We start from the raw sequence: 119,074 nt of genomic DNA, 5'->3' as shown, positions 1-119,074 counted from the left end.
CCTTCTCTTTCTCCTACTAGGTATACAAGCCTCCAAGTCTAATAGCCACTTTGGGGTTTTCACTTCTTTTCCATGAAGCCCTTCACACATGTCCTTTATATCTTTTCTCCTATTAATCTGTCCTTCATTTACTTAAATCACAGGCTTCAAGTACTGAACTGTTACAAAGCAAAATTCATCAAAATAAATTTGGAGATGTGACTTTATCAAATGATTCATGGAATCAGGCATCCTTCCATGTAGTAAGTAGAAAGGCACTGTGAGAAGTGCAAAATGGAAGCTTGTTATACACAGATAGAGGCTGAAACAAGGTTATTATCAAAAGACAGAAATTTTAGGCAAAGTCACCATCTCTTAGAAAGGGGTGATCTTTAAATTTTATATTAAAATGTAAAATCTTTAAAATCAACTAGTTTGAATTTTTGTTACTTAACACCAGTTTCTTAAAAAGTTCAGGCACATATTAACATTTTACAGATGAGTAAGCTGACTTTCAACAATCTAAGTGACACCCAATGGAATAAACTGCAAGGAAAAGCAATTGAATGCAGTTATTCTGACTCGAAATCCTAGTCTCTTCCTACCACACTATATGCCTCAGGAGTATGTTGTTAATAGAGTGTAACGCTTTGAAAAATCTCATAACTAAGGCCTCACCGGTGGCGCAGCGGTTGAGTGCTGGGTTGCGAAGCTGCCCGCAGCCTCTGCCGCACCAGTTCGATCCCGGCTGCTCCCGGCCACCGGTGAGGGTCCCACATGGCGCGCAGACCTCTCCTGCCGCCCGCTGCTCCCCTCAGCAGTGTACTTCGGTCCTTCTGCCTGCTCTGCTCCCCGCTCTGGCTCTGGTGAATTCTCTCACCCTCCTGCGCTTCTGACTGTACCCAGTGCTTGTATAAATAAATAAATAAACCTTAAAAAAAAAAAAGAAAATCTCATAAGTAAATGATGGAAGGAAGGAGGTGGAGAGGGACTGCTGGTACTTACAGCAGTGGCAATTTGACAATGAAAATCATACCAGAGAAAAAATGATATATTTCTTTATTTTGAATATAATACTGAGGTCATAGTAAACCATAAAGGTGAGATGAAAGATTCTGCCATCACTGGACCAGTTGCAAAAGAGTGTGCAGAATTTTTGCCTAAGATGGTATCCAGTGCTGCAGCACTGCATGATTCTTTGACATATTTGTAAAAACAAAACAAAAACTTCAAAGCTTATTTGCTCAAATAAAAAGGAAGATCTATAACAATTTAGAGAGATGTCCATCAAAACAGTGAGTACGTTTACAAATTAGATCACTTCTCAAGGCTAGGAAACTAGAGAGCAAAATGCAAAAATTACAGATTCAGAGTGACTCCTGAAGCCATAGCGTGGAATAATTGAGATTACAATTTCTTTTTGTATCAGTAAACTGTACTGCTTTGTTGGGTTCCGTAAATCTTAGAAGTCCCTGAAATGTGTTCCCATTATCCAAGTCTAAATGGAGCCAATTCGGAATGAGAAACCAGGTAAATAAACCCATGTCACTGGATGAGGTATTTCTTTTATTAGACTGAGAAAAATGCTCCAATACCATAAATTTATTTTCTAAAAGTAAACATTTCCAGAAAAAGTCTCCAGAATTGCAGGCCTTGGGAACAGAAGCTCCACAGAAGGCTGCCCAGGGCTTTCCAATGAATCAGAGGCCAAATCAAGCCCATGTCCCACTTGCCAGCACTCACTGTCTAGAAACCAAAGATAAAACAGGCCAAAGTCACTTCTCATTTCAAACTCCACTCAGGAATTTTAGGAGCCCAAACCTCCAGTTTCTTAAAAAGTCTCCTGGGAGTAAATCCATTAAGTTTTTCAAGATTCCTAAGTACAGTGAAAACTCCCTGACTTTTTCTAATGATGACTTTAGTGTTATCCAGCATTGATTCTATAAGTTATTTCAACTAAATACAGTCTTCCAATGTTCTGGAAGTCATTCAATGGAGAAAAATCCAGGCATTCAACTTCCCCCTCAATGCTTCACTCAAGCCCACCCATTTTGGAATCTTACAACTTCCTTAGCTGCTGAATCAGAGGGTAGTTTTCTTGTCCTCTTTCTGGGCCTCAGATTTGCTTAAATAAAATATATCTCATGTGTCTTTCCCCCTTCATGGTAACAGTTGACCAGGAAACTTAAAGTTTATTTGAAGAAAATCCATTTGAACCACTTATCTATTCATATTAATTTCATTTTTTTTTCTGTTAATAATTCAGGAAAACAACTGCCAAGGAAAATGACCCCCAACTCCTCTGAATCTCAGACTAGCCTGAATTTGAATAGGACAAAAATGGTTACCCTCCTAAGCCACAACACAAACACACACACACACCAGTCATGGTATGTTCTGGGCTTATGGAACTACAGTTGGAGCCAGCAATCACATCTTAGATGTTAGATTTTACCAAAATGTGGAGCAAGTGGGGGAATTCCAGTTAGAGAGGGACTAAGGGTAATTTTCCGCTCAAATAGAGTGTGTGAGAATGTGGAGGTTGCTTTTCTTGCTCTCAATCAAGCAAAGCTTTCATCTGAGTACACAAACCTGAAAAGAATTTTTCTTCTGAGACCTGGGTAAACCCTGGGAGATTACCCACCATGTATAAAATGATCTGAGCTTGTTTTGTTTGCTTTGTCTTGTGTAAGTCTGTCATCAAGTACCACCCAAAATATGCCATTTTTGCTGAAGTTCTCTCTCTAAATAATGTCTTTTTCATTTGAGCTTATGAAGTGTGACTTGTAAGGAATGGATTTTGTGATTCTCAACATTTAAATTCTAAAAGCAACATGCCATATTCCTTGGGACCATTCAGTGAATATCAATTCAAATTAGTGCTGGTGACCAAAAAGAGCACAGTGATGTGAAGTAAGCTATGTTGCCAAATGCACCACTGATATACCAGCTAAAGGGCAAAAGAGCCTATCAGCTTCTTGGAGAGACCAGAGTATTAACCTGGCTAACCACTAGGTTATGTTTTGTGAGATTCTGATGAACATAAGAGAAGATAATTTGGTTTTAACATGTTATAATTTAATTAATGATACCAACACTATATACTAATTTGATTTTTTTCTTCCCTGCCCGGGCTTCAGAGAGGGGAGGAGACAGCCAACAACAAAAAATAATCTTTTCCTACCAGGAAAATATCCCTTTATGTGTTTTTGCTCAGTTGCAGGCAAACCACTTTCATAGACACATATGCAGGGAAGGGGCAGTATTTCTTTTTCCTAATTTATATTACATTGGTAGAAATAATAGTCTAGTTCTCATTCAAAAGCACTCATGCATATGAGTGTTAATATAATAAAATATATTGTATTAATGGGTTAATATTATATTATGTAAAATATATTAATAAGATATATAAATTTATTGATACATATATAATAAAATAAAGCATGCATATATCCATATCTAGAAAAACAAGTTACAAATGATCATGTACACAAAATTATTCCTTTTTTCTTTTTAAAAACTATATGTTGGAAGCATATGCTGATAAGCATTTCCAAGAGACAGAATTCCAACTCTTTTCCAAGTCCTATGAAAGTGTATACCACTGGTCCTGGCCTACGTCTCTGTCTCACTGCAATCCAATCACATGGGCCTCCTCATCTTTCTTCTAGAAAGTCTCTCTAATATACCAAGTTCCTTCCTGCTATAGGAAAGCTTTCCTTTTCCCTCTCAAGTTCTGGCTAGGGCCTATGAATTAAACCCCCCAAAATAATAATTAACAGAAGAAAAACTATATATGTTTTATTTTAGAGTAATATTTGTATGTGGTATGGGGGTCTTTTAGAAAGAAGTGAAACCCTCAAAGGAAGAACCTAAATCTAAAGCCTTATATATCACCAAAACAAAGACTGAAAAACCGTAGGTCCTTGACAAGACAAGGGAAAAGTAGGTTTTCCCTGGGAGTGGTAAACTGTTAGACAATGATGAGGAAATACATTGGGGTGTGGGTAATGGACAATTAGGGTCATTTTAGTTGGGTTTGTTTATATAAACTCATTTCCTTTGATAAGAAGTTCTCCTCTTCTTGGTACAGGGAGGTTCTGTTCTCAGGAGAAATTTCTGCAGTCCTCAGAAAGGAGGGCAGAGTCTTTCTCCTTCTGTGTTTGTCAAGTTCCTTAAGCTCAAAATAACCAACATATCAAAACAGGATATTTTGGGGTGTCACATCCTGATCCTCTTCACTGCCCTGACTATACTTCTGTCACTGACTACTTACTATTCTCACCTCAGCTGAAATGCCTCCTCCTCAATAAGGACCTCCCTGTCCAAGATTTCATCATTTCACTCTCATCCCATAGTTCTTTATCATAGACTTTTCTGTATTTAGTGACACTTTGTTTCAAATATCTCACCCTTGTCTTCCAGGTATTTGTTGACCTACTTGTTTACTGACTTTGCCCCCTACTAGACAGAGACAAGCACTATGCCAATGTGTCCTCAAAGTCTCCCGACACATTACTACAGTGCCAGGCAGAGTGAGCACTCCATGCACATTGGTGAAATAAATGAGCAGAGATAAGAATACACATGCAAGAGTTAACAGTGCTTGTCTCTGGCTGGTGGGATTGTGACTGCCAAACTTCTTCTTTTACCTACCTGTACTTTTAGCTGTTTTTCTTCAATGTCCTGCTTTCATAGTCAGAAAACAAACTATTTGTGTATTTTTAAAAGACGACTGTTAAAGTTAACAATACACTGAGGTGGTTCTTTAATATTAAACAGTCACACAACTGTATAATAGCTCAAGGCTTTTCAATAGCTTCAGAACAAAAGGTTCATCTCAATGATTACTCTCTTCTAAATTTAATCAAGGAGGTTCTATATTAAATACAAGTGAAGGGGCAGTGGCCCTTGATGAAAAGATCCTGGGTTTCAGATTCAGTAAGATCCAGACTTTTCCCCCGTTCCCAGCAATGTCATATGGGCAAATAACCTCAACTCTTTCGGCCTTAGTTTCCTTATATATAACCTATTCATTTAAAAAATGTCCAATTTTCAGTCACCCAGGGGCATTTGGAGATAAAAGTACTTATGTTAATGTTCCATGACTCCAATTAAATTGATAAAGTTCACAATTTCATGATTGTCAGAGCTTAATGGGACTTTCTAAATTTTTAAGTATTACTGACTTAAATAAAGGAAAAGATTTTCCTATGGGCTTTATTAAAAAAAAAAAAAACTGGAAACAAATGTTTGTGAGGATGTAAAGAAAAAGGAACATTCATATACTATTGGTGGGAATATAATCTTGTGCAGCCTCTATAAAAAAAAATATGGAGAGTCCTTAAAAAGGTAAAAATGGGGCCTCCCCTGGTGGCGCAGTGGTTGAGCGCTGGGCTGCGAAGCTGCCCACAGCCTCTGCAGCACCGGTTCAATCCCTGACGGACAGTGAGGGTCCCACATAGCATGCAGACCTCTCCTGCCGCACCCGCTGCTCCCCTCAGCAGTGTATTTCGTCAGTCTGCCTATTCTGTTCCCTGCTCTGGCTCTGGTGAATTTTGCGCCCTCCCGCACTTCTGACTGTACCCCATGCTTGTATAAATAAATAAATCTTAAAAAAAAAAGATAAAAAAAAAAAAGGAAAAAATGGAAAAATCATATGATCCAGGTATTTACTCAAGGAATATGAAAACACTCATATGAAAAGCTTTATGCTCTCCTGTGCTCATAGCAGCATTATTCACAATAGTCAAGATAGAATCAGCCTAAATGCCCAAGAACTGAAAACTAGATAAAAAAAAAATTGCTGAATGGAATGAATACTACTCGGCTAAGGGACCAGGAAAAAGACTAATAATAATAAAGAAAAAATAAAAATCAACAAGCAACTATAAATCAGAGACACACTATGGGGGTGGGGAAAGGAGAGGAGGGATTAGGGTCAAAATAAGGGGGGTGGAATTGTATGGGGAATATAACCAAAATGAAAATGTACACATTGTGCAAAAACGAAAAATGATGTAAGAATTATATAAAATAAAATATATTAAATAAAAAAAGAGGGAACAGTGCATTTTAGGACAAAAATGGATGGATCTTGAAATGATTACACTAAGTGAAATAATTCACAAAGTGAAAGGCAGGTACCAGATAGTCTTACTTATTTGTAAAACATAAATAGCCGAAGAGAACAAATGAGCAAAACAAAAATATTTCTTAAACTCTATGAATAATATCCTGAATAACAGAGGGGAGGTAAGAGGAGGAAGGAGAGGATAGAGGAGGAAAGATGAGAGGGTATTGGTTCTAGAGAGGTGGTGGAGAGTAGGAGAAGCATGTATACACATATGGAGGTGTGAAGCTGTACCCCCCAAATTACAGTTATGTAGACTAGGGAAAATGCAATAAAACTTGAAGGGGAAAAAAAAACAAAAACTTTTTCACAAACCCCTGGCTTTGTGAAAGATAAATCTGTTCATCTTGAGGCATAAATCATAGATTACCCCTTCATGACTATCTGCATATCACCCACACCCACCACTGCCTTTTTTGTTAAAGATTTATTTATTTATGCATACAAGAGCTGGGGTACAGTCCAGAAGTGTGAGGGGGTGAGAGAATTCCCCAGAGACAGAGTGGGCAGCAGAACAGGCAGATCTACTGAAATAAACTGCTGAGGGGAATAGCGGGTGAGACAGGAGAGTCTGCTGCGCCATGTGGGTAGCTCCCTGGTCGGGGATCAAACTCACGCTGCAGATAGACACCACTGCTTTTTTAAAGACAATACCTTTGTTATAGTTTAAACAACCAACGTAGATAGAAAATAACCTGTTTAAGAAATAAAGAAACATTCCACTGTCATGGACATTCTTATTCATATAAGCTAAGTTAAACAAGGCAATAAAGAAATTTAAAGCCTTTAAAAGAACCAGGAAAAAAGAAATAGGCATAAAAATAATAGGGGAAATTCTTAAAAACAAAACAAAACAAAAGAGCAGTTGGTCATGTCCTCCTTAAGACTCAGAGTAAGAGCATTCAACTCTTCTGGGTTTGTTGTCAGTCACTGGTGCACAGGTATTTTTAGCCTAACAGGATACATTAAATATATCAACACTTAAATCTAAGCCAGAAAGAAAAAGAAAAATACCGGATGGTCTCACTATAGCAGGAATCTAGAAAACTTAAATAAGGGACCAGGAAAATGAATAACTATAAGAAAGTGAAAATCAAAATCAACAAAAAACTATGAACCAGAGACACTCTATGGGGGGGCGGGGAGGGGAGGGATTGGGGTCAAAATAAGGGGGTTGCAATTGTATGGGGAATATAAAAATAAAATTCATTTAAAAAATAAATAAATAAATCTACTAATTGTGATTCATATTTCTAGGCCAACGAGGTAAGATGGAAAGAAGGGACATGCTTCTCATTTGTGAGTGGATAGATACGAAATAAATTAGCAAAGAATAAAACCTCAGTGAAGGCTGTCATAAAATCTAACATCTTTTACTGACATTTTTCTATGTTCTTTGCAGCCAGATTCAGATTTTTAATCCTCAGAAATGTAAACATTAAACTAACGTACCTGCTACAACTAGGTTTGGCTGTAACAATAAAACGAAACACCAAAATTGCCACAAAAACATAAGCAAAATAGAAGCTTATCTCTCTGTCTCAGAAGAGCATAGGGGTGAGCAGTCCAGAGCTGGTATGGCCTTGCCTAGAAGTCTTCAGGAACAGCCATTTTTTCCACAAGGCCACATTTCATTGCAAAGAGACTTGGAGAGTCTTTATTCCAGTCAAATGCCCACTGTATGAGGAAGAGGATGGATGTTAGAATAGGAAATAAGCCATCTCTGCTATAACCAAATTCTATCAAGCACATGAAGTGGATCAGAATATGCCACCCCAAAACATGCCACTTTAGCATGAGGATTATTTTGAGTTGAGGGCATTTGAGAAAAAAACTGGCATAGGAAAAGCTCTCTGCCCTCCCTCCATCTGCCTCACAGCAAGACATAAACTTCCCTTAAAAGGCTTCTTGCTCTCTCGCTGCCCTCCCCAACTTTCTCTCTCAATACCGCCACCCCCATGCCTAGCAGGGAAGGACAAGCTTTATCTCCAGAGATTGAGGGGCCACTGAGACAAATTTACGTGAACTAAACTTCATTAGAGACCCCCTTCTCTTCCATTAAAACCAAGCTCTTTTCCTTTGTTTTCTCACTTCTCAACAATTTAACGCCCATTGTTAAAATGATATATAAGTCCTCAAATGAAATTTCTTCCTTGGGTCTTCATTTTATGAAGGCTTCCACGGACATAAAAATTTTAAATAGCAATATCAAATAACTTTATGTATGTTTTCCCCTCTTAGTCTGTTTTTTTTTTTTTTTTCAGTTTAATTCACAGATCCTGTGAAAGAACCTAAGAGGGTAGAATATTATTTTTCCTTTCCTTATACATATGAAAAAAAAAGCCAATCTCCACAAACTATCTATTTGCTTACTGAACAAATATTTATTAGTTCCATGCTGTGAGCCAGGCACTGCACTACACATAGGCGAGACTAGAGCCACATAAGCTATATGAGGTCTTACCCTCCTAGAGCTTTCCTTTTGAGAGACCCAGTCATTTAAAAGTAGAGGCATGGGGCCTCCCTGGTGGCACAGGGGTTATAGACACAGCACAATCAAGCTATCACCAGCCACTGCAGCATGAGTGTGTGTAGGGTAAAGAAAATGTCAGGCTTTTCTGCCCTTCCGCCATCAGGATAGATGGTGGATCCTTGTCCTGAATGCATGCCTGATGGCAGCACCTGGAATAGGGTGTGGGTATAGGTAGATGGGATTCAGCTGAGCTAAGACTGTGCTATTTAAGGGCAGCGTCACGGGGTGGGGGTGGGGACGCCAGCAGCACCAGTAGCAGCAGCGGGAGCAGCAGCAGAAGCCGAAAGAGAAGCCGAGAAGCAGCAGAACGAACTCCAGAGAGCTCAGATAGAGTGAAGACCTCCCAGCCCCCCAGCCAGCACCCCTGCCTGCCATATGCCTGGTGAACCCCAAATAAAAAAACTGCAAAAAACTGAGGACTCTGGCTCCTCCTTTACCCGGTCTGCATGGGATCAGAAAACCTGCACTGTGTCCAGTCCTGACTTTACAGTGTGATTTACCCAGCCTGCTGACCAGGAAGCTAACATGGCACAGCAGACCTCTCCTGTCTGGCCCCTGCTCCTCTCAGCAGTGTATTTCAGTAGCTCTGCCTGTTCTGTTCCCCTCCCTCTGGTGAATCCTCACCCCCTGCACTTCTGACCTACACTCCAATTCTTGTATGCATAAATAAATAAATCTTAAAAAAAAAAAAAAGTAGAGGCACAACTGCCAGAAGCAAAAAAGAGAAAGAAGTTGTAGGGTAAGGTAAAAGTATCAGGGTTTTCTGCCCTCCAGCCATTAGGATGGATGACGGAACCCTGCGGTCCTGAATGCATGCCTGATGGCGGGCACCTGGAGTAGGGTGTGGGCATAAGTAGAGGGGATTCACCTGGGCTAAGCCTGGGCTTTTAAGGGTGGCGTCACGGGGACACCAGCAGAAGAGAAGCAGTAGAAGCAGAGAAGCACCAGAGAACGCCAGAGAGCCCAGATAAGAGCAAAGACTTGTTGGGGGCTGGGAGGCCTGCCAGCCTCTCAGCCCCCCTGCACCCCTACCTGCCATGTACCCGGTAAATCCCAATAAAAGCCTGCAAAAGTCACTGAGGGCTCCAGAACTCCTCCTTTACCCTATCTGCTGGATTAGAAAACCTGCTCCGTGCCCATCCTGCCCTTACAATAGACTTTGGGGTGAGGATGGTCATAAAAAAATTTTGGTAAACTTCCTTATTGTTGTCAAGGGACATAAACACAAGAAAAATAACAAACCAGAAATAAACCTTCTAAGTCTAACAAGGACCCTGAAGCAAATTTCCTGTAGTGATTATTTAACTAGGAGCCACTGTTCAGCTGGCACTATGCTACTTAATGGTAAACAAAGGTCAGCCAGAAGGACTTTGCTGGTGGGAATTGTTTGTCCGTTTAAAAATGCCCCTTTTGTTTCCAGAAGCTACTAAAATTCCAAGTGCTTTGGTTTGGGAACAATTTGGCTTTTGCCTGCTTCAAAGGAAGCATTTTGCAGAGATGAAGCATTTGGAGGAAGAGACAGGAGGGCATACTAACTTGGTGGTCTATAAATACGCAGGACAGAGAGGATGCAACAACTCCAACCACTTAGCCTGAGAGGCACGTGGGTTGTGAAATCTCAACAGCAGCCAGGCTCCGTCCAAAGGGTGCAGTTCTGGGACGCGACAGTGGGGAGTTCTGGGAAGGTCAAACCAGCCTCAGCCAGTGTGGTTTGCGCTTTCTGTGAGTGCGAATATAATGAAATCCCTCAAGAAGGAAGGAAAGCAGTGTGATGACAAGAAAGTCATAGTTAAATGTGTAGAGGTCAAAAAAAACACAAATGGAGAATAAGGCTGGGTGCACGCAGCTTACCTGTGTTCACAAAAAAACACTAGAATCATCTGTGATTTAGTTGTCAGCTGAGGTGGAGGGCAGAGAAAAGGGTGAGAAAATGTCCTATCTTTGTCTGATCCTTACACAGGGAAAACTATGAGGACAAAATTTTATTTCTCTCTTGCTGCAGGTTCTGCAATCCAGAATCTATGGAAATTTCCTGGTAATTTTTCTTCAGAGTTTCTTTTCCACTTCAAGAGGTTAAAATAATTTGCTCATTCTGTTCGTGGTATCCAATGTCTGGATTTCAACAGGGAAACACTGATGATTATGCATAATTTTTAAAGCTGGAACAGACCATCACTTTAAGGCAAGAAAGGAAAATCTTCAATGAATCATTTTCATTATTCTTAGAATCATGTTACATTATTTAAATTAAGACTATTAATACTGAGGGATATAGTATAAAACATACATCTGATTCTCCAAGTTGCAGAGCAAAATGGAGTAAGATTTAAGGCAATGTGACATCAAAGTCCCCAACAGGCAAAGCTGATTAGAGGCACTGACTGAGACTGTGGGCAAAGCTCAGGTTTCTAGTTCACAGTCCAGTGTCCTCACATTGGAAACTCTCAAATTATCTCCTGAAAAGGAGAAAATGTCCCCTCATTCCACTCCAGGGATGTTGACAGCTGTACACTGAACAATTTGAATAGGAGTTCAAGAGTTCAGACCCAGTCAAAAGTGGAGGGAGATTCTGCTGCAGTTCAAACCAGTTCTAGCCAGGGTTCCTGGAGCCCTATCAAAAGCCCTGGACTAACACTTCCTTAAAGGGAATCTAGGGCCTCCCAGGTGGCGCAGCGGTAGAGCGCTGGGTTGCGAAGCTGCCCGCGGCCTCTGCAGCGCCGGTTCAATCCCCGGCTGCTCCCCGGCCACCGGAGGAGGGTCCCACATGGTGCGCAGACCTCTCCTGCCGCCCGCTGCTCCCCTCAGCAGTGTACTTCGTCAGTCTGCCTGCTCTGCTCCCCGCTCTGGCTCTGGTGAATTCTCTCACCCTCCCGCGCTTCTGACTGTACCCAGTGCATGTATAAACAAAACAAACAAGCAAACAAATAAATAAAGAAAAACATGCCTCTATTAAAAAAAAAAAAAATCTTAAAAAAAAAAAAAATAAAGGGAATCTACATTTATCAGAGGCAGCTCCACTTGTGGCCCAGCCTAAGGGGTTTCTCACTACTAGACACTTGAGATACCTTCTCCACCTCTCCAGAAAGGTACCTATTCAGATATCCCAGAACTTCCTAACCCCCCAGAGTGTGTGCGCTCTCCTAGGTTTGCTGAAAGAATGACCGTCAATCAGGGATGATTCCCGTCAGTCCAGACTTCCTGGCCTCTCATAATCAAATCAGTGCCTCTTGGGCTGACCCAAGTCGAGACCAGCTCCACAAACCCCCTTTATCATCTATGGTACTTGACACAGTTTTCACATGTCATACTGCATTTGTAGTTTACTGTACGTTGGAAGAAGTATGGTAGGAAACTTATGCCCATTTCAGAGGAGGCTATTGGGCCTTAGAAGAGATGTGGCTTTCACAATATCATGTGGTGCAGAGATGGGAACTGAATCCAGCTCTTCTGAGAGTCCTGATGTGGTAGATTAAGAATCCACTGAGCCAGTGTGGAAAATGGAGCAGAGGCACAAGGAGGATGCTCAGACCTGCCTCTCTTCCTTTATCACCTTTCTGCTTACCAGGACTTCTTCCAAGTACCTGCTGTTCCAGGTACCTGGGACCATTTATGCAATATGATTTCTCCTACCTTTCACCCTTTCCTACACAACTTTGAAGTTTCCCTGATTTGCTCTTTGTGGGAGGCAGGTTTCTCATTATCAGAGGTAAGAGTTGCAATTACTTAAAAGGAAAAGAACTAAGATGAACCCTGTGGTGTTGTTGGACTGGATATAGAAGTTTTGATGTGAACGTACTGTCATTAATATAAGCAGTCAGATTTAGAATTAAAATGTGTAAACGTCTATTTTCCAGCTCTGTCTACTGTGAGAGCCTGGGAGCAGTGACACATTCATAGATTCAGCTTCTAAGAATAGTTCCCTACTAAAAGGACCCTGGCTCCTTGGAGAAAAGGCTGAGTCCACAGCTCGAGCAGGAAAGCACAGGAGGAAACTAGGACCTCTTGTTCTAGAAAGTAAGAAAGTAGCTGAAAGAAGAATGGAGACATGTAAAGAAGAAAGCAGCCAGCTCAAAGGGAATCCTGCTAACCAAACCAGGAACACTAAAATTTATCATGCCCATCAAAGTAAGTTATTTAATAAATGAATTATAACTTATTGGCACAACCAGGAAAACACACGATGACACAAATATAAATAAGTGAATAAGTGGAAAGTTGGAAGGAGAACAGTTCATGTTGGTAGTTACAAAGTACCTCTCCACAGAAGGATGCTAATATATACAGGAGAAAATAAGTATTTTATAATGGAAAAAACTGGCAGACATCTCCCTAATCAAGAAGTGACTGTTAACATCACATACCACCTAACAGGATGCAGTGGGGAAAACACAGCAATAGTTCCGGGATTACACTTCTTAAAATGTGCAACCTGAATCAAAAACCATGAAGAAACATCAAGTCGAGAGATATTTGATGAAAGAGGCCTATAATTTCAAGTTTCAAAAATCATAAGTCAAAAAAAGGACTAAAGTTGAGTAGGAGATATGGCAATATAGCTCCTTTTGCTTGAAAGGACATTATTGGAACAAGTAACCAAAATTTCTTGATTTGAGAATTAGATGTTAGTAATACATCAATATTAGTATTTCCTGACTGATATTGCATTGTAGTTACATGAGTGAATGACTTTGTGGGAAATACTAATGAATTTAAAGTTGATGGGGCATCAGAGAAACAACACTCTCACAGTTCAGGGGAGAAAGCTCTTTGTGCTGTACTTGCAATTTTTCTTTTAAGCTTGTGGTATGTTAAAATGAAAGTAAGAATATCACAAAAGAAAAAAGAAAAGGGGGCCTCCCTGGTGGCGCAAGGGGTTAAGCACCGCACTATGAAGCAATCCACAGCCTCTGCAGCACGAGTTCGATTCCCGGCCAGCCAGGGAGAAACCCACATGGCGCAGCAGACCTCTCCTGTCTCGCCCACTGCTCCCCTCAGCAGTGTTTCTGTCAGTCTGCCTGTTCTATTCCCCATTCTGTCTCTTGTGGGTCCCCCCACATCTCTGGTTTGTACCCCAGCTCTTGTATGCGTAAATAAATAAATTTAAAAAAAAAAGAAAAAAGAAAAGGTCAGCAATTAAGAGAGGCAGGCAAGGAAAGTATGCATTGTAAGAGCTCCTCAACTTCAGAGGATAGATTCAAAACATAAGCCCTAACTCCGGGGTAGACTGCCTGGGTTCAAATTTCAGCCTCATTGCTTCTTAGTTGTGTAGCATGAAGATAGTTACTTAACCTCTCCGTGCTCAGTATCCTCATTAGTAAAATGAAGATAATAGTACCTACTTTGTACAGATAGGAGAATTAAATGAGTTCACACCTGGTAAGTGCTTTGCAAAGTGGTAAGCTACATAAGTCAAACAACATGTCCCCTGGAGTTGTTCAAAATACAGTAACCTCACTGTGAAGGAATATGGGTGGAAATTAAAACAGTTTACTTATGTTTCTTAATTTAAAAGAATACATGATCACTGGCAATTATAGCCAAACATGTTTTTTCTTTACCATCTTGGGGCTTATGCCTTGCCCAAGAGTAACCACCTGAAGCTCAAGTAATCTGCAGAGTTAACAAATGGGAGGCAGGGAAGGCAATTTATCAGCAGAGCCATTGATATTCCCACTTCTGTCTGAACAAAACCCTTTTCCATGGTGACCTTCCTGGATACCAGAGTCAACAACTCACTTCCCAGCAAACGGAGGCATTTGTTCTAATCAACAGTGCCACCTACAGGTCAACACCATAAGGAATTTGAGAACATTGGAATTCTGGCCAGATTTCCAGAACTCTGGAATGGCCAGGTGGAAAAGACCTTTAACCAGTAAACAGCAAAAACTGAGCAATTGTTGAATCCATGATTCCACTTTCAAACCTAATTTACCTCAGATGATCTCTGCAATAATTTACACATAACTAAAGGGGATTTCCACTGACAGGAACTGAAATCATAAAATACACAGAATAATCTTATAGGTAATTAAAAACAATGCATGACGTGAACTACAGATTTTTGCCAGAAATTAAAAATATTTGAACAAATAAATACACATATCATATATCCAGAGCAAAAGAAAAAAGTATTATACATTCTTTCCTATTTATAAATCTGATTCCAATGAAAATTTCCAAGAACTTCACTTTTCAAAATGCTGGAAAATGCTTTAAACTTAATTTAGGAAAATAAAAATAACAAAATATTTTACAATAGAAAAAACTTTTATAACAAGTCAAAATTTATTGATTGTGGGGCCTCCCTTGTGGTGCAAGGGGTTAAGTGTCAGCACTATGAAGCAATCCTCAGCTACTGCAGCACGAGTTCAATCCCAAGCCAGGGAGGTGACCCACAGCAGACCTCTCCTGTCTCACTCGCTGCTCCCCTCAGCAGTGTATTTCAGTCAATCTGCCTATTCTGCTCCCCACTCTGTATCTGGTGAATCCTCTCACCACTCTCTACCTGCACCTCTGGACTACACCCCAGCTCTTGAATGCATAATAAATCTTTTTTAAAAATTATGGATTTGTAACCATATATCAGGCACTGTTACTTTTATATATTTTTTTCTATAATCTTTGCAATTGTGTGGGACAGTGATTAGCACCATCCTGTATAACAGAAATGTATTATTTGGCTGATCAATGCCTTTCTTATCCTATTTCTTTCCTATGATAAGGTCACCCTAATTTCTCTTGGGGAATTATCCTTGAATTCATCACTACGACTACTTTTCCAGGTATACAGCTTTCCCCAAGCCAGTATCTATGGTAAACCAATTGCTTTCTTCTTCAAATATTGATTTTGAGTAAAGAATCTTTAGATTCTCCCCTAAAAATGGTTGGAGTTCACTAGCTCAAACTGTGGTGTCCTGACAAAAGTTATTACCTTCTATCAAGCTAGATCCCTAGAGCTAAGAAATCCAGGAAAGAAGCTGATGAGCTCAGGAAGCATCAACATAATGCCATTTCTGCTTGCAGACTAAAAAGCAAGAGAAGGGAGTGTATTAGCAGAATCCTATATGGCCAGAGCAGAAAAGACATGATGATAGGGTCTGTGGTCATAAAAAATAAAACAAAAGGGAGAAGGAAGGGAGGGGGGAGGGAAGGAGAAAGACTACTGACAATAACTGCTGAGGGAGGGAGGGAGGAAATAATACTCTGACCTCTGTCTGCTCTGATTTTCTGCTACTGACCAAACAGTCACAACTCAGAGGACAAAGAAATTCCACATGCACTCCACAGAGGACAGCCCCAAAGGATGCATTGCAGGAGAGAGAACACTGGAGAATGGAAGATTGATCAGCATGTGTCCCAACTTTTACTAGAGGCAGAAATGGTTTCTGGGGCCTCCCTGGTGGCGCAAGGGGTTAAGCACGGCACTGTGAGGTGGTCCACAGCCTCTGCAATGCGAGTTCGATCCCCGGCAGGCCAGGGAGAAACCACATGGAGAGGCAGACCTCTCCTGTCTCGCCTGCTGCTCCCCTTGGCAGTGTATTTCAGTCAATCTGCCTGTTCTGTTCCCCACTCTGTCTCTGGTGGATCCTCTCACCCCCTTCACCTCTGGCCTGTACCTAGCTCTTATATGCATAAATAAATAAATCTTAAAAAAAAAAGAGAAAGAAATGGTTTCTGCAGCTTGTAACAAAGCCTAAGTGCTATCCCCCATATTACAGACAAGTTCAAAGATTACCTTACCTTCTGAAGATCACACAGATACTATGTATAGGACTCTCAGGTTAAATTTAGTAAAAGAAGTTTACAAGGTCACAGGAATTAAACGGCTAGTGTATGTATATGTAGACACACACATACCAAACACTGAATCAGAACACACAACCAAAAAACAATCCTGATATACATAAGAATAGAATGTTATTTAAAAAAGAGGCATCAGTGATAAAGGGTAAAATCAAACTTGAAGTGGGAGGAATTAGTTAAATATTTGAAGGAGAAACCAATATGGATCAAATCATAACAGACACCAAAAAAAAAATTCCAAATGGGTTAAAGGACTAAAATGACAACACCATAAAAAAAATTGTGGGCCCTTCCAAAGGAAAAAAAGTCTGATTTTAAACCCAGAATTCTATACCCTATCTTCCATTCTATGTAGGGATCAAGTCCTTCCCCCTTTAGATTTTTAAAAAATTCTTCCAAAACAGTCATTCCCAGGGAGCTTCTGCAGGATATGCTCCAGCAAGACTATAAAGCAATAAAAAGGAAAACATACGATCTAGGACACAAGAGACTAATACGAAAGAACACAGACAACACTTGTACAATAACAGAGGGGCCAGTCAAACGGAAGCAGCAGGACAAAGGGCACTTGGAGAGTTGATTTCAGAAAGAATGAAAACAAACTGGGGTCAAAAAAAATGGAACACAAAAAACTCTGATTCCTGGGAAACTGGGAAGTATTAATAAGCATGTGACAGGGAAAATTCAGGAATGTGAAAAATAGTAACAGATATTCTATTTGTATGAAATATCCAGAATATGCAATGTATAGACAAAAAGCAGATTGGTGGTGGCCTAGGGATAGGGAAAAAAATAGAGATGACTGTTTAACAGGTATGGGGTTTCCTTTTGGGATGATAAAAATGTTATGCATCTATATGGTAACAAATATACGACTTTGTAAATGTACTGAATGCCACTGAAAGCACACTTTAAAATGTTTGGGATGGTGACTCTTACATTGCATTTACAAGAGAAAAGAGGGAGGAAAAAAGTTGATCAAATTAAGCAACATGATGGCAATTATTAACTCCAGGAAAAATAAAAGATAGATAAGTAGATGTGATTTTAAAGGGCAATTTGGCCCCTGTCTTTGCACAGTCATAATTAAATGATGATCATAAATTTAGTCAAAAGCTGTGATATTAATAGATGAGAGGTATAGAGATAAGAGATTTGTTTGGGGAAGTGATAAGAAAGTTAATCTTCACCTACAACATCAAGAAGTCAACAGATATGGCGAGGATGTGGAGAAAAAGGAACTCTCCTGCACTGTTGGTGGGAGTGCAAAATGGTCCAACCACTATGGAGAGCTGTGTGGAGATTTCTTGACCTACTAAACAGAGCTTCCATATGATCCAGCAATTCCACTCCTAGGTATTTACCCAAAGGACACAGAAACATCAATTCCAAAGAGCACCTGCACCCCTGTTTATAGCAGCACTATTTACAATAGCTAAGCTTTGGAAACAACCCAAATGCCCAAAAATAGATGACGGGATCAAGAAGATGTGGTACATATACACCATGGAATATTATTCAGCATTCAAAAAAGATAAACATATGCAATTTGCAGCAACATGGATGGCGCTGGAAGGGATCATGCTCAGCAAAATAAGCCAAAAAGAAAAAGAAAAATACCGGATGGTCTCATTCATAGCAGGAATCTAGAAAACTTAAATAAGGGACCAGGAAAATGAATAACTATAAGAAAGTGATAATCAAAATCAACAAAAAACTATGAACCAGAGACACTCTATGGGGGGAGTGGGGGGCGGGGAGGGGAGGGATTGGGGTCAAAATAAGGGGATTGTAATTGTATGGGGAATATAAAAATAAAATTTATTTAAAAAAAAGACAATTCCTCAGTAGTACTCAATTACCAAGTAGAATTGGGTAGCCATAATTTTTAAAAGTAAGTTATATCCATTTCTTATACCCTAGCCCAAAATAAATCCCAGAACTATAAAAACTGCAAATAAAGAAAATTAAATTAAAAAAAAAACAAAAACAAATATTGCCTAGGACACACCTGACCTAAAAAGAAAAAAAGTCAACAGATAATAACTAAAATGATGAATTGAAAAAAATAGCAGAATCTTAAACTCTTTAGAAATATGGAGGTCAATAAGATAACGTAGAAAAGGTGAGGGGAAGAAGTAGTGGGGGAGAGTGGGCAGGAGTGAGCTGTATTTATATGCATTAGAGTCCCATTTGAATTTTTAACCATGTGAAATATTTGCAAAAGTAAACTTTAAAATGGGCATCCCTGGTGGCAAAGGGTTAAAGACAGCGCTGTAAGCTATCACCAGTCACTGCAAATTCAATCCCTGGCTGCCCAGGGAGCAACCCACATGGTACAGCAGATTTCTCTTGCGCGCCCGCTGTTCCCCTCAATGTATTTCAGATCTACCTGCTCTGCTCCCCACTTTGTCTCTGGGTGAATCCTCTCACACACACACACACACACACCCTCGAACCTCTGGCTTATAACCCTGCCCTTGTATGCATAAATAAATCTTTTTTAAAAAGGGTAAATTTTAAAATAAAAAAATAGCAGCTTCCTGCCCACCTGTGACTCTACAGGTGTTTATTTTCACTAACCTTTTCCCTTTGCAAAGCAGTAGAGGCGGCTCTTCTCCCAAGACTGCCCACCTGTGTCTATGCAGGCCTTTTAGCAAACCTGTCCCTTTCAGAGGCAGCTCTTTCTGTCCACTTATATCTGTGCAAGCATCCTTTCCTTTTCTTCTTTTCTAATAAACCTGCCCATTTGAATATAAAAATACATAAAATTTTAAAACAAGGGAAATATTCATAACTCTTCTAAATTCAAATTGGAAAAACTATAAATAGAACCTGATATCCTTCCAGAAAACTTTCGTATCTCCACTGTGTGGTATCTTTATCAGGAGCACCTGCCTCCAAAGACATCACCTCCTTTTTATGAAACCACCAGGATCCCGGGTTCACCTGACTGTGTTTTCTCTCTAGGGCCTGGAGTTCAGCAAGATCCTTCAAAAAGCTAGGGTTGGGCCTCCCCGGTGGTGCAGCGGTTGAGTGCTGGGCTGTGAAGCTGCCCGCAGCCTCTGCAGGGCCGGTTCAATCCCGGGCCACCGGCGAGAGTCCCACATGGCGTGCAGACCTCTCTTGCCACACCCGCTGCTCCCCTCAGCAATGTATTTCGTCAGTCTGCCTTTTCTGTTCCCCGCTCTGGCTCTGGTGAATTCTCTCACCCTCCCACGCTTCTGACTGTACCCAGTGCTTGTATAAATAAATAAATAAATCTTTAAAAAAAAAAAACAAAGAGCTAGGGTTCACTGCAGAGGCAGAAGTTAGTACACCAACCAGATACTCACTGTCACAATGGAGGTCAGGGGCTGGAGTACAGGCAACGGGGGATGCACAAAGGGAGGCAGGGCAGTCACGAGGGACTCAGTGCAACCAGCAAACTGCAGTGCAGGGCCTCAGACCCTAACACGGTTGGCCAGGAACCACATACAAATGCACATTTTAAACTTGGGTGAAAAGACTAATCAGTAACTTTTATTTGTTAAGTCAGTATATTAGACCAAAGAAGACCACTTTCAAAGCAAAAAAATTTTTAATGAACATGATGACACAGAAAGTCCACTGAGAAAGCTGATTTGTTTTGAAGGAAGATCTGTTCAGAATCAATTTTATTCAAATTTTATACCTAAAATGAAAGATCCCAGTTACCCACCTACCCAGTGTACTAGAGATTATTATTCCAAATCACTATCACTCTGCCAGTGTCTCCAGCAGATATGGAAGAATGGAGTCTCTTAAATGCCAAATTGGAGAGAAATTATAGATGTAAATGATCCAGCTTCTATTTGGGAACATTAATTTAAAATTTTGGAGAAACACAGGACATAAGAAAGTTATTTTTCTCAAAAATAACCCTGTGCAATTTTATAAAATGAAAACTGCCTATTACAATTCCTGAAAATGTTTGAAATAGTACTTTACTTTCTTCAGACAGTATTACAGTCACTTACCAAAAAAGGGCTAGAATACATTACATCATAACCCAAAAGGAAAAACCCTGTCAATATTATTAAAGTTAATGCCCAAACTATAAGATTGTCTTAAGCAGCCCCCAATCCCCAATATACACACACATAAACAAGAAAGCATAATGTGGTCTATTTGAACTTTGAAAAGAGAGGAAAATTTGACTCTCCTCCTAGAATCAACCTAGGAGTTACTGAGGTGTCCCTAGTTCAATACTGAGTAGCATACAAGTGTGCATGTATGTGTGCTGGGAGGGGGGGTGGAGGAGAGTCTGGAAATATAGGGCCCAAAATACCTGATTCTCCAACATCATTTTCTTCTTTTTTGGTTTCAATATTTATCAAAATTATACAATCTCTTAATTTAAAAAGCCAAATAATTCTACAAAATTAATCATGAAAAACTGCAATCTCTCCTATATTCCAGGCTTCAACTCCCCATTTGCCCTCCTCTGAGGTAATGATTCTTTTGGAATTTACCTCCCTGTTTTCATAAACCTATGTTGCTATTCCTTGCTTTTGTAAGATTAGGCATTATTGATTCTCCACTACATCACATGAAGAACTGTTCACCTTTCACCTACCATCACCCCTGACTTCTTTCTGCCAACATACATTTATTATAGGCATTTGGCTTGATTAGTAAGGTTGACAGGAGCATACCATTCCTCTCCTGAAAAATTTATTATTGCCTCGTTTTGTTCATTTGCTTGCCTCTCAGTGTCACAAATAAATCTCAAGCTCTGCCAGTTGTCCAAATCTCTCCATACATCCTGATTCCTCATGTTGTCTGCAAATACCATCATCTTCAAAGGCTTCTGTCTGGGTCCAAACAAACTGGAGTAGGGTCTGGTGGTTGCTCCCAGGAGGGGAGTGCAGACTGCCAGAACAACAGGAGTACTGCAAGAAACTATTAGCGTGACAGAGGCCCTGGGCTGAACCACCTGCAAGTCTCCTGGGCAGCTTGTCAGAGGAGGAAGACTCTCAATAAAGATAAAGTTTACTGTGAAAACAAGCTGCCACACACACTGTGGCTATTCTCTGAGAAAAAAATCCCAGGGCAACTGCAAAAGCATATCTTTAAAAAAAAAAAAAAAAAAAGGCTGCAGGTTGCATAACAAATCCAGATACATTTTCAGTATTCTGCATGAGCAAAATCTTCAGCAGGTGCAGGGTCCAGGGCAGGGGCGAAATCTACACTACCCCACCAATCCCTTCTACAGTGATACATGCCATCATGAGCAGGAGAAGTTCCCACAATGATGAAGTCGCTCAATCACTTTAAACAGAGCAAGTCATGGATAATGTGCTATGGTCCTCTACATAGAAAAGATGCAAGTCCCTTTCAGTCACGCCCTTTCCATTCCTGCTTGAGGAGGGCAATGTGAATCAGTAATCACAGCATTCCTGACTTGTTCAGAAGATATTCCTGTACCTACTAAGAAGGCTTCTATTTTCTTCTTATTTTTTTCCAAGTTCACAGCATATACATGGCATGTAGTATTTTCCTCTAAGTTGTAAAATAATCAAACTTTTCTTAAAAATTAAGTACTACTGGTAACAAAATCTACCCAATCTATATTTTATCAAATATTGCTATACAAAGACAATTTTATTTTTATTTTAAAAAAAGGAAAGTTTTATTTAGTAAGTCTCCAGGATATAAAGAATTAATCACTGTTACAGTCACAAAGATGAATTTATTCAGGGCAAATATTAAGTTTGTGTTCTTCAGAAGAAAGAGGGGCAAGAATACCTAACAAGAAAGTCAATTTAAGGCACCTTTACTGAAACTTTATTCCTTGAGCCAGGGGAAGGTCTTTACTGTAGTTGATGGTACTAAGGGAGGAAAAATGAACAAAATTTAATAAAGGGTAGTACATATATAATAACACAGAATATTTTTATACCATTATAAAAGTATAGAAGACCTGTATATATTAACAAGATGACGTGCCCAAGTAAAAAATTGAAGGAAAAAAAAATTAGGATACAAAACAATGTTAGTATAGATTCAATTTTATATAAGAAAAAACAAGGGAGAGAAGAGAGAAATAGGGAAATCTGGAAAGTTGTATCATACATTTTATACATAGTTTTCAAGTCACAAAAATAAAGACAATAACTTTACTTCTTAATTATTGCCCACCAACTGGTATTGAATTAGCAGGAAAACAGGTATTCCCATTTTGATAGAAACCATAATAATTTAAAAAACAAAAGTGCCCTTATTAACTAGTCACATGGCTTTTCTCCTGAGAAAAAAAATCATCCCCTTTAAATGGTTCCAGAAAGGCCATAGCTACACATTTTTGCTACTCTAAATCTCAAGTGCACAAAAAATATACCAGGAACAAAAAATGACTTCAAAGTCCAGGAACCGGGCAGAGAATGGATACATTTTTGAGATTCAATAAGCCACAGCCAAAAAATCTCAGAAATTCTTCACAGATGTAAATTGCTGAGATTCTCAGGAACCAAGGTTGAGAAACTCATCCAAGGTTAAAGAGGTAGTAGGAAGCAGTGAAAGAGACCAGGGTGTGTCTTGGGTTCCTTATTCCATGTTCTTGTTACAATATAACACTACGTGGGTCTGACCCCACATTCTCTATTTCACTGCACTTGTGTGAAAACTTTCCCCCCAAAAGGAAAGAACAAATTACAAGCAAAAGAAACAACTTCTAGTCCAAATCTCTTGGAAGCAGGTTTTCTCACCAACTACCCGTGTGCTTGTGCAATGAGCTAACACACATCCAAGGGACATGCTCACTATTCTGAGCTGGTATCCCCCAGTTTGCCAGCCAGCCCACAGACCCCTGCCTACCATCCCCCTCCCTCCATTTTCTATTGCCTTCTACAGTCTGCAAGGGTGGCAACTGCATCTGAGGAAAAAACTAAAAGGATAGTCGCTTCTACCTTCTCCCGCTGGCTGACCCCTGAGTATGCTGTTCCTATGCCAGCCCTTAGATAGCCACCAACAAGATGGTTCACAGCTGGGCCCTGGGCACTAACTGAAGTTAGACAAGGAAGGTAGAGAAATAATAGCTTAAAACTGATGCTCTGGGAGGGGACTGCTGTAAAACATTATACACAACAGAAGAAAGTGAAGAGTGGAGAAGTGCTTTCAACAATTTTAAGCCCAAACTCAAAGCGTTTTCTTACCAAGTAGATCTTCTCATGTACTGTTTCCAGGAATCACTGCCAGACTCCCTGCCACCACCAGTATGCTTTTCTCCACCTAGAGAAATATACACAACATTTCACAGATGTCACAACCTATTGCTAGAAGAATTAAGCACCTTTTCTGAGACTCCCTGGGAAAAGATCCTTAGAAGTTTATACCTGGTATCCTCTGGATCTTACCCCACAAGACAATGTCTTATTATAAATCGTGGAAGACAGGGAGGATTTAAGAGGGTTAATTCATTACAACTGAAAGAGAAAACAGGTAAAGCACACTCCTTAGAAAAATAGAGTAAATTCAAAGACAAATTTACTTCTTCTTTTGGTAAGACTCTCAAAGCAGTTAACTATAGCAAATAAGGAGGAAGAGGAAAATGTGGGTAGCTCTGCCGTTTCCATTGTAAGACTTATTATACTTATGTTTAAAACTAACTGTGAAGGCAGAAATGAAGGAAAGTCCATTGTAATTGTATTATTTGCGCTAAAAAAATGCACTAATTATTTAAACTTTCACAGGTGTTAATGCACATTTGGGGTACATGTGTGTAGCAGTCTGTTTTTATTATAAGTTGGATCTTTTTTTTAAAAAAAGATTTATTTATTTATACAAGCACTGGGGTACAGGCCAGAGGTGTGGGAGGGTAAGAGAATCTACCAGAGACAGAGCAGGGAGCAGAACATGCAGAAGGACCTGCTGAGGGGAGCAGTGGGTGAGGCAGGAGAGGTCTGCTGCGCCATGTGGGACTCTCCTGTCTGGCCGGGAATCGAACCAGCACCGTGTAAACTGCAGACAGCTTCACAGCGCTGCGTTCAACCCACTGCACCAACAGGGAGGCCCTGTTGCATCATTTTTAATAAGTGAAATACTAAATACTGATTGTTAGGAAGAATTGCTTTTTAACTATTACTAAGTTTATGCATTAAGAATGCAAAGTTTATTAAGAGAAAACAGAAGCAGGGCCCATTAAAAGGAAACTTAGCACATTATCTAACAGGTATTTATTATGTCCACTTTGCAAATAAAAATGAGTATCTCCTGGATGAGGGGCGGAGCAACATGGCGGCGAGGAGACGCTGCGAGTAAGATCTCCCATTAAAAAAAGTGAATAGGGAGGAAAAGCGGCAGGTCCCAGTGAGAACTGGGACACGGAAGATAAACGGGTGACTCCAGCAAACTGCCCAAAGAAGAAAGTTGCCATAAAAGAGGACCAGAAGGGAGGGAAGCGCAGAACCCTGCTCCCCTCCCCCGCCCACAGAGGCGGCACTCTCCGACCCGCAGAGAGGAGGAAACAACAAACCAAAACGGCCAACAAGAAAAACGGACGCAGTAAGCGGGACTGTGAGTGGAAAGGAACTATTTCAGCCATCACACCCCGTGAACGGGAGCTGTGGAGAACCCTGCAGGATTCGCCGCGGCGGTGAGCGAACGGCTCCTGGCGCCATTAGAGAAGAACAAAGACCCCGGGAGACGCGCACACAGCCCGGGCTGCCGGTAAGCTTGCGCGGATAGCGGCGCGCTCGGCGCGCTTGAAAAGCAAGTGCAGACCAGGATCGCGGCTGCCCAGGTCCCCGCGCCTGCGACCTAGGCTTGGGAGACGACCTAGGCTTGCGGGGAGGCGCGGAGGTCCTCACTGAGGTGAAGGTCCCTCCCTGAGTGAGCAGGAACCAGGCGCCCAGGCACGGGAGCAGTGCAAAAGGCGCCCTTCCCGCGCCACTGAACTGGGCTACAGCCCGCGTCCTGGAACTGAGGGCTTTGGAACTGAGACCCGGGGCACGAAATTAGGGGCGTGGGTTCCCCACGACGGTGGGGCACAAGGCAGACACAGCACCCCAAAGCCGTTGAGGTGTACCCTACCATCCCCGCTCTGCTCCCTGTCCCACGGCGTGGAAAATCAGCTCCCCAAGAAGGGCTCTAGGAGAGATCTTTGGCGCCACCTAGCGACTTGTAGACAGCACAGGCTCCTGAAGGAGCTAGTGGCCAGCTGGGGAGTTAGCCCACACCGGGCCCCTTCCGAACAAGTAGTCTGAGCCCACAGGGAGAGCGAGCACCCACAGCCAGGGCAGACCAGGCACGCAGAAGAGTGTGCCTGACACCGGACACGCAGGGAGTGTGTCCCACATCACCATTTTAGAACAGGGACATTTCTTCAGTAAAGACTACCTGCAGAAGGCTTCCTCAGGAGCCAGAGGTGAGCGGGGGAAGTTCGCCCACGCCAGACCCCCTCTGGCCTGCAGTCCAAGCCCAGAGGGGGAGCAGGAACCCACCACCGGGGCAGACCAGGCGCACAGGGGAGTGTGTCCCCACATTGACATTTTAGGACAGGGACCTTTCTCCAATAAAGACTGCTTGAAACTGACAGATGACTCCAGGAGGAACCAGAGGGGAGAAGAGAAGCCCACCCAAGATGCCGGCCAGTCCCAACAACACAGTGTCCCAACGCATACGGCAAATTAGAAAACAGACAGTAGGGAGGAGAAGAACCACACGCAACCTAGCAACTCTCCAGAGAAAAAGCACACCACAAAAAGAAAACCAGCCCCCAGATGGCAACGACAGTAACTTGGAAGAACTTCTGAGCCTTCCAGAAAGAGAATTTAAAATTGCCGTGATTAAAAAACTGACAGAAGTCATAAAGGAAAACAATGATAAGGGAAAAATAATCAACGATCAGAAGAATGAAATTGAGTCCCTAAAGAGGGAAGTAAAAGAAATGCAGGAGATCAAAGAATTAGTGGAAGAACTAAAGAATTCTGGGAAAAGCAATGAAAGCAGAATTGATGAAATGGAAGAACGAATAAGTGCTCTTGAAGACACAGAAATAAAAAGAACCAAAACAGAAAAGGAAAGAGAAGTACGAAGGAAAAAGAATGAAGAAAGACTTCGGGAACTATCTGACTCCATGAGGAAAGGAAATATAAGAGTTATAGGAATACCAGAAGGAGAGGAGAGAGAAGTAGGAACAGAGAAAATATTCAAAGAGATAATTGAAGAGAACTTCCCAAATGTGAAGAAGGAGCTGAAAATTGATATACAAGAAGCAAGAAGAACACCAAACTTCCACGACGAAAGAAAAAATACAGCAAGACACATAATAGTAAAGCTCCCAAGAATCCAGGACAAGGAAAAAATAATGAAGCTGGCAAGAGGGAAGAAACAGATAACATTCAAAGGAAAGCCAATCAGGCTGACATCAGACTTCTCCGAAGAAACACTACGGGCAAGGAGAGAGTGGAGGGACATAGTCAACAGACTCCAAGAAAACAGATGCCAACCAAGAATACTCTATCCCGCAAAGCTCTCCTTCCTCTTTGAAGAAAGAATATGGACCTTCCCAGACAAACAGAAACTCCGGAATTTCATTGCAACTAAACCCCCACTCCAAAAAATACTACAAGGAGTCCTAAAGCCAGAACCTCAGAGGGACGAATAACAATGAAAGAAGGCCAAAAAAAAAAAGTTATTAAAAGAATAAATAAATAAAATCAAAGGAAAGACAAACACAATGGCAAATACAGATGTTAACATATCAATATTAACTCTAAATGTAAATGGACTAAACTCTTCAATAAAAAGACACAGAGTTGCAGCCTGGATTAAGAAACAAAACCCAACCTTTTGCTGTCTCCAGGAAACACATTTAGCTACAAAAGATAAAAATAGGCTCAAAGTCAAAGGATGGAAAACAATCCTACAAGCAAATGGGCCAAAAAAGAAAGCAGGAACAGCTATACTTATATCAGATAAAACAGATTTCAAACTCAAAAAGATAAAAAGAGACCCCAATGGTCACTACATTATGATCAAGGGGACAATACTTCAAGAAGAAATAACACTCATTAACATATACTCACCAAACGAAGGAGCACCAAAATATATCAGACAACTGTTGTCTTCTCTGAAAACAGACATCAGAGAAAACACATACGTAGTGGGAGACTTCAACACACCACTATCAACAATGGATAGATCAACAAGACAAAAAATAAGTAAAGAAACCAAAGCTCTAAATAAGGACCTAGAGCAATTGGGCTTAACAGACATCTATAGAACACTAAACCCCAGAAAAACGGAGTACACATTTTTCTCAAGCGCACACGGATCATTCTCCAGGATCGATCACATACTGGGGCACAAGACAAACATCAACAGATACACCAAGATTGAAATCATACCAACCATCTTTTCTGACCATGAAGGCATCAAACTAGAACTAAACCATAAAAAGAAGGCAAGGAACTTTCCTACCTCATGGAGATTAAAAACCACACTACTGGAAGACCACTGGACTAATGAGGAGATCAAAGAAGAAATTAAAAAATTTTTTGAATTGAACGACAAGGAAGACACCAATATCCTAAATGTATGGGATGCAGCAAAAGCAGTAATAAGAGGAAAATATATAGCAATAGAAGCTCACATCAAGAAACAAGAAAGAACTCAAAGAAACAACCTAATCTCGAAGCTCAAAGATCTAGAAAAAGAGCAACAAAAAAACCCCAAAACCAGTAGAAGAAAAGAAATAATAAAAACCAAAGCAGAAATAAATGAAATTGAAACTAAAAAAACAATCCAAAAGATCAATGAAACCAAGAGCTGGTTCTTTGAAAAAATCAATAAAATAGACAAACCCCTAGCCAGGCTCACAAAGGAAAAAAGGGAGAAAGCACAAATAAACAGGATCATCAATGAAAGAGGAGAAATCACAACGGACACAGCAGAAATCAAAAGAATAATCAGTAACTACTATGAACAGTTATATGGAAATAAGTTTAATAATGTAGAGGAGATGGACAAATTCCTACAACTCTACAATCACCCAAAGCTAGATAAAGAAGAAATAGAACACCTAAACAGACCAATTACAATTAGCGAAATTGAAATGGTAATCAAAAACCTCCCCAAAAACAAAAGCCCAGGACCTGATGGATTTACAAATGAATTCTACCAAACATTCAGAGACGAATTAGTGCCTATCCTTCACAAACTCTTCCAAAAAATTGAGAAGGAAGGGACAATACCAAACACGTTCTATGAAGCCAACATTACACTAATACCAAAACCGAACAAGGACAACACTAAAAAGGAAAACTACAGGCCAATCTCCCTAATGAACACTGATGCAAAAATCCTCAATAAAATTTTAGCCATCAGAATCCAACAATGTATCCATAAGATAATTCACCACGACCAAGTAGGATTCATTCCAGGGGCACAAGGATGGTTTAACATCCGAAAATCAATCAACGTTATTCAACACATCAACAAAAAGAAATATAAAAACCATATGATAATATCAATAGATGCTGAGAAAGCTTTCGACAAAGTGCAACACCCATTCATGATAAAATCCCTTGAAATTCTTGGGATACAAGGAACATACCTCAACATCATAAAGGCCATCTATGACAAGCCAACAGCCAGCATCATTCTCAATGGTGAAAAGCTGAAAGCAATTCCATTAAGATCTGGAACAAGACAAGGATGTCCACTCTCACCACTGCTTTTCAATATAATACTGGAAGTCCTAGCCAGGGCAATAAGACAAGAGAAAGACATCCAAGGAATCCAAATAGGAAAAGAAGAAGTCAAACTATCACTATTTGCAGACGATATGATATTATACATAGAGAACCCCAAAAACTCCACAGAAAAGCTAATTCAACTCATCAATCAGTTCAGTAAAGTGGCAGGATACAAAATCAACACGCAAAAGTCAGTAGCCTTCCTATACACAAACAATAAATCTGAAGAAGAAGAAATCAAAAAAACCATCCCTTTTGTTATTGAAACAAAAAAAATCAAATATTTGGGAATAAATCTAACAAAAGAGATAAAGGACCTATACAAAGAAAACTATAAAACACTGTTAAAAGAAATAGAAGAAGACACAAAGAAATGGAGAGACATCCCCTGCTCGTGGATTGGAAGAATAAACATTATTAAAATGGCCATCCTTCCAAAAGCAATATACAGATTCAATGCTATTCCAATCAAAATTTCAATGTCATTCTTCAAAGAAATAGAACAATTATTGATGAAATTCTTATGGAATCACAAAAAACCCCGAATAGCCAAAGCTCTCCTGAAAAAAAAAGAAGGGAATGGAGGCATTACACTCCCAGACTTCAAGCTATACTACAAAGCCATAATCATCAAAACTGCTTGGTATTGGAACAAGAACAGACATACAGACCAATGGAATAGAATAGAAAATCCAGAATAAATCCACAGATTTATGGTCAACTAATCTTTGACAAAGGAGCAAAGACTATGCATTGGAGCAAAGAAAGTTTGTTCAATAAATGGTGCTGGGAAAACTGGGTCGCTACATGCAAAAGAATGAAGCTTGACCACTACCTCACACCATACACAAAAATCAACTCAAAATGGATTAAAGAACTAGACATAAGACCTGAAACCATAAAATATATAGAAGGAAATATAGGCGAAACACTACGTGATCTGCACATCAAAGACATCTTTACAGACACATCACCCAAAGCAGTGATAGTGAAGGCAAAGATAAACAGCTGGGACTACATCAAATTAAAGAGCTTCTGCACAGCAAAAGAGACAATAACAAAAACAAAGAGAAACCCCACCAACTGGGAGAACATTTTTGCACCCAACACTAATGATAAAGGACTGATCACAAAAATCTGCAAAGAGCTGATGAGACTCAGCAACAACAAAGAAAATAATCCAGTCAAAAAATGGCAGAAGAGCTAAAAAGAAACTTCTCTGAAGAGGAAATGCAAATGGCCAACAGGCATATGAAAAAATGTTCAACATCACTTGCCATCAGGGAAATGCAAATCAAAACTACCATGAGATACCATCTTACACCAGTGAGAATGGCACATATTAAAAAAACTAGCAACAACAAATGCTGGCGAGGGTGTGGAGAAAAAGGAACTCTTCTGCACTGTTGGTGGGAGTGCAAACTGGTCCAACCACTGTGGAGAGCTGTGTGGAGATTTCTGGACCTACTAAACATAGAGCTTCCATATGATCCAGCAATTCCACTCCTAGGTATTTACCCAAAGGACACAGAAACATCAATTCCAAAGAGCACCTGCACCCCTATGTTTATAGCAGCACTGTTTACAATAGCTAAGCTTTGGAAACAACCCAAATGCCCAAAAATAGATGACTGGATCAAGAAGATGTGGTCCATATATACCATGGAATATTACTCAGCATTCAAAAAAGATAAACACATGCAATTTGCAGCAACATGGATGGCACTGGAAGGGATCATGCTCAGCGAAATAAGCCAAAAAGAAAAAGAAAAATACCGGATGGTCTCACTCATAGCAGGAATCTAGAAAACTTAAATAAGGGACCAGGAAAATGAATATAAGAAAGTGAAAATCAAAATCAACAAAAAACTATGAACCAGAGACACTTTTAGGGGGGCGGGGGCGGGAGGGGAGGGATTGGGGTCAGAATGGGGGGGCTGCAATTGTATGGGGAATATAACAATAAAATTTATAAAAAAAAAAAATAAAAATAAAATAAAAAAAAAAAAAAAAAAAAAAATGAGTATCTCCTGCCTTTAGAGAAAAGGTTCTTAACCCTCTTTAGTCTTGGATCCTCTCCCCAGAAAACCAATGTACCATTTCAGGGGTTCACATATTTCATTTTAAGATCCCCTCCTCGAAAGTGAAACTGTATATAAAAATAACAGAGACAACCTTGGACAGTAACTCTGAATACAGAACCCTAAGTTTTCTCAAGCATGTTGGGCCAAAAAACATTATTTTTCAGTTTCTTGGTCAAACTTTTCTAAAATCTACTACTGCTTTTCTTCTGCTACTTCTTATGGACTGAATTGTGTTCCCTCCTAAAATTATATTGGAGCTCTGACCTCCAATGTCTGAGAACGTGACTGAATTTGGATGGATGCATGGTAATTATGGTTAAATGAAGTCATGGGGGCGAGGTACTAAGTCAATAGGACTGATGTGCTACAAGAAGAGGAAGAGAAACCAGGAATGTGCGTGTCCAGAGAAAAGACCACGGGAAGACTCAGAAAGAGGAAGAGAAAATCCAAACCTGCAGGAAAATCCAAACCTGCCAACATCATGATCTCAGGCTTCCAGGCTCCAGAAATGTCTTGTTGAAGCCCCCAGTCTATGGTATTTTGCTATGCAGCCCTAACAGAGTAATACACTGCCCACCACGGTGAAAAAGAATTCTCTACATACCAAAAGCACCTCCAATTTCAGCCCCACTTGTTGGAATGTTGACATTTACAATGCCACAGTCTGATCCTTTAGGTCTGTATGTGAAAAAGGAATGCAATGGTGAGAGCAACACATAGGAAATTTAAAAAAAATAAAATAAAATAAAAAGTCAACACAAAGCCTTTTAAGACATTCAATGCGGAAAAAAGATTTTCAGCTATGATGATTTCATTTTCTTTTTGTAAAGTCCATTCACCACACAAATCAGACGTAGGTAAGTTTTCAAAATAAACAGTTATACCCAAGCCAGCGGAAGATTCTTCCCAAATCCTTTGTAAAGATACTACTTGAAAGTCCCTGCTTGACTTCATTATTCCAGGCAAAGACCTCTTCCTCATTCTAAAAGGAGAGAGTAAGAAGCTGTTAGATGGTCCAGTTTTCAGGTCAAAGTTTACTGAAGTTAATTAAATTCAATTCGTGTACTGGTATAACTTTAGCACACAAAGGAATCAAAAGAATCAACATCTTCCTAATTCTGTTCTTTTATGTAATGCTTTGTGGGGCTTTCCCCTCTAACTGTACGTTGAGAAACAAAGGTTAGCACATTCTTCCATTCAAGCTACTACATGTAATAGCTGATATTTATTGAACTCTTATGTACAAGACATAGATCTAACCACTTATTTAATGGCACGAGTTTTATATTATCCCCAGTTTACAGATTAGACAACAGACTCCCAGAGACTAAATAATTTGCTCCAGAGTTCATAGTCTCACATATAGACACACCTACTGCAAAAAATGAAATTATACTATTGAGTCAACATGTGTGAAACAAAGACAATTTGAAGCAAGATTTAAAAAAAAAATCATACAATTAATTGCTAAGAAGTGCAATTCTCAGTTTTCTTTAAATATGAATCACGGTACATTCAAAACTTACTTTACTTTCTAAACATTTGCTGGTAAGGTTAGAACCTGTCTCATGCTAGGGAAGGAGAACCAGAACTCCCTGAGTTATCTTTATCCTCTGACACAGGCTGATACTATAGATTTTTAAATTAGCCCATATATTCTCATTCTGCCTGCTGATAGCACTCAGGTATCAAGCTATCTGCTTCCCTTTGTGCAGAAGCTCAGAAATAGGACATGAGGGTTACACTGCCCCTTAATTCCAGAATGGGTCCTCTGTTCATTGTAGTTTCCCTGGCAGCTAGCTTGACATGCTCTATGGTGTAAAGTGTTCCTCTCATCCTATTTATCCTTAGCCTTCAATTTTCTGCTGATCAGAGTGACTTTCTAAAACCTCCCCAAAGGCTAATCAAGTGAAATTTAATATATTTTTCATTTTCTCTTAATCTTTTCATTTATTATGTCAATAAACTAGAGAAAGAAGATCAGAATCCATTATTACCTTGAATTTAAAGACATAGAGAATCGGAGCAAAAGTCTCTGTGTGTGCAATGGACGCATTGTGAGGAAGACCTGTCACAATTGTTGGTTCTACATAATTTCCAGGGCGATTCATAGCCTACAGTAGAAAAATCAAAATATAGTAGAAGGAAAGAAAGAAAATGAAAGCATTTTGGTTTCTATTACTCAGTCAGGGTCAGATGATATAATCGTTCCGTACACTTATAAAAAATAAACATTTATAAATGAATTAATTCATCTCCAAAGTAACTTCACATCATGAATGAAAATATTCTCTGCCTCCTATTGATTCTAATTTAAAACAGAAAAACCAATAAAAAGAAGAATCAAGGAGAAAAAGCAGTGCTTTCTGTCACCATCAAGTTAAACTGAAAACACGCTGTTATTCATGGCTATTTTTAAATTCACACAACTTTAAAACAGGTAGTTATACCCCCGTGCTATAGACTACGTTGTGTTTATAAAGCACTCGTGTTGAAGCCTTGAATCCGAAGGGTGTGATTGAATTTAAAGGCTTTGGGCCTTTAAGGAGGTAATTAAAGCTAAATGCTCATAGGAATAGGGCCCTCATCTGCCAAACGAGGAGCAGGTAAAGATCTGAACAGACAATGGGCACCTTCTCTCTCCCCAAACACCAGGAGAAAAGGCCACATAAAGACATAGCAATAGGTGGCATCTACAATGCCAGGAAGAGGCCTCCCCAGAAACCCGCCCTGTGAGCACCTTCATCTTGGACTTCCAATTGCCAGGAGTGAGAAAATTAATTTTCTGTGATATTGTGTTATGGCAAGTGGAACAGACTAATGTATACTGTACAAAAATCAAATTACTAGTTCATCTCCACTTAACATTCACTTCTTTCTGGAAAACGTTCTGATGTGCACAGAAAGTTGCTTTGGACATCAGGCCCACTCCCCAGGGTGCTTGTATGATTCTACTCTCAACCCCCAAGCTGTCTGTTTACCAAGAGTCCACCATGTTCACTCTTAATCTTGCGCAAAGCAGCTGTGTTTATCATAGTGGCATACTACTGCATTATATAACCTAATAAATATTACACAGCAAAAAAAGCTATTCATATAAACATTAAGTTAAATGCTCTAGAAAAAACTCATTGGTGCATACATGACAAAAAAATACACAAATATCCATACACATCTCTTAAATTAAAAGTGGGTATGGAAATGACATTAATACTCAGAAGGGTTCTGTTCTTTGATTGCTTTACTAGGGCCCCAGTTCTCAGTGAATTTTAAAGAAACTGAAACTAAATTATAGAAAAAGCTATAAAATTACGGATATAGCTTATGCAAGGATACCAATGAATTCCTACATCCATGAAGAAATGACTTGGCCCTACATCTAAAGAATCTAAAGAATTTTCTGATTCCCCATCTTTATTTACCTTTTAAAATAGCCTTTAAATATGTATCTTAATAGCCCTGACTACAAAGTCTTCCACTACACAATGGGAAGGTCTCTCTTCGATACTAATTCCTAAGGACTCAATTCAAAGGCACTCAGGGCTGAGCTTCTTGGGTGTCCCTCCAAAAATATTCCATGCATTTTATACTAAATTTTCAAAATATGTATTTCCCCTTGATCACAGGGATGGGGGAGGGGAAGAAAAATGGCAATTGAAGACCCTTCACCAATTTGCCTAGAGCCCTGCTTGTGCCTAAGAGAAGCAGAAGGCCTGTCAATGCTGAGCTCAGCATTTTCATTACCTTGCCACCGAAAACCACTGTGCCACCTTCTGTCTTTGCTGCTTCCACTGCTCCAAGAAACATGTTCACTGCTTGTTTGGTGTGGAGTGGCCCATAGAGAACATTAGCTGGAGAGAAAAAGGAATGCTCTTCATTTTGCCCCAAATGGCCTTATTTTATTATTATAACAACTTCCCAAGGAATTGACCAATCCATTTGACATCCTCAGTTAGAGGATTAGCAATCTTTTTCTGTTAGGGGCAAGAGAGCAAACACTTGGCTTTGTATTCCTTTGCATTACTTATTTGGTCTCTGCTATTGCAATGTGAAAAAAGCCACAACAATATGTCAGTGAATGAGTATGGTCATGTCTCCACAAAATTTCTTTTCAGAAACAGGTGGCAGGCCAATCTGTTTGTGACTGGTTTAGAGGAATGGCTATCAATTCATTGCAAGCAATACATTAAAAACATAGGATGCATTTATTCAGTACAAGGCAATCATTCTCTAAGAACTTCACAGACTCAGCAGCTGTGTGCAATTCAACTGCTGTTGACCTTTGCATGGCTGTGGGAAACCAGAACATTAAAGGTGACCCAGGGGACAGAGAAGGAGGATGATTTAGAGAAGTCTCCGTCAGGAAAGCTGGTGGTGGGAAGAGGTGGGTGAAGAGCATTTACAGCAGAGATTAGCAGGATGGAGCCTGGAATACCTGCAACATTGAAAGAATGTGGGAGGCAGCTGGAGCTCAGGGAGCTAGAGGGCCCAGGTAACAGAAAGCCAGAGGGTGGCAGAGGAGGAATCAGAGGTCAGATGATGAAAAGACTGTGAGCCTGCTAGTAAACAGGAACTCAGGAAGAATCTAGGATTTAATCTAAAAGCAACAAGAAGTTACTGGAATGTTTTAAGCAGGAGATTGAATCATCAAATAACATTTTTTTGGAAATCAACTCTGGTTACTGTGGAAGGTAGAAGTAGAAGCAGGGAGCAAGTTAGGTGACTCTGTGATCTCCCATGAGAAAGGATATGGTGGTTTAGACACAGGTAATAGCAGTGAGAAGTGAAAACCTCATCAGTCACCTCATTTGAACACCATATCCCAGGCTCATCCGTTAGCTCACATCAAGCATTCTGGGTCCTAACTTCAGACATGTCTCATCAGATGCCCCATTACCTATTTCCTGTGCACTCAGGTCCATCAAGAATGGGGGAAAAAAAAACAGAAACAAGGGCCTCCCTGGTGGTGCAAAAGGTTAAGTCTAAGCACTATCAAGCTATCACCAGCCACTGCAGCATGAGTTTGATCCCCGGCCAGGGAGCTAACCCACATGGCACAGCAGACCTCTCCTGTCTCACCCTCTGTTCCCCTCAGCAGTGTATTTCAGTAGATCTGCCTGTTCTGCTCCCCATTCTGTCTCTGGTGAATCCTCTCACCCCCGGCTCATCCACCCCACCCTGTACCTCTGGCCTATACCCCAGCTATTGTATGCATAAATAAATACAAATAAATCTCAAAAAAAAAAAAAATCCAGAAACAAGACACAACAAAGAGTAGAAACACTTGAAACATCAGTTACCAAAAAGGGAACACCTCTGAAAATACGAGATACTCACGGTCCCACGGGTCCCCGATACGGATCTGACCATAGGCCTTCTTAAGTCTATTTACAACATCATCATGGATGCTTTCATGTAAAAACTAAGTGAAAAAGGAATATAGTAAATGTACTATTTCCCTGAAGGATAATAATTAATATTTAAGTTTCTGAAATATTGTGATCTCTGAAAACATAAGCAAATAGAACCATGAGTTTTTTAAAATGACATAATTTCTAATTTTAATATTAACTATAGGAAGATAACCCTTTATTCAAGCCAGATGCTAAAATAAAAATCAAAAGCCTCATCTTTTATCAAATTCCTAAGGAACTGTTCGGCCAAGCTTCACAAATCAATCGTGCCTTCTTCTGCTCTAGAGCATTTGATGTGTTAATTAGCAGAGAAATGCAAAAGCCCAGTCCCACACTATAATTGTATGTATGCATCACAGACCACTATGGTTTGATCAGCAGAGCCCTGCTATTTAACCATATGCACTTAGCCTCAGGCTGAGTAGGTCTCCAGAGTGAGGCCTTAATCAGGTGAGGATGGCCCTTGGACTCCCTCTGGCCAGATGTGAGCTCCATGCTATGTTCCCAGTGGTTGGGGTGATTGTGTCAAATCATCCATTCTCTAGATTGATCTCCATCTGGCAAATGCAGTGACATTAACAGAACTAGTGCCACAGTAAATATACCTGGTCAGAATGGTTTTTTTTTTTCCCTATGTATCAAAAACTACCATTATGGACAATGACTTGGGCAATAACAAATAGTATCTGACATATTCAGCACTATATGTAAACCATAACCATTTACATTTGCTCCAAGACACAAAGGAAAAAAACTTGAATAAAAAATACCTTTATGAAATTTCGTATTTTACTATTTAAGGTTATAATCTTTTAGTGTACCCATTTCCTTCTTAGGATTAATATAATAAGTGTTGGATGAACAAACTTAATAAATTGTAAATACTTGATGAACATCATCTTAGTTTTTTTAAGAACTTCAAATGGATAATGTAAAAACAAAGAGTTTGGTGTTTATTTATTGTAAAAATAAAGGGAAAAGTAAATATGAAAAATTATGGGGAAAAACTTAATCTGCATATCTCCTCTATCTTATTCTAATTTAGACTGCACCAACCTTATAAAAAAATTTTTTTTAAAATTTGTTCATATTGTCTGTGGGTGAGAGTAAAAACCCAAAACCAATTTCTCTATGATGCAATTATAAGCTTTTTTTTTTAATTACAGGAAGAAAATTCAACAACAATAAAGAAATGGAAACATAGACAAACTTTTACCTACCCAAAACTTGTTTGTTGTACACACAGTTTGAAAATCAAGGCTGTACCCCACTCAAGACTGAACAACAATCTAACCATAGAGATTAAATTCCCCGAAACCACATCCTGAAGCTAAACCACATGTGTGATGGCAAACTACATAGAGAAGACACATGTATTAAGTCATTTGTTTTTCAATAAACCATGTCACATCAAGTCAAATCTAGGACCCCAAACTAAAATCTTTAATGTTTTACTACTTAGATGTTTTTTTTAAAAAGTCAAGGCTGTCATTTAGCTAATGAATTTCAAAATTTTTGCTTGTTTTATTCCCTAAATGACAATGAACTTTATCCATATTGCTCTAGGTATAGAATTGAAAACACGTCTCATCTCCAATCAACTATGTGGGAAATCACTTTTAACTGGGTGTGGGGAGTAAGGAAGAGTCCGTGGTTGGTTAGCAACATTTGCCATGAGCAGAGGTGAGGGTAGTAGGGCCACATGTTGACCAACCAAGTAAAGTAAATACATTTTTGTAGCAGTACTTCTTTGATGCCTCCCTAACAGTACAATGTAATAAAAAGGGGAGCCCACACAGCACACTCACCAGTCGCCTCGCCGTGGTACACCTCTGGCCAGCTGTCCCCACAGCAGCAAAAAGAGTGGATGGAACAACTAAGCTGAGGTCTGCATCCTCAAAAGCTGAGGGAAACACAAACACACTCCCATCAGTGTGTGAAGAGAACAGCAAGGCACTTTGCTATCTGGTATAAAATTGCCATAAGAGAACTTCAGAGCCATCCCTGAGAACATTCTCAGACTAGCGCAATAGCTGAAAAGGTAGTTCGTGCAACCAAGCAGACCAGGGATTTTTTTCTATCTCCACTACTTTTTTTTTCTTAAAGATTTATTCATTCATGCATATAAGAACCGGGGTACAGACCAGATGTGTGGGAAGGTGAGAGGATTCACCAGAGACAGAGCGGGAACCAGAACAGGCAGACTGACCAAAATACACTTCTGAGGGGAGCAGCGGGTGAGACAGGAGAGATCTGCTGCGCTATATGGGTATCTCCACGGCCAGAAGGGATCGAACTCACACTGCAGAGGCTGCACTCAGCTTCACAGTGCTGCGCTCAACCGCCTGCGCCACCAGGGAGGCCTCTCCACTACTTTTTAACTGTGATGTTTTTACCTTTGTAAGTCTCAGTTTCCTCATCTATAAAGTGGGTAATGTCTGGGATACTAATGGGTGATAATAAGGAAGTGAGGAAAGAAGCTGTGCTCTGGGGTCCGTGGCCATGTTCTGGGTTCTGGGCGGTTCTGGGCCTCCCTGGTGGCACAGGGGTTCAAGTTTCAGCACTATCAAGCTATCACCAGCCACGACAGCACAATCTCTGGCCAGGGAGCTAACCCACATGAAGCAGTAGACCTCTCCTGTCTCTCATGCTTCCTCCCCTCAGCAGTGTATTTAAGTAAATCTGCCTGCTCCATTCCCCACTCTGTCTCTGGTGAATCCTCTCAATCGCCACACCTCTGGCCTATACCCCAGTTCTTGTATGCACAAAAATAAATCTTTAAAAAATAAAAAAGCAGGTTCTGTCACCTGCTATGCTGTCACTTCAGGTATATAATTGGTTTAAGCCTCAGAGTATAACCCTCAAGTGAGATTAATAATGGTAGCTGCCTCATGGGATTACTGTGAGAATTAAATAAAAAAATGCGTATTCGCTGGGCAAAGTACCTGGCAAATAACTAGTACCTACTAGTACCTACTAAATGTTAACCTATACAAATGACCCTTGAACAACTCAGAAGTCAGGGGTGCTGACCTCCGTGCCGTCTAAAGTCCCAGCATAACCTTTGACCTCCCCCCAAATTACTAATAGTTTGCTGTTGAAATAGCATAGTCAATAACATGTTCTACCTGTTATGTTTTATATACTACATTCTTACAATAAGGTAAGCCAGAGAACAGAAATGTTAACATCACAAGGAAGAGAAAATACATTACTATACTGTACTTATCATTACCTTAAGTTTATGTCATCTGTTCATGAGAAAATCTATAAACACAGGGACCCATTCAGCTCAAAACCATGTTGCTAAATGGTCAACTGTAAATGAACTTTCTCTTTAACTAAATTAGAAATTCATCTAGAACAAATCCTTCACCACATACCTATTCAACTTCTGGGGTACACCACAAACATGGAGGCATTTAAATGCGATTTATGGCAACTCACAAATAGCAATTTTTGGTTTTTAATAACAAAAGTCATGCTTCTATTATGTTACAACCTGCTTTTGTCCCTCTAGAGTTACATTGATTGGTAGACTATTTCTTTTTTCAGCAAATAATTGAAAAAGAAAATTAAGTAATCTCCAAACCAACAGGTAAGTGACAATAAAATGCCTTAAGGAAGTGTTCTTTCCCAATACAAAAGCACTCAATATTTCACAGAAGACAACCCAGTATTTTTGAAATCTAAAGGCATCAGCAAGTCACATAGGCATTATCTAGTTTAGAGACACACATAACCAGTTTTCAAAAAATAGAAGAAAAACTAGAAACAACACCACAGTAGGACATTTCATAGTCAGATTCTAAGTCTCACTAACATGTTTGAAACATGAACATCTTTCCTTCCCCGTGTTTTGTCCTAAAAGCAAAATTCCCAGAGCCTCCTCTGGTGGCGCAGTGGTTGAGTGCTGGGCTGCAAAGCTGCCCACAGCCTCTGCAGCGCCAGTTCAATCCCTGGCCACTGGCAAGGGTCCCACATGGCGTGACAGACCTCTCCTGCCGTGCCCGCCGCTCCCCTCAGCAGTGTATTTCGTCAGTCTGCCTGTTCTGTTCCCCGCTCTGGTGAATTCTCTCACCCTCCCACACTTCTGACTGTACCCAGTGCTTGTATAAATAAATAAATAAATCTTTAAAAAAAAAAAAAAAGCAAAATTCCCATTAAGAGAATTAGATCTTAGACACACATACAACATAGCAGGGATGCTTTCCTAAACAAGTTCTCTGTATTCAGGATGGCTCCTAGAGATTTTGAACAGAAAACAAAGGGCACTTACCAATAATAGCATTGTTTCCTCCGAGTTCTAACAAACTTCTCCCTGAAAAATATATAAACACAAATTAACAGCTATTTCAGGATTTGGTGCATATAGCTAGAAAGCCTTAAATCATAGACTATCCCAATTATATTCTTATTTTCTGATTGAAAATACAGTATGAGTAATATGCCAATGCCATATTTCCCACTTTTAATAACTGGACCAGGGTTATATGACAAAACATCCTTTAGTGGAAAGGGACATAATGTCTTCAACTTTCTCCTGATAGTTCAAAAACACACAACTGTGATACATGCAAATGTGTATGTATGTGTGGTGCTGGAGAAAGAAAAAAATTGACAAAGCAAATAGGAAAAGATAAAAGCAATTGGTGAATCTGGTTACAACTTCGAAGTTTATATAAAATGGTATAGCCACTGTGGGAAAACTGGATGACAATTTGTCAAGTATAATTAAACATGGAATTATCATATAACCTAATGATTCCACTTCTAGGTACACAATCAAAAGTATAAGGAGGGAATTGAACAGATACTTATATACTCACGTTAAGAGTAGCATTATTCACAGGTGAATGGATGAATGAAATGCAGTATATACTACAAAGCAATGCTATTCATCCTTGAAAAGGAAGGAGACTCTGATATGCTAGAACATGGACAAACTTTTTGTGGTGGTTTTTTTTATTTTTAATTTTTTTAATTTACTTTTTTTAATTTTAATTTTTTTTAACAATATTTGCTTCCCCCCACCCCCTCAGGTTGAGTCCCCATAAAATTTCCTTCCCCAAGGCACCTGTGCACCATCACCACAGTCTCCTGTTCTCCCTCCCTCTCTCTGATCCCTCTCCTTCCTCCTCCCCTGCAGTATGTCTCTGATTTATAATTGTCTGTTTTGCTTTGTTGTGTTTTATACTGTTATTATTATTTTTTTTACTATGATGTCTTATTTGGTTCCCCTATATTCCTGTTATTGTTACAGGGCAGTCCCGATACAAAACAGGGTGCCTGACTGTGGGTCCTCACCAGAGCGCTTAAAGGGACTTATTTATACTCTATTGCAGGCACACACAAAAGGTTAATAAAAGGTTTATTTACAAGGGAAGGGCAAATGAAGAAATGTTCAACTCAGGGAGAAAAGTGGGAGACAAAGTTTTAAATGCGTCCTACCCGATCTGCCGATCTGGAATCCCAAATGGCACTCTGAGAGCTGGCCGCAAGCCAGGAGGCGAGAGAGCGAGCGAGTGACCAAGGCCCAAGTGTCTGGTTTTTATACCAAACCTGGCTGCTTAACTCCACCCTCAGGTCCCAGCCACCCTCCCTTTGGTGGTGACAGGATTTGTCTTTCCCAATGTCTTGATGGCTTTGGTCTGGAGTGGGGGTGGGGTCCACAAAGCCTGCATGGGATTAGCTCAGGACATCATTTCCCCCTAACATTATAAGTGAAACCATCCGACATTTTTCTTTTTCCTTCTGGCTTATTTCACTGAGCATAATTCCTTCTAGCTCCATCCACTTTGCTGTGAATGGCATGAGTTTATCTTTCTTAATTGCTGAGTAATATTCCATGGTGTATATGTACCACATCTTCTTGATCCAGTCATCAATTTTTGGGCATTTGGGTTGTTACCTGGTTTAACCTATTATAAATAGTGCTGCAATAAACATATGTGTACAGGTGTTCTTTTGAATCAATGCTTTTGTGTCCTTTGGGTAGATCCCCAGTAGTGGAACAGCCGGGTCGTATGGCAGCTCCATTTTTAGTAGACTGAGGAACCTCCAGACAGCTTTCCAGTTTGCACTCCCACCAGCAATGCAGGAGCTAGAACATGGACAAACTTTGAAGACATGCTAAGTGAAATAAACCAGTCAGGAAAAGACAGATATTGTGTGGGTCTAGTTACATGAAATTCCTAGACTACTCAAATTCAGACATAAATTAGAAAGGGGTTGCCAACAGCTAAGGGAAGGCAGAAATGGGGAGTTAGTTTCTAATGGATACAGTGTTTCAGCTGGAAAGACAAAAAAGCCCTGGAGATGGATGTTATTGATGGTTACACACAATAAAAGTGTACTTAATTCCACAGAACTTTACATTTAAAAGTTGTTAAAAACATGGATGGTGCTGGAAGGGATCATGCTCAGCGAAATAAGCCAGAAAGAAAAAGAAAAATACCGGATGGTCTCACTCATAGCAGGAATCTAGAAAACTTAAATAAGGGACCAGGAAAATGAATAACTATAAGAAAGTGAAAATCAAAATCAACAAAAAACTATGAACCAGAGACACTTTTTGGCGGGTGGGGGGCAGGAGGGGAGGGATTGGGGTCAGAATGGGGGGGTAGCAATTGTATGGGGAATATAAAAATAAAATTTATTATTTAAAAAAATAAAAAATAAAAAATAAAGTTGTTAAAATGGCAAATTTTGGTGTGTGCATATATAATCCCATTTAAAAATCTTTGTGCTCATTGTACAAAATTATTTTTTACTGTTAAAATCTTTTATAAAAAATATTTATTTTCTTATGTTGTTAATTTTTGGACAGTATTTTGACTTCTCCCCTCAGGTGTAGTTGCTACAATTCTCCCATCACCACAGTTTCTTGTGCTTTTCCCTCCCATTTTGATGCCTTTCCCATACACGCCCCTCCTGCCAGTTTGCAAGTTTGATGTGTTTCCTGATGCTTTGTTTGGTTTCTCTGTATTCCACATGTACGCAAAACCATCTCATATTTATCTTTATCCTTCTGACTTATTTCACTTAGCAAAATCCCTTTCAGTTCCAACCATGTTGCCATAAATGGCATGAGTTTGTCTTTTTTAATTGCTGAGTAACATTCCAGTGTGTATGTATACCACATCTTTTGAATCTACTCATCTTTTGGGGGACATTTAGGTCGTTTTCATATCTTGGCCATTGTAAATAGTGCTACAATAAATATTATTATTATTATTACTTTTAAAGATTTTATTTATTTATGCATACAAGAACTGGGGTACAGGCCAGAGGTGTGGGGGGGTGAGATGATTCACCAGAGTGGGGAACAGAAGAGGCAGAATGACTGAAATACATTCCTGAGGGGATCAGCCAGTGAGACAGGAGACATCTGCTGTGCCATGTGGGTAGCTCCCTGGCCAGCAGGGATCGAACTTGTGCTGCAATTGCTGTGGATTGCTTCATAGTGCTGTGCTCAACCCCTCGCGCCACCAGGGAGGACTTAATATTATTTTTTAAGCAAAAAGTATCAAGTAGGCAAAATGCTATGATCCACAGGTCACCATGAAATCTCTCCTAACTTAGAAGGACTCTACACATAACATTGGCTCTTTCTGTCTAGTTTTAAGTGCTTTGTGGAGGAAGAAAGGACCTATACTTTCCAACCTTTGCATTTCTCTCTGTGTTCCCTAACTACATTCCTAACCACAAACTCCCTCCAAGAGAAGCACCCATCACTCAAGCTCGGCAGATTTACTGCTATAACCATATACAATATAATAAACTACAATCCTACTAATGGTACTATATAGAGAACAAACTACTCTGTGAATAAGGGGAGAGGAGAAGGATGAGAAGTTGGAATCTGCTGGTGGAAAAGAATGATTAATGATCTTGAGCATCTTTTCACATGCTTATTTGACCTCTGTACACCTTTCTTGAAGAAATACCTATTCAAATCCTTTGCCCACTTTTTAAATGGATTGTCTACTATACTGTTGAATTTCAAGGATTGGTACATATTGTAGATCTAATTCCCTCATCAGATATAGGGTTTGTAAATATCTTCTGCCATTCTGTAGGTTATTCTTTTCACTTTTTTGATGGTATCCTTTAAAACACAAGTTTATACTTTTATAAAATTGTATTGTTATTGAGATGTTAGTTTACAACACTGTATATAATTTAAGGTTGTTTCTAAGCTTGGCTATTATAAATACAGCAATGAGCACAGCAGTGCTCATATTCTTTTGAATTAGTGTTTTTGTATTCTTCAAATACCTAGGAGTAGAAGTGCTGGATTATATGGTAGTCTATTTGTAATAGTCTGAGAAGTCTCCTAACTCTTCCACAGAAGCTGAAATAGTCAGCCCCTGTAAAAGTTTTTAATTTTGATAAAATGCACTTCATTTGTATTTTCTTCAGTTGCTTGTGCTTTAGGGGCCATTATCTAAGAAACAACTACCTAATGGAGTCACAATTTATTCCTGTTTTCTTCTTAGAGTTTTATAGTTAAAGCTCTTAAATTTGGGTCTTTTATATATTTTGAACTAGTTTTTGCATGTAGGATGACATAGGTCTCAGTTCATACATATATATGTGAATATTTAGTTGTCCCAGACCATTTGTTGAAATGATAATTCTTGACCCATTGAAATGTCTTGACATCCTTGTCAAAAAACTTTGTCAACTGACAGAAATGTAAGGGTTTATTTCTGGACTCTTAATTCTATTTTATTGATACCTTTATGCTGTTATCTATACTCCTGATTACTGTCATTTTATTAGAAAATATGAAACCTTTGACTTTGCTATTTTTCACAAAAAATTTGGCTATTCAAGGTTCTTTGCATTTCTGTGTAAGTTTTAGGATCAGCTCATAAATTTCTACCCAAAAAGCCTGCTGATATTTTGAAAGGGATTGCATTCAATTGTGGAATATTGATAATGACTTTAGGTTTTCCAAAAAGTGAAAGTGGGATATCTTTATATTTATGTAGGCATTTTTAAGTTTTTCTCAGTGATGAAAGATTTTACTGTGTGAAAGATTTACACTTATTTTGATAAATTAATTCCTAAGTATTTCATTCATTTTGATTCCCAAATAAATGGAACTGTTTTCTCAATTGATTTTTATGTATTGACTTTATATTCTACCTCTTTGCTGACCTCATGCATTAACTTTAAATACTTTTTGTAAACTTTTTTTTTAAAGCCAATTGCAAAATTGCTGGCAGATTAATTAGCCAAGAGTCACTTTATGCTGTGGTTAAAGTTTAGAACTCTCCAAACTCTTTTCCACAGAAGCTAGAAAACTCAGCCCTGTAAAAAGTTTTCTAATTTTGATAAAATGCAATTCATTTGTATTTTCTTAGGTTGCTCATGCTCTAGAGGCCATTATCTAAGAAAAGACTGCCTAATCCAAAATTATAATTTATTATTGTTTTTCTTCTAAGAGTTCCATAGTTAATAACTCTTTGACATAATAGTCAAAAATTGATAGTCACTATTGTCCTTGAAAATCTCTTTAACGAGTTGTAAAATAGAACAAACAAAGCTATGTCAACATAAACCTTCTTAATGATATATATTAATAATAATGAGAAAAGAAACAGATTCAAGTCTTCTATTCCACATTCACTCCAGTACTCAGAACCTGAGTTCTCTTCTGCTTATTTATCAAATAGGTTTAACAGACATTGAAAAATATATTTGCTATGATTCCACTATAGTCATTTAGGGGGAAAATGACATCCTTTTTCAAGTTAAGCTATTTTTACTTACTTTTCTATCTTCCTAACATTAATCCACTATTAACAATATCCTTTTCTTTCACTTGGATATTCAAATAAACAATAGCTGCTGTCCCAGAAAGTCAAGGCAGAAAAAAACCACTTTTTAGATTTTGCATTAACACCTCTGAGAGAATTAAAATCCTTACTAGAAAGCCAACACTTACCAGGGACTCCCTGGTGGTGCAAGGGGTTAAGACTCATCACCATCAACCTATCACCATCAACCAGCCACTGCAGCAAGATTTTGATGCCCAGCCAGGGAGCTGACCCACAGGTTGCAGCAGACCTCTCCTGTCTCGCTCTCCACTCCCCTCAGCAGTGTACTTCAGTGGATCCGCTTGCTCTGCTCCCCACTCTGTCTCTGATGAATTCTCTCACCAGCCCCACTCCAGCACCTCTGGCATACACCCCAGTTCTTGTATGCATAAATAAATAAATAAAAATAAATCTTTAAAGAAAGAAAAGAAAGCCAACACTTACCAAACCTCTCCTGCACCATAAGGGCCACCTCTTTTCCCACATGAGTGCTCCCAGTGAATGACAGCAGGTTCACCCGCTCATCTTTGGCCATTGTTTTGCTGCAGGGAAACAGACACCATCACCCAAGCAGAGAAATCCAGCAATGGCACCACCCAATGCTTCCCTGCCAGAAAACCTGACCCAAGTCCTTGTCAGAAAAGGCAAGATCAAAGCTACAGGAAGCCTATCCTAGGAGTACACGGGAAGGTCTTCAAAAATTGAAGTTGACTTTTCAGGAGAAGACCCATGCAGCAGAATAGGTTTTAAAGTTAACCTATTGTATGAACTGACATTGTTAAAGAAGAAAATCTTTCATATACTGAAGGGGATGAGTAGATAATAGGACCTTAGTATTTCCTTGATGAGTATCCCAGTTATTTTTGCACACTCCTAAAACTACTAATTCCTTTAAAAAATGACAACATCCTAAGTACTACTCGTAGAAACGTACTTATAAAAGACTGTGCTAGGATTTCCAGTTGCTTCTACAGAATGTAGATCAGACACTATTGATTTGAAGTCCTTTGTTCATAGGTCAGTATTTCAAAGTACTCGAAGAGGGCCAAACGGCACTGTCTAATGTTACAGCTGGAACAGTCTAATGAAATCACTCTTGTAGGCTTCTGTAGGTGCAGCCCAGCAAACATGAACACTGATGCTAAAGGTAGATATTGCTATTCTGCCTACCTGAGCTATTTCCAGACCAACATTGAAGGCCCAAAGTGCAAGAATACAGTGGGTCAAAGAATAGAATATTCAAGTTGTAATGACAAATGGATAATACTTTACTATGTACTCTCTCTGTGGGAGTTGTATTTTGTAATATTTCCTCATTTATATGAAAAAAGGAGTAACTTGATGCTTCTTCGTGAGACTGCCCAATAAGTAGAGTACTAGAAGAAAGTGTTGCAAGAAGATTAATATTTTAACCACACTAGTATGGGTTTTAAGGCTAGATTCCTCTGAAACCTCACCCTATCAAAGACTAAGCCACATCAAGCTCTCATTATGGTTCAGAGCAATGACAATCATTTCCAGTTTTAAGAAAGGCTGTACCATTATGCTACATCACACACAAGAACAAAGCCAGATGCTTTGTCCCAAATAGACAAATCTATAGAGACAGAAATCAGGCTAGTGATTCCCAGGGGGAAGGGAGGAATTAGAAGGGACTGCTTATGGGTACAGGTTCCCTTTTGGGAACAAGAAAATGTTTTAGATTAACATTTCCACAACATTGTGGACGTTCTAAAACCATTGAGTTGTACATTTTAAAATGAAACATTTTATGGTATGTAAATTATATGGTGACTTTCAATAAAAGAGTAGTAAAAAAGATAAAAGAGAGAGACTACATTCCTAGGGTTCCCTCTTTTGGTAAGCTGAAGAACCCAAACTCTAAGCTAGGTTTTCAGGAGGGAGCTAGATACCAGATTACTACCCCATAGCTTTGCTTTGTTAATAGGCACCTGGCAAATCAAGAGTCAGGGAACCATGTACTGTTCTCCATTAAGAAAGTCTGTCATTTTAAGATACAAACCCTTTACAAATAGTAGCTCTGGGCAATTAAAAAGAAAAAAATGGTATGCTTTAACAGAGACTACACATTAATAAAGTGAAAAACCAAGAAGGTCCACAATGATTCCAAAGAACCATTCTCATATCTGTATGAACTGATTTTAGTTATTCTAGTGAATATGATTCTAGTGAATCAACCAGGAGTCCTTCAACAGAAAGATACCCTCAACATATGAACGTACCCAATATCTGCCCCACCACAAGTCAAAGAACAGATCGCACCAGGCAGTCTGTTGTCCTCCAGAACCTTGGCAATTATCCTGGAAAGGAAAGAGCAATTATTAAGGGAGCAATTTAATACCTGAGGATTTGGGAGAAAACTTGTAATAAATTCCAATGACCTAAGGGTTAGTTCAAATGATCACTGTTTTCAAGTGTTTTCTGCCAAATTTTAGACATATCTGGTTGAAGATAATACTGATCACCGGTTTTCTGTGTTTTTTTTTTGTGATCTCCTACTATAAATCCACTAAAGATAAAGAGATAAATAAGAAGGGATTAAGCCTACAAAGATTAAGAAAATGAGGTGAGAAAAGGAGATTTCAACACATTTGTGCTAAGCAGAGCCAGTTGGAAGGGATAAAAGAGAAAATGGAAAGAGGTCCCTAAAACCCAGAGTGGACACTGAAGAGATGGGGCAGGATCTGCCTTCAGAAGACTAGAGAATGTGGGCCTCCCTGGTGGCACAAGGGGTTAAGACACAACCTATGAAGCTACCCGCAGCCACTGCAGCACAAGTTCGATCCCAGGCCAGGGAGCAACCCACATGGTGCAGCAGACCTCTCCTAACTCGACCTCTGCTCCCCTCAGCAGTGTATTTCAGTCAGTCTGCCTGTTCTGTTCCCCACTCTGTCTCTGATGAATCCTCTCACCCCCGACACCTCTGCCCTGTAACCCTGTTGTTCTTGTATGCATAAATAAATAAATCTTAAAAAAAAAAAAAAAAAGACGACTAGAAAATCTCAGGTCTAAGGTCATCTGGCTTCACACCAAACCTCTTAGGATCAATGTCCTCCTAAAGCATTACAAGAAAAGCTTTTTCTTAATCAGTCTCCTACAACCTGTGCTGATAGTAAAAATAAGAAATACAGTCCAGTAACTTTTTCTTCACTTTAAAGTTTATATATATTTTTAAAAAATCATCTGATTCCAGTGAGCGATGTCAGCACCTTGGCAGTGTGAGTCACTGCTCTTTCCTCCCTCCTTCAACTGACAACTAATTGGACACATCAGACAAAAGTGCCTCTGTAAAATACACAAGGATATCTGAGAGATCCATCCATCTGAGGATGGGCTGGACCTCGAAGAATACAGAGCCAAGGGAAGGAGGGGGCACCTGACAGCATCAACTGTGACCTCACCAGCAGAAAACAGAAAATCAAAGAGGTGAGTAAAGGTGTGCCCAGGAACAGGGACTGCAGTTGGAGTGTCTAGCTGCTCTTTGGCAACACTTCGATTTCCAAAGAGTGACTTCCCTGACGGGAGGGAGGTAATGAAAAGTGAAGAAAGATAAAGAGAACTGAAGGAATTCATTACTTGATGTCTGTTCCAGGGCTTGAGCAAGAGGTAAGCCCAATGGCCTCTGGGGCTCTCCACATGAGGTTCCCCCTCCCAGACCATGGACATGCTCAATGCTCCAAATGCACACACCTCCCCCTACCCTGTTGCAAAATCATTTTCTTTTTATAAAGTGAGTACTCCCAACTTTCGTGCTGTCAGTGATGTAAAGAAAACAAAACAAAATAAAACACTATGCTATAGCACCACCTTCTGGAAAAACAAAAAAGGGTTCTAATGGGGGCCTCCCTGTGGCGTCAGGGGTTAAGCACCGCACTATGAAGCAATCTGCAGCCTCTGCAGCAAGGCCAGACAGGGAGCAAGCCTCATGGCATGGCAAACCTCTCCTGTCTCACCCACTGCTCCCCTCGGCAGTGTATTTCAGTCAGTCTGCCTGTTCTGTTCCCCGCTCTGTCTCTGGTGAAGCCTCTCACCACCCCCGCATCTCTGGCCTGTGTCCCAGCTCTTGTATGCATAAATAAATAATCTTTTTTTTAAAAAAAGGGTTCTAATGACCAACCTGTTTAACTTTTAGAAATTCAAAATAAACAAAGCCTACTTAAATAAGGTACTCACTTCTTCAAATGTGACACACTTCATCAAACACTGAGAAACCATGGTAACATTGTATTACAAAAAGAAAATGACACCTCCTCTGCAACTGAACCCAAAGACAGAATATTGAAATCTAACTGATGAATTCAAAATAGCTGTTATGAAGAAATTCAACAAGCTACCAGGAAACTCAGAAAACTGTGTGTCACTTAATAACAGGGGTACACTCTAAGAAATGCATCCTTAGACAATTACATCACTTTGCAATCATAAAGTTTAATTATATAAACCTAGATGGCACAGTCCACTACACACATAGATTGTATGGGATGCTCTATCGGGACCACCATTTTGTATTCGGTCCATTGCTGACAAATATTGTTAAGAGCAATGTATGACTGTACACACTGGACTAGTATTCAGACTTGAAAAATGATAGCCTTCCCTTCACAACAACATAGACGGACCTTGAGCATTTTATGCTAAATGAGTTAAGTCAGACAAAGAAAGACAGTCACATTTATATGTGTTATCTAAAAAAGTCAAACCTCCAAAGAACAGTAAAGCCGTGGCTTATGAGAGGCTCGGGGGGAGGGTGGGATAAGACTGATGTTTAAGAGACAAACTTGCAATGAATAATAAATAAGTCATAGAGATCTAACACAGTTACAGTGAATATAAACAATAATATTATGCTATAAATATATGTGACAAATATCACAGCAGTGTCATATACTATATAAATGTAACAAAGTAACACTGTGCACTTTAAACATATACAATCATACATATATCAAATTTATTCAATAATTTTTTTTAATTGCCTGAGGAATCTCATAATTTTTTTTTAATTTTTATGACTATTGGTTTATGGATACATAAAGCATTATAGACATTTACATCATGGTCTGGCTTCTACCTTTATCATTTTAATGCATTTTCAATTCTTTTACTTCTATTTAATATTTAATTTGAACACCACTGCCTTATAGGATACTGTTTCCTCAATAGCGCCTCTTCCTTTCAAGGAAACACTAACATACTACTCTTTTTCAGCCTACTTTTCAATTTCTAAGTCAGTGCTCCTAAGTGATCTTCTGACATTAAGGACACTCTTTCCCAGATACTCCGCCACAAGCTCTTTGTCAACAATTCTTCCATCAGAGAATACAAACCATGCAACCAAGGGAACATCCAGGGTGCACCATCACTCAACACGGAAGGCACCCACTGCTATTCTTTACAAATTTCAGAATGAAAAATTAGTAAACTGGTTTTATGATCTAGTCAGAGTTGTCAAATTTTTAAATACGAATAAAACAATAATTTTTAAGCAAAATACATTTTAAAGAGAGTGTTAGAAGAATCAGTACCATCCTTTCTAACAGTCTATTAGAGAAAAGCAATAAAAGTATTAGCTAGGTGGAATCAAAACCACTAGTTGAATAGTTACAAAACATAGCCCCTAAATTGCAAGGATATTTCCTTTCTGCTGTAGATACTTTAATTGTGCAAATGACAAAATGTTTCTAAGAGTTCAAATTTCTGAAGAATTAAATGAAATAGTTCTGCAAACTGCAAGACAATATTAAATGTTAGCACAATCACAGAGAAAGAGGTTATCCAAATTCCATGCTTAGATAAGTGACACTTTCAATTGAACTTAAAAATCCAGTGTCTTTCAATCACACTTTCCAAGATTATTCCATAGCAAGCAAAAACAAAGCCACACATACTTACTTTGTGACAGCTACACTAATGAGAGAAGTTGTTGGAGCTCCTTTCCTTTAGAGATTAAAAAGAGAAAGAAGAGCAATTTAATTTGGTAGAAATCATAAATATATTTTATTATCAAGCAGAAGCAAAAGTCTTTGTGGAAAAAAGGTCTGCACAATTAGCCAACTGAGTCTAGTAACAAATAGATATCTATTCTTCAAGCTTGGTGTCTCTGGGACCTAATAGACTATATAACACTTTGATGAACATAAAAAAGGGCACCAAACAATTCTGAACCTGCTTGCTGCACTGATCTAGGAACTGTTACATTAACCTCTGCCAATTATGGATACCAGGTCAAAAAGAAATCTGTCCAAATGAAGTTTGATTGAAGGCCTAGAGAGACTGAGGAAACTATAAACAAGCAGACTTTCTAGAGTAAAAGACTGGCAAATCTGTGCTCCTTTGGCATCAGAGAACCACATTATTAATCCTCCCAGTTCTGCCCTGAATTTTGTCGACATTCTGAGTACATCCAGTGGAGGAAGCCATTAGGATGAGTACAACACTAATGGGAGACTTCTTCCACTGAATGTGAAAGCTGAAAACAAGCAAATATTTTGTCATGTATAAAATACATTTATTTCCAATTTAGTTCATCAGTGAGAACATTGGTCAAGTGCCTCCGAAATCACTGGGAATTCATTATCAAATTTTTATTGGGGGGAAAAAAGGCAAACTTTAAAAAGAAGATAATGAAGGCCTCCCCTGGTGGCGCAGCGGTTGAGTGCTGGGCTGCGAGGTTACCCGCAGCCTCTGCAGTGCCAGTTCGTTTCCTGGCTGCGGGCGAGGGTCCCACAAAAAAAAAAAAAAAAAATGGAAGATATTGACTTTTCACAACTTCTTTTTTCTTTCTGCTATTTGTTAGCATAGTTTCTGTTGGAGGAATGCAGAACACATAGAAAGACTATATCTGGTGTTTGGCCCCAGTTTCTGACACAGGGCCCCAAAATCTGTTGGAGTTTCTATAGTGATATAAATGTTGACATTTAACATCTAACAAGGTGACAGTTGGGGTCCCTAGATAGCTTCAGTGTGGGGGATGGTCACAGGCCACCAAAAAGACCAACCCTGAGATTAGAGGGTTGGTCAGAATGGCAGATGTCTGGGGACACTTGCGGCTTCCATCTGAAGATGAAGCATCCTTGAGGAGGATTGAGCCCTCAACCACAAGGAGCCTAACCCCGTGGGTTGTGTCAGAAATGAGTTATAGGTCTCCTATCAGTGCTGGGAACGGCTGGGAGGACCAGGAGGACAAGGTTGCATCAAAAAAAAAAAAAAAAAGGTTTGAGGGCCTCCCTGGTAGTGCAGGGGGTTAAGCACAGCACTATGAAGCAATTCTCAGCCTCTGCAGCACCAGTTAGATCCACAGTCAGCCAGGAAGCAGCCCACATGGCATAGCAGATCTCTCCTGTCTCACCCGCTGCTCCCCTTGGCAGTATATTTCAATCAGTCTGCCTGTTCTGTTCCCCACTCTGTCTCTGGTAAATCCTCTCACGCCCCTCCTCCTCCCTCCCCTCCCCACCGCACCTCTGGCCTGTACCCCAGCTCTTGTATGTATAATAAATAAATCTTAAAAAAAAAAGTGTTGGGCCTTCCTAGTGGCACAACAGGTTAAGCACAGCAGTCTGAAGCTATCCGCAGCCTCTACAGCACAGGGAGCTGTAGAGCAGCAGACCTCTCCTATCTCGCCCGCTGCTCTCCACAGCAGTATATTTTACTCAGTCTGCCTGTTCTGTTTCCCACTCTGTCTCTGGTGAATCCTCTCAACCCCCACACCTCTGGCCTGTGTCCCAGTTCTTATATGCATAAGTAAATCAATCTTTAAAAAAATGTTAGCAATGGCAAAATACATAGCAATTAAGAATCAGCATTTTACAACAGGTATGACTTCATATGTTAAATGAAAGAAAAGCAATAGAAAACATTTCTATCCATTTAAAATAGTTTGAGAAGCACTGGCTACTTTTATCATGTTACTACTGGATAAGAACATGAGTTAGTCTCACCAAAGGCAGACATTCCCACAGATCATGGCGATGGCATTGTTCCAGCCATACACGGCCACAGGGAAGTTGAATGCCGTGATGATTCCAACCAGGCCTATGGGATTCCATTGTTCAATGAGTGCATGGCCAGGTCCTGAAAACAGAAGGTGTGGGACATGGTTGACTGTGAACTTACTGCAGGTCAATTTAAAAAGAACAAAGGTGCACTGGCACATGTGGCAAATCCAGATGCCTTGAACAGGGATCACTTTACATGGCTGTAGGATAGTGGCACATTAATTAGCATGCAACAAAACCTGATAAGACACATCCCTTGAAGCCATCACAACATTCACCGTGCCTCTAATCCTCATAGGAACTCTTTGCGGCAGTGGCACATACTACTCCTATATGGGAGACCAAGAAACTTCAGAGGTGCCCTATCTGCCTTAGGGCATGTGATCCCAAAGGGCAGAGCCTGACCAGAACACAAGAGTCCTAACTCTCAGAACTCCCAAGTTCTTCATGTTCCTGAGGGGAGCAGTGGGTGAGACAGGAGAGGTCTGCTGTGCCATGTGGGTCAGCTCCCTGGGTAGGGATTGAACTCATGTCTCAGTGGCTGGCGATAGTGCTGTGTCTTTAATCCCTGTGCCACCAGGGAGGCACTTATTTATTTCTTACAAGTAGTACTAAATATAAGGCTCTATGGATTATTTCCAAATTGTCAAAAGTCCATAAAAAACTGTATCACCCATGGAAGTATCAACACCTAATTTTACCTTTAATAATAATAAAAAAAATCAGAAAGCTTCTTGATCTGATGCTTTCACCTGGTCTAACTGGCATTTCTTAAAGTGATTAATGATATTTTTAAATATTTATGCACTACTTGGGCCTCCCTGGTGGCACAAGGGGTTAAGTCTCAGCAATATGGGTCTATCAGCAGCCACTGCAGCATGCGTTTGATTCCCACTCAGAGAGCTAAGCCACATGCGCAGCAGACCTCTCCTGTCTCGACCACTGCTCCTCGAAACAGTGTATTTCAGTAGATCTGCCTGATCTGCTTCCCACTGTCTCTGGTGAATCCTCTCACCCCCCACACCTCTGGCCTGTACCCCAGCTCTTGGATGCATAAATAAAATAAACCTTAAAAAAAAATTATTTACTATTTACAATTCCTCATTTGCAAACGGTTTATAGCCATAGCATTTTTGTTTGTCTGGAGCACCCTGTACAACACTCAGCTTAGCTGACTTCACTGCTTACTTTCAGAAGGCAAGATGGGTCCCCCAATCATCCGTGATAAGCCAACAGCATAATCACAAATATCCACATACTCTTGAACTTCTCCTACACCTTCCACCAAGATCTTTCCCATCTCCAAAGACACCTAAAATACAAAAAGTCAAGTAGTATTTTTCCAACATAATTCATGTTTTAAACAATTAAATTGATGGGGGGAGCTAAATGGAAGGGGGGGGGACAAAATGGTTTGTGAAACTAATAAATTTCACAGTTTGTTCATATTTTTCTAAAGAATTTTTAAACCTAGGGCCTCCCTGGTGGCACAAGGGGTTAAGATGCAACCTATGAAGCTATCCATAGCCACTGTAGCAGAAGTTCGATCCCCAGCCAGGGAGCTACCCACATGGCGCAGCAGACCTCTCCTGACTCGCCCGCTGCTACCCTGAGAAGTGTATTTCAGTCAGAGCTCCTATTCTGCTCCCCACTCTGTCTCTGGTAAATGCTCTCACCCTCCACACCTCTGGCCTGTACCCCAGTTCTTGTGTGCATATATAAATGAATCTTTAAAAAAAAGAATTTTTAAACCTAAAAATTGTTTTCACTTTTTCCTACCCATCCTGTTACTCTTTCTTTTACAGATTTTTAAAATGTGTAAGTTGTTCTTCTTAAAAATCACAATCTTAGGCACAGAAATGCATGATAGCCTTATTCACCAAAGGGTTATATATTTACTACAAAAATACTTTACCAAGCTTCCTAGCACTTGAATCTTTTCCCTCAAGGCATCACCAATCTGTCTCACTACTTCTCCTCGCTTTGGAGCAGGAATCTAAAGGAAAAAAAAGAATGTCAGAGTCAGTGTAAACTTGTATCTGTAACAAAGTATTAGAAAAATGAGCTGTAAAAGGATATCATAACTGAAAGGTCATCTGCAGAATGGCAAAGCTAGAACCTTTCACAAGAATTTTACTTCAGTGCAGTGGGAAGTCTATAATGTTTTAAAGGAGCAAAATGAGACCACTTAACCTTCACCTTAAAATACTGTCTGATGGGTAAAGAAAATTGAAGGGAATAACAAACTTAAAATAAATGAAAGGAGAAAGCATAGAAGCAGGGAGACTAACCAAGAACATATTATTGCTGCTGAGGCAAAAGATTAAGGTGGATGGGCCGCCCTGGTGGCACAAGGAGTTAACACATAAGCTATGAAGCTGTCCACAGCCACTGCAGCATGAGTTTGATCCCCAGCCAGGGAGCAACCCACATGGCACAGCAGACCTCTCCTGACTCACCCACTGCTCCCCTCAGGAGTATATTTCCATCAATCTGCCTGTTCTGTTCCCCACTCTGTCTCTGGTGAACTTTCTCACCTCCCGCACCTCCGGCCTGTACCCCAATTCTTGCGTGCATAAATAAATCTTTAAAAAAAAAAAGATTATGGTGGCTTAGTTGTAAGATGGAAGCAAAGGAGACAAGTCAATTCAAGATCCTTTTTGTCCCCATCACCACCTCAGAGAACAGGCCCATTCCCTTTCATTGAACCTTCAACTCCTAGTTTATAGCCAGTCACCTACACACTTCCTTACAGAGAAGGCCATCACAGCTTGAGTGCGCTCAAGGTTCCTCTTTAGTCTCTTCTCCATGTCTTGGGATACTTCCCTCAACACCCATGGTTCCTGGAGTGTAACTTGGCATTCTAATAACATTAAAACCATTCCTATCCTTTGACAGTACAGTCTTCACTTTTGGAAACTGAACATATATAAAAGTATGCAAAATTATATTCATTGCAGTGCTGTTTATTCTAGAGAAAAAAACAAGAATTAATTAAATGTCCATTAGCACATGGTTGGCTAATGATGGAACAGTCATAAAATGGAACACTTAACACTAAATAGAATAAGATAGAGATAGAAGGGGAAAGATTTAAAGAGGCAGAATAGCAAATGGCAAAATAATATATATGGCAAGTCAATTTTTGCTTTAATTTGAAGGAATATACAAGATGTTAACAGTGGTACTTTTATGGGGGGGGGTGGAATTATAAAGACTTTCATTTGCATGTTTTACATATCTGCTTTAAAGATTTATTTTATTTATTTATGCATACAAGAGCTGGGAAGTAGGCCAGAAGTGTAGGGGTTGAAGGTGGGGAGAGGTTTCACCAGAGACAGAGTGGGGAGCAGAACAGGCAGACTGACTGAAATACACTGCTAAGGGGAGCAGCAGGAGAGATAGGAGAGGTCTGCTGCACCCATGTGTGTCACCTCCCTGGCTGGCCAGGGATCAAACTCATGCTACAGTGGCTGTGGATAGCTTCATAGTGCTGCAAATGGGGTTTGGGGTAGGGAAAGAATTCACAAGGCATTTTAAAGATCAGTCTAGTTATAGAGTACAAATTGAATTGGAATGAGATAAGATTCAGGCAGGAAGACCATTAGGCCAGATGAGCTTGATGGCTGTCTAGACTACAAAAATTGAAATTAAAAAATGATGCAATTTTAAATGTTCAAGGCCTGGTATTTGACAACAGACGCATTTCTCAACCTTGACTTTATTTCAGTCATGAAACTGTCACATTAGATTCATCCTACATGACTTATACCTGGAATCTTATTTTTTTAGCTTCTCACATGATTAACACGAGCAACAAGAGTTGCAACCAGGATTAGGTTTGGAACAAAGTTAATAAGGGGGGGATAGGAGAACAGGAGTGTCACAATTCTTGTGTGAGCTTGACCAGTCCCAGCATGACAGGGTCTCAGTAACTTTAGACCTTCTCAAAGTGGGCAATACGAATCCTCATTCCTCCACACTTCACCTGTAAAGCCACAGTTAGGATGAGCATCAAATACTGCCATGAGGAGGGAACTGTGAGTATTGAGGTATTAGCTAAACCTTTGGAGGAACTAATACAAAGATAGCCATGTTGACAGCAAGTATTTCTTTACTCAGTGAGAAACCACCAGCTGTTCACGGTACCCTGTCCTCAAGAAAAAGGAAACTGAGGAGGTCCTGGATGACTTTGGACGTCCACACTGCCTAGGAGCAGTGACTTTGATCGGCCTTACAGGCTTGTTCTCATCTTCCTGGCCCAAGGCCTCTCCCACAGCCATGCTCCGCCAGATCTTCAGTCAGGCCAGGAAGCACCCTAGCTGATCCCACTCTTCGTATTTATTGGAGCGGGAGGTATTGGTGCAGCGCTCTATGTCATGCGTCTGGCTTTGTTCAATCCAGATGTCAGTTGGGACAGAAAGAATAACCCAGAACCCTGGAACAAATTGGGCCCCAATGATCAATACAAGTTCTATTCAGTGAATGTAGATTACAGCAAACTGAAGAAAGAAGGTCCAGACTTCTAAACGAAATATTTCACTATAAAGCTGCTTAAAATGAAGGTCTTCCAGAAGCCGTCCGCACAATTTTCCACTTAACCAGGAAATACTTCCCTCTAAATGCACGAAATCGTGTTGGTGTATTCTGTAGGGGTTTACACTGATTAATAAATATATCTGAAACTTAAAAAAAAAAAAAAAAAGGAAACTGGCTCTTCCTCACCAGAGATGGAGAAAAAATGAGGACATACAGGCTATGGAGCAGATAAAGTAGCATTCTGAACTAAAACGAGTTGATGAAAGTAAGCAGGCTGACTCAGTATTCCTAACCAAGTTCTCTGTGGTTAATTTCAGTTATAAAAACATCTGGTTTTATAGATTCTCCTTCCATATTTTTATACTTTGCTTCCTTCCTCCCCTCCAAACCCCCCCCACCAAGAAAAATGCTCCCTTGAAAAATCCCAGGCTTACCTCACATGAACTAAATGAAGGAAAGGTGTGCCCTCACACAGGCAAGACCAGTCAAAAGGATAAAGGCCAAGTAGAAGGGGCCATGACAGCATCAAGCACTGATCTGTTCTTGTTTCTGAGACCAGCAACATCTAAGTCACTGCTCAGAAAGCAGGAGCACCAGAGGGGCTTAATGCAAATTCTAACAAGTGGGATCCCCAGCTGACATTACCACCACCCAGGGAAGCACCCTATTTCCATTCAGCATTCCCATTGTGTTGGAAATGATGTTAGCTGCAGAGGCTGAAATTGTGGGTAAGAGAGGACAGCCAAATGAGATCCTTAATATGAGTACAGCAACAAGGACAAAAAGGATATCACAATATTAAAGAAAGACATCACAAAGTCAGATGCCACCCCACAGGATACAGACAAAGACAGGATTCAAGCAAACACAGGTTCAAATCAGGTAGACACTGAATTCACACATGACTTCATTTACCCTGAAATGCATACATATAAAGTTTCTAATCAAAAGTTTCACAAAAGGGCCTCCTTGGTGGCTGAGGGGTTAAGTCTCAGGGTTAACACCACTACAGCCTGAGTTCCATCTCTGGCCAGGGAGCTAAACCCACAAAAGGCACGGCAGACCTCTCCTGTCTGCTCCCCCTCAGCAGTGTATTTCAGTCAATCTGCCTCTTCTGCTCCCCACTCTGTCTCTGGTGAATCCTCTCTTCCCCACTCCTCCCCATACCTCTGGCCTACACCCCAGTTCTTCTACTAAATAAAAATAAAATGTAAATTTCACAAGTTAAAAAATGTTTTTAAAAAAGTATACACCACGAATGAATCCTAATATAAAAATTGGACCTTAGTTATTAATAATGCATCTATATTGGCTTACCAATTGTGACAAATGTACCACACTAACATAGAAAGCTGGTAATAGGGGAAACCTGAAGTGTGATGGGGGGAAAAGGAACTTGATACTTTCTGCTGGTCTTTAAAGCCACCCCACACAGTCCCATTTTGGCACATTAATTATTTTGAGCTGATGGCAATATAGGAAAAGCTTTTTACAATCCCTTAAACCACCTAAAAGAACTTAGAAAGGGGGCCACTTAGAAAGTGTTAGGAAGACAGCTATTACCAAATAGAACTCTTTATATCTGAGAAACTTACCTGCAAGACCTGCAAACGTTTATTTACCAAACATCTGCCTTTCTCATTTTTCTGTGAATTGTCTTCCTCCTCTTTGAAGCCTCAGGCCCTTAGCTCATACATAATTGTCTTTTAGTTCTTGTATTTGTGCCCCTCCCCCATACACACAAAATTAAAATTTTGCCTTTGTCCTGTTTATCTGCGTTATGTAAATGCAATTATTAAACCAGCCACAGAACCTAGAAGCAAAGGGGAAAATGCTCCGTTCTCTACTGTAAAACTAAAATTGCTATGAAAAACAGCCTATTAATTAAAACACACTCACACAGGAAAATAATGATTTTTTTTTAAAGTATGCATTAACTGGGCCTCCCTGGTCGTACAGGGGTCAAAGGGTTAAAGACAGCGCTATCAAGCTATCACCAGCCACTGCAGCATGAGTTCGATTCCCCTGGATGGCCAGGGAGCTACCCACATGGCGCAGCAGACCTCTTCTGTCTTGCCTGCAGCTCCCCTCAACAGTGTATTTCAGTACATCTGCCTGTTCTGCTTCCCCGCTCTGGTGAATCCTCTCACCCCCTGCACCTCTGGCATACACCTCACATAAATGCATAAATAAATAAATCTTTAGAAAAAATAAAATGAAAGTATGCAATAACTTAAACCTGGAATGTGAGGTGATCACAGATCATTAAATTTTACACATGCCATTTATGCATTCATGTATAATAATCACAACTATGAAACAAAAACACACTAAAGATTTGAAGGGAAATGCACCAAACATAACTAAAAAGCAGTCTGTATTGAAGGTGAAATGAAGGAATTAAATTTGATTATCTTATTTATTATACTGAGACCGGGAGGACTGGGACAACAGAAAAGCTGAGACATGGGACAATGATTGAAGACAATATCGAACTTAGAACAATACAAACAGATGTTTTTGCTGGAATGTTCGCTGATTCAGTCTCCACCAGAGGGTAAGATCGGGCCCCAGGATGACTGGAATAAACAACATCACAAAACTTCCCAACCACCTGGTGCCTAATGGATAGTCTGGCACATTGAGCAACAAGTTAGTCTGACATTATATATGGTTATAGACAGGGCTGGCATAAATGGGTACCTTTCTTGGATCCCCTCCTGCTATCAGGAGCTCTTCCTCTTCCCTCTTGCTTCAATAAATCCATACTTGCTTGCTCTCACGTTTGGTGAGACGGCTGTCATTCCTCAACCCATGTATACACCTGGACCCACAAGCATCAATTCTCCTAACAATATTATCCATCATTTTTTTTTAAATATTTATTTATTTATGCACACAAGAACGGGGGTACAGGTCAGAGGTGTGGGGAGTAAGAGGATTCACCAGAGACAGAGTGGGGAACAAAACAGGCAGATCTACTGAAATCCGGAGCAGTAGGTCACACAGGAGAGGTCTGCTGTGCCATATGGGTCACCTCCCTGGCTGGGGATTGAACGCGTGCTGCAGAGGCTGTGGATACCTTCATAGTGCTGTGTTTCATAACCCCCTGCGCCACCAGGGAAGCCCCTCCATTATTTTTATTAAGAATTATGTATTACTCTTAGATCAGAATGAAATTTTTAAAAATTATTTATTTATTTATTTATTTATTTATTTTTTGCGGGGCCCTTGCTGGCAGCCAGGTAACGAACTGGCGCTGCAGAGACTGAGGGCAGCCTCGCAGCCCAGCGTTCAACCACTGCGCCACCAGGGGAGACCCCAGAATGAAATTTTAAAAGTTACTTTTGAGGTAATAAATGGTGCTGCATTAAACACTGTTCTCTACCCAGCTGGTGTTTTTCAGTTCAAGGATATTTTTGACTTCAATATCATGGAACCCTGAGCCCAACTTACATCAGGATTAGAATAGAGGAAAGATATCTGAGCTTTGCACAGAGGCGGTCTCTTTGTTGGCAGCAAAACTGTATCGTACCCAGGATTCTCCTTAACAAGCCCCAGTACAATCACTGATTCAGAGAAAACTTCTGGCTCATTAATCCCAATCCAGCATGGGTTTTATAATTCTTACAAACCTCAGGCAGCCTAAGTTAAATGATTAACTTATTTAATGATAATATTTAACCTTCGTGATAACTCCGGGAGAGAGGATCACCTGGTTTCTTTTCACAAAACAAAGCATAAAATGGTGAAGTCATTTACCTAGGGGAAGACCTGGATTAACCATTCAGGAGATTCCTACAGCCTCAGGGCTAAAATATTTGGTGGTAGACAAAAACTGATGGGGGGTGGGGTGGGAGCAATCTAGACCCAAGCAATTCTTGTTCTTGACTGTTCCTCCTCCAGTTACTCCCTTAGGCAGTAACAGCTGGAGGTAGTTCAGGCCAGTTCCAGGAGATTCCTATACTTGCTCAGATAATCCCAGCAGGAGATACAGAGACCTAGGAGGCAGAACCTGCCTCACAGCCCCATCAGAAAATGGAGGAACTCAAGTCCCTGCCCTCTGAAAGAGCCACCCCAGTGGCTACTAATGTCACTGCTCTTTGGACCAGGAAGGTCAACCTGCACTGATAATAGCCCCCCCAACCCCCCTAGATAAATCTGGAAGGGGGAGGAAGCAGAAGGAGTGAACAGGTATCTTTAGCACACACATTTCTTTCTCTTTGCTCAATTATGAATTTGAATAACTTTGATTAGAGAATAACAATTTCATAATTTATGTTTATGCTACATTAATACAGTTTTAATCCACTTAAAATTACTCATTTACTGAAGGCCAAAATGGAAAAGGAATCCTAGGACATTAGCAGAGGAGACCATCACAGCCCTCAAGGAGCTCCCATTTCAGCAATAGGGCATGACCTGCCTCATCAGGTCTTTTTATCACTGCAATTACAGTGGAAATGGAATCCTCTTATGTGGTATAGAAAATAAAAGGCCACACTTACATCTGCCCAGATTTTCCACGCTTCCCTTGCTTTCTTTACAGTTTCTTCATAGTCTGCCATACTGGCCTATATTAAGAATTAGGGAGAGACAAAGAGAAAAGGAAAAAGAAATGATCATCTCCTAAGAACACACAGATTGTTTTAGGGAAAGAATAGGAAAATCTCTGGGTGACCCTAAGATTTCTGGTTTAGAATGCTATCCACACCCTACGCTTCCAAAAACTCACTAAAACGCAGTAAGACAAATGCAGTAAGTCAAAACCAAGCTGTGCTTCCTTTTTTTTTTTTTTTTTTCAAAAGTTGCTTCTCAAAGCAAAGTTTATTGGCCTTACCTAGGAACAATACCTGAGGTATATTAGAAATGCAGGACCTCAGGCTCCAAGCCAGACTTAGAGCTTGGAATCTCCAAATGACTCAAAAGTACTACTTGAAATGGGCCCTCCTTTCCCTGTACTCTTTAGGGTTCACCTTTTCTAGGGTGCACATACCCCTACCTAAATAGTGAAACTCTCCCATTCGAAAACATCAAATGAAAAATAAACATCTCAACCTTTGACTTTGTAATTTTGTATTGTTCTTTCAGTGGCAGTTTGAATTTTAAAGACATTTACCTGGCGAACTCTTGCTATTGGTTCATTGTTAGCAGGACAATAGGTCGTGACAACCTTAAAACAGAAAAAAGACCATTATATACAGAAAATGCAATCCTTTCCAAACTGAAACAAACCAACCAAACAGAGAAAAGAAAAATGAAGGGGGGGTGGGGGAAGGGGACAGACAATATCCAAACTCACACATTTAAATTAACTTGTTATAAATAAATCACTATACAGAACTTGTCTTTCACTTTTTACCTAAACCTCTCCAAAACTCACTCTTGCCATCTTAATATTAAGTATGTAAACAAAAAAAACTAAACCATAACCTGTTATTTTTACTTTTTCCATGCACAACAGACCAAAGTGACAACTTTTACCTATTCTTTTCGCTCCCTTACCCAGCCAAACCTCTAGTCAGAAGGTGAGCTAGCAAAGGCCAGACCTGTGAGAAAGGCCTGTTATTTACACAAAGTTGAAAGGTCAGTTAGAAAAAAGAATAGAAAAGGGTTTTATCCATCATCAGTCCAATGAACAGATGCCACAAGAAAAACAGACGAAACTAAGCAAAGGTGGGGGGGACTTGGAGAGGAGACTTGGGGAACAATTAAAACCACATGCATCTCCTTCAGTCACAGATAACCAAAAAGAAGGTATTTCTTGTAGACAAAGCAGGTTCCTTATATAACATTCAACAAGGTTTGCTAAATGTTATATAACATTTTCTTCTAAATGCTTTCTTTTGTATGCAGCTCTCAAAACACCAGCATGCTAATAATTACCTTCCCCTCATAATTCTATAAAAGATTTTATTGATCATCAACTGGGGCTGCAGGCATGGTAATTAAGCTGTGAACAACAGAGAAATACTGAAAACTCGGTCCTCGAGGAAGCTCGGAGCCCAAAGAAAACATGATCTAGGACTGCAGCAAGTCCCAGCGTGCAAACTCCAAAACATTTCAGGAATGAAGACAACATAAAACTACACTGTAGAACATTACCTGTAGCGCAGAGCACACCTGAGGAGCCAGTCAAGCTCAAAGGTAAGATAATTTCCAATGCCAAGCCTGCAGCAATGCTCTACACAGCTCGCAGGCCTCTGCCTTAAGATACAGTAAGTACTCATGGGAAGTTTTAACTATCAGCAGCTCCAAAAGGACATCCATTCTCTAAAGCACCCAAGGACCTAAAATCGAAGAGCATTTTTTAAGGCCCCTTAAGTCACCCTAAGAAAGCTTTTTTGTGTCGATTCAAAACTTCCCACGTATTTCAATCGCCTCCAGCGGCAGCGATTGGGGTTGGGCAGCGCCCGCCCGGCCCCCGGGAGTTCAGTGAGGCCGCAGAGATTTCCCCGCATTACCTCTCCCCGGCCTCCCCAGCTTCCATTATACACGCCTTCGTTTTCCTCGTGGAGCCCCAGCTCCTTTAGCCAAGCATACTGGGGCTGACTGATCAGTAGAGAGGACATGGTGGAAGCAGGACACCTCCTAGGTTCGGAGAGCTTGCTCCTCTTTGCAACGTGCACAAATTGCTGGAGCGACACCCGCCGCAGAGGAATTCGCCACATACTGAGCCCGAGGCGCGCGCTGCGCCTGCGGCCGGTGGCCCTGCAGAAATAGCGCCCCGCCCCCCGCCCGCGAGAGCCTATTGGGCAGGCCCGGCCCGCCCTGTGGATACGCCCCCCGCCCCGCCCAGCCAGCCCCGGGTCTTCCGGAGGCGCTCAGAGCTTAACCCCCCGCCTGGGACTATGGGGGTGCTACAGGGAGGAGTCGAGAGGGCTACTGCCATCTGGTGAAAGACGCCAGGAATCGCGGCACACACTAGACATTCTTTTCAGCGAAGTATCGACTGTAAGTACAGTAGGTTCGAACAGGGCTTCTCAGAATGTCATCACCCGCTGTCTTGTCAGATGCACATTCGGAATCAATGGGTCTGGGCTGGGATCTGAGAGTCGGCATTTTTTTTAATTTATTCATTTATGCATTCAAGAGCTGGGGTGCAGGCCGGAGATGCAGGGGGGTGAGAGGATTCACCAGAGCCAGAGTAGGGAACAGAACAGGCAGACGGACTGAAACACACTGCTGAGGGGAGCAGCGGGCAAGACAGGAGAGGTCCGCCTCGCCATGTGGGTTTCTCTCTGGCCGGCCAGGGATCGAACTCGTGCTGCAGAGGCCTCAGACGGTGCGGTGCTCAAACCCTTGTGCCACCAGGGAGGCCCTAGAGTTGGCATTTCTAACCAAGTCCCAAGTGATGGTGACGCCCCTCTTTGTTGGAATGGCTGTTTCTTTGTTGACTGGTTTTGTTGATGGGAGATTTGTTTGTTTTCACTGCTTTGGTGGAAAATGTTCTAAGATGGTACTTCTTTCTATATGGCCCCCCTGGTGGCGCAAGGGGTTAAGTGTCAGCACTATGAAGCTATCCACAGCCACTGTAGCACGAGTTCCATCCCAGGCCAGGGAGCTGACCCACATGCCCTGCAGACCTCTCCTGACTCGCCTGCTGCTCCCCTCAGCAGTGTATTTCTGACAATCTGCCTGTTCTGTTCCCCACTCTGTCTCTGGTGAATCCTCTCACTCCCTGCACCTCTGGACTTCACACTTCTTGTATGCATAAATAAATAAAACGTATCTTTTTAAGAAAAGACACAAAAATGGCAGCTTTGGGGGAATTGGGCAAAGTGGCAGCAGAGTGGACATGGGGCTTGCCTCCTCCACACACTCAAAAACAAATGACAACAAAACCCTGAATGACAAATAAATGATTACTGCATTCCTCTGCAGGAGCAATGGCACAGCAGAAAGGGGTAGGAAAAACTGTAATTGAATTGACAATTCAATTAGACACCAGGGTAGTACACCAAGAGTGTACTACGAGGGTAGTACACTAAGAGTGACACCAGGGTAGTACAACCCACAAAAGGGAGGAGCAGTTGCTGTATGGAGCTTCTCTCATACTCTTGACATAAGGACACACACATATCAGGGGCTTTAAAAAACTGGGTCCTGCACCTGAGTGGAGGGTACATAGAATCGGCCTGCAGGACAGAGGGTGTACCACTGAAGAACTGTAGAAAGAAGGATACAAGGTGGTGGTTACTGGGCCTCCCCAGTCGTGCAGCTTGAGCACAGTGCTATGAAGCTGTCTGCAGCCTTCACAGTGAGGGTTCGATTCCCTACTCTGTCTCTGGTGAATCCTCTCATCCTCCCGCACCTCTGGCCTGTACCCCAGTTCTTGTATAAATAATTAAATCTTTTAAAAAAAAGGGGGGTGGGTGGGTGGGTACTGCCTTAAGCCTAAGGCTCCCAAGCTATCGATAGAATAGCTGGAGCCAGAACTGGCAAACCAGGGGTAAGAGCCAGAATGGATCACCTATGTTTTCTCATTAGAAGACCTATGTTGACAAACCAAAATACTTAAAAAAAAACCAAACTATTAAGTGTGGCTTCTGAGGTTAGGAGTCAAGGGGGAGGGAAGAGGATTAAAGGGGTATAAGGGATTGGGGGGTGGGGAGGAAGCAGAGTAACTTTTTCCATAGTAACCCAAAATTGGAAACAGCTCCATGAAAAAACAGTAAATAAACTGCAGTATATTCATATTTTGGAATATTTAATAAAAAGGAATGAACATATTGTACATTTTGAGGAATTTAAAAAACATTAAATTTAGTGAAAGTTTATCAGAAGTCTATATCATACAATGATCTTTTTGTATATCTACGGTTCATTCTTTAGAAATAAAGATTAAATCCCTGCATTACCTTCCTCTGCATGTAGAGGCATCCATATATCTTGACATCAAAACAATTTAGAACCAGAAGCCCCTGTCAAGAATAATTACATTTTTAATGTCAGTGACTTATTGTTCCTATCTATAAAGGCTAAATTCAGATTTGTGTTCTCAAAGAGTACAATCTGTCTGACTGCAAGTGTTCAATATCTAATTCTCATTATCTAGTAAATTCTTTGTCTAGTGTTTGTCTATCATTAAAACTTTAGTTCCAGTTAACAATCATGTAGTCATGATGGATCATTAATTCCACTTCAACCCTTATTTTTCCTCAACAGAATGGGGGAAGAGGTGATGCTGAAAATTCCAAGCTTTTAATATTGAGGATGGTCATTCTGTGACCTGTCCTCATTCTGGGGTCATACAGAAGCCTTGTTAACACAAAACATATGCTTAGATGGAAATTCCCAAGGGTTTCATAAGCCCTGAATGAGGAACTGGGTTAAAGACCAAATACTCAAACAAAAGATGTTCATAGTGCTCTTATCACAGGAATTTATTAGGGCTTTAGGAGCTCTGTGTCAGAACCCAGGGTACATATGTATTTTTTTCTTATAAATCACAGTATCACAAAACAGTTCCAGGATAAATTGCTATATCATTTCTTTTTTTTTAATATTTATTTATGCATGCAAGATCTGGGGTATATATAGGCCAGAGGTACCATGAGTGAGAGGACTCACCAGAGACAGAGTGAGGAACAGAACAGGCTGAATGACTGAAATACACTGCTGAGGGAAGCAGAGGGCAAGACAGGAGAGGTCTGCTGCGCCATGTGGGTCACCTTCCTGGCAGGCTGGGATCTAATTCGAGCTGCAGTGGCTGTGGATAGCTTCACAGTGCTGTGCTTAACCAGTTGCGCCACAAGGCAGGGAGGCTCTATTATTATTTTTTTTTTAACAAGCAAATTATAGAATTGGATTTTTTCTTTTTAAATATTTATTTACTTATTTATTTATACAAGCACTGGGTACAGTCAGAAGCGTGGGAGGGTGAGAGAATTCACCAGAGCCAGAGCGGGGATTAGAACAGGCAGACAGACTGAAAGCACTGCTGAGGGGAGCAGCGGGCACGGCAGGAGAGGTCTGCGCGCCATGTGGGACCCTCGCCGGCGGCCGGGGATCGAACTGGAGCTGCAGAGGCTGCGGGCAGCTTCGCAGTCCAGCGCTCAACCGCTGCGCCACCGGGGAGGCCCCAGAATGGATTATTATTATTTTTTTTTAACAAGCAAATTATAGAATGGTAAAAGGTACAAATAAAAAGATTTCTTTTGTGTTAAAAAAAAAATCAATAAGTATTTCTTAATCCTCTATTACATGGATTCAACCAACCAACATTTTACCGCACCCCTTGGTTGCACATCGCCCATTGGTTGAATGCCTGAATGCTGAACCCTTAGGAAAAAGGTCCTAAGTGGACCAAGGCATCTCAAACCCGTTTTCCTAGGGTTGATTGTATAAGCAAGAAGTCACTGTACTGAACACTGAGGGGAAACCACAGTGAATAAAAGACATTTTAGTGGGAAACTTACAAAAAAGAAAATAAATACACCTACGACCAGAGTCTTGAAAGTGATAAGAGAAGACCCTTATCGCTTAGCATGATGGAAAGCCCGAGAAGGCAGCACTGTTTTAAGTACAATTTGTTCCCCAAAATGGGTTAAGGGGGCTTGGGGGAGGCTGGGGGCTAAGCAGACAGAACAGCAACCGCAAAATCCTTGGGCGAATAAGGATCGGGGTGCCTGGGGATGAAGGCGGACAGCGCCAGCCCAGCCCGCGGGGGCACTCGGGCCCTGTCGCGGGGAGGGCACCGCCCGGAAGGGTCCCCAGCAGCCCCGCGCTGCGCGGACTGCGCAGGAGTGGAGAGTGGAAATGGGGAACGCCCGTTCTGCGCGCCCAGGTGCGGTGTGTGGGGCCGACGGGGGAACCCCAGAAGGCTGCTGCTGTCCGTGCGCTTCTTCGGGTTCTCAAGAAAAAGTTGGACAGAAAAGGCGCCGCGTGTCGGGGAAGCAGGGGTTCACGTTCCCGGGGCCGCCCAGGTGAGGCGTCGGGGCCGCGGGCCGGCCCGGACCGCAGCGACCCCACAAGGCGCACGGCGGGGCCCCCCGCCGGCCGGGGGCGCCCGAGCCGCCGCCGCGGGCCGGACCTTCCCGCCGCGCCGCCGGAAGTGCTTTCCTGAGCCGCGGGGCCGCGGGAAGATGGCGCAGGAGCCCGGCGCCATGGAGGACGGGCAGCTCTCCGACTCGGACTCGGACATGGCGGTGGCGCCCAGCGACAGGCCGCTGCCGGTGCCGGTGAGCGCGACGGTCGGGCGGGGCCTCGGGCCGGGCCGGGCCGGGCCGGGCCCCGCGGGGGCGCGGGCGACGTTGGTGAGGGTGTGGGGCGGCGCGCGGGGCCGGGGCTCCGTGGAGGGGCGAGGGGCGGCGCGCGGGGCCCGGCCCGGGGGTGCGGAAGGGGGCCGCAGGCCGGACGAACCCCCTCCCCGGCTTCTCCTCGGGGCGGGGCCCGCGCAGCCCGAGGCCCCTGGGAGCCGGGGGGCGGCTGTCTGCTCGCCGCTGCCCGCGCGCCTCCCCCGTTTCCCGAGTTCGCGGGCTGCCCTGTTCCGGGGCTGCCGGGTCTTCCCGGAAGTGCAGATTTTGCCGGAGAGGTAGAGCCCGGACGCGTTTGCCCGAAACGGCCCGCGGCGCTCAGTGGCGCCGGGAGCGCACGCGAGACGCAGCCCGACGCGTGGAGTTCGCCCCTCGCGCGGGGCCCTGATGGGCGAGACTCCCACGACTCTTGCTTTGTGAAGCGCTGATGGGGCGCTGGCCTTTATGTTGGCGTCCCGGTGTTCTAAATTGGAGTCTGTTCTGACTGCCGTGGCAGGCGGCAAGGTTTTAGATGGGGCTTCGGCGCCAGCCTCCTGGCATTTGAATCCTGGCGCCACCACTGTGACCTGCGGCAGGTTACTTGGCCTCGCTGCCGAGCGCTCCAGCCTGTAGAAGGAAGGATCCCAGTACGCCCCTGGCTCTGAGGGTCGACTGGAGCATGCAGTACATCGTTGTGCCCGACAAACGTTAGGTGTCATTATTTTAAAAATAGGAAGACTGTTTTCTTAATAACTTAAGTGACCGCACCCCCATTTCTAGCACATCAGAGCTGAACAGATGCTTAATTGCTGTTTAGTGTAAAAAGCAAAGGGACGCCTTTTGCATATGTGTCTTAGGAAACTGACAGCAATATATCTTGTTTTTCAGTCTCTTTTAGGTTGTTGGGCACATTGACCCATGACTTGGTAAGCGTACTGTCATGAACTGCAGTTTCAAAAGTAATACCACAGATTGCTACTTAAAGTAATATAGTCACTGAAGTGCATAAAGGAGGTTGATGAGATTGAAAATCTCCTGAAGGTGAAAATGAAGTGGTTAATTTTTAAGAAGGAAGCCTTAGATTAGAACTAAGTGCTGCATTTATTGTAGAAGTAAGAATCTGTGACTTCAAAATGGGCATTTTCCATATGAAACTTAAGAGAAATAGAAATTGACTGATTTATAGATGTTTCTGAATATTAGTTCCACTTCAAAATGGTCAGTTGAATCCCTACAGTTTTCTTTTAATAGCATATGATGGGTGGAGTCAGTGTGTTCTGTGGAATTGATTGTATTTCCCTTCACTTGCAGAAAGCACTAGGTGGGGACTGCACAGTGAGGCCCTTCCAAGGTACTGCAGCAGCATGTGCACCGGCATCACATTATCGGACTGTTAAAAGTGTGGATTCAAGTGAAGAGAGTTTTTCTGATTCAGATGATGATAGTTCCCTTTGGAAACGAAAGCGGCAAAAATGTTTCAACCCTCCTCCCAAACCAGAGCCTTTTCAGTTTGACCAAAGCATCCAGAAACTACCTGTTGCTGGAGGAAAAAAGATTAACAACATATGGGGTGCTGTGCTGCAGGAACAGAGTCAAGATGCAGTAGCCACAGAACTTGGAATCTTGGGAATGGAGGGCAGTATTGATAAAAGTAGACAATCTGAGACCTACAATTATTTGCTTGCTAAGAAACTTAAGAGAGAATCTGAAGAACATTCAAAAGAATTAGACAAGGAGCTAGATGATTATATGCATGGTGGCAAAAAAACAGAATCAAAGGAAGAAGAAAATGGGCAAAGTCACCTCAAAAGGAAGCGACCTGTCAAAGACAGACTAGGAAACAGACTAGAAATGAATTATAAAGGTCGGTATGAGATCACAGAGGATGATTCTCAAGAGAAAGTAGCTGATGAAATTTCTTACAGGTGAGCATTTAAATTTGTCTGGGAAATGAGCACTCGACTGACATCTTCCATTTATAAAAAGTAAAATAGATTCCAAATACATGAATGATGATCTTTTTTTTGAGATTTTTGAATTTCAGGAACAAACTCTGGGCTTACTTGGTTATCTGAATATATTTGGGATTTCTTAAATTTGGATAAGCCTGATAAAATAATTTTGCAGACTTTCATGAACTAAAGTATGGCTTGCCCTAGGTCACAAATTTCAGGCCAGACCTGGAACTAAACCCTATTCCTTTATTCCTAGTCTAGTATACTTTCTACAATAATGCATGGCCTTTGAGAAGAAACAAAGGAAGCCTAGATGTGGTTAGGGAACTGATAGGACTTCTGCAGTATTAATCTACCTTCATCTCTGTGGAGTACACACTTTGTTAGAAGTGTTACTTAAGCGCCTGTGTATTGACCTCTCAATGGTAAAATGAAAATAATTGTGCTTATTTCATAAGGTTGTTGAGAGGAAAAACTGAGATACACATATAAAATTTTGAGGAATGTGCTTATACCACAATCAGAAATTTCAGCTGTATGTTTGTTCTGAGGTACAGTACCTGTGAGGAAAAGATCTTATCCATTCTAAGCTCCCAGACATCTCTGGAGTTTGCAGAGCTAACTTTTATGTATAATAATTAAATCACAGTATAGGTTTGTTATCTGTTTTGAATGGGTCGGATTGATTTTATCTTCTTTTGCTTTTAGGCTTGTATTCCCTTTGCTGTATGTGCACATTAATTTTGAAATCTGCTATAATCCAATAAGGCAAAATAAAAAAGCCAAGTTATGAGACTTGAGGTGGAAATTTGAGGTTACTCTCTCAATTGAGTCACCCAAGAGGGGAATATTCCTGTTTCAGTAATTCTAACGTTAAATATTGAAGATTTGAAAAAACGCAAGTGTGATTAGAACAGGATTTTGATTCTATTTGGAGATTAAACTGGAGACTTCAGGTAGATTTCTTCAAGTTTAGGCAACTAATAGAGAGGTTAATATCACTTTATTTGGTCCTTATTAGGTTACAGGAACCAAAGAAAGATCTGATAGCCCGAGTAGTGGGGATAATTGGGAACAAAAAGGCAATTGAACTTCTGATGGAAACTGCTGAAGTTGAACAAAATGGTGGCCTTTTTATAATGGTAAGACTAATGCTACATTGTTTTCTGTATTGTATTATTTTTTATGCTGTTTTCCAGAAATAGTCTCTTATTCTTGCATCTTTCATTTATCATAAACTTTCATAGTGTGTTCCATACTTTTAAAAAACTTCAATAAAGGCTGAATTTAAGAAATTCAGTAGTCAGTTTTTGCAGTTAATACTTTCCTTACAAAAAACATAAATAAATTGTAGCCTGTTAGTGTGTGGTCAATAACACATCTCTTACAAGACCCAGTAAGGGTAGGGGCTAGCTTTTTTTAAAAAGTGTCTGAGGAACCTGCAAACTCGGGTTTGAGCATATGGATTTTGGAGTTTGAATTGCCTTGTTTTGAGTTCTGGGTCTGCAGTTCATTAGGTGTGAAATTTATTCATGAAGTGTAAGATCTGGTTAAATTACTTGACTTCTCAAAGCCTTGGGCTGCTCCGCTGTAAAATTGGGATTAATCCTTTGTTTTAAGTATTAAATGAAATGGTATGTTTAAAGTGCTGATGGCTGTCCAGCATTGGTGAACAGTTAACTTTTGGTTCATTTAATTTATATATTCTTGAAAGTAGGTTTTTGAGGGCAAAAAATAATCTTCCTCTGTGTTACATAAAAGGTACAGATAAACAGTATATTTGTAAGTATTAAAATTTCATGAGAAATGGAGATGAACACAAAAAAAATCTAAAAAGACTCCTGGGGTTGGGGAAGCAATAATGAAAAAAGATTGAAAATGTTTTACTGATTCAGGGTGGCAGGAAGAACACTCTTTTGGCTAGAGCCAGATCACAGGCAAGAACAGTTTATCCCAAAAAGTTTTGCAGATCATGTTTAATTCAGCTTGTACTATAGGGTAAAGATGAAGTTTGAATGACTTTCTTATTTGCTTCTCATAATGTGATTAGTAACACCACAAGAGAATAAATTAATATGCTATGGAAATGGAGGAAAAAAATCACTTATTTGATAGCACTGATTGAAGAAAGACAAAACAAATTAAAATCATGAATGTTATTGGCACCCCTGTTTGTGTTACTGTTGAGTACAAAGTTTATAAATGGATCAAAATTTTACTATTATAGTAAGGAAGCTTTATGTTGTACTGAGCTAACACAAACTCACTGAAGGTTAAGAAGATGCAAGCTCTAACTCACTTTCTTTTGATTTATTCTTTCCTTGTACTATTATTTATTGTTATAGCAGGCTCTAATCTAGACACAGGAAGTTTATATTATAGTTAGGGTGGGAGGAAGATCCTCTATTAAGAATAAATACATATTCAAGCATGTTAGAAAGTGATGATAAATGTTACAGAAGAGATAAGTGCATGTCGGGGTGGTAGAAGGGAGGAAGATGTTGGAGTTAAACTGGAGGGGTCAGTAGACCTGACTGTCTCCTTCAGCCATTACTTTAGCCTACATGGTAAAATTATTCTGTTCTTTTTTGAAGAATGGTAGTCGAAGAAGAACACCAGGTGGAGTTTTTCTGAATCTCCTGAAAAATACTCCTAGTATCAGCGAGGAACAAATTAAGGTAAAATAATATCCTTTACTTGAGATTCATTATAATTTGACTTCCACTCAGCCTCTAGCTTCATTTTCTACTGATTCCTCTTTTCCTTCCTTTTCAGAGCCAAGATTAAAAAGTCTTTTTTTATGGAAGTTTTTCCTGGTCTCCTAGCACATAATTATTTTTTCTACCTTCCTACAACTTCTTATTAATGATGAATTTCAAGCATACAGAAAGGGTGAAAGATTAATTAGATAAATATGTATATATATTTTCTACCTAGATTCAAGGGTTAATATTTTGACACTCATACTTGACCTATATAATTTTTTTTCTGTGCAATTTGGAGATAAGTGGCAAACATGATGACACTCAATTATAATGATTTTAGTTACCATCTCCCAATAATAAGGACAATGTCTCACATAGCCTTGGGACTCACTGTAACATCTTAAGAAAAATAAAAAATAATTTCAATAGTATCATCCTTATTCCAGTTTTCTGCATTATCCTAAGTATGTCATTTATAACTTTTTTCCTTTCCCAAACCAGTGTTCTATCTAGACTGCCACATTTCATTGGTATATCTCTTTTGATCTTTATTTAATCTCATATTTTCCTTCACAATTTGGACCTTTTGAAGAGTCCAAGATAGCTGTATAATAGAATTTACTGCATTCTGGTGGTTGTCCACTCATGAATTTGTTTCAGTCATTCCTCTATTTGCATTATTTCTTATAAACTAGAAGCATGGTACTTCAGTTTTCTTAATTATTTTTGTTTTTCTGGAATTTTTTTTTTTTAAGATTTATTTATGCACACAAGAACTGGGGTATAGGCCAGAGGTGTGGAGGGTAAGAGGATTCACCAGAGACACAGTGGGGAACAGAACAGGTGGATCTACTGCAGTATACTGCTAAGGGGAACAGTGGGTGAGACAGGAGAGGTCTGCTGTGCCATGTAGGTTAGCTCCCTGGCATGGCCAGGGATCATATTCAGGCTATAGGGGTGGTGGCACTGAGACTTAACCCCTGCTCCACCAGGGAAGCCCCGAGAACTAGTTTCTTACTTAAGAAAGATACGATACACAAGCAAAACAACTGTTATATTTGAGCTGTATATTTTCTTTACTTTAAAAATGGGAGGTATAGGGGCCTCCCTGGTGGCACAACGGGCTAAGACGCAGCCTGAGAAGCTGGCCGCAGCTTCTGCATTGCAGGTTTGATCCCTGGCCAGGCAGGAGCAACCTACATGGTGCAGCAGACCTCTCCTGACTTGCCCTCTGCTCCCCTTAGCAGTGTACTTTTATCAATCTACCTGTTCTGTTCCCCACTCTGTCTCTGGTGACCCCCATACCTCTGGCCTGTATGCCTGCACTTGTATGCATAAATAAATAAATCTTTTAATAAATAAATAAATAAAAAGGGGAGCTATGCGTGATTATAATATCTTTTCCCTTTTTAGAGAAATAGTATGAAATGATGAAAAAATAAGAGAATCTGGGTAATGGTCTTTTGCCATTTGTGTTTTCCCAAATTTTCTGCGTTACTATGGATTAAGTACCTTTGTCATTAAAGGGAAAAAAAAAACCAAAAAGCAAATAGAATACTATTTTAGGTAGATTCCATATACTATTTAGATAATAGTGTTATAATCATTTAATTGCTCTGTTGCTAACGATTAATCTACAGGACTTGGAAACTAGGAATGAACTAAGGATTTGTTTCCCCCTTGTTTTTTTTTTTTTTTTTAATTTTTTTCCCCAAAGATTTATTTATTTATTTATACAAGCACTGGGTTCAGTCAGAAGTGTGGGAGGGTGAAAGGATTCACCAGAGCCAGAGCGGGGAGCAGAACAGGCAGAAGGAACGAAATACACTGCTGAGGAGAGCAGCGGCGCGGCAGGAGAGGTCTGCGCGCCATGTGGGACCCTCACCTGTGCAAACTGGCACTGCAGAGGCTGCGGGCAGCTTCGCAGCCCAGCGCTCAACCGCTGCGCCACCAGGGGAGGCCCTCCCCCTTCTATTTAAGTCTTGTGTTAGAAAATACAAAGTTTGTGAAGAAAAGTGACTTAGAATAGTTAAAAGTTAAATTGTTAATCTTTTTTAAATGTTTAGCAGTAATGATCTGCAAATAGTATATAGTCAGATTCTTATAGGCTTAATTACATATTTTGGGTTGTTGGAAAAGTCATGGCACATTTTTTCTATGTTTTTCAAAGAAAAAAAACAAAAAGTCATGACTTTACTGACAACCCGATAGATATGTAGGGAAGAAAAGCAAGTTGCTCTTAGCTTATTTTTTTGTCTGCGTTTATATTAACATGTGGCAACAATATTCTTTGGACCATTCCCCAATTTGTCCTGTTCATAATCATGGAAATAAAGTTCCTTTTTAATAAAACTTGCCATATTAGGAGGGGAAGAAGGAATTTCACAAACTTTACTCAATATTGCCAAGCATTGTACTACCTAACATTGTTTTTATCAATGTTTATACTGCCACATAAAATCTACATACTTATACGTACAGCTACCTTTTAATCTGTCCATTTGAAAGTGGTAAGTAAACTCTTAAAAAATTATTAGTTATTAGGCCTCCCTGGTGGCACAAGTCTCAGCACTATGAAGCAATCAACAGCCACTGCAGCATGAGTTTGATCCCTGGCCAGGGAGGTGACCCACATGGGGCAGCACTCTCCTGTCTCTCCCGATGCTTCCCTCAGCAGTATATTTCAGTGGATCTGCCTGTTTTGCTCCCTGTTCTGTCTCTGGTGAATCCCCTTACCCCCTGTATCTCTGGCCTGAGCCCCAACTCTTGTATGCATAAATAAATAAATCTTTAAAAAAAAGAGAATATGGATTTGGAGAAAACATATTCATTAAGACCTTATACCTTCACATGTTATAGCTCTGTAATGTTATGCCTCCCTCTCCTCATCTGAAAACAGTGATAATGTACCTACTTTATAGGTTTTGTGTGAGAATGAAATGAATTAATATGTCTTTGTTTGCATAATGCCTGGTACGCAAGAGTGCTCATTAAGTAAATGGTAGCTGGTACTTCCCTTTGAATTCATCTTTTCTGTCCTGCCTTTTTTTTTTTTTTTTTTTTCATATATGCATCCTCTTCCATTAGCAATTACTTTTATTCCTACTTTTCATCAATGCACTCATATTCTGAAGCTTTTCTTAATCCCAGGGCTCCTTACTCCTTTGTTAGCTTTGTGTCCTCCTTGTAAATATTTAGCATAAGTTTTAGGAGAGGTTCCCTTTATCTTACCACCCTTCATAGTTCTTTTTATAAATAAGAAGGGATTTGCAGTTTGTGTACTTAAGACTACAGTAGTGACTAGCTTTGCTACAGCTTTGGAGAGTCCCTTCCTGGGATACAGTAGAGTGTCTGAAGTGTGTTCCTATACTAGCTTCTGTTAAAACTCATGAACCTTCTCTGTCTTAGCAGTCCTTTGGGCCGCCTCCTTAGATCCTTTCCTTTTATTTGTTTTGTACTCTGTGTCAAGGGTCCCCAGATGTCACTTTATGTTTTTCTGTGTAATATTTTAATTGGTATGTATTTTCTATGTAAATACTTCTCATTAACTGGTGATTTTGCTCTTCAGAAGACATCTAACAATGTTAAGGGATATGTTTGGTGGTCACAATTTGGGTTGGGTAAACATACTACTAGGTAGAGGGCAGCTAAACATCGTAGAATACACACAGCAGACTGAATCACTGATCTTGCCCTAAACTTCATTATTGCCAAGGTTGAGAGACCCTGTACTAGGAAATCTCAAATTTTCATGCTATAAAATCTCTTTTCTGACATCCTGAAAGGTATCCTAGTGCTATGTTTTTATGCCTTGTGATAAAAACTTTTGACAAAGATCACTATTTTCACATGAACCCAAAACAGCATGATTTTTCTACTGTCTGTGTCCATTTAGAAAATATAGGAGTGATAAATGGTAGAATAAGCATAGGCCCTAGACCTAACACTAGGTTGAGTTTTAATTATTTCATCCTCTGTTCACAGTGGGGACTTGTATCTATTTATCTTGTATCTATTTATCTTGGACTCTGTATCTATTTATGACTCTAATAATATTTCTTTTTTGTGAGAAATGGAGATGATAATTATAAAGGGTTTGTTTGTAATAAACTTCATAAATGGTAGTTCTTTACTAAACAACTTTACTAAAGTTATTCTTTTGTTATAGGACATTTTTTACATTGAAAATCAAAAAGAATATGAAAATAAAAAAGCTGCTAGGAAGAGGAGAACACAAGTACTGGGAAAAAGATGAAGCAAGCTATTAAAAGTCTAAATTTTCAAGAAGATGATGATACATCACGAGAAACTTTTGCAAGTGACACAAATGAGGCCCTGGCCTCTCTTGATGAATCACAGGAAGGACATGGAGAAACAAAGTTAGATGCAGAGGAAGCCATTGAAGTTGATCATTCTCATGACTTGGACATCTTCTAGTCATTTTGAGGAATAAGCCTTTCTAGAATAAGATTATAATAAACCATTTCTACTGAGATTTCTTTGTTGTACTTTGCACTGTTAAACGTGAAAATCTGGAGAGAAATCTATTCTTGTTTTAAATAAAAATGAATATAATGGGAAGTGAATGTGATTGATAGAAACATTAAAAAATTTTCTCATGTCTGGCAAAATACTTAAAAATATATATGCAGAGGATTTCAGTTTTTAGTCTGTTGCATGTGCTAGTGATTACTAGTTGATAATCAGTTTTGTCTAGGTCATTATAACATAGTATTCAAAAGTTTTTCTGATTTATCTGCTGTGAATTATGATTGGTTTTAAAACATTCCATTAAAGGATACAAATGAGACATTGTTACATTATTATGAATGCATTCACATTTAGGTTTTTCTATGTTAAAAACTTTTAGGCAATTTTAAGGATACAAACTGAAAGTAGGTGTATACTGATGGCTCGTACCACTGTCCAGAAGTAAATCAATATCAGATGCTTTTCAAAGAAATACTGGTTCTTCTCCTTTGTGTTTGACTTCTTATTAATTAACTTCGCCATATACTAAATTCTGAAAGTTATATATAGCTGTGTAATTACCATGGACATTTTAAATACTCTCAGTGGTAACCTAAGAATGTTTTACCTTATGTTAAGGACATTAGGGTATTAAAAATGTCATATCTACTTGAAGTTTGAAATTATTCATTTATCGAAGGAAGTAAAGGTAACTAAGATGTTCCAAAAGTTGACCATAGTTTGCAAAAATAAGTAAAAATGTGTAGAAAGCAATTAAACTATTCTTTGCAGACAATGTACTTGAAGTCTTGGTAATTCCTGAAATACATAGTCACTATAGTTGGATGTAAGGATCTAAGTGTGAAAAGAGGAAAATGAAAATGGTCATTGGTTGGCTGGTGTTTTGTTGTTTTTTTTTTTCCTAAAAAATATAAAAATAAAATTAGATATGTGGCAATCCTTAATAAGCTTCAAGTGGCCTTATTTTTTAATCTCAGATTTTTTTCATGAAATTGACATAAATGAAATTTTTTCTGCCAAGAATAGCTCCTATGTCTCCTTTATTGCTTTCATTATCCAAGAACAGGTCTTGATTAACATCTCTTGGACCAAACTAATGATACATAGCAGTAAAAACAGAGATAAATGTTGATGTGCAGGGAAAAATGAAAAATACCTAGGGACCCCAAGGCCCCAGAGAAAACGGGAGATAAAAGTAAAAATCCAGAGAATTTTAATTGAAAATTATATTTTCTATAGAGCAGGGGTCAAAAGCAAGTTAAAAAGTTGCTAAATATGATAGTATCAAAGTAATTTGTTAGGAAAACCTGAACATTAGGCCCCCATAGTGGTTGTGTTAAGGAAACCAGATTCTGTGAATGGATCTAATAAGAAAAACATTTTAAAGAGTTAACTGGATATTGTCCTTGAGGTTATTTGTGAATGATTTTAAACACAATACATTGTAAAACATTCAGAAATTTAAGGCCATAAATACATAAAAGTACTGCTAATTTTTCTAGGAAAAACTAATGGTTTTTTGAAGAACCTTAGTTTATGACACTACAATGTTTTGCCCCTTCTCCCTACCTCTCTGGTACATTTTCCTCAATAGTTATTTCCTTAATATTTGGAAACCACACAAAATTATAGCTTGTATTGTATCCTGTTATATAAATACCTAATATTATATGATGTTTATAGATACCTAATGTTACATAGATGCTTTAATTTTAAGGTTCTTTAAAGTTTTATCTTTATTAAATTATTCTCTAAATCTTTCTGGCTCTCCAAGTCTAGTTCTATCAAAGTATTGCCAGAAATGTCAGTTAATACTACCAGATAACCAGTATATCTGTAATTCTTCATGTTCAGCCTAACTTCACTATTTAATGGTTACTAGGATTGACCCAAATAACCCTACATCTCTGTCACAGCAATTTAAAGTGCTCATTCTCACTTGTAACCTTTATTCAAATGAGTTTTCATAATCTAAAATATTCTATAATAAAAAATCTTAGATAAAATGAATTTGATCTGGATTTGACTGCACTCAATATGTCTAAGTAATAGGTGGTGAAACAAATGGGACACAACCATGTGTAATATATAAAGGCAGACAATATGAAGAGATTATTTGTGAATAAATCAGTACATTTTTCAGTATATGGCAAATTTGTGATGTCTGCAAGCATCCTTAATTTTTTATTAATCCTCAGTACATAGTATTCCTTGCAAAAATAATTTCAAGGGATACATGCATTTCTTTGTTCATTGCAACACTTCACAATAGCCAAATTATGAAAACAACCTAAGTGCCCAACAACAGATGAGTGGATTAAGATGTATATATACGTGATGGAATACTACTGAGCTATAAGAATGATAAACTCCTGCCATTTGCAGCAACATGGATGAAACTGGAGGGAATTATACTAAGTGGAATAAGTTAGGAGAAAGACAAATATTGATGGTTTCACCCATATGTGAAATATAGAGAAAGAAAACAAAGAGTCAGACAAAACAAAATCCTAGAACTATGTAGAATTAAGGCCACCAGAAGGGAAGGAGGAGGGTGGAGAGCAAAAGGGAGAAGGGGTTCAAAGGACTATGGTGGAGAATATGGGTGTCTGGGTGGTGGCACTCATCTGAAGCGGTGCAAGTCTACACCTCTGAATACACAGAGTTGTAAACCAATGTTGCCTCAATTAATAAAAAAAAAGAATGTTTTACTCAAAAAAGGGCATTAAAATATTGAAAATGACTCTAAAGCCTGTACTTAATCAACTGCTACTATAACTACTATGGATTGCTATGACTAGTTGTATTGTTACATCAGAGGCATCAGTGTCATCATAAATAGATTAGTGAGTTAGTGAAGTTCTAGGCAAGAATTCTGCTATTACTGCCAGTCATGGCTCCAGAGAAAGATATTTGTCCTACCTTACCAAGAATTGCCAGCAATTGTCCTGAAGAAAGTTCAAATAAGCCTGTTAATAAGTAAGGACACAGGGTTTTAGGTTTGGGATTTGTTTGCAATATGGGACTACTCAAACGAGGACAATAATTTGGGTCTTTCCTTGGTATGAATATAGAGGACTTATCTTCAGAGGAATCAGTGTGTTTGCTGGGAAAGTAAGACTGACCTGAGCATAGAACATGTACTAAATCCAGAAGCTAAATTAGTTAACTGTTTTCTGTGACAGGTTGGAGATTCCTTTATGCAATAGATAAGCCCGAGAGGCAAATCATAGTGTGCCCATTTCTCACTTAAAATCAGTTTAAAATGGTGGACCTCCCTGGTGGCCTAGCGGTTCAGTCTCAGTATTATTACCCCAACTGCCTGAGTTCGATCCCCTGTGAGGGAGCTAATCCACATATGGTCGTAGCATACCTCTCCTGTCTCGCCCACCGCTCCCCACAGCAGTGTATTTCAGTCAGTCTGCCTGTTCTGTTCCTCACTCTGTCTCTGGTGAATCCTCTCATGCCCTGCACCTCTGGCCTGTAACCCAGTTATTGTATGCATAAGTAAATCTTAAAAAAAAAAATCAGGTTAAAATAAACATCCTGGGTAAATTGTAAATGACAGCATTCAGTCAGAAGTAGAGATACCCAGTTTATGGTATTGGTGTTTTTGGTGATTCTATAGTATTTTATTTATCTGTTTATTTTATTCAGGTAACATTGGTTTACATTGTTGTTTGTATTTTAGATGTATAGGATCCCCCTCCCACCCCTGTTAGGTACTGTTACCATAGCATCCACAGTCCAGCAACATAGTCACTGCACTACTTCCCCATTTTCTTCTCACCTCTCCCCTTCCCCGTACTTGAGTATTTGACGGATTGATCATATATTAAAAGAGACTCAAACAAGGTACAGTTCTCTATCCTGCAGCTGTGATGAGATAAATATCATGAACCCAACTGCCTCCTTTCCCTAGAAATGACGCTAAAACAATTGTATTTAACTCACAAAATATCCTTTCTCCTTGCTTTTCTAATTTTCAGGTATACTGATGTTCATTTGCCACGGTTTTCACTTAGGCAAGGGATGATCCCAAGACATTATGTTATGCCTTGGAAAATAAACATGAAATTCAGGAATGTAAATCTGAAGGTATTTTGTTTAAATATTCATAATAAAAGCCTATGCCACTTACTGTTTCTATGGATAGACATACATAACTGTACAAAAGCTACTTTATTTAACTTTGAGAGCTAATTAACATGCCTATATTTAAAGTGCACAATGTGATGTCTTAATATACATTAAGCATGACAGAATGATTTCCAAGATTAAGATAATTAACACATCTATCACTTCACATGGTTAACTCTTTCCTGTGTATGTGATGAGAATGCTTAAGTTCTACTCAGCAACTTTCAAGTACACAACACAGTAGTAACTACAGTCACTATGCTGTAGTTAGATTCTCAGAATTTACTATTCTTATAACTAAAAGTTTGTACCCTTTAACCTGTATCTACACATTTCTCCTCCTCCATCACCTTAGTATTCTCTGACCCCAAATAACTATTTTGATGTACTTTCTCATAAACATGGATGCAAAAGTTGAATAGCATTATCTATTCAAATAACCCAATCACAAACTTAAAATAAATATACTGAACAATTTCAGAATTGTATCTTTTTCTCCACACAGCCACAGGTATTAAGAAACTCATCAGAAGTAGGTACCATTAATAGAAAATTGTAGTACATAGTATGTATTTCTTTAAAGTTGCATATATTCAGAGTCACAAAAAAGGTTAGGCTAGATAAGACTCATTTTACATTTAGTACTCCGGTCAGTAGTTTACATTTCCCAAATTCACACCACGCATTTACTTATGAAAATATAAGATGTTTAGGGCCTCCCTGGTGGTGCTGCGGTTAAAGACAGCACTATCAACCTGTCCCAGTCACTGCAGCACAAGTTAGATTCTCAGCCAGGGAGCTGACCCACATAGCGCAGCAGACCTCTCCTGTCTCACCCGCTGCTCACCTCAGCAGTGTATTCCAGTACATCTGCCTATTCTGCTCCCACTACTCTGGTGCATCCTCTTACCAACTCCCACCCGCACCTCTGGCTTATACCCTAGTTCTTTTTTTTTTTTTTAATAGAGGCATGTTTTATTTATTTGTTTGTTTGTTTGTTTGTTTTGTTTTGTTTATACATGCACTGGGTACAGTCAGAAGCGCGGGAGGGTGAGAGAATTCACCAGAGCCAGAGCGGGGAGCAGAGCAGGCAGAAGGACCGAAGTACACTGCTGAGGGGAGCAGCGGGCGGCAGGAGAGGTCTGCGCGCCATGTGGGACCCTCCTCCGGTGGCCGGGGAGCAGCCGGGGATCGAACCGGCGCCGCAGAGGCCGTGGGCAGCTTCGCAACCCAGCGCTCAACCGCTGCGCCACTGGGGAGGCCCTATACCCTAGTTCTTGTATGCACAAATAAATAAATCTTTTTAAAAAAAAGAAAGAAAATGTAAGATGTTGAAGGGAGAATAGAATGTATTACAATACACAGATTATAAGAGGAGATTTCAAGCTAGGATTACTAGCAAGAAATGTTTGTATAACTAACTTGCACATTCATTTATTCTTGACCCTAATCTTTGTAGCTAAAATTCAGCACAATTTTTTCATGGTTTTTGCACTTCAGTTGACAATTTTTCTAATATTTCTTTTTAATCGAAGTAACATTAGTTTACAACACTATTTAAATTCCAAGAATACATTTTCTCTATATAACCCCATTTAGGAAAACTCAGTCTCATGGAGATAGTTTGTAAAGCTCATAGAAGTAGTAAAACTAATGTTCAGCGATCTGACTCTGTTTTATGGTCTGCAGTCCACACTGCTCTTTCCAGTGGCTGAAAAACACCAAGGACAAGAGCATTGTTGTTTTTTTTTTTTATTTGTTTTATTTATTTATACAAGCACTGGGTACAGTCAGAAGCGCGGGAGGGTGAGAGAATTCACCAGAGCCAGAGCGGGGAGCAGAACAGGCAGAAGGACCGAAGTACACTGCTGAGGGGAGCAGCGGGCGGCAGGAGAGGTCTGTGCGCCATGTGGGACCCTCCTCCGGTGGCCGGGGAGCAGCCGGGGATCGAACCGGCGCTGCAGAGGCAGCGGGCAGCTTCGCAACCCAGCGTTCAACCACTGCGCCACCGGGGAGGCCCAAGAGCATTGTTTTCAAAGAAAAGGGATGTTGCCATGTCCTTAGACTTTTCTTAGACAGTTAGAAAAAATACTGGGCAATGTCCCTCTTAATCTAACAAGAAAGTGATGTTTGATATTACAAATAGATGTTTTTTTCTTAGCACGCAGATGCTTGTGGGATCTATGCTGGCACATTAGAAGACACACTCTTTCTGGATCACAGCGAAAGACTTTGCCACGGGGAAAATCGTAAATTGGTCTTGAAGAAAGGCCTTCCAGATATAAAAATTGCAGACATGCCTCTGCATTCACCTCTCTCTAAATATCAAAGCACTGTGATTTCCCATGCCTTTAGGAGGCGACTAGTGTGATAAGAAATAAAGTGATAATGTGCATCAGTCTTTCTGTCTGTCTGCTGGTCTGTCTCTCTCAAAAATGTTTAAGTACGTTGTATGTTAAGTACATTTGTATTTTATCAACAGTTTCCATCTTTTTATTTATTTATTTATTTTTAAAAATTTTTTAAAGATTTATTTATTTATTTACACAAGCACTGAGTACAGTGAGAAGTGCGGGAGGGTGAGAGAATTCACCAGAGTTAGAGTGGAGAGCAGAGCAGGCAGACTGATAAAGTACACTGCTAAGGGGAGCAGCGGGTGGCAGGAGAGGTCTGCGCGCCATGTGGGACCCTCACCCAGTGGCCGGGGATCGAACCAGCATTGCAGAGGCTGCGGGCAGCTTCGCAACCCAGCACTCAATCACTGCGCCACCAAGGAGGCCCAGTTTCCATCTTTTTAAAGGCTGTACATCAACTGCATAATTTATACATTATAAAAACCTTACAAAGGAAAAAGACTGAGCATATCTGACATAAGTGAGGCAAGGAAATCTGTCTCACTGAAATTAATTCTACTCTAAGTACTTATGAAAAAGCAGATTGACCTAGTCCCACCATCTGACCTTATCACACTCGGCTACATTTTTCCTCTGTTCTCCTTTATTTTTCATCCCCTCCATACTTTAGTGTTAGATTTGGACCAAAAAGAAATAGTTGGTAGTTGCAGGAGGTGGAATTATTTTTCTGCCTTTCTGATTCTCCAACACCCTCTTTTCTGCCCCACCCCACCAACACACAGCCCCCAAAGACTTTGGGCACTGAAAATAATGAGTATGGTAATTAGAAGTGTTTGACAGACATTTCCACAATACCTCATACAATTTCAGTTGAGATGTACTTTCTATATTCTAGTACATCACAAGTATCAATTTCTTTAACCAAAGAATTGAGTCACATAACTTAAAACATAAAAATAATCATACGCAAATTGGCACACTACTATGGAAGACAGTATAGTTGTTTCTTAAACAATTAAAAATGGAACTACCTTATGATCTAGCAATTCCATTTCTAAAGACTAATATCTTAGTCTTAATATCCACTTCTAAGTTAATAGCCACAAGAATTGGAATCAGGGCCTCCCCGGTGGCACAGCGGTTGAGCGCTGGGTTGCGAAGCTGCCCACAGCCTCTGCAGCGCCGGTTCGATTCCCGGCTGCTCCCCGGCTACCAGAGGAGGGTCCCACATGGCGCGCAGACCTCTCCTGCCGCCCGCTGCTCCCCTCAGCAGTGTACTTCGGTCCTTCTGCCTGCTCTGCTCCCCGCTCTGGCTCTGGTGAATTCTCTCACCCTTCCACACTTCTGACTGTACCCAGTGCTTGTAAAATCAATCAATCAATAAATCTTAAAAAAAAAAAAAAAGAATTGGAATCAGGGGCCTCCCTCTTGGCGCAAGGGGTTAAGCATAGCACTGTGGAGCCGTCCATGGCCTCTGCACCAGTTCGATCTGCAATTTTTATATCCACATGGTGCAGTAGACCTCTCCTGTCTCGCCTGCTGCTCCCCTCAGCAGTATACCAGTATATTTCAGTAGCTCTGCTTGTTCTGCTCCCCACTCTGTGTCTGGTGAATCCTCTCATACACACACCACCACCCCGTACCTCAGGCCTTGCACCCCAGCTCTTGGATGCATAAATAAATAAATCTTAAAAAAAAAAAAAAGAAATAACTATCTCTAACTGCAAAATGGGGTGGAAGATAGGAAACTTTTATAGCATAAATACTAAGGTACAAGTAAGTAAGCAGAGTTCAGAGTTGGTTAGGCATATGGGGATTAGTTGAAAGGATATACTGTATTTCTGGGCAAACAGCATTTACAGGGACATAAAAGTTATCTAAGTTTGGTTTCCTGACAAAGCACCCTAGAAAAGAGTAGTTCCATCTTGGGCCTGTACATTTATTTCAACAATTTGTGTGCCATCTATTATTTGAAATAAGGGCCTCCCTGGTGGCGCAGTGGGTTGAGCGTAGCACTGTGAAGCTGTCCACAGCCTTTGGGCACCGGTTCGATTCCCGGCGGGCCAGCGAGATTCCCACATCGTGCAGCAGACCTCTCCTGTCTCGCCTGCTGCTTTCCTTAGCAGTGTATTTCATTCAGTCTGCCTGTACTGCTCCCCGTTCTGTCTCTGGTGAATCCTCTCACCCTCCAGCACCTCTGGCCTGTACCCCAGCTCTTGTACGAAAATAAATAAATCTATAAAAAAAAATAAAATATTGAAGTCACCAACTACTATAGTTTATCTACTTTTCCTTTCACTTCAGTCAGGTTTTGTTTCATTTATCTTGGTACTCTGTTTCAAATACATAGATGTAATTGCTACATCTTCCAGATGAATCAACCGTTTTACCTTTATGTTACTGGCAAAGGTTGTAAAAACTGTCATTGGCTTAAAATTTCTCTCACTGGGCATGGGCCTAGCCACCAGCTTCCACAAATGCATATAAAAGGAACTTTGATGCAGCAAAACATTTTATTTTAACCAACAGGGGAGAGGGAGAGGGAAAAGGTCCAGTTACCAACTGATAGAGCTGCAGTTAGAGGAACTTGGTGGAGAGGGAGCAAAGGTCAATGGTCAGGGAAGGATGGGGGCTGCTGCATATCTGGCCAAAAGGTGGCTGTCTTCTACAGCAGCGCCAATGAAAATGAGAAAGCCCAAATGCCGCTCTCCTTTTTAAAGGCTCACAAAGATGGCTGCTCAGCTCCACTCATTTCCTAGCAGCAATCTTGCTGAGGATGTCAGCAGTAGAGTTCAGACCAGGGCATTGCCCAGGCATAAACCATCTGGTTTGGGCAGTGATGGGTATCAGGAGGGCAGAGTTTGATCCCTTATCTGCATGGGGATACTTCAACAGTTATAAACTGTCTCCCTTTTTCTTCAGTAACATTTTTTTTTATAAGATTTTATTTTTATTTATTTTATACAAGAACCAGGGTACAGGCCAGATGCATGGGAGGGTGAGAGGATTCATCAGAGACAGAGCGGGGAACAAAACAGAAGCTGTGACCCAAATACACTGCTGAGGGGAGCAGCAGGCGTGACAGGAGAGTTCTATCATGCCATGTAGGACTCTCACTGGCCAGCTGTAATCAAACTGGCGCTGTAGAGGCTGCAAGCATTTTTTGTTTTAGTCCATTTTGGCTTGCATTAGCATAGCCACTCCATCTTACTCCATATAGCATGATATATCTTTTCCCATCTTATTTTCAATCAATTGGTACATTTAAATCTCAAGTTTATCTTCTATAGAGAGCATATCATTGAACCTTGATGATCTCTGCCTTTACATTGAATTGTTTCATCCATTCATATTTAATGATGTCAATATAGTTGGGTGTATCTGTCATAATTACTACTGATTTTTCTTCACATTTCCTACATTTTTCTTCTACCAGTTTAAAGATAATGGATATTTTGAAGGCTTTATCTGTTAAAACATGTTGCTTACTTATTTTCCTGGTCATGCTTCTCTCTCTTTTTTTTTTAAGATTATTTATTTATACAAGCACTGGGTACAGTCAGAAGCACGGGAGGGTGAGAGAATTCACCAGAGCCAGAACGGGGAACAGAACAGGCTGATTGACAAAATATACTGTTGAGGGCAGCAGTAGGTGAGGCAGGAGAGGTCTGTGCACCATGTGGGACCCTCGCAGGTGGCTGGGGATCGAACTGGCACTGCAGAGGCTGCGGGCAGCTTCGCAGCCCAGCGCTCAACCGCTGCGCCATCAGTGGAGGCCCATGGTTCTCTTTCTTTGTGTGTTTTACAATTTTTTATTGGAAACTGGCTATTTTAGAAAATATATTGTTGCAATTGTGGCTATGATCCAGCCTTCCACCCACTAAGGCACGTTACCATATATTTATTTATTTGTTTTGACTGGCTGGATTACTTTAGTGAAATCAAATCACTCCTTTCTGCTTCTCCCCACTTCCCAGCTGGTAAATCCTTTGGTGATATTCCTCAGAGCCTGAGCCTTGGGTTTTATCCACAGCCACCCTCAGACTATAGTACTTTTGGCAGGGCTCTTTGTTGTTTTGTTTTGTTTTGTTTTTAAAGATTTATCTATCTATGCATACAAGAGCTGGGGCACAGACCAGAGGTGCGGTGGGGTGAGAGGATTCACAGAGACAGAGTGGGGAACAGAACAGGCAGATGGACCGAAGCGCACTGCTGAGGGGAGCAGCGGGAGAGCCAGGAGAGGTCTGCTGCACCATGTGGGTTGCTCCCTGGCTGGCCAGGATAGAACTCATGCTGCCGTGGCGTGGATTGCCTCATAGGCTGCGTCTCAACCCTTGCGCCACCAGGGAGGCCCCTTGGCAGGGCTCTTAGACCATCTCTTTCCATGACCACATCAAGCTGTTAAACTCTACTAGTTGTGGACTGATTTACTCTATTTTCTTCAACAAGGGCCTGGGAAACAAATTTCTCTAAAAAAAAACAAAAATAAGGAATCTGATCAAATTTTGGATATTAGAATGTGTAGTTCTCAAAGTCAGTGTGATCTGTTTTGACTCCAGGAAGATTCCTCCTGGCTGTTTATTTCTGGTTCTCTCAGGTAAACTGTAGTTTAGGCTGCATCTCCAGTTACCAATCTCCCAAAAATGCTTTTTACCACAACCTTCCTTTTTTTTGAAGGTATACTTAGGCTTGAACTTTGCCACACACAGTTGCAAATGAAGTCAATTCCTTTGAGAAAAATTTAGATGCTATCTGCTTTATGGCCTGCTCTGAACTATGGTTCTGGAACTATGAGCAAGGATAATGGCGCACTTCTTTCTAAGTGACATGCCCCACTCTAGGAGCTATGTGCTCAGTGGAGGAAGACAGAAATCTCAGATCTTCTCAGCTTGCTTCTCCCAGGATGAAATCATCACTTTATGATCTGGGTAAGGCTAATTGAGTCCCAGTATTCTGAGTGTGGCTCTGTGCCCTGGGTGCAGCTTCCATCCAGTGAGGGAGTAGAAGAAGGGAGCCCCCACCTCTTAGCTATATTTGCCTGGAACTTCATTTCAGAAAGTGGAAGCTGGGGACAAGATGAGAAAAGTTAATGAACTACCTACCTGAAATAGGGGCATGGGGAGAGGAACCCTTTGGTTGTTATTTTTTTTTTAATTGTATAATTTTATTTTTTTATTTTATATATTTTTACAACATTTTTCATTTTTGCACAATGTATGCATTTTCATCTTGGTTATATTCCCCATACAATTCCCACCCCCCTTATTTTGACCCTAATCCTTCCTCCCCTCCCTCCCACCCCAGTAGTGTGTTTCTGGTTTATAGCTGCTTGTTGATTTTGATTTTTACTTTATTATAATTAGTCTTTTTCCCAGTCCCTTATTTAGGTTTTCTAAATTTCTGCTATGAGTTAAGACCATCCAGTATCTTTCTTTTTCTTTCTGGCTCATTTCACTGAGCATGATCCCTTCCAGCTCCATCCATGTTGCTGCAAATTGCACGAGTCTATCTTTTTTGATTGCTGAGTAATATTCCATTATGTATATATACCACATCTTCTTGATCCAGTCATCTATTTTTGGGCATTTGGGTTGTTTCCATAGCTTAGCTATTGTAAATAGTGCTGCTATAAACATAGGGGTGCAGGTGCCCTTTTGAATTAATGTTTCTGTGTCACTTGGAGTGGAATTGCTGGACCATATGGAAGCTCCATCTTTAGCAGGTTAAGGAATCTCCACATAGTTTTCCATAGTGGTTGGTCCAGTTTGCACTCCCACCAGCAGTGCAGGAGAGTTCCTTTCTCTCCACATCCTCGCCAACATTTGTTGCTGCTAGTTTTTTTAATATGTGCCATTCTCACTGGTGTAATGGTATCTCATTGTAGTTTTGATTTGCATTTCCCTAATTACAAATGATGCTGAACATTTTTTCATATGCTTGTTGGCCATTTGCATTTCCTCTTTGAAGAAGTTCCTTTTTAGCTCTTCTGCCCATTTTTTGACTGGATTATTTACTTTGTTATTGTTGAGTCTCTTCAGCTCTTTGTAGATTTTTGTGATCAGTCCTTTATCATTAGTGTTGTGTGCAAAAATTTTCTCCCAGTCGGTCGGGTGTCTCTTTGTTTTGGTTACTGTCTCTTTTGTTGTACAGAAGCTCTTTAATTTGATGTAGTCCCAGCTGTTTATCTTTGCCTTCGCTATGACTGCTTTGGGTGATGAGTCTTTAAAGAAGTTGCTGAGGTGTATGTCATGTAGTGTTTCACCTATATTTCCTTCTATATATTTTATGGCTTCAGGGCTTACGTTTAGTTCTCTAATCCATTTTGAGTTGGTTTTTGTGCATGGTGTGAGGTAATAGGTAAGCTTCGTTCTTTTGCATGTAGCAACGCAGTTTTCCCAGCACCATTTATTGAACAAAGTTTCTTTGCTCCATTGCATATTCTTTGCTTTGTCAAAGATTAGTTGACCGTAAATCTGTAGGTTTATTTCTGGATTTTTTCATTTGAGGAACCCTTTGTTTTTAGCTGCACTAGTCTGGTGTAGATTTTCTACTGTGACAAGCTGGGAGGGGGTCAGGAAAGAATGGTTCCTGGTTCAAATACCTCAGTGTTCACTAAGCTTCTATAATCTCCTAATGCTACCTTACCTCTAAAATAGACCTGAGCCAATTAACCCACTTCTCAAGAATAAGTGAGAGAGGTTAGGGAGGAAGGGAAAGACACCCATACCTAGTATAGGAATCTGCACATACACATATATCATAGGCTACATGCAAACACTTATGTGATTAAAATCTGTTTTCTTTGACCTAAAACTCTTGTTTTGAAGTGAGATTCCTGTATCAATGATGCCTGAAAAACTGTTGAATATTGATGCCATCAGAAAAACAATGTTTTTCACAGGCCTAGGAAAACAGGGTGTACCCGGGTCAAGATGACCAAGGAGGCGACAACAACCTCTGGGGACATGATGAAGACAAGTGCACCAGCCATGATGGGCTGCTGTGATGGGAGGCCCACTTATGTAACTGTCTTTGTTTAGTTCACCAGAAAAATGCTAGCTTGAGATGAGATGTTAGAGCAGGCTTTTAGGGTAAAATACCCCTGTTCTCTCAGATTGCCAGCTTTCTGACAATAAAGTGTATGTTATAGATTCAATTCCTGTCTCTGTTCAATTGGCTTCTAACAGTGACAGGCAGCCCAACCTCAGCATTTTCCAGCTATCTAAGCACTCATAGGACTCTGTTCTTGTTAAGTGTGTCTCCATTACTTTCTCTTCCACTGAAAATAATTACAAATTAGACTGCAATGAGTTAATTTTGAACAAGGTATTCAAGTTAAGATTCTAGATACTGGGCCTCCCTGGTGGTGCAAAGGGTTAAGACACAGCCTATGAAGCTGTCCGCAGTCTCTGAGACAGGAGTTGTTTGATCTCTGGCTGGCCAGGGAGGGGGCCCACATGGTGGCAGACCTCTCCTGACTTGCCCACTGCTCCCCTCAGCAGTGCATTTCAGTCAATCTGCCTATTCTGTTCCCGACTCTGTCTCTGATGAATCCTGTCAACCCCCTCCCCCGCACCTCTGGCCTGTACCCCCAGTTCTTGTATGCATATATAAATAAATCTTTAAAAAAAAAAAGATTCTAGATATTTACTTGGGTTTATACCACAAACCTAGGAATTCAAATCTGATGCAACACCTGGAGGCCAATCCATTTCACAGGATTGAGGAATAGGAATGCTGCAGGACATTGGCAACATTGTGATTTATAGTATAAATATATCTTGCCAGTGAGATGACAAAAATACATTTCCCACATATGCTGGATTTTCTATGGCTCCTGGCTCACAATGCTCAAAACTCAGAATTTCCTATGTTGAGAGTGATAAAGGTATCTTTTGTTATGTGAATGAAGTGACTTTTGGAAGCACCTAAGGATGGGGGCTGGTTGCCAGAAGATCCCACCGTGTCATTAGTTGGTTAGAATTTTAATCCCATTCCCAGACCTCTGGGGGTGGAAGGGCTGAAGCCTGAGTCATTCACAATAACCAATGATAATCAAACATGCCCATTATGAAGTATCCATAAATATCCAAAGAAGGGGGTTTAGAGAGTCACCAGGCTGGGAGAGGAAGCACTGAGAGACATTTGTCTATGTAAAACTGATTCTTCGTGTTTTAGGTTTACATAGAGTATAAAATTATTATGGGAGCAATATTCCAATATGGTAAGTTTAAGCCTTTACATTAAATTAGAATAGCTATTACCAGGTTTGTGAGTGGGAAGGTGGGGGTGGAGGAGGGCGGGAAACAAGAAATAAAGCTAAGGTAATCACATTAAGAAAAAAAAGAAAGGATTATTTTCTTTGTTTTTGTTGAGTCTCATCAGCTCTTTGTAGATTTTTGTGCTCAGTCCTTTATCATTAGTGTTGTGTGCAAAACTTTTCTCCCAGTTGGTGGGGTTTCTCTTTGTTTTGGTTATTGTCTCCTTTGCTGTGCAGAAGCTCTTTAATGCCCCAAAATAGATGACTGGATCAAGAAGATGTGGTCCATATACACCATGGAATATTACTCAGCAATCAAAACAGATAAACACATGCAATTTGCAGCAACATGGATGGAGCTGGAAGGGATCATGCTCAGCGAAATAAGCCAGAAAGAAAAAGAAAAATACCGGATGGTCTCACTCATAGCAGGAATCTAGAAAACTTAAATAAGGGACCAGGAAAATGAATAACTATAAGAAAGTGAAAATCAAAATCAACAAACAACTATGAACCAGAGACACACTATGGCGGGGGGGGGGCGGGGAAAGGAGGGTTTGGGGTAAAAATAAGGGGGTTGCAATTGTATGGGGAATATAAAAATAAAATTTGAAAAATTTGTAAAAAAATAAAGAAAAGGATATAGGTAAAAAAATAACAGTAATAACAAATACTCTATGTTAAAAAAAAAAGAAAAAGAAGAAAGGATGGGGCCTCTCTGGTGGCTCAAGGGGTTAAGACGCAACCCATGAAGCTGTCTGCAGCAACTGCAGCACAAGTTCAATCCCTGGCCAGGGAGATACCCACAAGGCACAGCAGACATCTCCTGTCTTGCCCACTGCTCCCCTGAGCAGTGTATTTCGGTCAATCTGCCTGTTCTGTTCCCTACTCTGGTGAATCCTCTCACCCCCTCCATACCTCTGGCCTGTACCCCAGCTCTTGTATGCATAAATAATAAATAAATCTTAAAAAAAAAAAGAAGAAGAAAAAGAAGGAATCCTTTTGCTACTAAGAACACATACACTCTTCCCTGCATTCTGCTTGTCAAAGTTCCAAATCCAATGCAAATGTCAACTCTTCTATGACACGTATTCCATATTCTACTTTCTCCTTAACAGTTCATTTTTTTCCCCCAAGTTGATTCTCTGCCTAATACTTCTGCTTCTTGACCAGAAGAGGTCTCTGTTGCATTGCTCAATAAAAAAGTTTTTTTTTTTTTGTAAAATGTTTTGTTTGTTTTTTTTTTAATATGGGAAAACTATATTTTTTAATATGGGAAAACTTTTTACCTGTTCAAGATATAGTGATATTATAGAAGTTAAAGGTAAAAATCCTCCAGTGCCTCTGTAACTAACAAATTTTCAATTACAAGATTTTATCATCAAAGGGAAACTTTACCCTCTTAAACTAAGTACTTACTTAGCCCTTTACCGACCATAGAATTTTATCTGAAAAGTAAAAATTTTAAATTTAGAGGAGGGAGGGGGACAGCAAGGGAAAACAAGCTAAACAGGAAAATTGTTCTCGGGACAAATTTAAGGCCATTAGTAAAGTGCTTCAGAGAGCACGGACTTTGGAGGCAGGCTGACCTGAGTCCAAAGACTCCGGACTCCACTAGTTACTACGTGGCTTCAAGCAGGTTCCATATATCATACCCTCTCCCTCAGTTTCTCATTGGGAAAATGGAACTACTGATAGCTAATGCATGTAGTTATATATATATATATATTTTTTTTTTTTTTTTAAAAAGATTTATTTATTTATTTATTTATACAAGCACTGGGTACAGTCAGAAGTGTGGGAGGGTGAGAGAATTCACCAGAGCCAGAGCGGGGAGCAGAGCAGGCAGAAGGACCGAGGTACACTGCTGAGGGGAGCAGCGGGTATGGCAGGAGAGGTCTGCGCGCCATGTGGGACCCTCACCCGGTGGCCGGGGATCGAACTGGTGCTGCAGAGGCTGCGGGCAGCTTCGCAACCCAGCACTCAACCGCTGTGCCACTGGGGAGGCCCTGAGCTCCTCATTTTTGCCACTCTTTTTTTTCTTGTCGCTCCTATTCATGAAAGTGTTGATACGATCAACTCCCATGTCCTCAGTTCTCTGATTCTCAGACTCCCGCTCCTCTTCCACCCTCCCAAAGCCATTCATTCTCCTCTGTTCCTGGTCAGTACATGGTGCAATCTTCCATAGCTACCTTCTCTTTCATCCCCCCTGAGAATCTACTCTCCTCCTAGCACTGAGTTTGTTTCAATAACCTAATTTTCCCCCCTGCCTTTCTCTAACCTTTCCCACAAAGATATGAGGACAGTTCAGACAGTCCTGCATAATTGCTACTAGAGTACTCTTGCTAAAGTCCCCTGTGATCCCTTCATTTTCCTGCTGTAAAACCACTTGGGAAAAGTTCTGGGATGGGTAGAAGTGAGAGCTGCTTAACAATGTGAATGTATTTACTGCCACTGAAGGATACACTTTAAAATAGTTAAAATAGTCAATTTTATGTTATGTATATTTTAGTACATACACACAATCAATAACCGAAACTTCCAGAGCATAATGTTATATAAGGACCATCACCACCCAGGACAATCAGTCTTCATTAGTGAAATCCCTGTAGCCTACCATCCACCTTTTTCCTGTTTCACCCTTTTTCCTGTTTCTGCTTATCTTGAGAAGAGAAAGGCTTGGTTATAAAATTGGGTAACTAGAATGAAATAATAGAGCCAACATATCCAAACTCAGCTTGAATGGGGCGGGGTAGGGGGGAGATTTTTCATAAGTTACCAAGCTGTATTTCAGGTCCTAGGCCCAGGAAGAACACTTGCTGTCTTTGAAGTGACCTCTCGATTGCCTGGAACAAGACTGCCATAGGAAAATAGGAAAGCTGCCATAGGAAAAAGAAACCAAGATAGCTGGCTCATGGTTAAACAGGCAACATTTAGAAGTGAGGGTGCTCTCTGCAGGGCTCAGCTGCAATGAGTACTGAAGGACTGAAGTGAATGACATAAAGAGGAGCTGAAAAGTTTTGCTGGTATACTCTGCACCCCTGACTCTGTGCTCCAATCCCCAAGCTGCCTATACAATTTTTAAAGCAGTTTATGTGCTGTGGTGTAACATGTTTTATTTTTCTGATTTTCAGAAAAATATTAGTTATCCAAAATGGTAGACACAATGGGAATAATTCATAGACTCTGAAAAATACTCAGATTAACAGAGGGATGGGATGAAGGAAGAGGAGGAGAGGATGGTGAAGAAAGGGGTCAGCACATTAGCACTGGAGCTTTTTTTTTTTAAAGATTTATTTTATTTATATAAGAACTAGGGTACAGGCCAGAGGTGCGGGGGTGAGAGGATTCACCAGAGACAGAATGGGGAACAGAACAGGCAGATTGACTGAAATACACTGCTAAGGGGAGCAGCAGAAGAGACAGGAGAGGTCTGCCGTGCCATGTGGGTATCTCCCTGGCTGGCCGGGAATCGAACCTGTGCTGCAGAGACTGGACAGCTTCACAGCACTGCACTCAACCTGCTGTGCCACCAGGGAGGCCCAGTGAGTGAAGCCCAGTGGTGGAGGGTGAGTGAAGCGTGTGCGCACATGGAAATGTGAAGTTGTGGCTCAAAAGTATATAGTTATGTAAAGAATTGGAAAACCAGTGCCTCTCTGGTGGCACAAGGGGTTAAGCACCGCACTGTGAAGCAATCCACAGCCTCTGCAGCACGAGTTCGATCCCCGGCTGGCCAGGGAGCAACCCACATGGCGAGGCAGACCTCTCCTGTCTTGCTCACTGCTCCCCTCAGCAGTGTATTTCAGTCAGTCTGCCTATTCTGTTCCCCACTCTATCTCTGGTGAATCTTCTCACCCCCTGAAACTCTGGCCTATACCATAGCTCTTGTATGCATAAATAAATAAATCTTAAAAAAAAATTGGAAAACCAATAAAATTTGAAGAAAAAGAAATAATAGTTTTCCTCCTTCATTTTATTAGCTACTAAACTCTAAATTATAAAATTTTATGTTAATTGTGTGACCAAAATGTAGTGACTTCGTAGTCATTCATTCCCCACAGCTACCTGTAGGAAAGGAATGTTCTGTACCTCTGATTCCACTTATTTATTGGGTGCCCTGGAAGGTTTTTGTTATTGGTTAGCTTATGGACATCATTTCAAAGATAATGAATTAATCCTGACAACACTGAACATGTTTCTGTCCCATTATCTTCTGAGTGACTTGTTGCTGAGTAAGTCTACCTTCAGGGAAAGTAATCTTGGAAGAAAGTGTGGCTGCCCAAGAGATAACTTTGCCTCTAGGATTGTCAGAAATTAACATTATATAAATTCACTGATTAGAAAGATGTAATGTCATTGTAAATGATTCTTCTGGGTTAACCATGGACTCCTGACCTTTTACCTGCAGTTCATTTTTTTTTTTTAAGATTTATTTATTTATTTATACAAGCACTGGGTACAGTCAGAAGCACAGGAGGGTGAGAGAATTCACCAGGGTCAGAGTGGAGAGCAGAGCAGGCAGACTGACGAAATACACTGCTGAGGGGAGCAGCGGGCGGCAGGAGAGGTCTGCGCGCCATGTGGGACCCTCGCCTGGCAGCCGGGGATCGAACTGGCGCTGCAGAGGCTGCGGGCAGCTTGGCAACCCAGCGCTCAACCGCTGCGCCACTGGGGAGGCCCCTGCAGTTCATTTTTACATGGGAGAAAAGTTTAACTCAAGTAACAAGACAATAAAACCACAAAGCAAAGACTTTTGGCTGAGGACCTGGGCTTTTGTGCATCCAGGAAACAGCATTCTTCTTACAGATATTGAAATATGGCAACAAATAATCACACTTTAAATATGTGGTTCATAAAAAAAAAGAGGACCTCTCTGGTGGCCAAGAGGTCTCAGCTGTATCACCCAGACGGCCTGAGTTCGCAACCACATTGCGCAGCAGACCTCCTTTTCTTCTCCTGTCTCGCCCGCTGCACCCCTCAGCAGTATATGTCAGTAGATCTGCCTGTTGTGCTCCCCACTCTGTCTCTGGTGAATCCTCTCACTCGTGACCCTGCACCTCTGGCCTGCACACCAGTTCTATGCAAAAATAAATAAAATCTTTTTTTTTTTAAATATCAGTTGCAAATAAGAGAATTCAGATCTATGCTTTAAGATTTAGTAGTTGGAGAATATGATGCATATGTTAGCAACAATATGTAACAATAACAGTTAGGCTAAGTAGGGCCGATGTATTTTATTCATGCTCTCTCATTCATCCGTACACCCATATTCTTGTTCATCAAACACTTATGACTCTATTTTATGTGTCTGATGGTTAATTTGGGGGACAAATGTTAAGTTTCCTATTTATTTCTATTAGAAATTTTCTTCTATGATGTTCTCAATATTTAGGATACATCAGAATCACCAGGAATTTTATTAAAACACAGATATATGGGTCCCACCTCCAGAGATTCTGATGGAGTACTCTGGGATGGGACGGGAGTAGAAGAATTTGCATTTTTTTAAAGATTTATTTATTTATGCATACAAGAACTGGGGTACAGGCCAGAGGTGTGGGGGGTGAGAGGATTCACTAGAGACAGAGCAGGGAGCAGAACAGGCCGATCTACTGAAATACACTGCTGAGGGGAGCAGCAGGCAAGTCAGGAGAAGTCTGCTGCACCATGTGAGTCGCCTCCCTGGGTGGGGATCAAACTCTTGTTGCAGTGACTGCAGATAGCTTCATAGTGCTGTGTCTTAACCCCTTGCACCTCCAGGGCAGCCTCCAGAATTGACATTTTTAATAAGCTTCAAGGCCCCTGTGTGGACCCTGTTGGGGTGGACAGAGCAAGTACCCTTTAGGTAGCTGTTAGGGACTCCAAGACTGGGCAAAAACCACACCCACCAAGATGAGGGGCCAAATTCCACCCAATGCTGTCTTGACCCTGCCCAGGCAGAGTGGACAATGCCTGTGGTCTGAACTCTGCCCCTGACATCGTGAGCTAGGGAGCTGCTAGGAAAGAGATGGAGCTGAGCAGCCATTTTGAGAGACTTTAAAAGGAAGCAATGCATGAGGGAGCTGTTGTGGAAGGCAGCTACCCAGTAGGCCTTCCTACTCCCTCTGTCAGGAAATGGGTGCCCCTGACCTCAGCAGCAGCAGGGTTAAGTCACACCCTGCTGGCTCATGTAGCTGCAACTCAGCAAAGCTGCCTTATATCATCAATGGGTAACTGGACCTTCTCCTTCCCCTCTACCTTGCTGGTTAGGATAAATTATTTCTTCTTCTTTTTTTTTTTTTTTGTTGCACCAAAGGCCCTGTTGCTTGCATTTGTGGTGGCAGGTGGCTGGACCCAGAACTGGGAGAGCAGTTCTGACCCAGAGATAGTTTTCCTGCTTTTTGCCCAGTAACAACCAAACACTGCATATATTTAGCAAGTACTGCCAAGCAAGAAGACTACTATACACAGTAATTCCTTATGCGGTACTTATGAGAAGCATTTTCTACCACCAAATAACACAGTGCTGAATCTTCAGAAGTGGATCAAAGGCTGGCCATTGACAGTATGTTTAGGAGCAAATAGAGACAATTTTGAACTTGAACTCAGCAGAGATTGCTTAACCTAGGTACCAAAGCACTAACCAAAGCCAAATATTGACATTTTGGACTTTATTATAATCAAATAGTCAGCTGCCACATATTTTTATCACAAGACTTCATTAAGAGAGTGGAAAGTGAGAGACAAAGACTGTTATATGATACACAAAATACATAAATCCAAAAACTTCCTTTCAGAATATATATTGAAGAATTATTTCAAATCAATAAGAAAAAATGAGGGCCTCCCTGATGGCACGAGGGGTTAAGCATCAGCACTGTGAAGCTATCCACAGCCTCTACAGCACAAGTTCAATCTCCAGCCAGGGAGGTGACCCACATGGTGCAGCAGACCTCTCCTGACTCCCTGCTGCTCCCCTCAGCAGTGTATTTCAGTGAATCTGCCATCAAAATGGTAGTTAGAGCACAGGCTTACACAGAATCTTAACTAACTGACAAGACCACTGAAAGGACTTTGACGTTCTGGAGGTTGCAAATTGTGGGAAGGCAAATATATGGAGAAACCAGTGGTTAAAAAAAAAGGGCTAGTTTTAGCAAGGTTTGTTATGTAGGTTCTCCTGGGCTGATATTTGTTATCTCTAGTGGCTAATTTCTGTCCTTTAGGGTAGAGAGGGGAGGCAAGAACACCATAACAAATTTATATCCTACTTTTAGGCAAATGGTGGGAGGGCAGAGAGCTTTTCTTGTATCTGATTTTTCTCAACTGCATTCAGCTCAAAATCATCCATCTGGAAAAGGGGCTTGTGTAGGGTAGATTATTATGCCAGTTTACATTAGCAATCCAATTTTCAAAATGGAAAAAAAGACAAACAGCTATTGAATAAAAGAGAATCTTCTCTGCTTTCTGGCAGTGTGACGATAAAGTGTGCCTCTATTCTCAATATGGACTTCTTTTCTCCTGTAGGCAAATTTTAAGCAAATCACACACACCCAACATTCCAGAGAGGTGAGGCAATAAATCTCAGAGATGATGCAGTTTAAATTCAAATTAAGGAAAACAAATATTTTTCTAAAAGACACTAATAGTTTCGCAGATGACTCTTGTCCACAATAAAATAATTTAGGTTCTCCAGAGTTTTACCACCAAGAACATTCTTTTTTTTTTTTTTAAAGATTTATTTATTTGTGCATACAAAAGCTGGGGTATGGGCCAGAGATGCAGGGGGTGAGAGGATTCACCAGAGACAGAGTGGGGCACAGAACAGGCAGACTGACTGAAATACACTGCTGAGGGGAGCAGCGGATGAGACAGGAGAGGTCTGCCTCGCCATGTGGGTTGCTCCCTGGCTGGCCAGAGATCGAACTTGTGCCGCAGTGGCTGCAGATTGCTTCATAGTGCTGTGTCTTAACCCCTTGCGCCTCCAGGGAGGCCCCAAGAACATTCTTTGAGATAATTTTCTTAATACAAAAAACCATCTATATCTAGTTTTTTTCTGTCAGCAACATGAGAAGTTGGTAGAGGTTTAGAAACACAGTTTGTCCCCCTTCAGGTGACCAGAAAAATAAAAATGTATTGTCCTCTATCTGTAACAGGGTGGTCACCCTCTCCCTGTCCTATAACATATCCAGTATAGCTCCACAAGAAATCATTGTAATTCTCTCTCATTCTCTTTCTCTTTCTCTCTCTTTTTCTGCTTTCTCTCTCTCTCTCTCTCTCTCTCTCTCTCTCTCTCTCTCACACACACACACACACACACACACACAAACATTGTGTTTTTGATACCTTTATATTTTGAATTCATTAAAACATAAAAAGTTGAAATATATATATTTATAAAAATATATAAAAAGTGAAAAATAGTACACGGGTACTCTTTACTCAGCTCCTGCAATGACAATCATCTTACATAACCATAATAAATTATCAAAACCAGGAAATGATTTTTTGAAACACTCTTCATTCAGCTACAGAGGTATAGAATTCATTCAGATTTAACAAGTTTTGACATACACTCTTTTATCTAATCACAAGTGCAGATTAAACTAACCATCACCCTCAACAGCACACAGAACCACAAAGAAACTCTCATCTTACCCCTTGACAGTCACACTTTTTCCTAGCTACTGCTGATTAGTTTCCCATCACTATAATTTTGTCCTTTCACAAATGTCAAATGGCGCAACCCTCTGAGATTGGTTTTTTTTTTTTTTTATTTATTTATTTGTTTGTTCGTTTGTTTCGTTTATACATGCACTGGGTACAGTCAGAAGCGCGGGAGGGTGAGAGAATTCACCAGAGCCAGAGCAGGGAGCAGAGCAGGCAGAAGGACCGAAGTACACTGCTGAGGGGAGCAGCGGGCGGCAGGAGAGGTCTGCGCACCATGTGGGACCCTCCTCTGGTGGCCGGGGAGCAGCCGGGAATCGAACCGGCGCCGCAGAGGCTGCGGGCAGCTTCACAACCCAGCGCTCAACCGCTGCGCCACCGGGGAGGCCCTGAGATTGGTTTTTCTCACTGTGTGTACCCTGAGAGCCATCCTATTTCTTTTGTGTTAATCGTTCATCCATTGCATGTTACTTGGTTTGTGTCTTGTAGGTTCTCCAAGACCATCTCCAGCTTTAATAATTTACTAGGAGGCTTCATAAGACAGCGTGAATACTTGTGGCTATGATTTATTATAACCAAAAGATACTGAGACAAATCAGCACAGGGAAGGGCACATGGGGTGAAGTCAGGGAATAGCAGGCACAGATTTCCAAGAGCTGTCTCTCCAGTAGTCACTCAGGGCCAGCTTAATTCCCCTAGTAACAAGTTGTAACAACACATCTAAAATGTAACCAACAAAGAAAGCTGGTTAGAGACTCACACCCAGGCTTTTATAAGGAATGATCACAGAGGCCCCTCTGCCTGGCATGTACCCAAATTTCAGTGTTGTAGAAGGAAAGCAGGCATACAGCAAAAACTATCCTTCACACAAACAGGTTAGGCACAGTGAGTCACTCTTATCAGTGGTGGTGAGAACCTTCCGGAGATCTAAGTTCCCAGATGCCAGCCAAGGGCCAACCTTGTGATCAGGCAATCCCAGGTTCAGGCCTGCCCTATGAACTTTCTTCTGCATGACTTGTTTTCAGTTTTTGGCAAATGCAAATATGAATATGTGTAACATAATTTCTTTTGGACACAAGTGACAGCATATTAAGGATTATTTTGCAATGTGCAAATATTTATTAAGCACCAAGGTGTAACACATCTTACATATAAAATTAAGCCCTCACTGCAATGCCAAAATATTGGCTTTCCAGTGAGGATACTGAAGTTGACTTGCTCAAGTTCAAAGTATGTGTCTGGTACAGTAGCTGAGCCCATGTGGTGATTCCAGATCCCCTGCTCTTAGACATTAGATTCCTCTTCCATTCTAAACAATGGTAGCATTCTCAGAGGTGCCCCCTTCACTGCATTATAATCATTATCACCTTTGTTACAATAACCCCTTATGAAGAAGCTACTCTTTTTAGATTTGGTTTTAATTGCTTTCTTAGAACCAGATCTTCACAAAATGATAAGCTTCTGTGAGTTTGTTTTCTTTGACCAGTTTCTTCTTTCTGTATGCATTAACCATCTTCCTAAACGTTGGGGTCCCATATCCCCAAAATGATAATGCTGTTCTTTATTTGGTCAGGATGATAAAGTTGTTCATCCTTTGGTCCTCCTGGGGAGTTAAAGGAATTCTTTGTAACTACAGCAAGGTTTATTGTCCACCTGCCATTTGAAGACAAAGATCAGTGTTGTCTCACAGTGTTCTCAAACAACCACATGTGCATTTATCCTATGTGATTACTAAGTGACTACTCCTTGACTAATGTTACCTTTCATAGGAGAGAGAAACCTTGGAATGTCAGAAGAGTCAGGGCAGTTTCCAGGAAGATGCAGGATTTGAGAGCTGGGTAAGATGAAAGGAGATGAAAACAGGAGAAAACTGTCTACATGGAGGTAAAGTACAAACAGAGGCAACAGGGAGGAAGGAGAAAAAAAAATACAGTTTATAGGATGGTGAGAAAATCCTATGTAGAGCAGTTTTCTGCTGGGAAATAAAAAAGGGACAATCTTAGGTCGGAAAAGGAATTCATCTAGTACAGGAGTTTAAATCCCCAAACAAGAGATTGGAATGGATTGCAATAGTGAGTTATATTAATGGTTAGAACAGGGTTTGAGAAAGATTCATCTGGGAATAGTTCAAAGAGCAGACTGGAGATTAAAAGACAGGGACACTTGCTTATAAGCAAATCCAGGTGAAACAGCCAGAGTAGGATCAAAGACATGTGGATGGAGAAAAGCGACTCCCGCTTAAGAGTCCACCTTTTTTTTTTTTTTTTTTTAAATATTAAATTTTATTTTTATATTCCCCCATACAATTGCAAACGCCCCATTCTGACCCCAATCCTTCCCCTCCCGCAACCCACCCCCAAAAAGTGTCTCTGGTTCATAGTTTTTTGTTGATTTTGATTTTCACTTTCTTATATTCATTTTCCTGGTCCCTTATTTAAGTTTTCTAGATTCCTGCTATGAGTGAGACCATCCGGTATTTTTCTTTTTCTTTTTGGCTTATTTCGCTGAGCATGATCCCTTCCAGTGCCATCCATGTTGCTGCAAATTGCATGTGTTTATCTTTTTTGAATGCTGAGTAATATTCCATGGTATATATGTACCACATCTTCTTGATCCAGTCATCTATTTTTGGGCATTTGGGTTGTTTCCAAAGCTTAGCTATTGTAAACAGTGCTGCTATAAACATAGGAGTGCAGGTGCTCTTTGGAATTGATGTTTCTGTGTCCTTTGGGTAAATACCTAGGAGTGGAATTGCTGGATCATATGGAAGCTCTATGTTTAGTAGGTCCAGAAATCTCCACACAGCTCTCCATAGTGGTTGGACCAGTTTGCACTCCCACCAACAGTGCACAAGAGTTCCTTTTTAAGAGTCCACCTTGATGTGGATGAAGTGGCAAGAGAAGCTTCCGCACATCAAGACAGGATCCATGTAAAGCAGAAAAGCATTCATTTACACGTGGTAGTTACACTTATAAATGAGGTCAGTAAAGCACTGTTAGGGAGTCATTTTAGCCCCCAAGATAAGTTATAAAAACACTTTCCACCACAAAGACAGATGATAATGCAGAGAGGAAAAAAACCTAATGTGTGGTACAGGAAGCAGCAAGAGGTGAAGTGCTTTCTTTTATGGTGAAGTATTTTAAGAAAGTCATTTAGCGTGACTAATCTGTTTTCCCTTTCTAAGGTAGGTCACTTAAATATAGCTAATTAGGAAAGCATAGATAAGACAGTCAAGGTCAAGCTTGGACCTGTTTTGCTGCCTTATAAAAATCCATCAAAGTGGAACTATCTAAGATCTGATACATTCACAATGAGCTGTGAGCTGATATGAGGGCGTATACTTTCATTGTAAGCAGGAACAACGTTTTGATCATGCCACTGACTCAAATTTCTTAGTGCAAATCAAACTAACACTGTATCTCTCATTTCTCCAGTGAATAAAAAGAAGTTATTCCCAGAGTCAATTTAGAAAACACATAATTTTATCAACATGCTCTGAAGATACAAAGTGTCAGAGTAAAAGAAAGCTACTACCTGCATCCTGCTCCTCTGTCAGGATCACCAGCATCAGCTCCCTGTTCATGCTGTTAGGGGGAAATGACGTCCTGAGTTAATCCCATACAGGCTTTGTGGACCCCAACCCCACTCCAGACTAAAGCCATCAAGACATTGGGAAAGACAAACCCCATCACCACCAAAGGGAGGGTGGCTGGAACCTGAGGGTGGAGTTGGGCAGCCAGGTTGGATATAAAAACCAAACACGTGGGCCTTGGGGGGCTCGCTATCGCTCGCCTCCTGGTTACACAGCTCCTGGCTGGCGGCCAGCTCTCAGAGCTCCATTTTGAGATTCCTGATCTGCGGATCCGGTAGGACTCATTTAAAACTTTGTCTCCCACTTTTCTCCCTGAGCTGTACATTTCCTCATTTCCCTTCCCTTGTAAATAAACCTTTTATTAACCTTTCGCGTGTGCCTGCAGTAGAGCATTGAGAAGTCCTTTTAAGCGAGCGGGTGAGGACCCACATTCAGGCACCCCGTTTTGTATCGGGGTTGCTCTACAACAATGCCACTCACTTTGGTCTTTCTATAAACTTCAAATATGCTAAGATAATCCCCACCTCAGAACTACCTGGAATGTTCTTGCCGAAAGTTTCACATTTCTGCATCATTCTCATGATTCAGGTTTTAAATTGACTAATATTTTCCCAGGGAGATAGAGCAGATGCTATTGGGAACCCTTACCAGAGAAAAAAAATTTATTTGTTTGTTTGTTTATTTGTTTGTTTGTTTATGCATACAAGAAATGGAGTACAGGCCAGAGGTGCAAGGGGTGAGAGGATTCACCAGAGACAGAGTGGGAAGCAGAACAGGCAGACTGACTGAAATACACTGCTGAGGGGAGCAGAGGGTGAGACAAGAGATGTCTGCTGCGCCATGTGGGTAATTCCCTGGCCAGGGATCGAACTCGTGCTGCAGTGGCTGCAGATAGCCCCACAGTGCAGCTTTAATCCCTTGAAACAGCAGGGAAGCCCCATGTCTCAGGCTTTTGTCCTTTCAGGGAGGATTGCTCTTGACTGACAGGAGAGTCCTCACCTAGCAGTGGTGCTGGAGATAATGGTTAAAGTTATGGGCAAAGACTAAGAGTCTAAGAGAAAGCAGCTTCTTCCCCAGCTTCCATGGTGCAATCACAAATCAGGGCTTCCATGGCATCATGTTGAGGTTAAGCTTTTCCCGAAGTCATATTTTTGTCAAGGGTCTTTTTCTGTTGTGTCCTATTTTTTTCACTCCCTAATGGATTTTTCCTTAAGATCACTTCAGTAGGAATTCCCACCTCAGGCTCTGCTCACAGGCAACATGATCTAAGACTGTTGGTGTCTGAAGTGGTTCTAGGAAGCCTAGTATTAACAAATCTGGATGTGGGCACTGGATAACTCATCCACTAGATGGCAATGAGAACACCATCATTGATGGTAAGTGAACTATTGTAGGTGCTGACTTGCTCTAGTGCTGCAGTTACTAACATTTTCACCCTTAATGAGCTGGAACAAAATATAAGTAGAAGAGCTGCTCTCAGTTGTGCAATGGCACTGACATTAAACATGCAGGGGTGGAACTTAATACACACACATACTATTTTTTTTTCTACTTTTACAAGTCTGTAGTTATTTCAAAGTGAAAAATGAAAACAAACAGCAACAACATAAAAACAAATATTACTACTGTTATAGGACAGGGAGAGGGGCAGCCCAAACCCCGCAAACCTGCCTATTCTAAATGGGTTCTGCCATCCGCCGCATCAACACAAAACATATGAGACCTCAATGGGAAGGAACTTTAATACAATTAGGAAACAATACAGGAAAGGCAAAGAGTCTAGTTTCTAAATCAAGCACCCAATGTTACCCGTCCCCTCGTGGGTAAAAGTCCATCCATATGGGATTGGCCCAGAACAAGGCCCCAAAGCCTGCCACAAGTCTAAAGCATCTTCCAGTGGGGACCCCCAGAAAAGGGTCAGAAACAACCAGACAAGCCCGGAAGGAAAAGAGCAAAATCAACATCCAGATAAAAGCTGCCATGGTCACCTCCCCATGGGTCTCACCCACATCTGTGTCACCCAGTCCACGACCAAAAGACAAGCGCAGTTTCTTTACGTATCTCTAGGCTCCATGCGCCTCCTCCAGGTCTCCTGGCTCCATCCTGCTTCCTTCCTCAGTCTCTTCTGCAGCTTCTTCTCTCCCTGCTCAGCTCCACCCTCCCTTGGGTGGGGCAGGGAACCTCCCCCTTTCCTGGGGACCACCCTGTTACACTACCATCCTCAAGGACTGCAGAGACAATGGTTCCTACACATCCATATTTAATTCAATAGCTTAACCCCTTCAAAAGCCAAAAGAGGACCTCCCTGGTGGCATAGGGGTTAAAGACAGCACTACCAAGCTATCGCCAACCACTGCAGCACAAGTTCGAGCCCCTGCCAGACAGGGAGCTTTCCACATGGCGCAGCAGACCTCTCCTGACTCGCCCGCTGCTCCCCTCAGCAGTGTATTTGAGTAGATCTGTCTGTTCTGCTCCCTACTTTCTCTGGTAAATCCTCTCACCCCTTGCATCTCTGGTACTTGCATGCATAAATAAATAAATCTTAAAGAAAAAAAAAACAACCAAATGAATTGTGGCAGATCATGTGGACTACCAGAAACTTAACCAAACAGTAGCCCCAAATGAAGTTGCTTGACTGAGAAGGGTATAGATTCTTTGCCTCCCCCTTTTTCTGTTTAACTGAGATCATGTTGGTTTACATCATTGTTTGTATTTTGGGAGTATAGGATCCCCCCCCCCTTTCAGAATTATTACTATGGTATACCCACCACCAAAGCACTGAAGGGATTATCTTTATTAGAACATAGCCTTGGGCCTCCGTGGTGGTGCAAGGGGTTAAGTCTCAGTACAATGAAGCTGTCTGGAGTCACTGCAGCCAAGTTCATTCTGGATCCTCCGGCCAGGTTGCTGACCCACACGGTGCAGCAGATCTCTCCTCTCTTGCCCACTGCTCCCCTCAGCAATGTATTTCTTTCTTTCTTTTTTTAAATTTATTTATTTATTCTGGGTACAGTCAGAAGCTCAGGAGGGTGAGAGAATTCACCAGAGCCAGAGCAGGGAACAGAACAGGCAGACCGGCGAAACACACTGCTGAGGGGAGCAGCGAGCTCAGCAGGAGAGGTCTGCGCACCATGTGGGACCCTCGCTGGTGGCCAGGGATCGAACCAGCACTGCAGAGGCTGCTGAGAGCTTCACAGACCAGCACTCAATGGCTGCGCCACCAGGAGAGGCCCTCAGCAATGTATTTCAGTCGACCTGCCAGTTCCGCTCCCCACTCTGTCTTTCGTGGGTCCTCTCACTCTCTCACCTCTGGCCTGGACCCCAGTACTTGGATGCATAAATAAAATAAACCTCAAAAAAAAAAAAAAAAAAAAAAAGAACTACACACACACACACAAAGAACATAGCCTTTGCTATGTGGTGCAGTAATTAGACTGGCAGATATATTCTTTTCTCTACCCATCAGGACATGTTAGATTCAAAGAGGTAGAAAATAGTTTACATTCACAATTAACTTAGCCCCAGGGCTACTCCAATCCTCCTATTCTGTCATCAGGTAATTCAAAGGGACCTGGATCTTGTGGACATTCCACAGATTTTCATGTTTGTCAACTACATTGATATCATGATATTAAGTGAGCTGGAGAAAGTAGAATTTTGATGCAAATGCAAGGTTGTGTATACAGATATTCACTTAAAAGATGGTATACCCGAAATATACGTAATGTTATAAATCAGTATTACTTCAATAAAAAATAAATGAGGGGCCTCCCCGGTGGCGCAGCGGTTGAGCACTGGGTTGCGAAGCTGCCCACAGCCTCTGCAGCGCTGGTTCGTTCCCCGGCTGCTCTCCGGCCACCAGCGGAGGGTCCCACATGGCACACAGACCTCTCCTGCCGCCCGCTGCTCCCCTCAGCAGTGTACTTTGGTCCTTCTGCCTGTTCTGCATCCAGCTCTGGCTCTGGTGAATTCTCTCACCCTCCTGCGCTTCTGACTGTACCCAGTGCTTGTATAAATAAATAAATAAATCTTTTAAATAAATAAATAAATAAACAATAAATAAATAAATAAATAAATAAATAAATGAGAAGAGACAAAAGTAAAGGAAATTAACCTGACAAAAAGGAAATGGCACATGCTCTGCAACACTGGTAAGACATGCATTTCAAAAGATGGAAGATAAAAACCAAAAAGAATCTTCCTGGCCCAGCTGGGATTGAGCCCACGCTGCAGAGGCCATGGACAGCCTCACAGTGCTGTGCTCAACCGCCTGTGCCACCAGGGAGGCCCAGTATGTTTTGTCTTGATGCAGCAGATGGCAGAACCTATGTAGAGCAGGCAGGTTTAGGGGTCAGGAGTCCCCTCACCATGCCTGGTAACAGAGGTACTTAGGAAGCTCTGAGATAAGAGGTGCAAGGCAGACTCTTATGGTTCTAAGCCAAGGCCATGCTACCTGCAACAGAGAACTATACATTATTCAAAAAACAATTTCTGACACAATGATGGGACCTGGAAGAGATCATCTAATTATGAGAAACTTCAATGGATTATGAAAACTAGAGCTGCCCACATGAACTGGGTTTGATCAGACCTACCAAGTTGTGAGGTTAGATATACCAGCACCATCCCATCATAAGATAGAACTAGTACTTCTGAATCTGGATTCAAGCAGATACCAAAAGCACAAGCAAGTTGCGGAAATAAATAGTTCAGGATGACATATCTCTTATTACTCTTACACACTTTTCTTTCAGCTCATACCTGCAGCTCCATGAAGTCTCCCTAAGATAAACTGATAGGGGAAGAAAAAAAATCCTCATCATAGTACGCTAACATAGGTTGAAAATACAGTGCTACTGCACCCAGTCCAATCGGGGTAAAAGAAAATGGTGGAGGCAAATTCTAATGGATAGAGCTTCAAAAGGTGGTCCTGGTAAGAAATGGCCAGAGAAAATGCAATCCCCCACTCCAAAATGAAACACATCTGTGTATCATGGGCAGTTGCAAATGGTCTAGCTGGATGGCCTATGGCTGGGAAAAAACAAGATTGAAAAATCGTGAAGACAGCCTGGAGAAAAGGCATGTGAGTGGATCAGCTGAAGTTGGCAATAAATACTGGTGAATGCCCATCAGAGCGTATCTGCTGCAGATGAAGAACACACCAGGCAAGGGACAAGAAGAGCCACCCAGCAGCTGCCAGCTAACTCTTCCTCAGTCACACTGCCCTTGCACAGTTGACTTAAGAACAAAGTAGCCACAGGGGAAGAATAGGGGCTCACGCAAGAGTTCAACAGCATGGGCTCCCTCTCCTCAAAGCTGATCTAGCTGACCCAACCACCAGTAACAAATGGCAATGCTGAGTCCACTATATAGCACAATTCTGAGACAAGCAACCAACTACTTGGTGGCTAAATGATTATATGAACCCACGCGACATTAACTCGGGATCAACTGGTACAAAGGGTAGAATGTAGCAGATGCCACTAGTGTCTGCCTAAATCCATGCTACAGGTTGTTTGGCTGCTGTTGGCTGCTAAGAGTGCACATGTGTGCTCTTCCCCAAGGCTTGTATTTGGCTGAAGGGAGCTACCTAAGTCAGAGATGACTGGTAAGATAATGCACTTCCCATCCTAGAGATGGCAGAGTGGAGGGGGCGGGGCGGGGTGTGTGATTGACTGAAGCAGGGGTGCAGGCCCAGCTCCATTGCTTCTGGCAGGGAACACTAACATCTGTGCTCCTTCCACAGTATACAAAGACAGCCCTCCAGTCACAGACTGTATTTCCTACCCTCTCTTGCAAGTAGATGGAGCCATGTGAAAAGGTCTTGCCAATGCAATCTGTGAGGAGGTGAGATATAGTCTCTGACAACTGAAATTAGAAGCCTTCTTTTTTACCCAGTCCCCTTCTGCATGCAGAGGCATGTGTGGGAACCCTAGGCGTCAGGGGAAGCCACCAGATAAAAAAAGCCTGTGTTCTGAGTCATCTCGTGGAAGTCTGCCACCAATCAGAAACACTTGCATAGTTAAGTGAATGAGAAATACATTTTAATTGCGTTTAGTCTCTAAAGTTTGGGGGTTGTTTTGTTATAGCAACATTACTCTAATATATACTCTCCCTGTGAACTCCAATGGGATTCCTCACATATTGGGAAACAACTGAATACTTCTGACAGATTCTCTTGTACATTTCCTCTGGAAAAAGACTGAATTACTTATGGGTTATTGTATGTGGTTATATTGTTAAATGCTGTCATTTAATTATCCTGTAGTAAACATGAGTTCAAAGACCACTGAATCAGAAGAACTGGATTCTATTTCCAGTTCTACATGCTAGTTATAGGGTCTGGTCAAAAATCACTTTACTTCTCTGGACTTCAGTTTCATTAACTGCAAAATGAAAAAATGAGAGAGGCAGGACAAGATGACTTTTGAGGTCCTTTCTAGATCCATATGTTATTAAAATTAAATCTCTTAAAAATATACAGCAACAACCCTTCACAATCTGAGAGGAATAGGAGCACAGAATTCAGTGCATTAAATATTGCACAACGTGGAACCTACAATAAACCCTTTAATCACAAGTATCTTTTATTATTGATTTCAAAATTTGGAGCTGAGTCAAAGACACTTGGTTCTTTGCTTTTTGGCTCTAGACATAAAATTGTCTCAAACAGTTCAAATACTCCATTCAATGAAGGCAGTAATTGGGGCTGATTTATTTCAGAGGAGTGGGGAAGAGGGCCAAGTGAGTCCTGGGGGATATGGCTGTGTTCGGCAAAGCCAATAAACACGCCAGAGCACCTGACCACGACCGTGCCAGTGACACAGCCCACTCTGAGAATAAATACGTTATGCTATAAACTGATTGAAGTTTTATTTGCTTTATAAATAAATAGACATGGGGCCTCCCCGGTGGCGCAGAGGTTGAGCGCTGGGTTGCGAAGCTGCCCACAGCCTCTGCAGCGCTGGTTCCATTCCCGGCTGCTCCCTGGCCACCGGAGGAGGGTCCCACATGGCGCGCAGACCTCTCCTGCCGCCCGCTGCTCCCCTCAGCAGTGTACTTCGGTCCTTCTGCCTGTTCTGCTCCCAGCTCTGGCTCTGGTGAATTCTCTCACCCTCCCGCGCTTCTGCCTGTACCCAATGCATGTATAAACAAAACAAATGAACAAACAAATAAATAAATAAAACATGCCTCTAAAAAATTAAATAAATAAATAAACAAATAAATAAATAAATACATAGACATGGCTATGTTCCAGTAGAATTAGGTATAGGATTCAGTAATTTTTTTTTTCAATGAACAAACCTAAAGAAAGCAATTTAGAAGGCACAACATTATTAAAGAAAAATTTCCCCAAACTACCACAAAGAAATCTGCTTCCCTGTAAATACAAAATTTTTTAGCATCTGTATCTGAATCACATAGATTTTGGGTTCATTTTTTTTTATACAGGGCGGGACACTTAACTAATTTTTTGATGTTTGTGTAAGAAACCTAGGCCAAGTATAGATAAGAAAGGATTGGAAAGTATCCAGAGCTTTCTCTAACCTTTGTCTAGGCTGTTTTTTGTTGTGCCCATTGAGAAATAGGCTCTTTTCATTGCACTAATCTTCCCATAGGTTAGGATGATTAGCAATCCTCAGAGACTGGAGGAGCTGCTGCATTCCATTTAGGTTGTTGGATCATACCTTCCTGAACAGCCATGCATATTTTTGGTCAAATTCTAGGGGTCAGCTATAGCTCCGCAAACAAGCCCTTTAAGAGAGAGAAAAACACTTAAATGGAGGGAAAGTGCAGGTCATTTCTGGTGGCGCCCTGTGTTTTTCCTTATAAGACTCTTACTGCTATGAAGGGCACCACTATTTTCTTAATCTCCAAGATCTAAAGCATTGCTGGCTTTTTCTGCCGAGGATCTATGCAATAATCTCAATCCCCTTACATACAAATATATCAGTCCCACGGAGGACATGTTGAGGGATCCAAGACCTGGTTCTATAAACATCTAGGACATGCTTTTTTCTTTTTTTAAGATTTATATATTTATGCATACAAGAACTGGGGTACAGGCCAGAGGTACAGGCGGGGGGGTGGTGGTGGTAAGAGGATTTACCAGAGACAGAGAGCAGAAATGGCAGATCTACTGAAATACACTGCTGAGGAGAGCAGCGGGTGAGACAGGAGAGGTCTGCTGTGCCTTGTGGGTCAGCTCCCTGGCCAGGGATCGAACTTGTGCTGCAGTGGCTGATGATAGCTTCATAGTGTTGAGACTTAACCCCTTGCGCCACGAGGGAGGCCCCTCGGACATGCTATTTAAGGAGCATCTAGACTTAAAATCTCACTGCTGAGGGGAGCAGCGGGAGCAACAGGAGAGGTCTGCTTTGCCATGTGGGTATCTCCATGGCCTGCCCGGATCGAATCCGTGCTGCAGAGGTTGCTGACAGTTTCACAGTGCGGTGCTCAACCGCCTGCACCACCAGGCAGGCCCCATATCATTTCTTTCTAATGTCACTATCACTTTAGGTTCTCTAACTAACAATGTCATATTAGAATCTAAATTGCTTTTCCAGCCCCAAAGCATTGTTAGCTAGTAAAGTGAACATTTTAAACTTATTTTCCATCATATTAGCTTCTGCTCATTTTTTCTCAGTGGTTTCTCATTGCATATATAACTAAGCATAACTTTACCCTGGGCAGCTCTTAAAATCAAGCTCAAATTTGCATTTTACAGCATTAATTTCCTATTACCTATTTCACACATCCATTGTAATATAACTTCTGGAAAAGCTTGAACTTTCTATATGTGTGCCTTTTTACATACTATGCCTTGATTCTCCTTTGAAATTTTTTCCATATGAGTAAAGTCTGGCTTTGTTTTTCTTCACAGCCTTCATCGTGCCAAGTGCAGAGACATTCACATAGCTAGTATTACTACACTTTTGTGGAACTGAAGTAGAAAAAGCAATCCCTCAGGTATAATCAAGATCCATTCTATCACAGTTATGTGGCACTGTTCCAGGTATAGCATTACAAATGTGAACACAATAGAAATAACATCCTATTCTCTGGAGCTTAAATGGCGCAGGAATGGTGTGGGACTTTAAACAAATACACATCTGTAAAATGTTATATAGGAGATGTGAGTTATATAGAAAGATAGAATGAGGAAGAGGGTTTGGAATGCCAGAAGTGGCTGAGATGGTTGGAATGGAGGTACCAGAAGTAGTTGGGATTTTTTTTCTATGAAACATTTATTCATTTATTAAATAAGAGTTCTCTCTTTTTTTAAAAAAAAGATATATTTATGCATACAAGAACCAGGCCCGGTGGCGCAGCGGTTGAGCGCTGGGTTGCGAAGCTGCCTGCGGCCTCTGCGGCGCCGGTTCAATCCCCGGCTGCTCCCCGGCCACTGGAGGAGGGTCCCACATGGCGCGAAGACCTCTCCTGCCGCCCGCTGCTCCCCTCAGCAGTGTACTTCGGTCCTTCTGCCTGCTCTGCTCCCTGCTCTGGCTCTGGTGAATTCTCTCACCCTCCCGCGCTTCTGACTGTACCCAGTGCATGTATAAACAAAAAAACAAACAAACAAATAAATAAAACATGCCTCTATTAAAAAAAAAAATTAAAAAAAAAAAAAGAACCAGGCCAGATGTGCGGGAGTGTGAGAGGATTCACCAGAGATAAAGCTGGGAACAGAACAGGTAGACTGACTGAAATATACTGCTGACAGGAGAAGCGGGCAAGACAGGAGAGGTCTGCCGCACCATGTGGATATCTCCGTGGCCAACCGGGATGGAACCCGTAATGCAGAGGCTGCGGACAGCTGCACAGCGCTGCACCCAACCACCTGCACCATCAGGGAGGCCCTAAATAAGAGTTCTTATACTAAATCTAATGGGCTGTAGGGCCTCCCGGTGGCGCAGCGGTAGAGCGCTGGGTTGCGAAGCTGCCCGCGGCCTCTGCGGTGCCGGTTCGGTCCCCGGCTGCTCCCTGGCCACCGGAGGAGGGTCCCACATGGCTCGCAGACCTCTCCTGCCGCCCGCTGCTCCCCTCAGCAGTGTACTTCGGTCCTTCTGCCTGCTCTGCCCCTCGCTCTGGCTCTGGTGAATTCTCTCACCCTCCCGCGCTTCTGACTGTACCCAGTGCATGTATAAACAAAACAAACAAGCAAACAAATAAATAAAGAAAAACATGCCTCTATTAAAAAAAAAAAAATCTTAAAAAAAAAAATAAATAAATCTAATGGGCTGTAAAGTTGCAAAATAATAACAGCTAATATCTCCTAGCACATATTTTATTTAATTTTCACAACAACCCTACACAGTAAATACATTTTTTTTCAAAAGGGACTACTGAAGCACAGAGACATCACAGTGGTAGAGAACACTCAGTTTTAGGCTTACCACAGACAGTCACATGGAGAAAGTGAGCAAAATCCTGAAAGGGGTGAGAGAATAAACTTGTAAGTACTACGGGAGGAGAATGCTAAAGGATAGGCACCAGACATGAAAGGAGCTTGAGGCAGGAGCTCTTGGGGTCCTAGTAATAAACAGCAAGGAGAGCAGAGTGAGCCAGACTGTGGGCAGAAGCTGATAAGCTTGGATGGTCTGAGTGGACCCTAAATCATTGTGAGGACATTGGCTTTTACCTAAAGCTGATAGGGAGACTTTCAGGGGCACCGAGAAATTATCTGTATTATATCTCTAAATATCTCAGCTTGAGAGTAAACTACACAGGTGAAGGTAGAAACAGGGTATGCATTTACAAGTCTTTATAATAATCTCTGATGGTGACTTGGACCAGGTGGTGATGAAGGCTCTGAAAAGACATCAGATTCTAGAGATATTTTAAAAGTAGAGCAGATAAGAACTGCTGATGGGATGAATGTGGGAGGTAAGAGAACGTGAGACAGCCAAAGTTCATTTTAAGGTTATCTTCAAGCAAGTAGAAAGATAAAGTTAGCACCAACTGGAGGAGCAAGTTTTTAGAGGGTGGAATGAAGGGGAAGACCAAGATTTTTATTATTAGTGATAACTTAAGATTGTTTGGGTCTCTTCCAAAGTTTTAATTAGAATGTTCTTTTCTAGCACACCCTGGATTTTAATTTCAAAGCATTCCCCTCCATGTACTCTTATAACATAAATCCCAAAATCATAGATGATTGATAAATTAAACTGCATTTTAGAAAGCAGCATGGGAAAAACTATCAAAAGCAAAGTCTAAATACAAATAATAGACATGAAAAAAATTTATAGATTATAGTATTATATTAGGTTTCTTATTAAAAATAAGGAGCCCTTATAAGTAGATAAGAATAATAACAACCTAGTGGAAAAATAATGATTATGTACAGTTAGTGGAAATAAAAATATGAACACCTTTTAAACATAAGATGTGCAAAGTCACTTATAATAGCAAATTAAAACTTTAATTAGATCATTTTCTATCAGTAATAAAGATCAAAAAGGTTAGTAATTCAGGGTATTGACTAGATTATACAGAATGAAGTATTCTCATATATCAACTTCTTTGGATAGCAATTTGGCAACATTTATCAACATTTAACAGCACATACTCTGACCAGACAATTTGACTTTTAGCCATGTATTCTAGATATATAATCATATATTTCTGAAAAGATTCGTGTAGAAAGGTATGTATTACATCATAGTATATACTATCAAAAGATTGCAAACAACATACATATACAGTAATAATAGAATAATGGTTACATAAATTCTGGAATATCCTTTATAAACATCCATTATGGCAGTTTTGCAAAACATGTTACTAAGAAATAGATATATTATTTAAAGAAAAAGCAAAGTGAAGAATTATTGTGTTGTAAGCTATCATTTGTTCTTAAAAATATATATAAGAGGGACAGAATCTATGCATGTTAATAGCTATGTGGAATAGCCCTGCAAATATATGTGGCAAGCTAATAAAAATGATTGCCTCTGAGAAATAATTGGGTAGCTAGAAAATAAGGGTGAGGGGGAAACATAGTTTTTTTAATCTACCTGTTTCAGATGGAGTTTGCTAGAAACAGACACAAAGACAAAAGTGAGTGCAGGTTTATTAGAGACTACTTTTGGGAGATACACCTGCAAGAGTGCAAGAGGCAGCACCAGGTAGAGGAAGAAATTGATTCACAATTGCCTGGATCTGTCCCTACAGTCCTGTGGTAAACTCTGAAGCTGGGATGCTCCTTCCACATTGTCCCAAATCAAGGTGAGAAAAGCACGACTTTGTATCCATTTCTGCAAGTCACCGTGTGGGGCTGCCCTGTGGCAGGGCTGTTGGGGAGAGGCAGCTCCCAGCAGCTGGTGCCAGGTCCCACCAAGGAGCCCAGCAGCAGAGCTATGGGTTCAGATTTGTGAGCCCTGAAGAGGGTTTGGTCAGAGTATCTCTGAACATGTGCCAAAATAACTAAATAGAATAATTTGAGTCTGGTGACAAGAAAGGAGTGATCTACTCTGAAATGTCTAACATGGAAAGCGCCCCCCCCCCCACCATTCTGAAACTGTCATAAGGCTTGTGGTATTCTTTAATAGACTTTGCAGACATTGGTTTTCCCTCCTGCACTCTCATCTTACCCGAGAGAAACCTTACGCTCCTTTAAACCCCTTTCTCCTTTAGTTGATGGAG

At 40.9% G+C, this 119,074-nt stretch overlaps 3 protein-coding genes and 1 pseudogene across 5 annotated transcripts; 3 read left to right on the top strand and 1 right to left on the bottom strand.

The window, feature by feature from the left end:
• Positions 1–22,082: 22,082 nt before the first annotated feature.
• ALDH7A1 (aldehyde dehydrogenase 7 family member A1) lies at positions 22,083–106,392 on the bottom strand. 2 transcript variants are annotated; one of them, XM_037509432.2, is made up of 19 exons: positions 106,372–106,392; positions 67,914–67,976; positions 64,172–64,225; positions 63,561–63,626; positions 56,429–56,509; positions 55,702–55,825; positions 54,457–54,589; positions 52,412–52,456; positions 48,742–48,819; positions 46,943–47,040; positions 40,948–40,989; positions 38,477–38,571; positions 36,592–36,676; positions 34,999–35,105; positions 33,252–33,368; positions 32,139–32,236; positions 31,859–31,932; positions 23,627–23,702; positions 22,083–22,303 (listed from the first exon to the last, which is right to left on the bottom strand). In XM_037509432.2, the coding sequence occupies exons 1-19, from the start codon at positions 106,375–106,377 to the stop codon at positions 22,249–22,251; spliced, it is 1,497 nt and encodes a 498-aa protein (XP_037365329.1). In that variant the 5' UTR covers positions 106,378–106,392; the 3' UTR covers positions 22,083–22,248. The 2 variants fall into 2 exon arrangements, with proteins under 2 accessions (XP_037365329.1, XP_037365328.1); XM_037509431.2 differs by lacking the exons at positions 67,914–67,976; positions 106,372–106,392 and adding an exon at positions 65,517–65,758.
• LOC119243532 (cytochrome c oxidase subunit NDUFA4-like) lies at positions 58,795–59,167 on the top strand (annotated as a pseudogene).
• PHAX (phosphorylated adaptor for RNA export) lies at positions 70,121–79,486 on the top strand. Its single transcript, XM_037509433.2, is given in 6 exon segments — positions 70,121–70,235; positions 71,601–72,214; positions 73,266–73,386; positions 74,839–74,922; positions 79,118–79,187; positions 79,190–79,486. Coding segments are annotated over 6 exon segments (1,182 nt in total). The 5' UTR covers positions 70,121–70,139; the 3' UTR covers positions 79,387–79,486.
• On the top strand, positions 82,279–85,980 carry TEX43 (testis expressed 43). Of its 2 annotated transcripts, XM_037509434.2 has the most exons (3): positions 82,279–82,419; positions 83,430–83,538; positions 85,742–85,980. In XM_037509434.2, exons 1-3 carry the CDS (start codon positions 82,334–82,336, stop codon positions 85,949–85,951), a joined length of 405 nt encoding a protein of 134 aa, XP_037365331.1. In that variant the 5' UTR covers positions 82,279–82,333; the 3' UTR covers positions 85,952–85,980. The 2 variants fall into 2 exon arrangements, 1 of the variants encoding a protein (XP_037365331.1); XR_005124739.2 differs by lacking the exon at positions 83,430–83,538 and having other exon boundaries at positions 82,379–82,419; positions 85,742–85,781.
• Positions 106,393–119,074: the final 12,682 nt, after the last annotated feature.

The sequence above is a fragment of the Talpa occidentalis genome, unplaced genomic scaffold (assembly GCF_014898055.3).
Source record: "Talpa occidentalis isolate TD23 unplaced genomic scaffold, MPIMG_talOcc4v2.1 talOcc4.13, whole genome shotgun sequence".
Taxonomy (NCBI): domain Eukaryota; kingdom Metazoa; phylum Chordata; class Mammalia; order Eulipotyphla; family Talpidae; genus Talpa; species Talpa occidentalis.
The sequence above is the reverse complement of the archived record's forward strand: the minus strand, read 5'-3'. Positions and strand labels throughout refer to the sequence as shown.

Coding starts and splice junctions, on each gene's coding strand:
- ALDH7A1 (XM_037509431.2), bottom strand. CDS start 65,723: ATGTGGCGAATTCCTCTGCGGCGGGTGTCGCTCCAGCAATTTGTGCAC. Junction 56,510..63,560: donor CGTGGAAAATCTGGGCAGAT/GTAAGTGTGGCC, acceptor TTTTTCCTTTAG/ATTCCTGCTCCAAAGCGAGG. Junction 35,106..36,591: donor TATCGGGGACCCGTGGGACC/GTGAGTATCTCG, acceptor TTTTCTCTCCAG/CTAATGTTCTCTATGGGCCA.
- TEX43 (XM_037509434.2), top strand. CDS start 82,334: ATGGCTCCAGAGAAAGATATTTGTCCTACCTTACCAAGAATTGCCAGC. Junction 82,420..83,429: donor TCAAATAAGCCTGTTAATAA/GTAAGGACACAG, acceptor TCTAATTTTCAG/GTATACTGATGTTCATTTGC. Junction 83,539..85,741: donor TCAGGAATGTAAATCTGAAG/GTATTTTGTTTA, acceptor TTTTTTTCTTAG/CACGCAGATGCTTGTGGGAT.